Here is a 144,179-nt window from a genome sequence, read left to right as displayed (position 1 = left end):
TCATCAATATTATTATATTGAGTCAATGAGTTGTTTTTTTTTTTTTTTTTAAGTTTAATTTTTTTACTATTTGGTCAACACACCATGGAACTGCATTTGTTATCCAACAGTCAATCCACACATATTTCAGATTACAAGGGCAACTACTTTTTAAAGACAGGTTTAACACTGCTCTATGTGAAGCAAATAAATGGGATGAAGTGCAAAAGGAGCAGCTAAAAAATGTCAGCTATTATAGAGGAGCAAGAACTGTCATTAGCTTGGGTATTGCTATGATCAGCAAAGCCTGGAAATGCCTTCTCACTGCACAAGACAGAAGGTAAAACCAGCCACTGCCATGAAGAACACCATTCTCTGCATGAAGAAAAGAAGGAATAAAAAGTTTGGGATGGCACAAGGAGGGGAAGCTAATTCTTATTACTTTATTTGTAATTCTAAATCCAACTTTTAACTCTTCCTTATTGTAATGGTTATTTTATTTTATTTTTATATTAATGTGTCTTCATGTTATTTTTAACTCCAGGTGTCGTTATCCTTCTGGAAGAGAGTTTGGTGTCAGGCATTGCCATGCCCAACCAAGCCCAGATACCTGGCGGGCTCTGATTTGCGGGAAAAATCCCACTCTGTTTCAGCTCAAAGCAGGACAGGACGAGGAGGAGGGAGCACCCGGTCCTGGCAGCCAGTCCCCCGGAGGACCTTGTTTTGATTTTGCTTCACCAGCTGCATCTTGCAGGGATGCGTGTAAGCTGCAGGGCTCGGAGCCAGGCAGAGCCATACCCTGAGAATCCCACGGGCATCTCCAGACCGTGTCCACAGCCAACATAGGAAATTCCGACGACACCCGACCCTCCCTCGCTTCCTCTGGGGGCCTGGCGCCGGTCACCAGCAAATCCTCTCACTTCTCAAGATCTTTATGTCAGGCTGCAGCTCCTATTTTTGAACTGACGTTCCCCGGGTTTAATCCACTTAGCCTGTGACCACCTTCATCAGCTTCCCGCAAGCACAGCACAAGGCGAGGCTGCGAGATCCTGCCTGCCGCACTCGCCATCCTCCCCCGCTGCCCCACCGCCCTCTCGGGAACGTGTATTTATAAAGAGGTGGATTAGGAACATTACCAGGCAGGTCACAGGGTGTCAAGCTGCTCTTTCAGGGCTTAAAATCGGAGGCTCACTCAAGAGGGAGTGAGCTCAAGAGGGAACTCACTCGGTTCCTGTGAAAGCGGCGGCGATGATTGCTGCGATGGACTTGCAATTTACTCTCTTAGCAGCACCGGTGCTTCAGCCTGGAGCGTTTAGAGACACAGTCCCTGTAAACAAAGCAATCGGGATATGTAGAAATGCTTTGCTTTAATTTTTCTTTTTTATTATTTTTATTTTTTGCACGTGGGGAAAAGAAATGGAGTCTTTTCAAGAGCAATGAAGGAAATTCATAGATGGTGCAAATCTGCCTAGCCGTCAGTGGGCACTGGGTGATTCATACCTGCCAAGGAGCCCAGATCGTCATCCCCTCGGAGCTGGGCTCCCCAAGAGCAATTCTGTCCGTCCTCATGGGGCTGGGGGAGACAAGAGAGGTGCCCACAGAACTGGCACCTGCCAGTTCATATGGGAAGCAGAGCCCAACACCTGCCAGCTCCACAATGATATCCCAATGCCTGCAACCACGCACAATGTATTAGACACCGTCAAAAACACGTCAGGCCAAGCTGTGGCCACAGACTGTGGAGAAAACACTCCACCTCAGTGCAACATTCTTGCAGCTTGTAAATCAGAAGCAGCCATTTCCCTTTTCTGTGCTGCAAGGATCTGCACGAAGGCAAATCCCAAGTGCTTCGTCATTCTGCTGAGCTCTAATCCCATCAGCATCTCTGGCCACTCCATCAATCGGATTAGAACACGGCTGAAAGTCAGAATACAGAATACGGGCAGCTCGCCCACGGGAGCAGGGCCTGCGTGGGCAGATCAACTATCGCCGCTCAGCCGAGCCCCATCTGCCTGCAGGCGCCCAGAGCTTTCCCCACCGCAGTGATTTCGGGTGGCCGGAGCTGCAGACAGGGCAGCCCGTGTTCAGCATCACCACGGAGAGGTAGGGGCTGTGTCTTTAGCCCCCTCCTGCTCCTCCAGAGCCTCTGTGCTGTTAATGGATGAAGTAACCGTAGCATGGCTGTCAGAGCCTTTCATGTTCATGCCGAAAGTTAGCCAAAAAAATTCTGACAGAATACATTTTCCATGAGAAAATGCTGCTTTAACAGAATCTAACCCTCCTGGTGGAAACCTGTCAGCTGCTGTATCCTGTGGTAGAAACCAGATTGGTGTATAAATAAGGATCCTGCCTTCATCCTGGGACCACTGGCAGCAAAAATAAAGATCCATTCAAGGTTTCTCTCTTACTTTCTCTGCCTTTTCCCAACTACAAAAATAATTTCTCTTTTTTTTTTTTTTATCTTTATGTCCCATTTTTGAAAGTTTTAATTTTTTCTGACACCCTAAGAAAAGCACAGCATATGTAGGAACTGGGTTCTGCCTCCAGCAGCTCGTTTCATGATCCAGGTGGGCACATCATTTCCATCTCAGAGAGGAACCAGGTCTATGACCTCACATAGCTTCACCAGCATGGCTCAAATGAGGACTGATGGGTTGGATTTGGCCCTAAAGCCAGTTCCAAGTTTTGCCTGGCTGGTCCTTGGGAACATATACCTTATCATACCCAAACACATAAAACAGCAGGTCCCCAGGGCTGGCACACTGTGTGATACACAAGGAAAGGCTTAATACCACACTCGAGCCCTGTCATCCAAGAATGCCAGCACGAGCACCTCTACTTTAACATTTCCTGAGGGAACATCATCAGGGGTCAAAACTGATCTCCCATCCACGAATACAAAAAACTGAGACCAGCCCTACTTTATCTGCTCCCAAGGGGACACAATATGGAAACCTGTCAGCTCTCAGAAGCTCCAAGGATCTCCACAGCAAGATCCTGTCTGTCTTAAAAAGTTATCTTGAGACTTCATCTTTTCTGAGGGCACTTAGTGACAAGTAGAGTTGACCTTTGTGGTGTTCACTGGGGACAGTCCTTGCTTTTGCACAAAAGCACATAAAGACAAGATTAGGTGAGCCAAACTACCACCTCTTAAAGAATTACAGAAACCCTCACTCTTACTATTTATAAAGTCACACTGTCTTGGCAATAGGAAAGGAGTTGGCATTATTTTTATATTTTCTAGATCTGTCTAATTCTGCCTTACTCTTTTTTCCACTGTACTTTTCTTCAGAAATTAGTCCACACTTCCCACTCACCTATAGACTTTTCTTTCATTAATTTTCCCAATAGGCAATTTCTCACAGAAACAATAGGAACTAAATAAAACTAGGAGACTTCTCAAGATGTCATGTGAACCATAGCTTTCTCCAAAAATGCCCAGACTCTACCAGTCTACACACACTCATCACCTCCATACACAGGTAACAGGACTCTAGTCCTTGAGGACTGGGCTGTCTGCACAGTATGTAGGTGACACCCTGGACAGTTTGGGAATATCAGATACATCCCTCTTTTCCTACTTTTTAAAATGGCAGTATAGAGAATTAAAGGCTGTAACTGAGAGTTTTCCATAGACCTGTGAAAAAGCCTGTATAATTCACTTGCAGGGAGATAAATTCTACATTAATTAATTCTACCAGGTTGATTCAAAAGTTATATTAAAGAGATGATCAAAGGGCGATACAGGTTATGAATCATTCTATCCAGATTCCAGATGTCATATTCTTCATTATCTTTAATTTTTCTGACGTTTCCCCACCCCTTCCCCTCTCATTTAAGAGACCTTTTGCTGTGTAAAACACTCCTTTCCAGCTCTGCCCTGTAGGTAGAGGCAGTGATCCTGAATGCAGAGCTGACCTGGCAAGCTCCCTGGCTAAAGTCTGACACTTACCCCCGATGCAGCAGCCACCCAGTGTCTTGTACATCGAGGACAACCAGCACAAACGTGTTTGATTTGTAACTTTACAAGGACTTTCACATTGAGGTTTAAGTTCCTTTTATTAGTAGGCCTAAAGAAGGGCACCATTAACACATAACAAAGGAGGCAGAACTAAACTATTACCATAACAGCAGTGTTTTAAAAACCTCACTACTTAGAGGTTTATAAGGTTCCTTGGAAAGGTTGTTGCAGAAGCCACAAAATGGAAACAGAGGAGAGATTCTCAGCTCCACTGTGCCTTCCCACATGCTTTCGGCCCTATACAGAGAGACCTGACTGGTTAAAACACAACTAAAACCTCTCTTAAGCAACCTGCTCATCTTGGGGTCATCCAGGAGCTTTCCCTGCACCAGGAGGATCCCCTGTCAAGATTTAAGAGCCCACTGTTCCATTACTCCAGGAGAGCCTCAGCAGAAAAACTGAAAGGATAATTTCGCATCTGAGACAGCCAGTGTTTCTCTCCCAACAACCTTGTTGCAAACAAGACCTGCAGCCGTGCCTGCCCTGAAGCTCCCTGGCTTCGCCTGCCCGGCAGAGGCACGGTCAGCTGCAGGGGACACTCCCCTGAGTCTCGAGGAGATTCGGGGAGCGGCTAAGACAGAGCGCTGCGCTGTCTGCCTTGTATGGAGGAGAGGCGGCGTCCGAGGAGGCAATAAGGGAGCCGACTCAAGGCCGGGAAAAAGTCTCAGGTTTAATTTGTGCTCCGAGGAGCTCAGAAGGCCAGAGCATCCGACAGCCGAAAGTGCCCCCGAGGCCTTTGCAACATCTTAAGTACCGGGGCGTTAACCAGGGGGAAGGGACGCCCATTCACCAGTGGGAGGATTCGGGGGAGTGGAAGGCGGAAGGACAGACAGACAGACACACAAACCAATGGGGGAGGTTTAAGGGAGGGACCCCTGGCCCTCGTCCACTCACTCGACACCCAAGGTGGAAGATTCTGGGGGAGTGGGATGAGGAGCTGAGTGATGGACAAGGTACCAGGGAGGGGACAGGGGAATGATTGAGCATTTTCAGGGAGACTGGCATTGAGGGAAAGGCGGGAAAGCTCGGGTGGAACCACCAGGAGAAAATGGGGGATGAAGGGGCAAAACATTACAGAACTGTTACAGAGATACAAAACCACAATACAAGAAAGACCCTCTGTTCAACCCTTTTTTTCTGTTCTACTATTCATGTTTTACTTTCTAGGTATTTTGAATTAAGAGTATCCAGGCCCTGAAAATACACCAAATGAAACATCAAAGTGTTTCAACGTGTCTAGATGAAATGCTGTATCTTTTCTAACACTTTCATATTTGTTTAATACCCTCCATCAGAAAAAGTGATCCCAACACGGTTTATCCAGTTCAAGGTCCACACACTCTTAGGCTGTCATAAAATAAAGACATCAGCAAAAGCTGTATTATTTCAAGACATTTCCTTATAAAGCAATGACACTGTGTATTAGCAGCCCTTATTCTCTGTAAATCCCTGTCTCAGCTGCAGAGGAAGGAAAGGGCTGGCTGGTCCAGGAGAAGGGACCCAGCTGAGCCTCTGCTAACTCGTGCCAAAGCACATCCCAATGCCTGCACAGCCAGCACAGTGCCATCCTCACTGGGGCTTGCCTCCCTCTCCTCCACTAGCCAGACAAATCTGGCACTCCCCTTGGGGCACTGAGCCAGAGTACCCTCCCTGGCTGGCCCAGCTGTGCTGGAGATCAGGGGGAACTGGAGATTGGAGAGGATGAGTAACCATCGAGCAGGCAGCAGCTGCCTTTCTTTTTCCCAGGAAGAGTCATCGCTCTGAGGTGGCATCCCTGCAGGCAAGCCAGATTTCCAGTCTATTAAACTGGCTACTTCCTTCATCACCTGTATTTTCCCTAAGTTTTTTAGGAGTTGCCTTAGCCTTTGTGCAGCATGACTTAATCCACCACTTCTGATGATCTAATAGATTCCAATCCTCAGACCTCTCTCCATGATTTCACTGCTCTGCTGTCTCCTCTTTGCCTGATCTCCATCTGACATGGAAAACATCCCTTTCTCAGCCCTTCCTCACCCTTGCCTTGCCCCCTGACCACCCCATGTCCCCAGACCTGTTTGACAGAAATCCCACCACACGCTCCTTGCACATGTGGAGCCTTACCCCTCCTGGCCCCCCAAAACAGGGAAGGACCACAGCCCACACCTCCTGGCTGCCAAGAAGGCAGTCTGGAATGTGAGCTCATGTTTTCCTAAAATAAGCAGGAGCTGTGCACTTAAACTCAACACCTGCGGCAAGGCGGGAGTGGCTGTTAACGCTGTGCAGCATCCAAAGCACTCCTCGCACGTGGCGTGGCGTGGCACAGCGCGAGCCAGAGGCATGGAGCAGCCAGCAGCCTTCCAAGGGTGACTAATGCCTTGCTGCTAAAAACAGCTTCCAGGGGTTTTCCATGAGCAAATCTCACTACAGGTCGAGTATTGGCTTTTCACCTGCTAAATACAAGAGCTTCACTGTAATGTCCACACTGATGGATTTTTTTTTTTTTTTTTTTTTTTACCGGTGCATAGTACAACTGGCAAAGGAAACCTAGCTCTTTCCTAAGTGATGGCAGCATCTGATCCTTGTTAACACTGCTCTTAAAAGCCAAAAATATCACCCTTTAAATAGATTATGTGAGAGTGTAGAAACAAGGATGTGTGGTAGACATGCAAGAGAAGACTGGAACACAAAGTATATTGCACGCATGGACACAACTGTACAACGGCCAAGGAGAAGGTGTGGAAAATAACATCCTGATACGGCTTCCCAGAGAAGTACAGTGCTGCATCAAATAGGTCATCTTGTCAAAAACACGTGACATTCATCTAGTTCACAAAAAGACCAAGCAAAATTCTTCAGAGCCTTGTTTCAGAAAGAAACTGATAAGAACTGCCATCAGTCCTTTGGACTTACCAGGGTCTGTGTCCCTTCTGACCTGCAGGGCTTTGCTGATCCTCTCTCAGGCTGCTGGGTTATTTTAGCGCTTCTGTGTGAATCAAAGCCACATCTCCAAGAAAATTGAATGAACACATGGCTCTGCTCACTGTAGGGACAAATGTATATACAGTATGAATTTCTGGACTTATTCAATTAATGTCTTGCCTAAACAGGCTCCAGAGCTATGTTTTCCTGCATATTTGAGGGTTTCAGTCAAGCAGCTGAATCGTGTAATCCACCATCTCAGACAAGACATATTACTTGCTAGTTCTGACTGTCCCTGACAAGTTGGTCCATCTTATAAATCATTTGGGGCTTCCAAATGAAATATAGATTGATTTTCTTTTGCTTACTTCATTTTAGGAGCAAGCAGCCCAGAGGTGGGTGTGTCAAAGTTCCTTCGCAATACTGCTCCTAGGAGCAATAAAGTCCTTGCACAAACATTAGTGGAAAGTAAAAGGCAAGTTGAGCAATTGTGATTGAAATCAGACTGCCTTGAGAAGCTGTCAAAATATCTATGAATACATCACCCCCATTAGCAATGTTATACCTGCTGCTGAATTTTGTGGGAAACACATATATGTGTCTCCCTCTAATTTAGAGGACCCACTTTCCCACCTTAGAACTTCCTATTGTGACTTTTGTTCAGTATTAAACAACACCAGGGCCAGTGTAAGCACAATGGCAAGGACAACGGATCTTCTCCTCGGAGGCTTCATTTAGTTCATGCTGCTGTTAAGGTGACGAAAAAGAGGTAAAAGATGTGGCATTTGACAGTGCAAGGGGCACTGCAAGATTGGCATGGGGCAGCTCACTGTGGCCCGGGTCCTTGAGAAGATGGCCAAGCTTTGAAGACACTGTATCTTCATCCTGAGGACTCCACAGCATCCCAGTATGAAAAAGATGGATGCCATGGAGTGGCCCTGCCCTGAGTAGAGAGAACATAAATTTTCTAACATGGTTTTGACTCCAGAGAGGGGTCAACCAGCCCAGTGTGGCAGAGACAAGGTTTCAACAACTTGAAGCAATTAATTGTAGCATTCCCAAGGGGCAGGAGACTGCCTTCAACTTACTTCTAATTAATTTACAAATTAGCCTGCTGGCCCATAAAGAGCATCATGCACTAATTAAGCCCAGCTGCTTTATGGGGAGAGCTACAAGGAAATCTGTAGATCTCGGGTACCTAAAAGAAATGTCATATCTGCATTTTATTCAAATAGCACTCATTGCTCCTGGAAGTTGTAAAAGCTGAGAACACAGTCACAAAGAGTTAAACACTTATTTTAAGTCCTGGGGATATCCACAGTCATAATCAATAGGAGAAAGAGACAGCACCCATAATGCCAGTGTCTACCTAGGATTTGCATCTCATGTTGATGGAGAGACATGCTTGAAACTTTTCCCACAGATGGAACACTTATAAGATGCTCTTCTGTGTGCTTTCTCTGGTTTCTAATGAGGCGTAAACTTGCCTTGAGCTGGCATGATTACTTGTCTCTATCACTAGGGAGCAGGTTATATTCATGAAGCCTGTAGGAAATTAACTGTTTGTGAGACCTGCTCCTCTCTGCTCCGTGTGGCAGGCAGTGTTTGGACGTGTTCAGAGGTTGCTGGAGACAAGGGAGTAGACAGAGAGGGAGGGAGTCGGAGATTTGCAGAGCCAGGCAGTACACTGGTTGCATAAGCCCTGTGTCTGTGGGAAATCAGACTAAAACCTTTTCAGAAGCAATACAAACACATAGCCTTTTAGGACTAAAGTCATTTATGCAGAAATTTCCCCTATGGTCAGACTATTTCATAATTATCCACACTGGGATGTCTTGCATTTTGCTTTGAAGCATCTGGTTCTCAGCATGTCACTATTAGTTTGATCTAGCAGTTCCTATCCTTATATAATAGCAAACCACTTCATGGCTATTTCACACAAAAATGTCTCTCTTTTTGCCCACTAAATGACCTGGAACTAGAACACAAACATTCTGTTTGCACAGTTTTACATAACATTCACCAGAGTTTTCACACAACACTATTAAAGACTAATTTGTTTCTGTTCCCAGGCCGATGGAAAGCAGTTCTTTTGGTAGCTTGATTGCGTCAGTGTTCTTTGAATATGTAAATAAAGATACTGAGATAAGACCTGTCCAACTGCAGAGCTCTTTTTCTCTTTATGTTTACCAGATACTTCAAGCTAAATAAAATTACTCTTTGCACTTGTTCTGCCCAAGAACATGCTCAACAAACAGGTAATCAAATTTTCCTGGCTCTCACAAGCCCTCCCCAACAAATTGTGGTCACAAACAGCATCTAAGAGGATTTACAATCACACATTTCTAAAAGGTATTCTGAAAAATTACTTAGGATCCCAAATACACCATTTTGAAAAGCAATTTAACTCCCAAGGAATGGGGTTTTCAGGGATTTTTAGGTTCTTGAGCATTTAATGGCCAGCTTAGAAAGATGAGCTTCTACTTCACAGAATGTGAAAGGTGTTACCTTGCCAACTCCTATTGATCTTGACAGAAATGCATTACTGGTTGGCATCTGACAATGTCACTGAGCACCCACCCTCTCCTTCATTGGTACAAAACACCCCTGCAAAGTGATTGAAAGATGCTTTTCTAACTGTCTTCAAATATCATTTGGTGGGCAAAGAGCAGAAATATTTTTGCTGTCTGGTTTCTTTAGGTGTAGTGACTTGGAGGTCCATTTCCTTGGCAAGACTTCCTGAACTGACTGAATTGTCAATATAGACAGATGATTTTGGAACAATATTTTGCAAAACTGGCCTTAGTCTATTTTAAAAAGATGTTGATATGTCCCACCCAACATGTGAACTGCTCGCTAGAGATGCCCAGTTTTGAAAGACATGGGAAGTCAGTCAGCTGCATGTTTACTTCTGATGCTCCACATATAGGATGAATGCAGCCCTAGACCTCATACATATAACCTCAAAATATGAAAACAAGCCTAACAGTATAGATTCATCAAATCAGCTCATCAGATGTTGGGAACATGGAGCAGGTGTGCTGGTAGAAGGTGCCAACAGTTAAAAGGAAAAAGACACTGGCTCTCTCAGTCTTCGTCCGTGTCCCTGACTTCTTTGCCAGCTTCTTTCCTCCTGGACTTTAATTCACCAGGTGCTATGCATGGATATTCTGGTCTCTGAAGCAGGGAAATCATCTCCTATTAGAATAATAGGATGATATTACATTCATTTTGCTAAAGTTAATTTTAAACAACTGCTACAGGTTAAAGTCTTTTATGTAACATCCCAAAGAAAAAGCAATGCCAAGAATATCTTAGGGCAAAAACAAGTGAAAAGAAAAGTAAGAAATTTAGAAAGCAGAAAATTATTTCAATCACATTTTTATGTTTTTTGTTGGTGGTGGTTTTTTTTTTTTTTTTTTTTTTTTTTTTTTTTAATAATAGCTGAACAGAAGGCATGTACCAGACAGTTACAGGAGTAAATTAAAAGGGCTAATTTGGCCTTCAGAAGGGCACAAAAGTGACCTCCTCTTTATGGTATGATATGAAACTGCAAACCCACATTGCAAAGGGAATATTATATAGAGCAATAGAACTTTACTTGCCCAGTCAGTCTTTCTTCTGACATTTCTTGGGATTGTTTTTGTCTGTGCATTTTGATAAGTCAAAAGAAATGTTGTCTATTTGCAATTGCTACCTTACACCACACCCCAAGAATTATTCTTTTTAAAAAAGATCAGTCAGAAAAGAAAGATTATTAGTCACTGATATTAGTCATTGATAGAGGAACAAGGTCACTTTAAAGGTCAGAATATTTCAGTAGATACAGGAATTCTGCCTAAACTACTCAGCATCCGATCCAACAGTGCATGACAAGAGGTTCTGGAGGCAGAATGGCCCAGAGAAGCATTTTGCTAGCACTAGGTTTATTATGCTGCTTGAAGCAACGCAGACCCTGATGCTATTCCATGGCATCAGCTGTTGATGGAAATGTGTTTAGAGGAGCTGGGAGCTCACCAAAGCTTTCCCAGAGTACTGCCACTTCAGAATGCAAAAAAACCCCGAGCTCTTAAAAATATTTTGATGCAAAACTGCCTCTGAAATCAGTGGCCTTTATGAGGAGCTCAACACTGCCCAAAGCTCCCCAAGAGCTGCTCTGCCCTCCTCCTACTTGGGAGAGGGAAAACCCACATGTCCCATAGAGGCATGGATAGCTCAAGGAGGCAACAAAGGCTGTTCCCTTTCCACCTGTTTCCCTCCTGGGACAGCCTGGAAATGCCACCAAAGATCCTGCAGCAGAAGTTATGCCTTGCCTTAGAAATCCCCACACCTTTTCTTCTTCTTTTCCTGCAAAGCAGCAGGAGGGAGCTGAGCCAGGATGTTCCCACCACCCTCTGGGTCTCAGGCACATTTTCCTGAGCACTTCTGGCATCAGGAATCATTCCTCTTGCTGAGGAGAAAAGGGTACCAGGGTCTGAAGCATCTCCTGCTGGCACAGTGGCCCAGGCAGGCTGTGTAGGTCATCAACAGTCCCCACCACAGCCAGCTCAGCTTTATCTCCATACTGAACAAACAACCAAACATCTGCTTCAGGATATCAGCTGGAACAAAAGCACTGGACGTTTTGAGTGCAATTTAACAATTTCTATGACCTCAGACGATTTGTTGTTTCTTTAGCGCGTGTGGAGCCTGACCCCATTTACATCCTCAAAATCTTTTTGCTATCTTCTTCTTTTCCTGCCCTCAAAAAGGCCACAGGATAAAAACAAAAGAAAAAAAATCCAAGGGGAACCAGTATTAAATTTTAAGTAGCAACAACCAAGCACTTAATCAGCGTGAACACAGTATTCATAAATCTTTATCACCAACAATTTTTTTATATCTGGAATCCACTATCCTGCAAATTCGTCCCATTTGTCCACTCAGTGATAATGCCATTAAATCGACCTCATTTGTCAAAGCATATGAATGCAGAAATCTGTGGACTTGTTAATTTCTCCGTTTGAAAATGTAATCTTGATTCATAAACTAAATTTTATGGAAAGAAATCTCATTGTATTTGGAAACTACACTCTTGTTACTCCAAGGAAAATTAAGCACAGACCACCCTTTGTTTGGGTTGGCACTGGAGGACACTTTAACACCTGTGTTATTTTCTTATAGCCCAAGAGCAGCCACTCATTCCTTTACATTTCAACCCAATATTTTTCACCTCTGTCTCTGGCTGTGGTCACCACAGAAATTTCAGAATGGCTGAGGTGAGGTGACAACAATAAACATGATTTATCACAGCTTACCAGAGACTATTCTGCAAAAATGGGATCCTTTCCTTTTTCACAGAAGAATAATTATGGGTGTGGGCAAAGTATTCTGAAAACATACCAATGCTCGAGAAAAAAAAAAAAAAAAAAAGTAGTTTTCCTGAAGCTCATTATTTTTATTATTTATTATTTTTATTCCATAGTTCTTTACTAATTCCACCACCTCTTAATGCAACCAGTTCTTTCACAATGAAATCTAACTTCTAATTTCACTTTCCATTTCTGAAGTAACACATCAAAACTGGCCTATTATAACTGCTAAAATGTTCAGCTCTTCACCAGTGGACTGCAATAGGAAGAGATGAATACAAATCTTACTTTGACATGAAGTGTGAGTGGGTATCAGCAGTTGTGTCCATAAGTTGGGTGTGAATTTGTTTTTTGTATTTGATGTAGAAACAGGGAAAGCAAAAATAGAGAATCACAGACTCATTCACCTTGGAAAAGACCTACAAGATCATCAAGTCCAACCATTAACCCAGCACTGCCAGGCCCACCACTAAACCATGTCCCTAACTACATCTTTTGGCTACACACACTGGAACTAAAGGAAATACAAGACAAGGATTAAAAAAACAAAAAAAAAAAACCAAAAAAAACAACAAAACAATGCACCAATTTCCCATCTACTCTGCATCCTGTTTGGTGAAGAAAACTCTTCAGTGTCATGCAAGAAGCCTTAAAAGGGGTACTGATGACAGGTGCAGTACAGCCAAAAGACAGAGCTTTGATAACAAAGTATTTCGTAGCCTGCTGATGCATTTAAAGAGGGTGTGCAGCCCTCACAGATTGCTAAGGATGCAGCCAGATGGGTGAGATGCATACAGTGCATGAGAACAGGCACAGACAGTGCATGCAAGAAAACAACTCTTGAAAAACAAGCTCTTTTTCCTAGGGACTTTGGCAATAAGCCGCAGAAAGAGTTAAGACCCAACCGACCTCGGTAAGCTCAAATTTTCTTCCGTCTTTTGGTCTTTTGGGCATCTCTGAAACAGTGACTTAGGCTTATGTGGTCACCAGCACTGTCCTGATGCAGGTTCATACTGTCAACAGCACTGTCCTCCTACAGCTTCAAGCCAAATGCCTGCAAAAGTATTAGGCATCCCACTGAAGTGCTATTTGTCTTGACCAGAAGTAGATTTTGTCTTGCTCCTTGGAGACTACCAAGTGCTGTGGAAGAGGGGAGGAAGATCCCAAGGACCATAGCTCACAGCCACTCCAAAAATGGCTCTAAAAATCTGCCCTCCAATGCTGCATGGGTTGTCCCTACTGCGGGCAGCTCACCTTCCCACCACACCTGAGCCTCAGCATCACTCCCGTTCCGTCTCCTGCCCACAGTTCCTGTGTGGGCAGCTGCAGCATGGACAGCAGCTGGCAGGCAGATGGGGCAGGAGGCTTCAAAGGAGCTGCCAGCCACTTCCTGGGTACAGCAGCACAGCCACAGCCCCCCCACAAGCATCAAAACCAATGGTCTTTCCTGGCCTCACCGGCGTGTCCTCCTCCAGGTCCTGGCTTCTCTTCCTGCCGCCCACCAGAGTTTATTCCTCTGGGCAATGTCATGCAAAATACAGGACAGCAGCAGAAACCAGCTGGCCCCAGAGTGGGACATGGTGGCGGGATGCAGAAGGCATCTTTCTATGTGCAATTACTCTTTGATGCACACAGGCTGGGGAGCATGGAAATGAGGCCAGGACTGTGGGGATGTAAAGAGGAGAGAGCCAGGTTCCACATGAAAGTAGTGTGTTGGAGCTGGAGAGATGTCCCCACTAATGCCCAGGCAAGATGGAGGAGAGTTGCCCATCTGGGGAGGAAAACATGATGGATGGATAAAGGCTCAGCATGGTCCCATCCCCTGAGTTGTGATCGTTGTGATCCAGGGCAGTCTGAACTGTGCACCATTGCTGCTTTTCCCCATCAGAACCTGGCCCATGTACTGCTCAGCCCACCTGCAAGCAGCTCCCATGCTGCTGAGCCCCTGGCAGCCAGGTCAGCAGGGCTGGGAGTCTCTGGGACAGCCTTGACTTGGCTGCTGCACTCAGCCCTTGTGCCTGCCACTCCGAAGCTGCCTGCTTCACATCATGTTTCCCTGCTGTGCTCCAAGGGCCATGTCTTTGGGAAGTATTTTTGCAGCAATAAAGCAGCATTTTCACTGGGCAAAGCTGCATTTTAATAGTAAGAGGAGAGGACTGTTAAAGGCTGCAGCAGGCCCCATTTGGCACCAGGCACTGCTTTTTTTTCTCTCCTCCATATGTACCCCATATGCAAGTACAGCTGAGAAGCTGACATGGAAATTTTTTTAAAAGGAGACAAATATCTGAAACTGCCCTGAGAAGGAGGTTCCAGGCTTCTTAACTCTGCTTTTCCAAGAACTGTGAAGACCCCAGACATCTCTTACCTCTGTACTTTCAAATCCCCTCCTTGCAGGTAATTAATAACACAGGTGACTGTGATGTGGGTGTAGGGGTAGGAACTTTACACTCTTTATGCCCTCTCCACAGCACAGCTGCTATTCAGTGTTTTGGTCCCGTGCCGTGAGAACACACCTATGGCTGACACAGCACGGGCAGGGGCTGTCTGTACTATTGCTTAGTACTAGTACCCACTACTTCGCCCACGTTTGGATGGCTGTGATGGGTCTCAGAGAGCAGAGGTAGGTCTGTGATGGGTGTCCTATCCCAGCCTCTCCTACCGTCCCTCCACTGTCACGAGTCTAGGGTATCCAGCACTGCCTAATGCATCAATTTACTCTCACCTCAAGAGTCCCTCCTAGCATAGACCACCAGGTCAACCAGAACCAAAACCCTCTCCAGACGGTGTGTTCAGCCGCAGGAGAGGCATGGCAGTGCCCTGCTGTCAACAAGGAAGTCATGCTCACAAGCTCCTTCTTCCTTTCAGCTGAGAAATTCACTGCCCATAGATTCATGTGGATGGGTTTGTCTGCGTTCCTTGCATGGAACTGTTAAGGGATAACGACTCAAAACATTCGCCCTTTTGTGGAGATGCCGGGGTGCTTTGTTGAAACGGAGGTGATGAGCTTTTGGGTGTGTAATGGCCAACCTTTGATCTGGTATTTCAGAGGGTGAATGATGGGCTGTGAATGACACAGAAGGCAGGTCCTGTGGAGACATTGTGGTGCCCCTCCTCAAGCTGAGTTGCCCTCCCTTGAACAAACCTCTGGGTTGTGGGGATCTCCCTCCTCCCACCGGGAACATACCGGGACATTGGCACGTGGCTGATGGGCCATAATGGACCGTAGTGGACTCAGCTGCGCTGGTGTCAAGGGCAGCTGTGTGATTTAGAAGGTGTCAAGAAACCCCGAAGTGTCCCGTGATCCACAACATTGCATCATCCAGTGTGAAGCTGGAGCATTAGGGGAAGTACGTGGGCGTTCCCACCTGAACCTGAGTGAATATAAACCCAATAGATGTTGTGTTCTGTGGGTTTTCCCAAGGCTTTTCCCCCATCACTCTTTTAGATATCCCCCAGCACCTGATGGATCGGGTCTGTGACCATCACTTCAATGGAGACTGAGTGGCAGCCCAGTCTCATTGCAGGGCCTACAGGTGGTGGGATCCTCACACTCTTGTCCTTTCTCTTTCTTTCTTTTCCCTCCTGCATGTCCTTGGGTGATGCTGTTGTGCATTAGTATTACAAAGATGCAACGTTCTTATATTGCTATAGACAAAAATAACCAAGATGGCTACATACCTGTTTTCTTTTTGCAACCAAATTGTTCTGTAATAACCCCTACCTGTATGTATTTACAAACACTGATCATCCAGTGTTGTTTCACTCTAATACACCCCAAGGAATCTATTAACAATAACCTGGTTAGCCTTGTCTGCTGCAGGGTGTCATAACACCCTGCTGCTCACTGCAACATTCAATAGCTGCCCCTTTTCACATATACATGTGAAATAGATCTTGAAATTTCAAAAAATGGCACAATCTCTCCACTAGAACCAACATTCCTTGGACTTCTTCCTTTCAGACCTTGAAGCACTCCCAGGATTCACTTTGGTGTCTAAACAAATATATTATCTTTAATCAGGTAGCATGAGAAATACGTAGATCTGGGAGGGGAGGGGGGGGTAGTAATAAAAATTGCATCATTACATTTCTTTGTTGTGCTTTTCTCATTGTCCTGGACAACTCTTTGGCATTAGGTGAGCGTCCCTCCAAGTATTCAGAATTCTACTTTTGAAACATCTGGCTTGTTCATCACATCTTCAAATCTGACTCAGCCTAAGACATCCGCATACTTGCTGTAAAAGGGGTTCCTTCCTTCATGCCTTCTCTCCCATCATTTCCTAAATTTCACTGTGCATCCTTCACTGAGCAGACGCATCATTGTCATGTGGTGGCTTGCCATGGACTCAAGGACCTTTTGCTTCCCAAAGGCTGCCCTGTATCAAGGCTTCTAATCAAATGTCCTTCCATGAAAGCAGCTGGAGAGGAGATTGGTTCTTGCATGCATTTGAAGAAATGGAGGTTACATTCCCAAAACTAAATATATCAAGCTTGCCAGGAGCATTTAACATGTGGACAGATTTTATGAAGCCATCAAAAAATTTTTAAAATATTTGTCAAATGTATGTTAGTATAGAGGTCTGCAACTAAGGCAGTAACAGTATTTCCCTGCCCCATGTCCTAGACCCAGATACCCGCCCTTGTTTGCTGCATCCTTGAGCTTCTACAACTCCTCTGGGAAGTTATTTGATATTGCTTGTATTTCAGTTGTGTTCAGCAGTGTCATCATGCCAGACACTGTCAAACTAGACAAATCAGATAAAGCAAGGGCAAACATACAATTTCTACCTCCCATTTTATACCTAGGTCAAGAGACATTATGGGGAGATCTTAGCATGCCACTTAAAAGGACCCAAACTGCAGCATGAAAAGTTCTTTGTAAGCTGCTCAGGCTCCTGGGTGGCCACAGTGCCTCTGTTCCCCCAGCAAGCATCTGCTTTTTTGAAGTTCTGGTCCTTGTTCTCCCATGGACGACAGGGTTTGTGGCTCTTTCAACACCACGCACATGAAGAAGCAGGCATCCCCAGACTCACTGCCACCCCTCTCAGCTGCTCCCTAACCAGGAAGGATGCCTGCTTCCCCAGTCTCCCATTTCCCAATGCTCTGTGGCACCAGCTCCCAGCAACGTCCTTGATGGGGCCACCTGAGATACAGTTGCTGCCCTTTTCCTCCTCACAAAAGCCATGCAGAACAACAGCCACCTGCTGCCTGCTTTATTCTGCAGTGCATTTTAAAACATTTAAAAGCCCTTTTTCATGGCCCTTCAGGTCCCCTAAATCCCTTCCTGCTTGTTAAAATGTACCAGGAGGATGGAGATGAAGATGTGAGTCCTCTTGACCTGCTTTGCAGCTAAGAGAAACTGGGGGCTGCTGGTCTCCATGCTTCTCAGACCATGGGAAGAGGATAAGTGCTGTCAGGGACAGACAAGAAGACCTTTTCTAGGACCAGCTCACTGGGGAGCATCACCCTCTCTCTGCAGTAAGATGGCAAAGAGAAGCAGACAAGAAAGGAATGGTGTGGCAGGGAGCCAAGCTGATGAGTGACGGACTTGGGAAGTAGACTGTGGCGGGGAAAGGTACTTTTTACAGGTTTCTGTATTACCTCCTGCAATATTACCTGCTGAAAAAGATAATTTTGCTCTTACTTTAACTGGTTTTTACACTTCAGTAGAGCAGACGATGTAGTATATTATTCTCTTACAAAGCGTGAGTTTTCTGCACTGTAATAAACACTACATTGATGGTACTTGGGTCACTTTTCTATATGGAAAATCAGGAAAAATATTCAAAAATCTATGGCAATATCTTTTCTGTAGCTTTGGGGAGTCAGCCTTGAACAGAGACACAGTTCAGTGGAATATCTATAAGGTAAAAAAGGTAAGAAATATTATTTTCCATAAAAATATTTAGGGTATTTTCTGTAAAAACTCTATAAAGCTATTAGTCTTTGGGAGATCTGAATGACTCTGAGTTTTGTTCTACCACTTGAAGTATTGTTTTAGAACTACTTCAGCCCTTTAAATGTGTGTCTGCCAGACAATACAGCTGATAAGAATTTGCCATTAATTGGAGAATGGGGCATGTACCAGACTAAGTGATTTACTTTTAAAGTGCTGTTATTATGGTTGTAGACTGCATTTGGTTGCTTAGAAACCATCCTTATCGATGACTCGAGTTTTCTCCTGATAGCGTGGTGAACAGATAGTACCTTTCTTTTTCACTCAGCGGTTGTCAGGAGGAAGAATTTTGTAAAAACCTCTGCAAAAGGCAGTATCCCTCCATGGACAGGCAATAGCATAGCTAGTGTGTTGCTTTTGGCCAATTTGATCCTTATTCCAAAGGATCAAATAAGATTTTTGGAAAACAGCATTTGGCAACACAGTGCTTAGAGACCTATTGTTCAGCTGGGGGGAGAGGGAGAAAAAAACTTGCACATCAAGTGGGAAGACTTATCTGACAAACAGCTTATCTAACAAGCAAAAGATACTGAGAAAAAGGTCTCTGTAATGTTTCATTAAAACCACAGACACATTACAAATGAGGACTTATAGGCTGGAACTCATTAGTAAATGAATTCTATCTGTGACAGCCTTGTCAAACCCAAGCTTTACTGATTACATTTGGTTTTCAGGCAGTAATCCCTAGGGAAAATGATTTATTTCAGCACTTGATGAGTTACTTCATCGATGGCAGAGATAATGACATTATCTTGACTTAGGTTAGCATTTAAAGGCCTCTTGGAAGGACTGAGTGTTCAAGGGGGATTTGAATGAAGACAGGTGGGAAGCCAAGCATGATGGTGCACAAGTAGTTAGAAATGTTTGGAAAGCACAGCCCACCCATAATAGCAAAAGGGTTCACCAAACTGGGCTGAAGCAGGGAATGTGAAGAGGAAATGAGCCCCAGCTTAGGCAGCAAGGCCACAGTGGAGAGGGACTTCAGGCTGCCTGCCTCCCTTGCCCAGCCCAGTGCCCTGCTGGTGTACATGGGCTGAACAATGCTGGCTTTGACTCCTGTCAGCTCATAGCTAAACCTGGAGCTGCAGCAAGGAATGGAACCCCTCTGACAGCGAAGATGTCAGATTTCCCAGAGGTAATGAGAAAATGAAGCTGAATGGGTGATGACCAGCAGGTAATGACGTGCAAAATCGGAGAGGTAACAGACACAGGCAGAGCTGAGTTGGGAGGCTGTGAGGGGTAGAAGCAGGCTGTTAATGGATCAGGCCAATATCAACATGCTTTCTTAGCAGTCCAAGAAGAGAGAAAGGGAAGAGGGATGGATCAGAGCAGCAGCGACTCTGACTCCTCTTTAGACAATCCTTTTTTCCTCTCAGTGTCCTTGGGTCAATAGAGATACATTGGGATCCTTAAGATCAAGGGAATACATCCTTGAACTCCAGGCATTAATGCTACCAAAGGAATTAGTGTTTTACCTTCACACATCTGCCATGGCATTTCATACAATACAGATGTAGTGGCCCAAAATACCTGTCTTAACTGGTCAGACATGGAACAGGAGCTCCAGGAGAAATCAGAATTACCTTTGAGATATGTCTGATATAGATACCACAGATGAGATTGCACCACAAGATCCCAAGCTTTGCCAGTCTGAGCTATGAAGATATTTTCTGAAATGCAGGGACAAAACCTGAGCCCAGGAACCAAGGCTATCCCAGCAACAGCTGTTTGGAAACCCCCTCCTTTGGGAAATCTTTTCTGGTTTAGAGGACATCAAACAGGGATCTAAGGATGCTTGACAGCCCTTTAGCATATCCAAAGGATGACTGTTAAGGTTCCTGTTGTCATCGAGCTGGCCTAGTAAGGTTCCTTCTCCATGAGGAAATGCACAGCAAACCACCCTGGGTGTGCCAGGGACATGAAATCAAAGCAGTAACACATTTGAGGACTCATAACCTCTAAGACAATATCACATCACCGTTCTCCTGATCTGTCTGTATGGAAACTTACTCTGTGGCAGGAGCATCTGCAGGCCTTGTGCAAATTCAGGAGGTTTCATGTCTGCTGAAATTGTTCTGTCAATTTTCACTGGAGAATATGTCTCTCAAAGTGCAATGAGCATGTACCAAGTCATTCTGATCCAGTATCACCCCAGTTGTAACAATGAAAGAAAGAGCAGCTTATCTTTCCCAGTAATTAACTCTAATCTGACAAGACATAGGTGCATAATTGTAAGAATAAAGGCTATTACATCTCCAAGAAATGAATTTTGATCTGGTTTTTTTTTCAGCTCCAGTCTTCAGCTGGAGCACAAAGTTGTTTCTGTTGCAAATCAAAAGTGTGATATGATTAAACAGCAAATCTACTATTACTGCTTTTAAGGCAATACTAACTTTTAATATCCTAAGCAAGTAAGCTTGTGATAGAAGCTGCAAAATTCAATTACAATTTCTGGAACAGAGTCTAAGCCATAGGGAGCAAATAGTTTGACTTTAGAAAAACTTACTTTCTGATTTAGGGAAAAAGGGGGCTGGGTGTTAGGCTAGTACATAGTCCTGAGATGCTGCTTCAAAACAAAAAATCTGCATATTAAGTCTTTCACCCAGTATCATACATATTGTTAAAGGAAAGGAGTGGACTTCAATTTGCTAGATGACCATGGTTATCATAAATTGCAATGAAACTTTCTCTCAGGGAGCTTGTCAGTAAAGAGGAATTCTGCAGAAACTTCAGGAGGAGAAGAAAAAGTGATGTTTCTTCCAGTACACCTGGTTCTAACTGGTATTGAGGACCCTCTATCAGCAAAACCCTGAGGGGCACCACCACCTAAATTCCCAGGAAAACAGTTAGAGAACAGCTGAGCTTATAAAACACTTGGAAGTGCTGTGTGCAATTTAAAATAAAAACTATAAGGCTAAATGAAGTGAACTGTTTAGCCATAAGCCTAAATTAACAAATAATGCAGAGCATAATACTTTTCACCATGTTACCATATTAATTTCTATACACAACAGTGTATTTTGAAAGCAAAATGGTTCAGAGCCACCAATAATACGTGGCTGCTGTGCTATTTCAAATGGCCTGTCTGTGCTGAGGACAATGCAAAATATGATTTTATTAATCTTTTATTCTAATTTCATGGCACTCAGCAGCATTTGTGACTGTGCACAATGGCAGGCACCAATCCAGAGCCAGTACTGGCACAAGCTGGGTTTGTTCCATTGACCCCAGCAGAGCCATGCTTATTTATACCAGATGAAATCTGGCCCATGATTTCTGCCTCGGAAGGATTAAACTTAATTAGTTCTTTGTATTTGACCCACAGCGTGGGGATACCCCAGCATCACAGACCCGAGGGTGTCCATCTCTGCCCTTGGCTGTAGTAAACACCCCCATTCAAACCATCATGACAGCTGCCTGGCAAGAAGCAGAAACTCTGCTGGGGCACCAGGCCCACTGACTGGTTGGGATGGCCATGAGGGGTCACACAACAGGTTTTTCAGAGGTGGGAGGGCTCCATGGGGGTCCCAATTACTGCCCTGACAGAGGCGGCTTTCAAGACCAGCCCTACAGGACAGCAGTCCCTGAAAACTCTTGAGACTTTCTCCACAAGGAAGAGGGGTTTGACCCTTCCAAGGGATCCTCCTCAAGCTTGGTCTGGATGTGCTCTTGGTCTGGTGGTGCTGGAGAAGGGTGAGTGTGGGGTCCTTGTCTGCCTCACACCACGGCACATGTGTTGTGGCACTCCATCACATCACCCTCCTGCTGACTGACTCTGCCTCTTTGTTTTTCTACTGCTAAATTACCCTCCTTGAAACCTAATATGGAGTGGGTAGACTCACACAGCTGCTAGCTTTGCAGTATGCTCTGACAGTTTCCAAATCTCTGACCAACAGGGAAGCAGAGAGTAATTTGCAGGGGACGATTTAACACTCAGGTCCTGCCACCCAGACAGTGCCCCTGCTACTTTGACCAAGACACTTAATGCAGACGTTGTGAAGATATCAGAAGCCAAATAATTTGGGATTTTAGAGGTTAAAACACAAGCACCTTAGCTTGCCTTGCTGTGCCAGAACCCAGCAGCAGTCTGCCCGGTTCCCAGCATGATCCATCGCCCGTGGGAACCACTGCTGAATGAGGACACATTGCCACACTGTCCTGTGCTCACTGCAGTTTGACAAATACTTCTAAGGAGCAACTTACATAGAACCCATTGTAATGATCATGCCTTGAGGCTGTGTCCTTTCTTTCCAAGCAGAAGGAGCTGAAAGCATGTATGGAAACTATTTCTCACTGGGCAAACTGGTGCAGAGAAATCCAAAGGTCTTTTTTCCCTGTTCTTCTCAGCCTGCACACCCTTGCTCACACTCCTCTCAGCCTTCTGTTTATCAGTCACAGAATCATGAAGGTCGGAGAAGATGTCTGAGATCATCAAATCCAACCATTAACCAGCACCACTGGGCTCAATGTGCCATGTGCAACTATTATGCATATGACAGCTTAGGGCACCTGCTGCTGATCAATCTGCAGTCGAGGGATTACTTTCTGGTCCTCAGTTAAACAGGTTTCCTGTGATGGGGCTACAGAGTGAACAGGAAGAATAACAAATGCAAAACTCATGGCATTCACCCTGCGCAACCAAGATGAGGCAACGCATGAGGGAAATCCTAACTCTGGTAAAGTCAGTGGTCACCTCCTCCTACTGCATTAAGGTTTTGCCCTTTTTTTTTTTTTTTATTCCTTTTCCCTATTTGGAACTAAGCAATCTTTATGCCAGGAATGGTGGCTGGGTTTGTTTTGCAAAACATAGCTAGGAATGTCACAATGCCTGCCTTCCATGTAGGCATAAATGACTTCAATATAATCATGTAAAATTCCCCTGCTGCTAAGCTGTACCTATATGGAGTTGATTTCACTGTGTCCCTTCACTTGAAGACTTGCTGAAATTCAGCTGTTAACCCTAAGGTATATCTCCTTACAGATCTGAAGAGTATACACTGGTTCAGTAATTTCATCATTTCATCTGGGAAAGATCAAGTCTGGAAACTTTATTTTTCTCTCTGTTCTCTTTAACTTGCTAATTACACTGTCTGTGAGAAAACAGAGCAGAAAGGAAATTGCTTCTAAAGGACATGGTAATAAACATGTCACATATACCACTTAGGTAGGTTGTGTTTATTATTAACTCAGAATAGAAGAAGACTTGAGCTGCAGTGCGGGAGCATGATGGATGGTTCTCCCAAGAGTGCAATTCCAGCTGCACTGATTATCCCACATTTGCACCAAGAGGACCCAGTCCATGCCGTGCACCTCATTACCTGAGGGAGAGACCTGGGAATACTATTTCTGTATACATTTCTCCACAGTTCAGCAGCAGAAAATTCCCTAACATTTCCCTCTTTGATAATTTCCAGTGACTGAGGATAAGACTAATTTTAATTAAACCAATACGTACTGAGGATTACTCCTCTGACTTCACACTAATGCCAGCCAACAGAGATGAAAATCCTCATTGTGGGGACTCCTTCATGGAAGTTTTCAGCTCGATGAACTTCAGCTATGAGGTTCATCTGTAGAGATGAACCTAAAGATGTTGGCTTGATGGTGAATTTCAGACAGGACTCACGGGGTAGTGAATACAAACACTCATAAATTTCCCTGTAACCAAGATTTCCCCTTTATGTCTTAAAATGTATGTATTCAGGATGGGTATGCTATGCTACTGCTTTAGATCAATCCCAAGCTGTAAAATAGATAAATGTCTTGATCAAGTAGCTACTTTACTTGTGTTTCCCAGTACTTTGCATAAATGAAATGGCAAAAAGCGACTTGGATGTGTAGTTGGATCTGCCAAAGGTTGTCTGGAATTTCCTGTTGGAATATATATGTTCCTATATAGACAGACCATGGATGGGCAGCCAAGCAGCTGGGCTTTTGGCTAACACTGGAGCTAGAGAATTGTATTGTGGACATCCTTAATTTTTAGCAAAACCTGAAGTAGTCCTGCTCAGAGGTGTGAAAGTCAGGTAGCTGCACCAGGGCATGCAGAACACACACTCCTGGGCTTTGAAAATGGGGGGACCCATCCCAAGACACTGAAATATCACTCAGATTTAGGGAGGACTTTCAGGTCAGGTGGATTTGGGTCACTTCAGAGGGTTGAATGCAGGACCAATGTTAGGTGAGGAAACATGCTGTGATGGGTGCTGGGTCACAGTGACAATCAGATCAAAGAACAAGCCAGGGGCAGTTTAGTCTCTGTGGCCAGTCCTGGGGCAAATACTAGACACCATCAAAAACCAAACAAACAAACTAACTAACTAACTAACTAACTAACACCCAACAAAACAAAACAAAAAACAAAAACAAAACCAAAAAAACCCACATATATCTGTAGCTCCTCCCTGGTCACATGAAGCACATCTCTCAGGGCACATCTTTTGAAAGCTGTAAACTGGCCTTTTTTTTTTTTTTTTTTTCCAGGAAATTACAAAGGTGACATCCATTCACAAAATCCCTTTCTGCCTGATTTAAGTTAATAAGCTCCACCAAGACAGCAATTATTGTCCTGTTTGGCTGCTGCCTGTATCCATTATGTGTGTGTATGTTATTGTTATTTATCAGCAATCTCCTTGGAGCTATACAATGACACAGGATTATGACATTTGCTGCTCCCAGAGCTTGCTATACCAATTACAAACAAATGACTAGCAACAACCAGAACTAGAGCTTCTGATACAAGTCAGCCAACTTTTGAGCTGTGGTTGGGATTCAAAGAATCAAACTGTGGCTTGTCAGATTATCAGGACCTTGAATTTTCATATGATCCATCAGAAAAAGCCAGTGCTTTGGCTAGAGCACATTTGATGCACATTCCTTTGAGGACAGTAGGACTTTTTCCTTGTTTGGTTGGGGTTTTTTCCCCACACAGGGCATTGGTTTTAAACCATTTAAGTTGTGATTATCCCTTATTTTCCTATTTTATTGGCAACAATGAATTATGGAGATAAACAGACTATATGCAATAGTTAAAAAAAAAATAAAAGCACATTTCTGAGCTAAGAAAATGAACTGTGGAGCAAAGACCACAGCGCAATTACACAAGCTTATTCACTGATAGGAGTAATTGTTGTGGCAGGCAATTATTTCCATTCCACCATGCAAGAAAGGCAAACTGTTTGCTGGAGACCATTCATGAGGGTCAGATGATAGAGGGAAAGGCCAGGAAGGCAAGAAGGAAAGCTTTCACATCCCTTTTTCAAGCTGTCACATGAAAGAAATGCCTATAGTAACATTCAGTGAATGTGAACAGGGGGATGTTTGCAAACTGCCAAAATGTCCCTCAGTGGGGCAGAGGAAGGAGGGAGAAGAAAATTATCATTAAATAAAACAATAGAAGACTTGTCACCATTTTGTGCTATTTTTGTCATCTGGAGCTCTGGGAAGAGAAATAAGCTGTGCCTATCCAGCGTGTTCTACCCTGGTGCTGCTGCAGCTACTGCACAGACTCCTCAGGTGCTGCTGGGGAAGGACATTCCAATGCTGGTGATAAACCTTGAGTGCTTGATGGCAACAAGGAGAAATGGAGAGAGCAGAGTTAACAAAGGTCTTAGACTGACACACCACCACGTGAGACAAACAGCAGTGTTAAAAACATGTGCCCTGAGCCTCATCCCAGCTGCAAAATCACCTGGGTTTGTTCAGAAACCACACTGGTCCTGGTAGCACATGTGCATACACCAAATTAGCCATATGTTCTTACAGACTTCTGCTGAGCTGAGACTGTTGCTGGTTGCTGTTCAGCCCTGAGTTGGTGGCTGCAGGACCCCCACGTGACAGCATCTGCCCTGGATGATGGGCAGAGACCAGCCCCTTGGAGGGTCTGGAGTTGTTGCCCTGCAGTGACTGCAGGGGTGACCCAAAACACACATGTTAATTCCAAAGACACCAAGGCAGTGGGGTGGCTCTGGACCTGCTGGCACATATATCACCATCCCAAGGCTCAGACAAGCTGGGTCCAGTGCACCACTCCTGTGAGCACAGCAGCTCCATTAGCCCAGGAAGCTGCTCGGGATTAAATGAGGCTGCAGAGAAAGCGCCTCAGGAAATGCAGCCACTCAGGCATAAAAAAGTGGGTCCTGCTATCTACAAAGAACAGGCTGAAAAACAGGAAACGGAGGTCAGGAGAAGACAGCCAGTTCTCATATGGCAGCGTGATAGCAGTGACCTTCCATTGGGGTCTGGGTCTGTGCAGCGACCTCGGCTGCTCAGTCCTTCGTAAACGGCCTGGAAAAGGGGTGAGGAGGGAGGGGAGGGAGTTGGCCACTGATAAGGAGCTGTCTGAGGACAAGGACAGGCTGTGAGAACTGCAGACGGTGAGAGGTCAAAGGGCAGATCAAATTCAACACATACAACTGCAAAACTAGATATTTTGAGGGGGGAAAAAGAGTCCTGGACTCACATGGGCTCTGCACAGACCACTGCTGGTCCAGAGCCGGGTCCTGTGTTTAGTGTCCACCAAAGCAAGAGCTCAGCCCTCGGCAGCAGTCAAGAAAGCAGGTCAAACACAAGGAACCTGCAGGAAGTGAACAAAGATCTCAGAACCTGGCAGGGGAAGCATTACAAACCCTGTCCTCCCTCCTCCCAAAACATGTGGCCACATCTGGAGACGGATGCTGGGCTGGATATGAAACCAGTCTAACCCACACAAGCTGGCCTTCTCCATCAGCCATGCTGTCACCTCAGTGCGCATCCAGGGTGGGAGGTCTGTGCACCACACAGTGTCACAGACACAGCTTTTCTCTCTCCACGCCCAGTAAATGAGAAGGCATGCAAATAATATGAAAAGGAGGCCCCTACACCTTTCCACAAAGACAGCTCTGTTCCAGTCAATAACTGACTTTTTTTCCCAGCCCTTAACAATGGCATCTAAAATGTCGATACCCAAAGCAAACACCAGAATACCAGCCTTGGGAAGGTCCATCACATTCCTTGTTTGCCAGCCAAAATTTGGCCTAAAAGGCATGTAGCAATAGGTTTATTGCTTTTCAGTTGTCAATAACAATCTACATTATTTACAGTAGAAGTCACCTGGCCATGGAGCTATGCCATGGGGCACCCTCTCTCCTGACATCTTTAGTCATACTTTCACAATGCAGATCTTGTTGCAGGGCTACTGCAAGCAGCTGGACAGTTTGCCATGTGTTTTCTTGCTACAGCTTGAAATAATTCCTGGAGACGTGTTATATCCTGAAAGCTGAGACAGCCCCAGACCAAAGCAGCCAGTGAGCCCACTGCACTCTTTCAGGAACTGGTTTGTGTGTCACAAGCAGGCAATTTACACCAAAACACTCAAGATTGTGCTCACATGGGCTTGAAACAAGTAGTGCTTGTCACGAGAGGAAAGGGGTTTTTGCTTTCATCTTAGATGGTAACCTTGCTGCTTCTCCCAAAATCAGAAACTGACACCTCAGCATTTGGTAGCACATTGTACCAAGGTGTCAGTAGACTCTACTGCCAGGGACAGTAAGGGATGGGGCAGCTGGGAGAGCTGGTGGGGAACACACAAGGAGGGTGCAAGGGACAGGCATGGAGCCATAGTGGGACAAGCATTGGGGACCACTGGGGACATGCAGGGGGGTTGGTTGGAAGTGTGAAGGGTGTGGGAAGCATGCATGGTACACAGAGACACTTAAGAAGGTGAAAAGGGACAGGTGGAACAGGGGAGGTGCATGTGGGGGCACAGGAGACCCATGGGCATGTGGTGGGGCACAGGGGAGCACGGCAGGACATGTAGGAAAACATGGAAGGACAGGTGTGGAAAGACAGCAGGACACATGTGGAGAAGAAGTGAAAGATGGGGGCACATGGGAGAGCATGTGGAAATATGGGGGAGACGTAGGGGTTTGGGGACCAGGCATGGCGTGACACCGATGGCAGGAAGAATGGGGGTCACAGAGTGGGGACACACTAGGGATTGAAGGGACCCACGAGGCTTCTCTAGGCAAGTGTCCTCACCTTCCATGGGGCCCCCCACGTGTCCCAGTGCCACAGCCTGTGGTGGGCAAGGGGACTTAGGGGGATATGCACTCTTCGAGGGCCAGAGGAACGACCACCAGCAATCCCTTCTGTACCAGCCCTCCATAGGGAAGGTGGGAGTGAGAGAATTATACCCAAAACACAGAGATAACACATATATATGTAATTATTTGGGTATATGTACTTACAATTAATTAATATATATATGAAATAAGAAAGCGATGATGACCAAACAGTGTGAAGCACAGTGAAACCCTCACCACCAGGGAGGAAAGATAGCCCAGCCCTGGTAAGGCGATGCTGAGGTGGTGTGGGGGGTGATGGGGGGCATTAGGGGGGCTCTCTGAGGGTCACTCAAGTATGCTTCCCTGGGGCCTGGAGAATGCAGGGCTTTTTTTTCCCAGACTTCCTCTTCAAAAGGGAGGAAAACCTCCTGCCTGTGAAACCAGTAGAGGAAGAGTCAAGCCACACCCTGCAAAAAAAAACAAACCAGTGTGAATGTGTAGGTCTGTATCTATACACAGATGGCTCAGGGGAATGGAGTCTTTGTGGTCCAAGGGATCCAAAATCTCCCCTGTGGCCTCGGCATTTATGCCCAGGCTCAGGCTCTGGCCCTGGTCCATGGGCTGAGAGCCCATCCAGCCACAAAGGCTCACCAGCTCACCAGCACTTGGGCTGCCAAAGCTGGCAATAGCCGAAAGCTGGCTTATGGAGGAGGGCTTTTAATTCCAGCCTAGTGTGCCTTGACTTAAAACTCGTTTACAGTTCTTCTTTGGTCTAAACCCACCAAGAAAAGGAGATTGGTGGAAAGTGCACGGATGTACTCCTTCCCTTCCCTCCATTCCAGCACTGAAGTTTTCCCCAGGAAGGGAGGAAAGGAGATTTTCTGGTGTTCCAAGGGGGTGGAGGGAGACCCACTGCCAGAATTTTTGTGTGGCCAGGAAGAATGACCCACTACACCATGGTAAGTGGGACTCTTCCCCAGATGTGTTTGGCCACAATCCAGCTTTCCTGTTGAATTGTCCTCACATCTCTGAAGACAAATTTTAAAAGAAGTATATTACAGCTCTTGGCGTTTTCCAGTCCTTAGGAAAAACGTGTTGATTTGCTTTTCTTACCAAAAAATGCAACTCAAAATCAACTATTACAGGCTGCTTTAACCCACAGCATTCCTTCAGCCTGGTACCTTTCTGATAACATGGCGTGGGGTTTGGGTGGATTTGTTTTTCTCATGTTTACTTTAAATCAAGTCAGTCTGTTTTTCTCTTTCGCTTCTGCCGCTCGTTGATGTGTGAGGCAGCATTTCAGCTCAAAGTGCCCACGACTAGCAGCAGGAGCTACCACTCACAGCATAAACAGCCTGGGATCCTCCACTGCTGCCCCTGTGTCTCCTCTGCCCACAGCCCCATGCAACTCCAGGTCTCACCCCTTGGGGTTAAGCTGAGTTGCCTTTTGCTGGTTAGTGGGACTTTGCACTACCTGCACCAAGATTGTGTTTGAAGCTCAATTTCCATGCTTGGCATCAAGCAGACGCGTTGCTGCCCTCGGTGGGAGGGGGACCAGTGTGGGTGACACCCCTCAGGCTGATTGCTATGAACCTCCTTCCCTGCGCAGTGGCTGCCTTGAGGACAGGGTGGCTTTGGCAGCTGCCAGCAGGGACCTGCCCCAGGACCTGCGTCCGTGGGGTGGGTACCCAGGGCAGGGGGAGAAGAAACAGAGGCTGTTGGAAGGCTGAAATTAAAAATGGCAAGGAAAAGGAAGAAAAAAGGGAAGCCAAAGCAGAAATTCAGATACTGTGGAGCGGGGGAAAGGAGTCAGTCTGTTACTCTGCCTTTACTCTGCCGCTGTTAAGCTCTACCCACTGAAAAAGTCCAATTAGTAATTATCAGTATATGCCAGCTGTTATTTCAGTACTGGCAACATCTGCATTTAGAGATCATCTGTTTTTTCTGTGAAGCTGCGAGTGCTATAGTTAGCATATTGGTATTTAATGTTTTTGGTTTGGTTTTTTTCTCTTAAATCTTCAACCTGTTCTGTAGTGCTGTGCTAGCAGTACACATGAAAACGAAACTCAGCGGTTCAAAATTACTATAAATTAATGAACTTCTCCTTTCCACGTTTGTCCCCAGCCTCAGAGCCCTGCCTTATGCTGCTTCATCGTACTCACTCAAAATAAACCCAATAGAAGTTGCAGCTTCTTAGCACATCTCACATAAGGTTATTCCTGGCACATGCTGGAGAGCATCTATTTTAATGGGACTTGGGGGGTGGGTAAACCATTTAGCCAGTTTTTGGGAGGAGGTGCCGGTATCAATAGCAACTGAAGCATCTCTACAAGAGAAAAACAAGAAGAAACCTCCTGAGCGAGAGATGCTATTGAGTTGTTGAGGCTTTCAAATCTCAGGGCATCTTATATTTTATTTATAGCTCCTCGGTGACTAAATATTATTTTTCAATTACTATATTGTGTTTTTTTCAGTTGGGCTTCTTATCCTTTCTTCGAAGCAATGTGGGCACATAGTAAACTGTTTTTGAGGAGTGTTTGCTGTTTGAGGTTACAAGATGAAACCACAGAGTTCCTTATCTTGTCTTTCTGCATCTGTTTTCACATGAGCTAGCAGAGCAAAAGAGCAAAGCAGTAACAACCGAAAACTTTTTCCCCTCTCCCCACCCATATTTTTGAAGCCACAGGAGAAGTCCCCTGTAGGATCCAGCTGCTGGCTCTCTCTGGCTTTTTTTGTCTGCAGACCAGGTAGGAACACACATCCAAAGGGTGGGCAGCAAGGGAAAGCAAGAAAGTGGAAAGCAGTCACCAGCCTGGCATGGTTCCCCCTGAAACTTGTGTTTGTGCCTTAGGAAACAGCTCTGGAAATAGCAATAAAATTTGATTTGCTGCCTTTCCTCCCCAAACTTTCAGCGTTCAGTATTTAATGGCTACTAAGTCTTGACAGGAAACATGTCTGGACATGAAAGCTGCTGGGGATTTGCTCGGTACTTGGGATCCTAGCCAGTGGTGCAGGGGGTTTGGTGGGCTGTTCTGCTGAAGGTTGTTACCTGGTGTTGGGAAGGCAGCGGCTGCCACTGCTGCCATCTGGAATAGCTTTACTCACTCTCAAGGGAAGACTTTTGGGTGAGCCCCAGTGACAAAATCTGCTCCTGTATTTATAGTTTTAGGTTACAAGCTTGTTAGAGACTTCTCACAGGGATGAACTGGGACACCTTTTCAGGCAGGGATGTGGGGTATGGGGTACTGGAACATCTGGTTCCTGAGCTGTGCTGTGCTGGTACCTAGAGGCCTTTCCAACCCACTCAAGCTTCAAAGGCATGTTTAACATGTTCCAGTGATCACACTGGATGTATCCCAACATAATGTTTCTACACAAGTGTGCTAGTACAAATCACTGTGTAAGGTTATCTCCTTGCAAGTGTTCAGCAATGTCTGGCCAAGCTGGGATTGGTGCTTAAGAAAAGCCATACTTGGACTGCTGTGGCTTTTTTATCCTGTGACCTTTAGCTAAGAGGGAAATTATTGAAGAAAACATTATAGACAGCTTCTTAGAGTTATGTCATAAATTATCTCCGGATTATTGCTCCATGTCTCAATGAGGTGCCCAGTCATCGCAAGGATCCTTGGGCAGACAGCACAAAGCTGCCTCTTGTGCTCTCTTCCCACATGCTCATCACACTGAACCAGCCCTGTAGGAAAACAAAGTCTGCCCCAGAGCACCTGGAGCACTGGGATGCCAAGGAGGAGGAGGAGGCAGTGGAGGAAGCAGTGAGCAGAGGAGCTCAAGCATGCTCTGGCAGAGACCGAGTCAACAGCGCACATCTGACTAGGTTGCCTCCTCTCCCTAAGCTCATGGCTGGATTTCAGAGACAACACAATTTTTCTAGCATGAAATGACCCCCTTAATCAACAGATTGATTTCTGAGCAAAACCATTTGTAGTATCGAACTCTGAGAGACATTCGTTTTTTGTGCACAGCCTCCAGCAATTCACAGGGAAATTTTGCCTGCGAGACAGAATTAGCGCCATTATCTGGAGACCCATCTTGAAAAGACAGCACTGATAATGACATAGGTTTAGTGCTGTCTCTCAGAGACTCCAACTTTAATAAGATGGCCTGGGGAGCTGTGTTTAGGCAAACATTTCCCGCTGGCAGAAGCCATTTCTGAATCACTTGTCAAGTTCCATGTAAGTCCAGGAAGCTTCACCCCAGTGGATGACTTCTCACTGCTCAGCCCTTATCTCAAAGTCTAACCTGAACCTTCTCCTCCTTCAGCTTCAGGCCATTGCTACTAACCTGCCACCTTCAAGAGTAGGGCAACAGCTTGCTTTTGTTTCTGTTGGTATAGGTCTCTGAAAGCTCTTTCCCATCTTCTTCCTGCTCACTTCTTCCCAGGGAGGACCCTAACTGACCCCAGAGGTTATATGCACAGGCCTGTATCTTTTATGTATTATAGCAGGTTCTTATAGGCCTTTTCTAAATACCAAAGGTGAAAAGCACACACTGCATCTCAGGTTGGCTGCCAGATTCATTAACCTCATGGCTTTTACCCATAAACCCTTTTTCATATAATGATAATGTGGTTTGGGTTGGAAGGGGCTTTCAAAGATCACCTCATTCCAACCTCCCTGCCACGGGCATGGACACCTTTCACTAGATCAGGTTGCTCAGAGCCCCATCCAACCTGGCCTTGAACACTTTCAGGGATGGCACATCCACAGTTTCTCTGAGCAACCTGTGCCAGTGCCTCACCATCCTCAAAGAAAATAATTTCTTCCTAATACCTAAAATAAACCCACCCCCTTTCAGTTTAAAGCCTTCGCCCCTTGTCCTATTACTACATATCCTTGTAAAATATTCCTCTCCAACTTTCTTGTAGCTTTCTTTCCCTATGGGACCAGCTGTCAGTTCTCTTCCCAGTGCTTTTCTCCACAACACCATAGCATGTCACCTCTTCTCTGGTAACTGCTCCCCATCCCCCTGGAGTTGGGTTTACACGCCAGGATCCCATCCAGCAAGGGTTTGTTATGCCCAGCCCCAAAAGGTGAGGGCAACCTATACGTAGGGTTTATTTTAGAACAATTTGGTTGCAATTGAAAGCAGGCATGTAGCCGTTTTGCTTACTCTTATCTACAGTAATATGTCAATATGAAAGCATAAAAATAGCACTCACTTAAGAAAATGTGTAAGGGAAAAGAAAGAAAAGGTAAGAATAGAAATATATCACCACCCATGGATCTCACGGCAAGACTTGATTGTTGTAATTTAGTGTCCCTGGGTTCAAGTGATGATCGCAGTCTTGATCTGTCGAGGGCGGGGGGGGAAAAAACCCGTAAAACACCAAGTCCGATGGGGTCGAATACAATTAGGCTCAGTGGGAGCGCCCAAGTACCTCCCCTGGGGGCGATATTTCAGTGCTCCGCTGGAAAGCCTCAGAAATGAGTCTGGGGGCATTTGGGGGTCTTTGATGGTTTGTGACACCTTCTAAGACAGGACAGCTGCCTCTCAGTCAGCGCAGTTGAGCCAGGAATGCCCCACCAGGAGGGATGAAAACCCTCAGGACCTTTCCCAGGTGGAGGCAGGGGGAGTTTTACAATTGAGTGCCTTATGTAAGGGAGGGCAATTGGCATGATGAAAAGCACCATCCCACCTCACAGGATCTGCCTCTTATCGGCCTCAAAACCCCTTTGTAGCCTCTGGTGGTGATTGTTCACCCCCTCTGGCTTATGCAGACCAGAGGTTTGTCATCACACACCCAAAATCTCACCTCCTCCCCCTCGGGAGGGGGCAAAGCACCCGCCGCTTCCACAAATGGGCCATTGTTTTGAGTCATTAACCATTAACATTCCAGTCTCTCGCAGGGTGGTTGATTGCAGGACGTGATGCTATTGCCTTCCCACCAGGCATGAGTGGTAACCTTCCCCCGTGGACACTCTTGACACACCATGTCACACCTGAAAGGCATCTTCTTCATAACTACTTCATCTCCTACCCTGAGTAGCTTCTCATATCTCTTTCCTTTTTCTTTCTTTCTTTCTTTTTTTTTTTTTTTCCCTTGTGTGTTCCCCCTGATTCACCTGTTGCGTGAAGGGAGGGATTGGCAGGTCTTGCAGGAGACAGACCAAGTAGCCAGTGCTCGCTCTTCTCCTTGCTTCACCCTGACTGGCTGGGGACAGAGCTGACAATTGCTTTTGCCAGTCCCAGGGGACATTTTCCCATCTAGCCCCATCCACATCCCTGCTGTGCCTCTCCAAGGGCACCCAAAATCTGGCGCTGGTCGCAGGCCCACATGCAGAGGTGAGCTCAGTGCTCTGGCTTTGCCAGAGGTAGAAAGCATCCCTCCATGAGCCCTCTTTGCCTTGACCCATTTCGCTCCCTTTCTCTGCTTTACTTCCTGTGACAAATTTACTGTGCCAGGTCTGTGGAAAGCTGCTAGAATAGTTTCATGCCTGCACTGTTTTTCTCCTTTATACAGCTCAGAAGGCTTGGATCCATTCAAATCTCCCTTTCTTTTCTTTATTTTTTTCATCTTTTCAGTGCAGCTTCCTACAATTTCAGCTTTCTGGCTGACTCAAGGCTTGAAATCCATCTTTCCTCTTTCCTGTGCTTCCTCCTGCAATAACTCTTCGTCTGCCATGGCCTTGCTTTCCACAGGCATGTGGAGGTCTGGTATGAATACCAGAGTGGAAAGCTGCTGGCACCCAACAGAGCCACATGTAAGGAATGTCACAGTGAAAAGTTTTCAGGACACAATGCAAGCTGTGCTGGCTCCATCCTGCAGACAGGTAAGGCAGGTAGATTCCCAGCTTCTTAGCACACAGGAGGACTGCAGGCTCAGGCAGGCCCTCAGGGACAGTCAGGAAGCAGAGCCATTCCATATCACAGCTGCCTCTCCTGACAGCACAGCTGTGCCTCGGGCTTGGACACCCCCAGTTTTGCATTTGTGCCATTTGTGATGGCACAAATACAAACACATTTCTGGTCATCTCATGTCTTCTGAGGACTTTTCACAGCCTGATGCAGGAAGGCCAGCAGTCAGCTGCTCTTCCATTTGGCAGATGCCTGTGCAGCTGGAAGCCTGTGGTAGGACACCAGCGGGATGTCCCACCACCAGCCAGCCATGCTGCTGGCAGCTGCAAGCTCAGCTGTTGTTCTAAGGCACGACTAGATGACCTCTTCCAACCTAAATGATCCTACAATCAGCAGCGAAGGTTTCACTGTTAATTACTGGATAACAGTTAAAGCAGGGCAGGATGAGTTATCAGAGGGGAATAGGAACCCTCACTGGGCTTCTACCAACATACCTAACTGCAAGGACCTGCAACAGAAAAGGACATTTTTGCTTTGTCCCGATTTAAACCATATTGGTAAGTCAGCCTGAAGCTGCTCAGATTTCCCTTTGCTCTCACTGGGAAGCATTTTGTGTATCTATTTATTTCTGGGTGCTGTTCACTGTGTGCACACTAGCATATGATTCTTTTTGATGCTGGAGGACTAATAATAATAATAACAACAACAACAACAATAATAATAATAATAATAATAATAACAGTGGTTATTGTTATATACTTACACATACGGTGTGACGCTGGCACCCCATTCCCAAATAGCTGGAGTCAGACGTGGAGCTCAGCAGGCTGTTTCCTGGAACAGATCCCCAGGTACCACAGATAACTGTCTCAAGTTTATGCTCCAGATCAGGCAGCTCTTTGGGGTTTTATTTTTGTTTAATATATTTGCCAAGAATAGGCATATTTGCTGATCTGGAATTTTCCTTGGACATTAAACGAGCCAATGGCAACAACACAGGAGTCATCCATGTCACATGGGTCAACCTCATCTCTCTTTTTAAAGAAGTCAGGCATTTCCAGCCTCACAGCCCTGCCAGCTCCATGCCCACATCCCAGCAGCAGAGTGCAGGGCAGACTCAGTGCCTGGCAAATCCAGCCCAGTCAAAAGCAAATGACAAAGGAAAATACCCTTACCAAAAAAAGGTCATTTTGTCTTAAGAAATGCTCTTTCCTGCTTTTTATCTCTGGTTTAGGGTTTTTTTTTTTTTTCATATGATTTCATGGCATTTCATTTGTCCTGCATATTATATAGGAAAACCTTACTATTTTTTTATTCTGTTTCATTTTAAAACTATTAAAACCATCTGCCACTTAGTAAACACTAACATACTTTCTTTTCTAGATCAAAGTGTCTCCTGTCTGTGTTGTAATGGAAGTTTGACATTATTTTTTTTACAAGACAGGCAGGAGACACTTTGATCAGGTGCCAAACTGTTTCACTACAACAAACAGGCAACACTCTGAGCTAGAAATGATAAGATGTTATTATGCACTGTAATGATTTCATGACATGTCAGCCATGATGTTAAAAAGCCCTACAGAACATATAACTTTAAAGATATCACTGTGAAATTCCACATTTTTTTTAAAATGAACAACTTATGAATTGAAAGCATTCCTATTATAGTTTTCCTCTACAGATTTATGACCTTTTTGTAGCATAATTAACTATTTTTTGGAGTAATTTTAATTTTGATCAGTATCTTCTATCAAAAACACTTCATTGAAAAATTCTGATGGATTCAACTTAAAAAGCTTTTTTAAAAAGCCTGTTTATAGACTAAATGTTATTGTCCCTGACAGAGAAAAAAGGAATCACCTGCTAGCTCTTTTGTCAATTCCTAAGTTGACTGCCTGAGGATTATTTCATCCATATTTCTCAAATGCACTGCTCCAACCAGCCCCCCCATACATGCTGGCCTTTTATCCTGAGATGCAGGATGACTCCACAGAGAGCCCATGGCTTTCCAATAACATAAATACTGCAGCTACACACTGTGGAAAAACAAACAAACAAACAAAATTGTATATTGTATGCACATTGTAATTTCTATCTTAATTTGCATTCTTAAGAGAAGATGGATTCTTCCATAGTAACGTATGCCAAGCCCATGAACACCACAGGCAGGCTGGGTGTGAGTGTGCAGCCCCTGAACATGGGAGCTGCAGGTGGAGCAGGTAAAGTCCACCAGCCTCTCTTCCTCTCCCTAAAAGCAGGTTTTCTCCTGCTTTGTCAGCAGAAGCTATTCCAGCCTTCCATGTGGATAGTCAGAGCTGAGGAAGGGCCGGTTATCTCTGATGGACACAGCAGCTGGAGGAGGTGTCTGCAACTCAGGATAACTGGGAGTAGAAGGTTGGTTTGCACAAGGTGCACAAGGTCATCATGCACAAGGTCTCACCAGTGGGAAAAGACTCCTCCTAATCTGCAACTTGCAAATTATTTTACCCCAAATGAGGTGAGAAACTTCATGGGGCAAAGACAAAAGTTGCATCAAAGAAAAGTCTGATTGGATGTTAGGAAAAAAACCCAAACAACATTGGAAGAGGTTCCCCAGAAGGGCGGTGGATTTTTTGTCCTTGGAGATTTCCAAAACTCAGGTGGACACAGTCCTGAGTGATCTGCCCTCATGCCAAAATTAGCCTGGCTCTGTGTGAGAAGTTGGAGCACATGACCTCCCCAGGTCCCTTAAAGGTTCAGTCATCCTACATCTATGCTACTTTGTCCCTGCAATCATGTGGTGAATCCCAGAGCAGGAGATAACAAGTCTCAGGTTTGCCCAAGCATTATCTTGTATCCTTACCCACAGGAGCAATGGCATTTGCTGTGCTGGTGGTGCAGGTCATCACCTCCCATTCCAGGCATGTGCCATCGGAGGCACAGCACCCAACCCTGCTAGGAGAAAGTCCTTGGCTTCCCAAATAACTGCATTTCAGGCATGCATTTGAACGAGTCTGGGGTTGAAGGACTCGTATCAATCACATCACCCAAGGTCAGGCAGAGACCCAAGGCAGCACCAGTCTGGGGGCACAACGAGTTGTTTCTCCAACACAACCACATGCTGGTGCGGCGTCAACACCCGGAGCATGTCTGAGCACAGCTCGGGCCACTGCACACCAGGGTTCTGTGTCAGTATGTGCAGAACAAACAGGCACCAAGCTCAGGTCACTTCATGTTTGGGTCTGCTTTCATCCCCTGATGCTTCAGGTCAGCAGGTGTCACAGCCTGGAAAATGACTTTCCAGCATCAGTGGAACAGAGGCTGCTCAAGAAACAATTAAGCCTTCGATCAGCCTCTCATCTTTTAAAAGCAAGTTGTTCAAAACCATAAGCCATAGGATTGTGTACATTTGTCATTTCAACCCAGCAGTAAGTATTTTAATGTGCAATAAATCACTATTCACAGAATCACAGAATATGCTGAGTTGGAAGGGACCCCCAGGGATTATCAAGTCCAGCTCCTGAGCCTGCACAACACCATCCCCAAGAACCACACCCGTGCCTGAGAGCATTGTGGAAATGCTTCTTGGTCTCTGTCAGGCTGGTGCTGTGACCATTTCACTGGGGAGCTGTTCCAGTGCCCAACCACCCTCTGGGTGAAGAAGCTTTTCCTAATATCCAACCTGAACATCCCCTGACACAGCTTCAGGCTATTCCCTCAGACCCTGTCACTGGTTACCACAGGGACGAGATCACTGCTTGCCTCTGCTTTTCTCCTCATGAGGAACTTGAAGACTGCAAGGTCTCCCCTCAGTCTCCTCCAGGCAGAACAGACCAAAAAACTTCAGCTGCTCTTCATATGGCTTCTCGTCCAGGCCCTTAAATCCAGAGCCTGGGAGGCTAGAGGTTTGGGCTGGGCACTGCAAACCAACCAGAAGCAATGCTATTATTCTGTGATTCCAGTTTTTCAAACAACTCTCATGTCCTTTGGTGTGCTCCTGATGAAGTTCTGAAAGGACAACATGTAGCAGATTGGAGATGAGACCATTACTATTTTTGCTGGAAATGGCTGTTGCTATTTTTCAGTCTCATTAACTTTGCAGTTTCTGGAAAACAGAAAAGTCAGTGCTTTCTCTTGACCCTTCAAAACACAACCTAAGCTTTAGGAAACCTGTTGTTGAAGAGCTCTGGATGCACAGACCTGCCCCTACTGTTGGGACCACTGAGAAAGCACTGCTGGCTGTAGGGTGGCCGTGCCCCTGGGCACTGAAGGGCATGAGCCCTGGTGCCTGGGCACAGTCTGCAAGAGCTCCAGGGAAGCAATCTTCTACAAAGCAGTTGGAGCCAAACACTGCCCAGGTTGTAGAGCTATAACAAAAGCCCTCCAGATTCTTTTGGGGTGAGTGAATGAACACCACTGCCTCTGAACTAAATGCTACTTTTAAGAGGTTCAGTAGAGCTGGAGCATTCTGTAACCCAAATCTTAACATTGTTTCTCCTCACCCATCTGCACAACTGAAAGAGAGTGGCCCCTTGCCTTCCCCATTTTTGTAAACAAGGCTGCAACCTTTATTCTTGCCTTAGGAACAGATTGAATTGCTTTTGATGATCCAGAACAATGTCATCCTTTATTCCCTCTTCAAAAGCAATTAGTATTTCAGCTTGATTATTTGCAGATAATATGAGTCACCAGATAAAACATACTGAATACAAAATGCTCCTTGGGAGGGAAAGAGATAAATGGTATTTAAGGTTAAAAATCTAGCATATGCTTAAATATCACAAAACTGTCACACATCAAGGAAAAAAATTCAGTCCCACTTTGTCAATCAGAAAGATTTATCTTGTGTTTGTTTAACCCCAAACCCTTAATTTGTTGCAGGATCAGGGCATCATGACACCAAATGCAGATTGTGTCACTGTCACAGCACAAGAACGGGTTTGGTGCAACACGATTTCACAGTAGTCAAACTATCCAAAATTTCAGGCCAAATATGTAATTCAATCTTAAAAAAACAATTTTTCAATTTTCTTTTCTTCTTTCTTTTCTGATTTCTAGCTTATTACAGCTCGTTGATATTTTCAGTTCTTTTACACAGAAACCCAAGGCTAGAAGCTGACTCATTCCTAATAGAAGGTACAAATCTCACAGGAGCAGCATTATTTCAGGAACTCACATTTTAATGGGAACATCAAATCCAACTGGCATTATGATAAGGTCCTCAGAAATTAGCAATACTGAAGGTTTATCCTGGGTTTTCTTCTAACATAGATGACAGCTGATATATCCTTTCTTTGTACTGATGTTGCCAAGTAGCTTCATTGGGAAACTTTGAAGTATATATAGAAATGGAGTTTTGTGAACATTTAAATCAAAAATAAAGTTTGCTTTCCTCTTTTTCTGAAAAGAAAATTAATGTCTGTGAGTTTTCATATACAACAACTCAAAAGGGTGCACACGTTTTCATTTCAACCTTTCCCTAGATTGGTTGGTTTTCCAGGAGCTGGAAAAGCCATGGACTGCCAGGCTTTGCTGGAAGGATTCTTCCTTCCCCCTCAGATGTACATCACTGTGCAGAACTGCTGTGGCCTTCTACAGAGTGTTTTATATTTACATTAGTTTTTTAGCGTTGATACAAGATTTTTTTCCTATCTAAATTACTAACAACTGATACCTGTACTTTCACATCCCCAAAAGGAAACATTTTAAAATAAAGGGATGCTTGCCACTGAAGCAGTGTGGTGAAATGCAAAGAGAATTGTGGTACAAGTTAATTTTACCTCCAGATTGCCTATGAATAGCCATGCTGAGATTAATTTAGAAAATCCATGGAAAGTGGAAGTGTTTTCCCCTGGGCTATAGGGTGCAGAGGTGCAGCCCTCTCCTTGTCCTATGTGCCTCACCAGTGGCTGGGGGCATAACCCTCCTGAGGAGCTCCTCAAGGGAAGGGTGGGTTGGCAGTGGCCAGCTGAAAGCTCCTGTATCCCCTGTGTTACAGGCCTTCCACCTCCTGATCCAACAGGCTCAGCAGGGGTGGCCTGGGGGGGTCTAGGCACATACTTGTGTGCTGCCAAGACCCAGATTGTTCTGGACAATCTCGGTTGTTTAACTTGCAATCAGGAGCAAGTTAAAACACTGCAGGCTTTGAGGATGCTCCAGTAGAAAAGCAGTCCCAAACCTCCTCACTCGTTAAAACAGAAAGGGACCCCTGCTAGACTAATTCCTTCCCCTGTTAGATTTCACTTGATTTATTAAAAATAAACTAAGAGCAACAATATTGTGAAAGGCAGATGGAGAAAGCCCATGGCTGCAGGCTTCTCACCAAGGCTAAGCCCTATACTCAGGGGCACAGACAGGTACAGCACTCCAACCCATCTGCTACATTCAGCTGCATTATTCTGATCCCCATTCGACTTTCTCCCACCCCAGCTAAGTATTCAGTTTTCCCCTCTATCAACTGGGGACCACTTCTCCCTGAAGGCAGGGGAGCTTGCAGAGAGCTGCAATCCAAATCCACTCTTTATGCTCACCTTCACTTTTCATTTCTCCTCAGATCTGGGGTTTTCATCAACTGATTCTTTTCTACAAAGCCCTTCTGGCTTCTTTCACTCGTGATTTTGCAAGTATTTATAATCAGTTCTTACAAATGCTTTAAGCAAGACCACCGAAGCACTTTGTAACTTTCTTCTGGAGCATTTATAAACAAGGTTGTGGTTCGTGTCAGGGACCAGCTGGACATCACTTAGAGACTAACATTTACCTCTAGGGTCATGGAAATATTTCCAAAGAGCTGTTCCTTGCAGAGGTTCAGTGGCCTGGCCTGCCCAGATGTTTGGTCCTCACCTCAGTCACTTCATAGGGTCACTGCAAGGAGGAATGGTGGTCCTGGAGCAGCTGGCACCAAGGAACATGCCACTTACAGCACCAGAGACTGAATTGAGTCAGCAAAAAAGCCCAACTTCTTTCAGTATGGACGTTCCTATAAATTCATCATGCTTTCATATCTATGCAAAACATGCAATAAGTTACCCCTGGAGCACCTTTGGAGCTCCTTAATATCCTACCTTCCATGGCAGAAAGATTCTCTTCTGCAGAGTAGAGAAGTAACCATTTTCAGTACATTATAAAACAGGTTTCATGGCTCCTCAGTGATGCCAAGTTTCCAGCTTCTCACTGGCTATGCAAGGAAGAGGAAATGAGCTCCTACGAGCTTCCTGTGAGGAATGGATCCTCATTTCAAGCACCTGTAAGTGGGGCCAGCATGGCAGGAGGGGGATGAAGTGCAAAGCATGGCAGGCTGCAGCCCCAACTAAGTGCATGGAGGGCACTCAGTTCTGGCAGTGGCTGGTTTCACAGAGCTCATGAGTTCAAGCACAGATCTAATTGAATTGCAGATGTCTCTTCTGATGGCTATCTGCTAGCAAAGCTTCAATTAAAACAGGAGCAAAGGCAGAACGGGGAGGTTCTCAGTAATAAAAGTAGTGGAAGGTAGACTGGCCATTTACAGCAGCCTCCACAGAGAGCATAATGCAGGTAGATTCTTTTAACGAGATTATTTTTTTTTTGGGGGGATGTGGGGCAAGAGATCTGAAACCTCAGCACAGATACCCAGCTTCCAAATCCTAGAGATCCTGAGTGTATGTTGGACTGGAAAGCATCTAACAATAATTTAAATAATACATAAATAAGCTCATTTCCATTTTGTCCAGTACTCCCTGATGAACAACTTCATCTGCTTTCCATTCTGAAGGCCATTGAGGTTTGTTCTTCTTGACTTTAGTTTTAAAGGCTGAAAGGTTTTATTTACTCCCCTTTTGTTTCTTCCAAGACTGAGGTGGATTTGCCCTGAGCTTGCACTTGCCAGATCAAAAGCTCTTGTCATTTTGCAGTGCCTTTAGAGCTCCAAAGAAGAACTTTAACAGAGCTCTCAGTGCACCCAAACTACAAGATTATAAATTGGAGCGTTATGACCCTTTTTTTTTCGCCTGTAGCTACTTTCTCATGACGGCTTGAGCCACAATCAGTGTGTATTGCCACATACACATCACTGAAAAACCACCCCCACCCAACGCAGCTGAGGAATCAAAATTAAGCTTCAAGATGGCCTGAGAACCTGGTATAGCTCAGGAATAAGGTTTCTGAGAACTGTTTTCCCTTTCCTCAGATGATTGTTATGCTGTACCCAAATTCCTGTTGTGCAACAGTTTGGAGGACTCTTGGCCATGTCCTACCCAAACTATCTTGCTTCTTGGCGCAGCACAACTCTCCTGGGGGCATCTCAATGGACAATCACCCCCTGGGATTCAGTTTCAAGGAAAATAATCAGAGTTTGGCTCATTTTCCCTTTTGAACTGCTGCCCTTTTCCGATGTATTTACAATGTAAGGAAGTCACTTTATTAATGGTTTGGCTTTTAACTTTGTTGTTGAGCTTGGCTTTGCTCCTGTTGGAAATTGGATCCCAGTTGAGGAGGGCAGTTGCCAGTGTCTGCTGGAAACTCCTTGCCTGGGATTTTCAAGCAGGCCGTTTGTTGACCTAGCTCAGCACATACTAAATAAATGAAGACAGAAGAGTCTGCTTACTCATCACAGGAAAAGGATTGGCCCAGTGGCAGGAGTTTTTCAGAATATCCCCAAATATTTCAAATGCCTAACTTCACTCCAGACTTCTCAGGAGGTCTCTCCAGCAACTATTCTCCATTTAATTTCATACATCTGAAGTAACACTGAACAGCAAAGGTTGGAATTGGGCTGATTTCCTTGAATTTCTAACTTATTTCAGGTTTACTCCACCAGAAAATTCACCAGGAATTTAAAAAACATAATCCTAAAGAGAGAAGAGAAAAGTGACAAATAATGCATCATCTGTAAGATGTGACCTCTTACTAATGTGCTCAGGACACTTAACAAGAGGTTTTGCAAATGGCACATATTAAATAAACAAGTATGCCTTCAGCCAGCAAGCTGCCATTTCTCCCTGCAAGGAATAAATAATACTTAAAATTCTTTGTATTGAGATTTGTAGCTACAAAAAATCATGGGTAGTAATTCTCAAATAGCCTTGTGGGGTTCTTGCTGCAGCTGAACCACAGCAAGCTGCCTCCCAGGCTTTGGTTTATTCCCGAAGAATTAGGGAGAGGCATCTCTAAGGCACTGCATTTACTCCACTGCTGCTGGGAGGTTTTGTCTGGGTGCTCTCTGGACAGTTTCCAGGCATGTTATTGAAGAGTATTCTCTTTCCTTCCACAGCAGTCACTTGCTCACTCTCTGCCCCACTCCCCCCACACTAGGATGGGGGAGAGATTCAGAGAAGTGAAAAGACTTAGGGGTTGATATCAAGACAGTTTAACAGGTAAAGCAAAAGCTGAGCACACAAGCAAAGCACGACAGGGAATCCATTCGTCACTTCCCATGGGCAGGCAGGTGTTCAGCCATCTCCACTAAAGCAGGGCTCCATCACATGCAATGGTGACTTGGGAAGACAAACTCCATAATTCCAAACATTCCTTCTTTCCCCAGCTTTATATGCTGAGTATGATGCCATATGGTCTGGGACCTTTGGGGTCAGCTGTCCCAACTGTCCTCTCCCAGCCCTCGCTCTGGTGGGGTGAGAGGCAGAAAGGGCCCTGACTCTGCGTCAGCCCTGCTCAGCCATAATACACACATCCCTGTGTTATCAACACTGCTCTCCCCACACTAGCTCCTGTGAGGAATCCTAGCTCTATCCCAGCCCAAACCAGCATATTCTCCATTCCTGATTCCATACCATTTACATCATGCTCAGGTCCCACACTATCCATACATCCTCATTACCCACCACCACTGTCATCATCCCTTGATATAATACACAGGTATCATTTCCTTAGTCTATGGCTCACCTCTGTGAAATGTCTGTCAAGCATCTACAAACATCCACAAAATGTCCTTTGAGTTCATTTAGTCCATGACTTTGGTCAGGACAGGAGACATGGTGTGCTGTGTGGAGTTACTGGGCACCAAAGGCAGGTCACGACAGGTCACTGCTGCACTTGCACTGCTTCCTGTAAGGCTTGTCCTCCACTGGTTTGGGTGATTGCTGCTGTAGTAATTTCTATAACACGCAAGCCAAATTCCACATTACAACAATTTCAAGATGTTTCCATGGTTCATTTGGAGCAGACCATGGGGTTTAAAATTGCAGTTAACTCTTCTGCTTGCCCTGCTCTGGCTTGGACTTTTCCACAGACCGCAGTCCTTCAGGAGTGTACCTGCTCCAGGTGAAGCCTTATGTATGCACCACAGACTGTTCAGGGGTCTACCTGCTGTAGTATGGACTTACCCACAGCTACAGTTGCTTTGAGGTAGACTAGTTTCAGCATGGTCTTTTCCATGGGCCATAATGCCTTCAGAGATGTTCCTGCTCCAGCACTGCCTCACCCACAGCCAGTCCCTTGTAAAGTAAACCTGCTCCAGTATGGCCTTACCCATGACTGCAGTCCCTCCAGGAGTGTATTTGCTCTCTCCTGGGCTTATCCACAGCCACACACTTTGGGGTAGTCTTGCATGACCTCAAGCACAGCTGCTGATGTTTCAAGGTGTGCCTTCTCCAGAATGGACTTACCCTTGGGCCACAATTCCTTTCAGAGGTCCAGCTGCTGTGGCACAGACATAACCATGGCCACAGATGCTGTGAGATGTACCTGCTCTGGCATGGCCTTATCCAGGGCCACAGATGCCTCAGGGTGTCCAGCTCCCACATGGACTCATCCACAGATCACAGGCCCTTCCACTCAAGTTCACGCTGGAGTTCCACCCTGTCCAGAACAGCAGCACAGCAGCAGCTCTGGCTATCTGCCAGCCCGACACATTGCCATGGCTGTTATCAAAATGTTCCCAGGCACTGCAGAGTAAGGTGATAAGCAGCACAGCAGTGCAGTGAGCAGCCACTAATGAGCACTAGACTCAGGCAAGCAAGCCCTATGACCAACAGGAGGCTGTCAATTAATAGCAAAATAGTAATAAGAGCGATAAAATCGATCGTGCACCTTCCAATCACATCAGATGGTACTTTGAGCCCCACAGCAGGCGACAGAATGGACTGTTGTGGTTTAACCAGGCAGCTGCTAAGTGCCAAAACAGCCACTTGCTCTTATTTCTCTTTCTTTCCACAACAGTCACTTCCTCACTCCCCCACAGTGGGATAGGGGACAGAATTAGAAAAGTGAGTAAACTCGTTTAACAGAGAAGCAAACAAGGAATCTGTTCACCACTCCCCATGGACAGATAGGTGTTCAGCCATCTCCAGGAAAGCAGGGCTCCACCACATGTAACAGTGATTTGGGAAGACAAACACCATCATTCTGAACTTCCTCCCCTTCTTCCCCCAGCTCTATACGCTGCGCACAACACCGTATATTATAGGATACCCCTATGGTCAGTTGGGGTCAGCTGTCCAGGCTGTGCTCCTTGTGCAGCCCCAGCCCTCTCTCTGGTGGGATGGAGTGAGAGGCAGAAAGGGCCCTGACTCAGTGTCAGCCCTGCTCAGCTGTAACAAACACGTCCCTGTGTTACCAATACTGTTTTGGTATCAGAAATCCAACCTATGACCCCATACCATACTCTGAGGAAAAATAGCTCTACCCCAGCTACAGCCAGCACTTTCAAGTATTTATAGAGACCCCAGAATCTGAACCACCTAGACCTGCCTCAGAATTATGTGCCAAAAAAGTATTAGTTAAAAAAAAAAAAAAAAAGTAAGAAGAGAAAAGACAAGCAAATTATCACTGGTCTCAGTGATAATTTGCTTTGATCAGTTTATCATATTGCTGTTAAAAATAAAGCCAGTGTGCAGCTAATTGACAGCAAGAAATTAAATGACAAACGGCTTGAATATAGCCTGAAGAGTTACTGAACTGGAGATATGCAGAGAATTAAAATCTTGACAAATAAAAGATATGTTACATTTAATATGTGTCTCAGTGCGGATGAAAACATGAGCATTTCAGAGCTGTAAGAAGAAAAATTTTGGTGGAAAAAGACAACACTCTTGACCACTGATAACATTTGATTTAAAGTTCTCTGAAAATTTGTTCTAGAACAAAAGGAAAAATCAAAACAATTAATTCCAGAAGTATTACAACATAACTGACAAACATCTACTCTGTCTGGATTTCAAGCACAATTTTAGTCAATTTGAATCCATTTCATGAAGAGGCTGCAGCTTTGACAGAGCTATTGCTAAAATCATCTCAGCAACAAAACATTGCTTGGCCTCATTTTAGTAATTAAACAGCTCCAAGAACCAGCTCCACAGTTTAGAGCTACTCAGTACATAAATGATCAGATTTGCCAGCAATGATTTGCTACTGTTTAGTACAGTGTACTAAAATTAACGTTATTACCTAACCAAAATCCTGAAGCCTTCCAAATCATTTATTAAAGAACAGTTTAAAAAAACCCAAACTGGAATTTAGAATACGTCGATGCTGTTCATCAAAGAAATAAACTCAGAGGTCCATTTTATTTTTAAACAAACAAACAAAAAAAACTTCACAAATTTTGATAACTGAAGTGGGTGAAAAAGCTGATCTGTGGAAGTATATAAAAGAAGTCAATTTTCACAATGTTATGGTCTGGAAGCACTGAAGAGACAGTCAGAATATAAACGCAACTGGAAACAATTAAGCCCTTTAAAAAGCAACAAAATTAGCATTCCTTTTGTCAGACCCAAATAATTCAAGTGTTGTTCTGCCACAAAGGCCATCAACAATTTCTAATTTTAGCTTAAACCATTAAAAAGAAAAATCTTGCATTTCTCACTGGTGTTTCCTCATTAAGAGCTCTCCTAAATTGTACACTGAAATCTCACCAACACAAGCTATGAATTCAAGTTCACATGCCCATGAAGACACACTCATGCAAGCACTTTATTATGGCAATCCCAATAAAGGCAAATAAACTACTTGTGATTCAGCTAAGCAGTGCCTTAACTGCTACAGGGTAAGTATCCACCAAAAGCAAAAATTTAGCTATGAATTACAAGAGTGACCTGTCCTGCCTTTGAACCCTCAGCTTTCTATTTTCCTCTGCTACACTTGATTACTCTCAGTAACAAGAAGCTCCACAAAAATAGTATCTCCTGATTTTCACTACATGGGGTAGGCAGTCATATGACCCTATATAAAACCCTGTGTAAATAACACTTATATTTTACGTCAAATTAATTTATTGTATTCGCATTTTAAGTCACTGCTTAAAAATTGCAAATTCCTTTGCTCCCCTGGTTGCAGTATATCAATCACACCTTCACACCTCATTCACCTAGAAAATTCATAAGCTCAGATGCAGTTTTAATCAGTATTACTTAAGAAGCATTTTTTCCAAACTTACACACACAAAAGTGGAAATTATTCTTAACTTTTTTTCAGAAGGCAGAATTAATACTGTAATACAGGCTGACCTGGTGGGATAGCTGCAGTGCTTACTGCCTTTGTCACCCCAAGTTAAGGGTGGGAACTGTGCCAGCATGCAATGACCAGTGCACAGGCAAGGGCACAGTTTGCCACCAGGAAACAACTTATATATTCATATACAACACATATCTGTGGCCCTACAGTCCTGACCATATAGAACTGGACCATACCCAGCACTTTGCTTAGTCAGGTGTCCTATTCCCTCCTCCTCCGTTTAACTGTATCTGCCTGTTTTAAAGAGCTGACCTCACCACCCATGTAAAACTGCATTGCAACATCTTAAAAGTGGCTGTGGTTAACACCAGTACAATATACAAACAGTGATTTATCAACATTGTATGCTTTATTGAAAGTTGACATGTGCAACAGTTAAATACATTGACGTGTTACAACTGTAGAGAACATGCACAAAAACATATGCATACTACTATACAGATCATATGCAAAAAATCCATACTGGGAAATCATTTTTTTTTTCTTTGATTCTTTGCTAGCAGGGCTTGATAATTTTTGGAGTGGTTTTTCCCATCTTGAACCAAACTACAAGGAACAATGATTTACTTCAAGATAATCAGCAGCCAGGGATCTTCAGAAGTTACACAAACAGCATTAATTTGCCAAATTCCGAACAGTTGCGTAGGTGCATTCTTATATATGTAGCATAAAAAAAAACTTTTCAAACTTCTTCAGATCAGCCAATGAGACAACTAAACTTCAATCTGTACAACCTAAATAGTTACAGTTTTCTATTTTACAAAGTAATTACACTAAATACACAAATATACAGTAGGCAAATAACCTTCATGGTAATTATCCTATGACCCAACAACTATATTGTCACCTACCTGTTTTCTATATATAATACAGCTTTATGCACCTGTCCACTGGTTCAGAAAACGGTGCAAATATTTGCACTTAAGGTTTCAGGTGACAATTAAGTGTTAAACACTGAGATTACCTTTCTCCCTCTTCCTCTTAGATCCTACGCACCAGTCCACACTTTGGAACCCCAATGCACTACAGGGGGTTGAACCATCACTTTTTACTCCAGTCTATTTCTTCACATTTCCAAGTTTGAAAAGCACTTGTATCAGCTGTAGCACTGGATGAGTGGAAGATTTAAAAACAAACCAAAAAAAATTAAAAAAAAAAAAAAAAAAATCAGGCATGCAGCTTCGTTTCTCAACCATTGGCAGAAGCTGCTCAAGTCCCCAGTATACTTGTGCTAATTCTCTGGAAGAAGTTTATTTTATTCAACCAACCTAAGAACATCGACTCCTTCAAGCCAAAGGGGTAAGGGAGGTAAGAGAGACAGATGAGTGTGTAATACAAGGGGGAGAAGCCTCTCCTGATGTGTGCAAGGCATGGAGTCCTCAGTCTGGGTTGCAATGTGCACTGAAATGGATGAAGGGTGGCTGTGGTGGATTCCCGCTTGCCCTCCTCGCTCTGGACAGTCCAGAAGCCAGCAATCATGATGACAACGACATCTTGAGCTATGCTGAAGGCCCTGAGCCCTGTGACGCTGGCTGAGCAGGCTGCTGTGTTGTCCCTTGTGACTGCGAAGAAGAAGGCGGAGAACCAGTCTGCAGCTGTGCTTGGAACTGGGCAAGCTGCTCTGGGCTGGCGAGTGTTTTTAGCAGAGTGTTTTCTTGCTCCAGCTGCGAGTTCTTCTCTATCAGCTCTTTGATTTGCTCTTTGAGGACCTCCACTTCCTCCCTCACTGCGTACATCAAGTGACTCTTCACCAGATCCTGAAACGCACAAGAGTGTGCACGTTAGGAAAGCAGCGCGGCTGCCAGCACGGGCTGCCAGCCTGTCCCGCCGGAGGCGCGGCAGACCCCGCTACGCGGTGTGACCCCGGCCGCGGGCAGCGCGGTCCCGGCGGCGGCCATGCACTCACGTGCGGCCCGGCCTGCGCGGCGGCCCCGGCCCCGCCCCCGCGCCAGGCCCCGCCCCCGCGCGCGCCGGCTGCAGCCAGTTCTGGGCGCAGGTTGCCGCATTTCCCTCCCTCCCGCCGTCCGCGCGCGGCCGCGGGTGACGTCAGAGCGCGGCGCGGCCAATGGGCAGCCGAGTTATTTATAGCCGGGAGTTAAAGGCTCGGAGTTTGCCTAGCAACAGCCGGAGAGGCTCCCGGGAGAGCGGCTCCAGGCACCGCTCCAGTAACAAAGGGCGGCCGGGCCCCCGGCTCCGCGCCGGGCGGGGGCCGGAGCAGCGGCCGCAGCGGCCCCCGAGGCGAAGCCGCCGGCTCCGGGCACCGCAGCGCCCGTGCCGCCCGCGGGGAGAAGGATGCAGCGGCGGTGGATGCCCAGGCTGCAGCCCGCAGGGGATGCGCTCGCTAGGATTGCGCTCGCCTGCGCCTGGGGGTGGGAAGTTATAAAGATAAAAGAAAAGTACCCCAAAACGCCCTCTCTTTGGCACTGTAAAACCCCACAAACAAGCTCCGCTTTCTGTCCAGCAGCGCCCCTCCGCCGCCGCATGGAGCCGGGATCAATCGTTTGGGGAGGCAGTAGCCAAGAGCAATGCCGTCATTCCCTCCCCAGCATCAATACACAAACGTGCGCATTCCTCCCCGCGGGAAGCCTTTGATCAATTAAAAATAAAAATAACAAAGCTCCCGAAACCGACGCCGTGCGTCCCCTTCCGTCCCCGGCTCCGCTACCGAAACGCGTCTCAGCACGGGTATCGCCGCTGTATCCCCATATTGTTTACCGCTTCAAGCACGAGCAAGGTTTTATTCCCCATCGGTACGTACCATCGCTTGCTCGATTTTGTTGTCGATAGCTACTACGCTTGCACCAGAGGAGCTGCAAGAGAAAGAAAGAGAAAAAACATACAACATTAGAGGCGGCTGAATTATTTAAGAGACAAGAAACGCGAGCATTGGTAGCCAGTTGGCTGAGAAAGTCATCCTCACGCTGCCCTGCCGCCGCCTCCCCAGGATGCTCTAATGCAGCAAAGCAACCTGTAAAGCCGCGCCGAGCCCCCCGCCCGCAGCCCGACCAAATATCCCGACATTTTGCCCCCGACGGACCACAAAGATGGAGCTCAATCGCAGGCTGCGACAGAAGCAGTGAGCGCCGGAGAGGGCAGCAGCTCCGGGGGGAGAGGCGGGCGCCGGTGCCGCCGCTGCGGCTCCCCCGGACAAAGAAGCCAGCCCGGAGCTCACCTGCCCCGCTACGCCGCGCCAGCAGAGCCGCTCAGACACAACACTTATTTACCTACTGTCGAGCCTCAGAGACGAGTTGTCGGTGCCCAGCAATGACGATAAGAACGAAATCGAGAAGTGTCTTAGTTGATAAACTCCTAGATCCATTGCCACCGGTCTACAACATTGGGCATTCATGCAACCGCGGCCAGAAACGCTCCCCAGAAAAAAATATATCAGGTCTCGCTCCTCTCGAAGGCGTGTATGCGTGCGGGGCCGCTCCACCGGGCGAGGCGAGGCGGGGCCGGGACCCTGCAGGACCCTGCGGGGCTGCGCTCGGCCGGCTCCGAGCGGGGTCAGCGCTCCGCCGCGCAGCACAAAACCCGGGCATCCCGGCCCCCCCCCCTCATTTATGCGCCGGCGCGGCCTGCCATTGGCTGCGCTGTCCGGGCCCCGCCCCGCCCCGCGCATCTCATTAGCGCGCCCCCCCGCGCCGCGCGCGGCCCGGGCCGGCGGCGCCCACGCGGAGCGGTCCCGCACGCGCGGGAGAGCGGGGGGGGGGCGGGGAAGGCTCGGTCCCGCCGCCTCCGCCAGCCCGGCACGCGCGGGGCCGCAGCGCCGCCCGCCCCGCCGGGCCCTACCCGCAGCAACGGAGGGGGACTTAAATTAAAAAAAAAAAAAAAAAAAAAAAAAACACCAAAAAAAAAAAAAACCCCAACAGATTAAAATAATAATAATAATCAGCGGGCCCGAGGAGCGGCGGGGAAGCCCCGCACGGCCCGGCGGGAGCGCGGGACGAGCCGAGGGGCTGCCCGTGGCCGCGCCGACACCGCCACCTATCGGCGCGCGGCAGCGGGAAAGTCCCGGTGCCGCCTGCCACGGCTTATCCAGCGAGCCGTACCTCCGCCTCGAGCCGAAATCCGCACATTCCAGCCCCGCAAAGCGGAGCCCGTACCCGGCAGCTCTGCTCGCTTCGCCCATGCCAAGCGGTACAAGTAGAATACCCACACGCTGCAGAGACGACTCTCAGACAGCTACGATCCCTCCTTTATCCCTCACACACACCTTATGAGCCTTTAAAGTCATTTATGAAAAAAACATTCAGCCACTGATCAGCTACAAAAGCACATATGGCACAAACCTGTGGATTTCTACTGATATTATTCTACAGTAACAGGGAACATGCCTATTCACTTATTTTTAAGTTGCACCATAAGGCATGCACTCTTAAAAGTTGCAGCACATGCATTAATAATTTAGGAAAAGATCCTTCTCCCACCTAACTGTGATGTTTTTCTCAACAAATGTTATCCTCTCATGTGTCATGGAACACATCAACTACATTCAGTTGCCCATCCATGTGATCTTCTGTACCAGTAACAGCTTAGAAAGAGACCCAAGGCTGAACTAGACCACCATGAAATACTGTCATAAGAAACAGCCAACCTCTAAAACCACTCTTTTCTGGACCTGCACTTTCAGCATGTGTTACATTACTTAAAGGTGCGAAAAAATAAAGTAAAAAACCTCTTCCATTCTCTACAGCTAACTTCTCCAAGAGCTACACGTCTCATACATCACCAGTGCTGGTCCCAGAAAAGCAGGAAAGCCAGGAGGCATGGAATAATCATCTTAAAGCTAAATTTGGCATTTGCGTATCTGCATCATCCTTCTTAGTTTATTTATGTTGTCCTAGACTACTATTCCTTCATTCAATAATGCCAGCAGAGTAGTACAAACTAATCCTGTTCACAGGTAGGTCACATTTAAGAATAAAAATTCCTCACAGCCAATTTCCTGCTACCAGAGAGGGTTCACATCCCACAGGGGCACGGCTCTCATCCCACCCTTTGGATATGTGGGGAATTTACACAGGATAACACCTAACAGGCTGAAAATTAAAGGAAGTGTTTTAGAAAAACCCTTCTGTGTACTGACTTGCAAACTCGTGACAGCAAGGAAACTGAAGCAACGCATTCAAACATGGGCATCAGGCTCCAGCTTCCCCGCCGAGGGACAAGCACCGGGAGCCACGTGCTGTACCGACACCTCCCCGCAGCACTTTCTCTGCAGAGGTTGCTCACTACACACCAGGGATTAGCTGAGCCGTGTAACAAGGCAGTGCCAGCAGCACATCAGCTGTACTGGAATCTCTGTCAACTCCTTGACTTGATCTAAATTCATGTTTTATGACAGGTTGGGCTTCAAAATCAGTAATGTCTCAAATGAGCCCTCCCCATGGCAGTTACTCAGCACAATTAACAAAACTGCAGTTGGACAAAAGCTCTGGGACAACCTCCGTGCCTTGTAGTTCTTTATCAGAAAAAGGGCAGAGTAGGTGCAAAAACAGTTAAGTCCTATCAGGCTAATCAGGCTTTTTAAAAAGAACTTGAAGATAGCAAACTCACAGGCCTATCCCTCAAAACTCCTGCTTTGCTGCTGCAGGACAAACAGCAGACAATTGCATTTGTTTTCATTCATACATGTAGAAATAAAGTCATGGTTTCATTCCAAGATGGTTGTTGGTTCTGCCAGAACGACTGATAATTATCGAATGCCATTATTCCATTTACAACAGAAAAATTATACCATTCTCAAACTAAATGAACAACAACACTGCCATCTTTAATCTATATTAATCTTCACAAAGAAGAGATAACACATATGATCCTAAATCAATTTCCCACTAAACTCATTAACTATCTCCCATTAACTTCTAGTAGGCTTTTAACAAAATCTGTCATTTATTTTTAGATGCCTACAAGCAGAGTTGTGATTCAACAGAAAGCTGTCAGCTGCGTAAGTGGGACTGCATATTAATATGCATGTTCTTCTTTGCCCACTCTACAGAAAAGCAAACCATAAGTGTCCCTTTATGGCTGAGAAAGCAGATCATCTAGGAAATAAAAAAACCCATGATATAAATTACTTTAATCTCCAAAACTGGGGTGAAACCTTTTGGGAGGAGGGGACATCACCACTACATCTAGTGTTCTCATTTCAACACCCCATTATCTGCCTGACAAGGACAGACATTGAACTCTAAGGACTGGGTTTTTGCTGCTGTTTTTAACAAGTATCTAATTTATGAAATAAAAAAGTACATGGAAGATTTAAGGAAGATAGTTCTCCAAATTCAGTTTTCCTCTAGGAGGGCATCAAGATTACTACTGTGTTACTCAAAACCTTATAACCACCTCATTGACAGATAATACACGATATTCGGCTTCTGGAAAGGCTTAAATTCCTGGGAATATAGGTGAGAAAGGCTGCAGAATTCCTCAGTTTGAGGCACTCTCGGCATGCACTGAGTTGGACAAATTCATGTTAGCACAGGCTTTGGAAACCTGCGTATCTACAGAGCACCCCTGCTGCTCACAAACTGCATGAAGTAACAGAGGAAGACTCGAGATGGGCTCCTGAGAAATCAGTAGAGTCCGATACAGCAAACGAGTAGCTCACCAGCACCTTTGATCCTCAAGTAAATTGACTTCTTAAATTGAACATACAAACAGTACTCAAAGACTTTTTAGCACATGTCACCTTTTGTAATATTTCAGCTCTTAAACACTGTTCCTCCCACTAAATCATTTCCTCTTCTCTCAATTTATTCATGCTAAGCACTTGAAGAAAGTGCTTTTCATCTTAAGCACATAATGAGGTAAGCTACAGCACAGAATCATTTTGTCTCCATGCAAGTCTGGTTTGTCATATTTCTCCACGTGTTAAAAAGTTCTCTAACTTAAAACATTTATCTTGTAAGTACCTTGTCAGTGTACGCTCCCTTCAGATGACAACATTTAAAGCCCTCGATAAGCATCTTCTGAACACAAAATAAATCTCATCTTTTGATGGTGTTACAAAGATGCCATACCAGAAACCGTATTAGAAAAACAGCAGTTGCTGTCACAGCACACTTTCATCTTACGCTCAGACAGGCTGAGATCTTGTGAACTTCAGCTACAGCTTTCAACTGCAGAACGCAAGTACTGAAGAGGTTAAAAATAAAATCTGCTATTTACTCAAGAAAAGGCTACAGTAATTAGATTCTACCTGACATCTGACTGTGCATTCCACTTGGCATCTAAAAATGGAGAATAAATGGCAGAGTACTATTCTGCCTTAAAATTCATAGATTCAAAATTCTTTGTGTACTGACAGCAACCCTCCCAGCATCCAACTTATGCAAAATTCTGCCAAGCTAATAACTGAGAGAGAAAGCTCTGGCTGTACTTGACATCAATGACTCAAGGTTCATTTATTTCAATAGGCCATAATTTTTTCTTCATTTCAGTAATGGTACATAACTGGAGAAGCTGTCCAACGAACTTTCTTTCCCACAGTAAATCATAAATATTTTTAACAGACTAAGGACCAAAAAACAAGCAAAATAACACCTCCCACACAAAGCCCCATCTTCAGATAGCCTAAATAAAGATCACAAAATCTCAGCCAACTTCCTTTTCCAGCTCCAAACTTCTAGCTAAGATCTTGATTTAAAGAAACCAAGTTGCTAAGAACTTACTGCTCAGCTCCAAAAGACATGTATTTTATTTCTAGATTGAATTCCACTATTTCAATTTATGTACTTCTGCTAAATTGAAAAAGCTCTTTCTACAAGAGAGTACTCTCTCAGTTTTCCTAAATGTGAACTTTCCCTTCCCCATGGTAATATTATTTGCATCTACAATTTAGTTTATTAGTTTGCTAGAAATTGGGGTTTAGTCCCAGGAAAAACAGATAAAAGGGAAAGCTATGCAATATGCTAGTAAAATGAAGAGCTGTATTTGTTAATGTTTTTTTTTTTTTTTCTTTTTTCCAGATGTGCAAGCATAACTAAATAAATATTTAGTGGAAAGAATACACACACCCTACTGGGGCTCTGGAAATAACCTGACAGTATCTCTGATCTTGGTGCATACACAGAAGTATCACTCTGTGAGCTCTGCACTGGAGACAGAAGGCTGCATTTAAAGCAAGAAGATAACCATGTAAGATCAAAAGAAAAACAAGATGTTCTCATTCGTTCCTCTGAGGATATTCTCTTTCTCTTTGACAGGCAACTAATTACCAAGTCAATCCTTGTTATTTTTAATGAGAATTATAATGATTCTACCAATTTTAATGCTGACAAAACAAAACATACTGTCTATAATCAAATACCTGGATACAGTCAAACAAAGAGATGACCCACTTGTTACCCATCACAGAGAATTCTGCAGGGAAATATGAGCCACCCTAAAGAAATCTGGATGCTTGGAGAGGGATGTAGGGCATCCCCTTTCCCAAGATCATCCATAGATAACCATCGAGCAATGCAGTTGAGATGAAGGTCTGTGCTCTGTACATATCCAATGACTTTCTAAGTCCCTCACAGAGCCAGCTGAGGTCTATCATAAGTCAAAACCTGAAATGACATCCAGATGCTATTCCACTTCAAATTTAAAGAAGTTATACATTTGCAGTAACATGCAGCTTGAGAATCACAGGCTTTCCTGATTTCAGAAACCTTTAAATGAGTAGGTGTGAAACATTTAACTTTACTACAGGTGAAATTAGCATCCTGAACGTTTTAAGTGAGACATCTGAGCCAAGAATATTTTATTTCGTCCAGAAAGCTGCACACAATGTCACACTGCATGCTGACATTGTCCCCAGGATGGATGTGGGAAAGAAGTTTAGTTCATAAACTAGCATATACAGAAGAGTGATTAAATGTTACAACCTTTAAGTTTCACTGCCCAAATTTATTTTTCCTTTATGTGAAATTTGGCTTCAATAATTTAAGATTTAATGCATAAAAAAGTGTTCAATTCCCTGATCTTCTGTGTACCTCTCATGTGTAAAAGCTTTTCTCAAAGGCAAGAACACCCCAAAGCAAAACCCACTTACACAAATCCTACTTCTAACTGTACAACAGATTTTCAACCACATACTCCAAAATCAAATGAAGGAGAGAAGGAAAGAGTCACTGGATCATTTTAAGTTACACTTTACATAACAAACATGGCAAGTATATGGAGTGTTTTAGCACACTGACATGACAAGCATTTGGAAAGATGAAATGCCCTGTATTAAAAAGCATCTCTGACCCAGGGGACAAGCAGCCCAGGAGGAGCTACAGTGGCTGACACCCACCCACCCCAGGTTACCTTCAATAGTACACAATGGCTTTAGTAATCAAATTAAAAACCAGCCAAATTAACCTGTAACTAAGAAGGGTAATTTTCTATTCTTTTTGAACTTGTATTATGTTCTGTTTCCTTAAGGCTGCAGAAAAGCCACACCATGAAATGAAATGGGAAAACTATGTCTTACTGAGTACTGCTAATTGTGGAAGGGGGAGATGGAGGATCTTAAGGCCCTTAATTTCCCCTGTCCCCAGCCCCTTATAAAGTTTACATCCATTATGTCTTTTTTTAACTCCTTAGTCCATTCCTTCCTCTTTTCCCACCTCCTCCCCTGTTTCTAATTGTTATCCTTGAAACTATATTGAAAATCTTGAATCAGCTAATAACTTACTCATGCTTATTAAGAAAGTATTTATATAGCATTAACAGCTGGTCTACACTTCCCACTGAATATCATTTGCCCTTTGATGGCCATTTTTTGGTGTGACACTTGCCTGTGTTTCCCACAGAAGCCTGTCACACTAGAAGCCAACTCAGGGTTGCTAGGAAAAAAGCCAAAACCCCTGCAATTAACTAGAGTTGTCCTATGGTCTTCAGGAAGCTGGGAATGAAGTTCCCTACCCCAGCTTTTACAGAAATTATTACGAACAGATGATGAAAAGTACAGAAACAAAAGGTAAGTCCTCAGTGTGGGAAGGGAGCACCCGGGATGGCGAAACCGATCTGCCGTGAACGAGGATGAAAATCGGCCACTTCTCAGCTTTTGTGGTGGCAGATCCCTCGTTACCACCCTGCTGTGCAGAACCATTTTAAGGTCATTCTGTTCAATAACATTAAACTCCCAACGCTGCAACTTGTTTATGTGTAGAAAAATAAAGACAATAAGCTCAGAGTTCAATGCCACTTTTCTTCCTCAGCAGATACCTTAAGACAACAGACCCCTATCCAGCTGTCCATTTAGACTCCCAGTTTCAGTCTCTGCAATCACCAGCAAATGGCTTCACACGTATCAGCAGTATCAATATATAAGTAGGTACATGACTTTAAGATTAACACCCCTGGCTCCAATGCATGCATATTACACAAATTTGAAATGCCGTATTTCCTAACCTCTGAGTGGTCAAAATACTCTGCTCTAGTAATGCCACAACCCAGAGTTTATCATAATTTGGTGAGTTCCTAAGAAAATACAGGAAAAATTCAAGACTTTCTGTACCATCCAAGAAGAACTGTACTTTAACAGGCTGAATTTACTGTAGCCTATTTAAAGGTATTTTTCTACCTGAATGGAGATTTTAATTTCTAGAAATCAAACCCCATTTACTTCCATTACCATTCAGGAAGCATGGGAGAATTTCCACAAACAAATAAGAATATGACTGGATTTACTGCACAGTACAGTGTATCCCAAAATCTTACTTTAACAGCCACGGAGTTGAGCATTTGTGGGATAATTTCCTGCTTAAACTGTACCTTCCCCCCATCTGTGAAAACAAGCATATGAGAGGAATTTGATGAATGCCGATGCTTCAACTCAGTAAGTACAGCACTGAGAAACAGGTAGAGCTCAACTCTGGAGTGGGAAAGCACTCCCAGGCTTCTTAATCCAGGCACAGCTTCAGTGATTTAAGAGACACAAATCCTGCTGACTCACAATCACAGAAATCCCAGAGTATTTCCATTTACACTCTCCTTGCTGAAGGAATAAATTGTAAAGTGATACTGATTTGAAATAGAATACAAGATACCTGGGAAAGTAGATAAGACTATAAAATGAGGTGTGCTGTAAAACTTAAAAATTACCTAAAGAACAGATTGATCGAAATTTTAATTTGACCTGACTGCCTTGTGGCTTTAGGGATGTATTACCTACTTTAGCACAACACTTCGTTCTTGAAACCCTGCCACACTGCAAACCAAAGAGAACAGAACACAGGTGTGCTGGCTCAGCATATTCTGAACACGTCCCTGGAGCACCTTCTAGGCCAGAGACTGCAAACAGCTGGCATGGGGCCAGGTCATCTACAGAAGGCTGTATATCCTGAAGTCCTGGTTCTCCTTCACATAGGATCCAGCCTTTCTCAGTACCCTACTGATCCTGCAAAGGAACCTCAGGCAGTAAGAAGCTCTAATTTTCCACAGGACAGCATCTTCTAGCTTAAAAGCAGCAAGTACCTTGAGACTGTTGGATCCATGGTGGCCATGCAGGGCACACACCACTGACATTTAGCTGCCCTTGAGCCAGACATGCTGCAAACAGCAGAAGATGTTCTCTTTATCTTTTAATACACAACTTGCGAAGGAAAGATTGCAGCCTATCATGTCATGCCTAATCATTATCTGGGTAATCGTCTTTATGCAGTGATGGCTACATTTACAAGTGGCACCCTGTTTATGAAGCACTCCTGTCCTCTCCCTAAAACTGATGATACATGTTTTTGGTGGATATCCACCTAAACCATTTTATTAGATGTCCAAGGGTCTTCTGTGTATATAAGGTCCAAGGCTCGTGGACATACTACGTCAGGCACCTAAAACTTCTGAAAAACAATTACTTCATCCTTCAGAAACCACTACCATTATAATGACACCTTGAACCTCTGTGGCTTAAAACAATTCAAAACAAAACCCAATCCCCACAGAAACAAAACCAAAGTAACTGCAGTATCAGAAGTCTGAGTAACCCAGTTAGAAATGCATGGAGTCCAAAATAGCTCCCAGGAATCGTTTCCTCATTCTTACACAGGGTGTTAGCCCAGTAGCCACTCTTCTACAGCATCAACACAATGAACTGTCACACTACTCTCAATATATGGGAAGGAGAGAAAATCCCTACTGCAACACAGAATTTAAATCCCCTCTTCCAGCTTCCCTGACAGAGCCAAGGAACCACTGCTGTTCACCGAGCACAGAGGACAGAAGGATCTCTCCTAACACCCACACTAGGCAATCTCCCATCCAGGGAGGCATGCCTCCTCCCACACAAGCTACAGAACAGGGGAATTCCTCTCTGACTGTTCCCAGCTGCTGCTTATTGATAGAGGCCCTCACCAGGTGGACAGTAACATCAATCCACAGCTCAGGTACAAACAATCATGACAACTACAAACAAAAATATTTGTAAGTGAATGTTTGAGTGACAGAGTAGCATTGCTGCCCACTCAGATAGGCTCCTGACTTGGATTAGTTTGCCCAAACCTGTTTTTCAATTCTATTTCTGAAGAACTCGGCATTTTAAAACAAGTTGTCAATAAACTGAAGCAGGAAGAACAGAAACATTAAACTGATTCCGAGGCTGGGGGAGTTTACTTATACTGATAGACTGAAAGATGTCAAGGTACTTCAAAGGATCCTTTAAATCCTTGGGAGGACTGAGATGTGACTTGAGTGAAAAATTACCTTTAAATAGAGAAAACACTAGGTTTAAGAAGCTATTAAGACTTTTGTTTTATTTATTCATATTAAAGTACAACTACCTGATATTTGCCTAATGATGAATTAAAGCCTCTTTTTTTAAAAGAGTAAGAACATTAGCTCATAAATACAGTGAGTTTTCTGTCCTTTGATATCATAAAATCATAGAATTGTTTAGGTTGGAAAAGACCTTTAAGATCATTGAGTCCAACTGTAAAAGCTAACACTGCCAGGTCCACCTGTCAGAGACTCAGGTATGCTTTTAACAGATTTAAATTACTGATGTTCTGATAGGGATGACCTAAATCTAACAGCAAGACAGATGTTTTCATGCCTGCCTTCAATATTTATGTATTTTAACCAACTACAGCCCACTTTACCCATCCTAAGAGTTAGCAGATGTACCCAGTGCTCCCTCCTTCCAGTTTATGCCGTAACCAAAGGCTGAAGTATCTTCTGACCTGTGTTTATCTCCCCCCACCCTCCCTGCTCACATCTTCAGCACTTCCAACCAAGTTTCAAAAAGAAATATGGAGGATGCCACACCACCATTCACTCTGTATGAATATGGAAAGATGATGGTGTACATCCAAAGTGGACACAGCCACCTGTCTGCAGTCTGCACTTCTCAAGAGGCTGGAGTTCCTGCACACCCATATATACAATCACCATCTCCAGTTGTCTAGTGCTAGACAGTTCCCCAACAGCACATAGACGTTGGGATTGCTTTTCCAAAACAACTTGATGGAGCTACAGAGAATAAACTCTGACTCTTGGACTTCATTCTGGCAGCCTTAAAATGCAAAATATGCATAAAGTATTTAATTTTATTAAGCGTCCTTCTCAGTACGTTGTAAACTACCCTTGACCAAGGACTGCAAGAAGGCAAAGATTCACCCAACTGTATCCATATTCTCTAAGTTTTAAATGAGATGCCTGACCCCAGAATTGTTTCTCTTTCCTCCAGAAAGCCACACACAACTGCATCCACTCTCAAATTCCACATCTACACCAGAAAAAGCTAAATGCTTCTTTGTATTTGACCCATGCATCTAGCAGGGTCAGTTTTGAGAAAAAACATACAGTCACATGCAATATTAGCCAAGAAAGGCTGCCATTTGCAATCGCCATTTAGCATTTGCTATTTTTGGTGACAGGACAACCAGCCACCTTGAATTCACTGAACAATAACCAGGAGAAAACCAGCATCTCTGCAAGAGAAACTAGAGAAAACAAAGGCAAATGAAAACTAAACAGAGAGCAGCTTGCAGAGTAAGACTACAGGAGAAACTGTCCACATTTTCTGTATAATGCTAGCAGATGCAGACTTTGGCTTATGACTAGAAGTGCTGCATCATGTTCCTGTGTGTATCAGTGAAAGTCAGTCACAACAAAACCTTTTAATAATGCAAAAAGATTAAAGAAAATTACACATTTACTCCACCACACCTTTTTCTTTACACATTCTGTGAAATAGCTTGGTTGATGGTAGGAAACAACCTCCTTCATACTACCTCCCTTGTTCAGTAATACATGATACCAATATATTATTGTATACACATGCTGCTCACACATAACATAACTGTTCCCATTACATATCATTTGTTGTTATAGAATATTATATTTATCCTTAAGCATTCAGATTAATTTACTACAATTTTACTGTTCATTTGAAAGTTCAACATGTTTTCAAAAAGTGTCAATTACTAAAAAAAAATTAAAATTGAGCTTTTAGAATAAGTTTTCCAATGTACAATTTTATATTCTTTAAAGTGACACCATTGGCAGAGGAAAGCTGTTCTCCACAGTCAATACCACAAACATAACGTGACAAAAATATGAAGTTAAACATATTAGTTGATATAGGTAAACATTTATATAAGATCAAGGGGTTTAGATTTTAAGGGTGTGGCATAACAAAAGCACCAGTTCAGAGATCAGAAGAATGGAACAAATTCCATGCTCCCTCCCACAGATGGGTATTTTCCTTCTGCAAAAAGAAAAACAACTCTGCAACATGAAGAGTCAGGGCATTTTTTCCCTTCACTGTGATGAATTTTTAACTCAGCAAAATAATTCTTCCAATTCACCAAGTTACTTGGTATTTATTTTAAACACGAGAAAGAACCACATCAAAAGCATGCAGTTCATATTTCACTGTAAATATGGAGGTTGCAGAAGACCAAGCTGTATTTCAGTTCTCTCCAAACATTTAACAAGACTGAATAACTAAACTTTTCTTTAATCATGTGACAGTACAGAAGATAGTGCATATTAGATTGAAAAGTATTTGAATGAATACAAACTTACTTGATAATGAGTTTCAAATCCTGTTTTTTCAAATTCTCTTTTTTTCTTTTAATATTACATTACTTAATATTTTTAATAACTGGAATAACATTTTTTTGAAAGAAAGAAATAAAAGCACTGTAAGAGTGCATTTTATAATACGGATTATTTTAAATACTGCAGTAAAGATATTTCAAGGCATGTGGATTTCCACTGAATAAATAATCAACTCTGCATGACAGTACTCTCAACCAGTATGATGTTCCTGGCTTGAAATAGTTTTAACAAGTGCCAAGCACCTTGATTTAGAAGTATTAAATATTTGTGCAAACAAAATAAAGGAACCTCCCCCAAAAATTAAAACAAATAAATCAAGTGTCTGCATATTAAAAATTTTACAAGTACCTCTTCAGATGCTGTTCCAGTTCCAAGAATAACACTGTCATGATTTTTTGTCAGGCACTTGTTTCTGGAGAAGTCCCACTTTCATTGATGTATCTATTTAATACCTCCTGATTAGTTTTCCCCAGATGGGGGGTCAGAAGAAATACCTCTCAGTCCTCAGTGGCTGTAAGATTAGCATTAGCATTCCACTATAAACTACAGGTCCTGAATTCTGCAGCACTTTAAGAATCGCAAAGCCTTGCCCGTTAAAGATTATCCACCTGCTTAAATTCAAAGTTTGCTGAGTTTAACACTGGTTGGTCATGATCAAGAAAAACAAGAAGGGCAAACAGTGACACCACAGATCCTGAGGGCACATGGTGTTCTGTTACATAAAGCATCAAAAGAGATTAAAATCTTCATGATTACATTTTCAAATCTCAAACAAACGCATCTTCTCTCAGCAATGCCAAATTCGTCAACTCTAAAGCTGATTCAACTTGCTCCCACTTTTTGTGAAGCACATATTAATCACTACAGGTAGCTAATTCTGCTTAGAGAAAGGCAGCACAAGTTGTACTGTTTCTCACATCAAAGTTCTAAGGCTTAATGGCAATTCTAATTAGACACGAAAGTGACAGTAGCTTGTTTGCCAGAAAATATTTTACACAGACAAATCCTGTCCGTCACTGCTACTTTAAAAAGAACCAGTGATGAGAGTTGGAGACATGTATCTAGTTAGTCAGATAAAGATAGCAACTCATCATGTATCAAACCAAAATTCATTCACATACTGCATATTCTTCCTCAGAGAAATACAGATTGCCATGAGGAGGTTCTGGTGCATTGTAGTAACTCTCTGCCATGTAACCAGGAGCCTATATGCAGAGATACCATTATCCTACGTTGTTTCAACTTAAGCATTTCCCTTCCTTGACCCTGTTGAATGCTTTTCTGTGGGAAGAGAAGTTGACTGCCCACAGTACCTTGTAGAGAAGCAAAGAAGATTAATTTCCTTATTCCACAGGCAAGCTGCAGAGTGAGAGAGAACCCTTACCACAGAAACAGCCAGCCACTTGCAGTAAGTGCATAGGAACCCCCACCACACCAGAGAGCATGGGCAGTGGTTACACCCTTCCATCAGACCAAGACCACACAAATGCAGAGACACAACCAGAAACCCAACCTAGCAAATGTAACTTGGGCTTACTGCTGACTGCTAAAGTGATGTCACATGTGTCTCCTCAAGTAGGTTTGCCTTGCAAGAATACATTGGAAAGAAACAAAATGGAAGGGTTGAACAAGTTCTTAGAATCATAGAATGATCTGGGTTGGAAGGGACCTTAAAGACTATCTAGTTCCAAACCCCCTGTGATGGGCAGGGACACCTTCCACTAGACCAGGTTGCTCAAAACCCCATCCAACCTGACCTTGAACACTGCCAGGGATAGGGCATCCACAGCTTCACTGGGCCTCCTGTGCCAGTGTCTCACCATTCTCATTGTGAAGAATTGCTTCCTGTTATGTAATCTAAACCTGCCCTCTGTCAGCTGGCTCAGAGCACGGCCATACATTATTTACCTGCACTTCTGCTGTACCTTGCCAAGGTGGTGAAGAGGTGATTGATGGCAAGAGAAGTAGGTATTACACAATAAAAAAGAAAGGGGTCTGACTTGGGTGAGGAAGGGAGTGTTAAAACCAACTAGTTAGAACTAAGAGGTCTACCATCACACACAAGGAATATTTTCTTTAGGAGGTAGAGAGGAAGCAAAGAAAAGAAAAATGCAAATTGTTTTCCCTTGGAAATGAGGGGTGCAGTGGGATTAGTTCCCCATTCCTAAAGCCTAGAGGGAATTCAGAAAACTTAAATGGAGCTTCAGATGTACTAATTGTGAAGGAGGGCAGAATATTTCTAAACAGTTTTCCCAGATCCTTTTACGCCTGTCTTAACAAGGACCGAGCATAATGTTCTTTTTAAGGCACACCAAGGAGTTGAAGCTCAAAAGTTACACTTTACAATAAATGTTTCTCTTATTATATCTAGTCCATCTCTCTCAGTACAGCATGGGAATAGGCAACTGCAGCCGTGCCTGCCCTGAAGCTCCCTGGCTTCGCCTGCCCGGCAGAGGCACGGTCAGCTGCAGGGGACACTCCCCTGTGTCTCGAGGAGATTCGGGGAGCAGCTAAGACAGAGCGCTGCGCTGTCTGCCTTGTATGGAGGAGAAGCGGTGTCCGAGGAGGCAATAAGGGAGCCGACTCAAGGCCCGGAAAAAGTCTCAGGTTTAATCCGAGCTCTGAGGAGCTCCGAATGCCATTGTATCCACAGCTGAAAGTGCCCTCGAGGCTTTCGCAAGAGCTCAAATACCGGGGCGGTAACCAGGGGGAAGGGATGCCCACCACCCATTGGGGGAATTCGGGGGAGTGGAAGGCGGAAGGACAGACAGACAGACACACAAACCAATGGGGGAAGTTCAAGGGAGGGACCCCTGGCCCTCGTCCACTCACTCAATGCCCAAGGTGGAAGATTCTGGGAGAGTGGGATGAGGAGCCAAGTGATGGACAGGGTGACGGGGAGGGGACAGGGGAATGACTGAGCATTTTCAGGGAGACTGGCATTGAGGGAAAGGCGGGAAAGCTCGGGGTGGAACCACCGGGAGAAAATGGGGGGTGAAGGGGCAAAACATTACAGAACTGTTACAGAGATACAAAACCACAATACAACAGGTAACAGTCAAGGCTGATTTTAGCATTCTCCTCTCCCACTGAAAAGGCACAGAGGCGGGACCACTCAGGTGGTGGAGCAGTTGTATTCCTGGATCTTGGTCCTTGGAGTAGAGGCAGACTAATATAACAGCCCTAGAAGAGGGATGTTTACTCTGAAAGCAGAGCTCCTCTTGAAAGCTTCAAGTGGCTACAACCACTTATAAGAGAGAGGTGAATCAAAGTCAACAGACTTCAATGGAAAATAAACAAGGAACAAAGGAAACAGCAATGACACTAATAAACAACTACTGAGAAAGTCTGACCCAATATTATTGAGTAACTTCAGTACTCAAAATGAAATATTACTTATAGCATGGAATCTTGCTTATTTTAAAGAGCTGAAGTATCACACTGACTATAAGAATGCTCAAAACGAATTCCAAAAAGCTGAACCAAAACAGAAATTTTACTTTGAGCAGCATCCTGATATATCCTTCCAGAGTTGGAGTCTTGGTACAGCAATAACTCCTAATGAATACTGCTGGTTACACAATCCCATATATCAGAAATGCTAAGCCGAGGCAGTCAGGCTTAGCTAAGAATGTGTCCCACAGAACTGCGCCAAGAGAGCTGATAGACTTTAAGATGCCATTCCCCTAATGCTGCTGCCTTCTTGCCATCTCTGTTGCCTGTAAAGCTGCACAGTCGATACCACGTAGGAGAACAATCTTTCTCCATACCTACTGCGCATACACTACGTGCCACTGATCACAGGTGTTTTCCAGGATGCCTGAAACTATGAATACACTCTGACATATGTTGGGGTGGAAAAGGGATGAAAGCAGTGACATTAACCTTTCCACTCTTTACTTTCTCCTTTCCTATTCCGAGATGCCCCCTGAACAGGAGCTCCATCATGCTAGCAGCTATCATAAGAGTTAAAAACAGGGTCCAGTAAGTTATGCACATTTGACTAATACACCCTTCAGCTCCAAAGCTCTTCTGACTCAAATCTGGGTTTCCCATATAGCCAGAAAGATCACTAAATGTTAGATTACGGGGGTGGGGGGAAGGAATTTCTTAAGAGACTAAAGTCTAAGCACTGGATAAAATTTATGGAAGATTAATAACTGTACTATCAACTCACATCCACACACAAATAAAAAGATACTACTGCAAATATTATTTTTGCAGCATCCTTCTCATGAATTTCTGCTAAAATTCTTGTAATTTGCTCTGCTTACTAGAAGAAGCCACATCAGAGTCAGTTTGAAAGTGAAAAGCAAATACATACACACCCAAGCATGTATGATGCAGGACTGCAGCATATAGCAGCTGCTTCATTCTGCAAAGCAGCAAGTTCACTGCTGGGCCCACAAAGAAAAGCCACAGCTGGCTCCATCTCTGGTAACACCAATCTCCTTCCCTCATGCTTCAGCCCCAGTTCTGGTGATGACTTTACAATAAGGCAACACTCACAGACTTCATTTGATGATACTTCTTTATATATGTCAAGGAAAATTATTTCTATACCACTGATCTAGAAGCACCTAATTCAAATTAATCAGCTTTTTATTTGGGGGGTGGTTGTGTGCCAGAGGAATCTATATCAATTCCACTTCTCACCTTCACAAAAGATAGCAAAGTATATGCTTTGCCAGTTACCAGACTGAAAACAAATTGAAGTGAAAACACAACTACTTCAGAGGCAGGCATTCTGACAACTACGTCATTTTTTTCATAAGCATTTCCCATAAATTTGACAAAGATGGTTCCAGTGCATTCAAGTAATTAAAAGCATTACTCAGTTAAGTGTGAGTCAACAACTTACAGGTAACAGAAACCTCAAAGAAATTGTAAAACAATTGGATTATCTAAGAGATTGAATATTTTTATTGCTTTCAAAAATAGCCTCTAGCTGCAACTGAAAAATGCCTGAAGTACAAGTATCTTTGTTCTTCTCCTGTCACATTCAAGAATTCAGCATCAAGCTATGCTTTCCTTCCTTTGTCCTCAACTATCCTGGCTCTTATATAAAGTGACAGATTGCGCACAGATGAATTATCACTCTGGGTACATGAGAATGTCAGATACAGGCAAATTTTAACATTTAATGAAACAAAAAACAAGATTTCATGCATGAGAGCATCAGGGTACTTAGGTTCTCCCCCACCCATAGCTCTTATGTCCAAATGGGGAAAAAGGAGCCTATTTCAAGATTCTTGATTTGTGGTACTGCTTGAGAGTTTTGCTTTAAAAAAAAAATTGAATTAAAAAATACATCAGCCCAAGTTTAAATCTAACCTGTAAGTGAATGAATCTGGCATTCATCCAGCAGAATTTACTGTTAATGTCAGTCTGAATAAAGTGTAGCACTTCAGCCCACATTCCTCAGCATATTACACATCACTGATTGAGCTGCCATACCTCCACGGGGTAAACATTTAGTAGGTTCACTTTCCACGTTCTATAGAGGACTTCAGACACTGTTTGACTAATGCAGACTTCACCATAAGAAGCAGAAAATAAAGTCAACCTTTAGACTACAGACATAAAGCACCCTACGGTAACAAGCATCAATTTTGACATGATGCAACAAACTCAGTTTAAAAATACAGATGTGCCTATGAGTGCTTGATAAAGCATAACATATTCCAGACATTCAAGCTCTTCTGGAGACTTTAAAGTTGCAAACATGCAACTCTTAAGATATTTAGAGCTTAAAAAAATACAAGTACAGCAAAGAAATCTTTATATGAAGTTACAGTGCTTACTGTTATGGGAGATATCCAATATATCAACTGCATCCTAACCTACAGTATTTTAAATGCACTGTTACCTAGCACTCTCCTATTTTAAATCAATCATTATGAAGTGCTTTGGCACAGGGTTTTGCAAGGCTGCTAGTCAGCAACAGCAGCACACAAATACAAAAACTGACTTCAGAAAATATTAAAACCCATAAGTAAAGCAATGCATGCTAGAATATCAAAGGAAATAATTTTAATGACAAGAAAAGGTTAAAAGCATAAAAAAAACTGTAAAAAGACATCTGCACTGTAGTGAAAACCAAAGCACTGAAGTGAAAGACAAGAACATGGACAACAAACTGGGAAGTATCTCATTCCCAAATGCTAGCAGCAAGAATCACTGCTGTATTTTTGCTATCTTTGTATTTTGAATTACTATAATGAAGTGCAGTTACAGAAGATAGCTTTCAAGTCCATCATTAAGCAATTAAAAAAAGTCTTTAGCTATTAACATCCTAATTGAACATCTGAGAAATTTTCTTATACATTGCTCATAGTCATCACCACGTGATACCAAAGGTATGGCTTTCAGTTATACAGAGATAAACACTACAATTGTACATGTTTAGCCTGTTAGTTTACACTCAATTTTTATTTTCATTTTGGTACCTCTACATATACTGCTGAAAAGCAACTCCTCCCTGTGTGAAAGAGCAAGAAACACATGTGGAGAAGATCTCACTGGATTGAAACATCCATTTAGCCTGGGAGCCGCTTCTAGGCGCCGCCCGAGGCAGATATTTAGGCAAGAACCCAAAAAGGCAAGCAGATAAATGCAATTTTCCTACAGTATCCTCCAATCTGCCAGCAACCAGCAGCTTGAGGAGTTCCTGCACAAGAAGAAATAACTTAGTGTTTAATGATGCAAGAGAATTTTTTTTAAGAACTGGTCCATTTATCTTCCTTTCAAGAAATTACTTATATCACATAGTTCTGAAGTTTTCATAAATTCTGGGTGGTTAATTTGGAGTTACTTACCCAGGGAAGAGACTTTTTAAAATTATCAAATATGAAGCATCAATCACCCTGGCTTCTAAAGAGATATGATTTTGAATCTCAAGAGCAGTCCTGATTTAAGAACACACATTAGAAACACCTGGAAGCCAGCACAAGCATGAAGGAGCAGCTGCAGGAGTCAGTCTTCTCCTCCAAGAACTACAGTGAGCAATCTGCAAGTGAGTGCTTTACATTCCACTAACTGAAAGTCACTGAACTTCTGTCATTTAATCATACAGAAGAGCAAATATCATCAAAGTATATTCAAACAGTGCAACTGTTAGCATTGATACTGAACACACACTGCCAGTTAGAATAGTTACTGGTTACTGCTTTTTGTAGAGCAGAAATGAGTAAAATCAGATTAAGCCTACAGGGGACAAGCTTCTACAAGTCAGGCATGTCTCTACCCTGGCTGTGCTTTGTTATCCTAGTCTAAGGTGAGTGCTCCTTTCCTTTGCTGCAGTACCTGTGAAACACAAACCAGCAGAATCTCTGATTAACAACAAGCCCGATGAACATGAACTGTCACAGCACCTAACAACAGCTCAGCATTTTTTGCTGCAAGGGATTGACAATTTATTTTGCATGTTACATCAACAGAATACAAAATTAAAAATGAAGTATTTGCAGAAATTCAGCCAGACTGGAGGGGAAGGAACCCTGCCCCCCAAAACATGTCAGCATTCAACATCAGCATACAAGAGAGAACTTGAGAATACTATGAAGTTGTAGTTGCCAGTTGTACAATCCATGAAATGGAGCCTCAGTTTTGACAGACAAATGCACCGTGAAGAAAGACTCAGAGCTTCCTATTGAAAAGGGCCATCCAAATCCTCCACAGGAAAATTGCAGACTAAATCTCTGTCCTGCCTAAACCTTCAAACTGAGACTCATTACTAGGTGTGAGCTAACAAGAACCAGTTAAAGTTATGCTTATGATATTCTTCCTCAGTAATACTGGAACTTTATGAAACTAAATTACAGCAGACATTCTTTGAGCATTTGGTGATATCCATATTAAACGAGTAAATCAAAGATTTAGAATAATGTAGTTATAACCATTATCAAGATAGGAAAATCTAGGGGAATAAAAATTCTTAGAATTAAAAATTCTTCCATTATTTCAGGTTCCAGAGAGCAGCCTGTATTCAAGCAGCAGTTCAGGCCCAATAAGCTTTGGGAGTCATAAGGTTACTGTCTTTTTTTTAACAAGTCAGCCTGCTTACAAAAGGAGGCAAGCAGAACATCACCTCTGAGACACCAAAAGCACCAATTCATACAGGAGTAACCAAGCCCTTTTGGTATTGTGAGCACAGCAGTTTTAACTTGACCCTCACTGCTGTAAGCAAGCTGCAGAGACCAGATGGACTGGGGTTCTCTCTGCCATGCCAAGTATTTTCCCACGGAAGGAAAAACACTTTGTTATCCTGCCTCTCTTCCTTCAATTAGGCCAGAAATTCTGCAAGGCAAGATCTAGCTAAAAAGTGATTCTCTGATATTTAAACCAGAATAAAACCCTCCATTAACACATTGCTTCCCAAGAGGACCACCCCAGGACCTCTAATGAGCAGCACAAGGTGAGTGCTGTGCATGCAGAAGAAAGAAGGGTGTAGATTGCTGCTGAAACTTCACGGTCGGAAAAGTGTTCTGTGTGTTACCTGTTCTTGTACAAATTACTTCCATCATGCTGTGAAACCTACAGAAATGCTTAAAGAGATTTGACAGGAAAACAGCATCAACAAAGTAACGCCACAGGTGGCAAAATAAATACCTTGCCACTTTGAGACACTGATATCACACAGGTATTCTCCTGTAATGAATCCCATCAGTGGCCCACCAGGAATGATTAAGCTACATTAGTTCAAGCATCAACAACACCCTAACATTAGCTCCTTTAGCAGACATTGGAAGACAGCACTAGTCCAATACTTCATTATTTTTACTGTGAACATTTAACTCTTACACTGTGTCTATTTCAGTATGCTTCTAAACTGACTGCCTTTGCCAATGTTTATTTCAGAAAAAAACTGAAAGTCATCACCTTCAGTTTTCTTATCTGGCTATGTAACAACAGCCAGCAATTCTGAAATTAGCTGCTTCTGACAAAGCATTTTCTTCAGAGACCTTCTGACAATATTTTCACTTCTTCCCTTATCAGTCAGAAGCACAGTATGTGACAACATTTCAGATGCACTGAAATGCCCCTCAAGCCAGAAACTGAGAAGTTAGTTCCATAGCCAGTAATTATCAGTGATTTTCTTGAATTGAATTGCTGTGATCAGGTGAGCAAAAAGCTATGAAGGTTATTTAGGATACCAAAATAAGCACTTGGAAGAGTATCACTGCATCTCAGAGGGAGAAATATTATTTTTATATAAACTACAATTGAGACTGAAAAGTGTATTTATAATGAAATTAAATATTAAATAACAGAACCATAGGAAAACCATCAAACTACAGATTTGGAAGCTAGAAAAACAGGTCAGTGAACTAAAGAGAGCTGCAACAGTAAGAAGTAAAGATTCAAAATAAAAAGGCAAGTGGAAGCAGGGAAGAAAGAGGGAGAAAAGGTAATCAGGGCAAGTCAAACAGTTAGGAGAGCAAAGCATTAAAGAGAGAAGGGTCAGGAACTGCATGAGGGAGTGAAGAGGATAAAGGAATTATTGGCTAAAAATACCCAAAAGAAAGGTAACAGCAGATTTTTTTTTTTTTGGTACATTTAATACAACATCTGAAAAACAGAAAGAGCATTTCTGGAAATGCCGTACTTTTCAAGGGGGAAAAAAAAGAAATATAGGAAGAAAAGAATCAAGAAACTACATCTACAGCAAGCAACTGCCAAAGCCCTGCAGTTTCTCTTGGCAGAACAACACTTCCACTGACAAACTAATGCCATGGGATCACTGTCTTATGATGACAACTTTTAGAAAAGAGGAAGAAAAAGGGGAAAACAAATTAAAAGCTTCAGACTCTCAAGCTCCCTTTTCCACGTATGCGAGCAAATCATCCAGCCTGTGATGACTCTCTCCTTAGTTCATGCTCCAAATACAGTGTACTAGAGAAATGCTTTAACCTAAAGTACCAGAAGTAAAGCAGTTATATTAGCCAAGACCCCTACATGGCTCATCTTACCCCTCTGGAAAGGGCTATGACAATAGCCCTTGTGGCAATGCTAGGGTAGCTCCTTCCAAAATGACACATCCAGCCCTGAACTGCGCTGTCCTGCCTTTTGCAGCCATGCACCGAAGTACCTCCAGCATGCAGGATGTCCTGCCAGGGGCACTGCAGCTCAGCCATGCACCAGCAGTCCCTGTAGCCAGCACAGCAGCTGCCCTTCAGTGCAGGTTGGTTAAACACCATTCAAAGCAAAAACCCAGCCTACATCCATCTTTCCACAATCACAACTAATTTGGTCACCACACGTGTGAGGATTTTTTAGGAGAGCAGCATTCCTGTGTGAGTTCTGAACAATATGCTGCCATTTTCACTCCTCTTCAGAGCACAGCCATTTTGAGTGGGCAGGACAGATGGATGGATGCAACGCCAGTTTACTGACCTATGTGCATTTCAGCTGCAGTTAATAATGGCTAACATTTCATATTGTTCACTGAAAAATGCACCAGGAGTGGCAAGGATGATGGGTTCTAAACGTATTCCAAAAACTCTCTGTACTTCTGGCTTCTGAATATCAATTTATCAAGTTAAAAGAATGAGGAATTTTGTTTCCAAGGCAGCTGGGGAGAAGAAAAAAAAAACCCAAACCAAAGTTTATTACTTTCCCCTTTGGTGAACAGTTTAATATCCCATTAAACCTTTGCAGTGATGCTTATCAGTACATACATACTGAGCTAAGTCCAAAGATGTAAGTAACTTGCTCAGCATTCATGGCAACAGGCCTCCCATTGACAAAGGTTGAATTTTACGTGTTTCAATAAAAGGCACAAATGCAGCTAACAAGACAAGATGAATAACATTCCATTGCTCTCACTCCATTACACATATTCCACTACTGTATTTCACAATGGGCTCCAACTGACTGCCACGAAAGGTTCGCCTACTTCACCCTGCCCACATGTTTTTGCATTGTCCTTTTCACTGGATCCAAAGGAAAACCAAAAATTACCAGCTGCTACTCCACGTGAACAATATAAAAGTGAAGGCAGAAATGAATGACTGGCAGAGTAGGAAGAGTGAGACTGTATAAACATTTTTTCTTTCTAGGTTGCTTTCCCTCTCCTTACACACACACCAACTCCATTACGAGCATAAGGTCTCCCAGGAAACACCAGGCAGGATATTCTAACACCAAAAAGCAAAAACTAAATTTTGTTATTTTCTATCTGGGTATCTATCTATTTTACTGTTGTTAAAAGTGAGGGAGGAATAAGAAAGAACAGATAAGGAAATAAATATTCCTAGCTAATTATCTTTTCTAAATATGCACATCACAGCAGTAGCATTTCCCTTTCCCAGTATACAGCTGTATGGCATATCTGATTCAAGATCATTGCACACTGCCAAGCAAAGGGCATGCTCAGTACATACAGATACAAACAGACTGGTATTTACCTGTGTCAGAAGTTTATCAGAACAATTGAAGAACCACATTCCAATGAAGATAAGCAGGCAGGCAGAAATGACAGCAGAAAAAAGAAAAAAATCTCAGTTATAATCAAAGTTATCATATTAAGAGACACACAACAGCAAGTACAATTAACATTAAACCTGTTATTTCAGGGTCACTCAAGAAGTGACAGAATTGCTTGTGCCTAGGAAGAGAGAGGTATTGACGCAGATACAACATCCAATTATTTTATTCAAAAGTATTATTAGAGTCATGGATTTATCACATGTGACTGTGTGGACCATTCAAAGGCACCCTGCAAGGTAAGTGCACAGTTAAAAAAAAGGTTTGCTTGCAAGCTTAGTAGAAGTAATTCACATATTGGATATAAAGTGGTGTTTCTAAAGCTCATTTTAGCATAGACAAGGTTAGATGTCTACAGGATAGCACCCAGGGTCACTGCCTTTTCTCCACCAATCACAGAAACAGCAGAATGAATCCTGAACTAAGGTTAGCATCTATGAATATCCTTCCCTCCTATAAAGCAGACTTTTCAGTGGCCAGCATAAGCCAAAATGAAAGCTCATAAAACAAAGCAAGCACAAGCACACAAAACCCCCAAATTTATAGAAGAATTCTGGTAGCTAAAATCTACTATGTAGAGCAACTACTGGTACTATGACTTTTCAAGGCTACTCAAACTGAGACCCTTACTGGAAAGGATTTTAGTAGCACCTTTTGTGTTCCTGTGCTTTGTGCTGGTTTCTGAGCCCATCCATTTCTCTGATCTCACCTCTCCTGTATTCTTTTCTCTATTCTTTCAGGTACTTTTCCTTTTGGTTTCCCAAACTGGCACATAGCAAACCTTCCAGGTGTTCTCCTTTGCCCTATTCCCAGAAGACACAGTTAGCAAAGAAGTTCCAAGCAAGAGGAAAGCATAAGAAGATGGGTAGAAGGTGAAGGCAATGGATACCAAGTATACAGAATTAATCTGAGCAGCAGATGTCCCAGTAAAGAATGCAGAGTCTTCTAGCACACCATACTGTAAGGAAAGCTGAGATCTACAGCATACACAAAAAGGTCAATCTGGCACCTTTAGGAAAGCCAGAGATAACAAGATTTAAAGAAAAAAATAACTCCAAGGAGAAATCATTATATATTATCGTAAGCTGCACAGACTAACCTTAAAATAATTTTAGCTTCAGATATTTTTACTTTAATTTCAAAAACTCAAAAAAAGTGCACAGTATCTAGCAACTCCCATTGAAGATAAAAAAAATGCTTTTTTTAAAGATTTGAACCTTTGCTCAATTACACAGCAGAAGGTACCTTAAGAAACTGGAATATTATCATCTTATTGCTGTTTTAGCATTTATCCAAATTATTTTCTTGCCACCCTGAATTAAGAGAAAATTAGACAGTTTTCAGTCTCAAAATGCCACTTGTCCATAAAAGAAAGTTTTTACCAGGATTGAAAGGTATTCCAGGTTTTGTTTTTAAAGCAAGTGGTTACTCAGACTGATTTGAAACTCCCTTTACCAGTTAGGTGCCTGGTTTTTTCTTCAAAGGCCTTTTTGTATAATCATTAAACTGCCTACAAAACACTCATTTCCATACAACAAGCATAGAAGACAAATAATCCATTTTTTCAACAAACACTTCCCTGTTTTATTTTACATTTGCACCAATTTAGAGCAAGATGAAGCTGCCACTAATATCAGCACTGCAAGTAGGTATCTAAAATGCAAATGCAGCTTAAAAAAAAAAATCACAAACCAAACAAAATCCCCCAAACAACAAGAAGCCATCCTCTGACTACGTGCATTTAATGCTTAGAGAAAAGCAAAGAAGTCACACAGATTCTTAAACTTCCCATACAGCACACTGTGGCCAAAAAGAGGAATTAAAAATGCATAAAGCTTGCTTGCATAACCAGAAATTCCTCACTCTCAGTGCAGAAAGGCTCAATGTTATCAGCACCAACCTTGCCCCCAGAGGGCTCTTTATACGTGGAATTATCTGTAACAGTCACACTGCGACAGAAAAGCCTCCCTTGTTTATTGCTGGGAACTCAAACAAGAAAGCTATAAAGTGTAAATACAGGTCTGGACCATTCATTATTTTTCTCGCAAGGTTCATCCCATCTGGGAGTTATTCAACCACTGCAACAATTAAGGATACCTTGAGAATATCATACCTGAGCAAAATTTATTCTAGTACACCACACTGCTGACACTGCAGACTCAGCTGAACACCACCCTGCCCCAGCAGCTTTAAAGCTTTTTCTGCCTTTCCTTCCCTCGACACTCCCCTCCTTTTTGGGGTCCATGGACTTGGAGAGGCAGATGATTCTCTGGTCAGACACACAGGTCAGGCAAGCACCTACTGACAACTTTGCCCCAGAAGTCTAGCTCTAAACATCTTTTAAGTTAAAAGCTAAATCGAGGTAAAATGGAAATAAGCAATACCAGACCAGGCCTCTGCAGAATCAGTCTGGAAGAAAGTGGAATAGTCACCATGATACATACATGCAAAAAGCAACCTTAATGCATTAACTACTTCCATCAACTCTGTCCTCCCAAGAAACCCATTTATAAGGTCAGTATAAAGCTCTGCCTAACTTACTGAGTTCATTTCACCACTGTCATGTACAAACACAATCTGCATTCTTGTGGGGTATCACTGTCCCTTGCCGGCCCCACTCCCCACTAATCTTAACTACCGTTAGTTTGGCCAGCTGTGGATTCAGCTTCACTTCCAGACATTCACAGACAGAAGTCGTTTCCCCCGTGCACATTAACTCGGCACGATGCGGAGCAGCAGAGGCTGCTCCCGGCAGGTGCCCGCGCCGCTGGGATCGGTTATTTCAGGAGTTAGCTGGACACAGGTCGGAGCAGCAGAGGCTGCTCCCGGCAGGTGCCCGCGCCGCTGGGATCGGTTATTTCAGGAATTAGCTGGAGCAGCAGAGGCAGCTCCCGGCAGGTGCCCGCGCCGCTGGGATCGGTTATTTCATGAATTAGCTGGAGCAGCAGAGGCAGCTCCCGGCAGGTACCCGCGCCGCTGGGATCGGTTATTTCATGAATTAGCTGGAGCAGCCGAGGCTGCCCCCCGCAGGTGCCCGCGCCGCTGGGATCGGTTACTTCAGGACACCGCGGCCGCCCCGGCGCTGGGCAGGGATGGAGAGGAGGCGGCGGCTCAGCCGCGCCACCTGCCGGCCGCGCCCGCGCCGCCGCTGCGAGCGGGACACGCCACCGCACCCGCGCTGTCACCGCCTCGCTCCGCCGTGCCCCGCGGGACGGCCCTCCCGCCCACCTCGCACAGGGATGCGGCTGGGGAGGGAAACATCCCATCCCTCCCGGAGCCGCCGAGCCGCGGGCAGAGCCCGCACGGCCGCCCGGAAGGCGGCACCGCCCCGCTGCGGCCGCCAGGGAGCGCTGCGGGCCCGGGCGCCGCTGCCGCAGGGCCCCAGCCCAGGGACCCTCCCCGTGCGGGCCCCGAGCCGCGCTCGGCGCCACCGCACACCTGCTGCAGATAAATAACTACACGCAAGAACCGCGAGACACGCACACAGAACGGCAGGCAGCGGTCCAGGCTCCCCCACCTTCCTCCCTACAGAAAACGGCTTTATCTCCCGGAAAACAGCCTGAGAACGGAGGCACAACGACTCAGCTGTCTGGCCTTCACCCACAGTGATAACGGCTAGGCGCACTGGCACAGGAATATCTCGGCTTTACACAGAGACTGGGTGCATAAATAAGAGCATCAGAACGGACAAAACCCGACTGACAGCAAAAGGCAGTTTTGTGGATGACGGTGGAGCACAGCCGGATATGGGAAACCACGGCTTGCTGGGCACATCTATCCCCAGCTGCCGTGCATCACCCTAGGCCTGGGCCACACACCGGTTTGTACATCCCCGCCTAGCAGCCTTCTGTTCCTACAGTCCCACTGCATAGAGAGAGTGCCAAGGGAAAACTCACAGGGACAGAGTCCTACCAAAATTCTGAGAAAAGTAACCTTTAGCCTGGGACATGTTCCCACCAGCAACTCATTTCTGATTGCCCTGAGAAGGAGCTGCCTCCAGGACGCTATACCAACCCCACTACCACTACCAGCCTCTTCCCCAGGGCATCCACCAGTCACTCGCTACACTTTCAGGCCTAGAAAGACCTTGGAGCCAAAACCTCTGTTGGTTTTTCCCTCCTACCAAATATTTAAGGCTGTGTGCACGCAGGAGAAGCCCAGAAAAATCTCCCTGGTTCTGCACATACAGGAAGCCCGCAGAGCTTTGATTGCTGGAACCTGCTAGTGAATGGAGGCAGAAAGAGACAGTGATCTGAATCAGACTGAGCACACCATGTTTTTCTTGGGAGAGTAACCTGCAAAACGCCACAGCAGACAGGCTGCAGTACGCCACGCTTGCCAATTCAAGTCAAGCTTAAGTAACACGCGCTCCTCCCCTCAGTCCTCTCATCAGCAAAAAAGCCACAGGCAAGGGTAGCAAGACACTGGTGTCACACCAGAAAATCCAAACTTCATGAGAAAGGAGAAAGATTACAATTTCAATTTATGGTGGCATAATGTATAAGAGACCTTTTTTTTTTGTTTTCCTTTCCAAACACTAAATTGACATTATATTTAAGAAACCTTCTCTTTTCCCCCACTCTAAAGCCATTGTCATTTCTCAGACCGAAGCAATCTTTTTATCAATCAGATTACCAGACTCTCTCTCTTATGTTTTCCTGAAAACTCCCCTAAATTTAGTCCTTTCTATTGCTAGGAGGGCATTAGCCAGTCAACAAAAAATGCATGCCCACAGCATTGCAGCAGCCTTATTGAGAAACGACTCTTATCCCTTGGGCCAGCCTCACAGCATATGACAGGAAATAAAAACAACCCAAAGAGGTGTTTAGCAGAAGCTGCCAAAGGGTCACTGCACTCTCACCTCCAACCCAGTCCAACTTTGGTAGCTGGTGGTTACCTGTGAGCAAATACTAAATCAGTGAGATGCTGTGCACTCAAATCCTGCCACGGTTTCCAGGGATACCACAAGAAACAAGCCATTGCTGAACCTAGCTTAAGAAAATACCCACAAGTGTGGGTATGTACACAGGGCACACAAGTGAGGTTTTATTTCAGAACACAGATTTAAGTCTTAATTTTCAAGACTTTTTACTGTTAGAATACATTTAAAAATCGAGTTTTATGGATCTTTTTAGCATTTCTTTATGAAAAATGTGACACTTAAAGTGAGTGCACTCCCCTGTGCAACCATTTTCAGTGTTGGTGAGTGAACATGCAGCTTAGTGTTTTTCCTTTTTGTGAACACACAAAACACTTGAAGGTATTGTTGTTTGGTTTTTTCCTTGTTTTTTTATGTTTGTTTGTTTTAACAGAGCATCAGCCAACATGGCACAGACTTGTTCTTCAACTGCCAAAAGCATCACTAGTATAAAAGTGATGTCAGCACTGTTTTGTTAGTAACACTGGCCTTCCCTCTGAACAGGCAGAACATACACATTGCCAGGTCAAGCATTAATGGAAACTATTGTTAGTTTTCTTAGCCCAGCAGCGTGAAAACTTGTAAGACAAAACATCATCCAAAAAAATCTGGATTTACCTCAATCACTCCAACTCACATGAAAATCCATATGTTCAGAAACTCAAGTGACTAAAGAAACAGCAAATGTAATCTCAAAAAAAAAAAGGGATCAAGCCTTGATTTTTTTTTCACTCCTCCACTTCACTTTCTCCCTCACTGACTTACCTACACCTGCACTGGAACATAGTATTTAACAGAAAAAGATGTGCCTGCAGTATTGTGAACTCAATGAAAAACAGGTACTTTATGCAACCTACTCTTCCAAATTTAGTATGGAATCAGCTGTCATAACAGAATTTGATACAAGAGTCTGAATCTTTTGTTACTGTGCCAACCTGGAGTTTTGTTTACTATGGCAGTTTCAATACAGCACATAGACTCCACAAGTTATCTGATCAAACCCAAATGTATACTTTTAAATTATCAAAGCAATGTTTTATTCAATTATTTCACTGAATCATCTTAGCTTTCCTGAAGTAGTTGAGTTCTTTCTACTATCTACTTCACAAAAAAGTGAAGCAGGCAGTGAGTTTTCTTCATGAGAAAAATCTCTGAAAATCCTTTGCCAGGATGCTCAGGGAAAAATACTGATGGGTAATTCTTAATTGACCAAATGTGTCTTGCTGTATGTTTTAAAAGTTAGAGAATTGAAAGTTTCTGCCTTCAACATACAAATAATAACATGGGAAGTCAAATAAAATGAAAAAAAAATGAAAATAGGTAGGTAAAATGTAAGAGTTCAAAACCACTTAGTTAATTGTAATACAGGTGTTACCAACCACAAAATAACAGAAAAAAATTAGACTGGAAGGGTCCTTTGGCTTCCATCTAGTCTAACCTCCTGCTCAAATGAAGGTGAGCTTCAAAAGTACATGAGGCTGCCTTCTGAAGCAATGGTACAAGAATAGACAGAGCCCAAAGCTCACAAGCACTACTACCCTGACAGAGCACCACAAGTTGGAAGGTGCCATCCAAAAGACTCAGCTTTAGGAATGCTGAAGAGCAGTGAACAGAAATGGTGCCTTTGGACTTTGCAATTCAGACCAGCAAAAGCCATTTGTGATCCCCCCACCCTTAACTAAAACAGCACAAGTTATTTTCTGGAACAGCAGGAAGAAAAAGAATAGAGCATCCAAAGAATCAGTAATCAATTTCCAAAATATTACAGCTCTAGGATATGAGAACCTTTTTAGAAAAAACTTTATGGCTCATCAAAAGTACAGTTACAAAAGTACAGCAGGCAACTTGTCAGAACATACCTTATATTAAGCTGTGTTTCAAAAATTACTTCAGCTATTTGGTTTCTGCACTCCTGGTTGGAGAGCAAACCAGAATTTCAGCTCTCTGCAAGCAGTAACCTTTAGTATGTCCTATTTATTTTATTGTGACAGTTTAAGGTAAGAGACCACACTAGCCTGAAAAATAAAAACTGTAACTCTCCTCCCTCATGGATATTTTTAAGGAGGAAAGTCTCATGCCCTCAGACATCTACTGGCAAAGGTGACCAAGGCAACAGCCAAAGACAGCAAGAAACTCAGTACCTGAAACCTTTTCATAAATGTCCAAACTGAATTTGAACTAGGGCAGGGGGGTATCAAAGGGAGAAATGACAGTGAAAACACCACCAAATACATCACACAGGAGGCAACAGGTTTTGTAGTACTGTCCCAGATAAACACCCTGCTGTCTTGCCTTGCAAATGTAAATAGGACTAGGTCCTAGCTCCGAAGCACCCTGAAACCTCAAGAATTCAACACAGTAACTGTACCAGTAGATTAGATAATTAAATCCAATTACATATTTAAAAACAACGGTCACAAAACAATTATGTTGTAATTAGGTATGCTATCATGATCTGAGGTGCAGACAGCATTGAAAGAAGGCCATATCCAAACTGACAAGAGAGATGCTATCTAAAAAATAACCCCAGAGACTGATCTAAGACATTCATGCCAAGTAGAATTCATTTGAAAAATGCCACATCTGTAATACATACACATATACATAGTATCACCAAAAAAACAAAGGCAAGAATTAGATACTTTAGTCTGAAGTTAAAAACGCGCCTATGAATCTGCAGAAGTTTTATATGCTTCTGTGCTGTTCTGTAATACACGAATGACCACCTTCACAAAGCTCGTCACCTGTGTAGTTTGGGACTGCTTTCTAATTTATCACTCTGAACCACTGTTTCAGTCCAAGTGTTTAGATGAATGCTGCCTGAATTAAACCACTATTAGCAGTGTTCAAAGCTATATATTTAATTCATAACTCAGTGGGTACAGCTCTGTACAATCACAAGTCAAAAGCAAAATAGAGCAGAAAAGGAGAACAGAAATATTAAAGATGTAGAAATTAACATTGTTACTACTACAAGAGAAAAAAAAGCAAGCCGGTTACATGAAGACTGCAAGTGAACTGGAGATGTATCTTAGCCTTACATCATCACATTTAACATTATTCTCAAAACGTCTGTGTTACCTAAGTACAATATTAAGTGGTTTTGAAGTCTATTAACACCAGTTACTTTTTTTCTGCACTCACTGCCAATACTAAATGCACTTTTCTATACTTTAGCTTCCAACAGTTAAAGACTGGTATTTCTAATGTTCCAAAAACTTGATGGTCACAAAGTTATGATGGAATTTTCCTTTTTTTTTCCTCAAGTTGTACTCTAGACTGAACTCTAACAGCAAGGTTAGACATGCTGGAAATATTTGCAATACATGTTTGCTGAGGTTAAGAATAGCCCAAAGATAAGCAGTTGCCTAAACTTGGCAGTTATGAATTGGGACTCTACACAGGCACAAAACATTCTTCTGATGCTCAGACTCATTTGTTCTCAAACACTGACTGTCCTGGCTCCAAAGCCATACAAAAGTTTAATGAGGTGACAATCCCTTGCTGTCACAAAGTTTTGAGAGATTCAGGTCACAGAGAGGGAAAAAAAAAAGTAACAAACCATGGGTAATTTGACACAACAGGAACTCACTGAAGAGAATTAGATAATAGGTGCTGAGACTTGGGTTTTTCCCGTCATCAAGATAAAAATCTTACTTTCTTCCCAACACTAAATGAGAAGCTCACACTTGGTATCAGAAAATGTGTGTACATTTGATCTCTGAATCTTGGGTAGAATTTAAAGAAAACCTCTTGGTAAAATACATTTTTTAGGGGAGTCACAGTCATTTTTTTCCCAAAGCTTTCAGAAACCTGAAACATGTTAAAGTAGTCTTACCTTTATATGCATCCATGTAAAACTAAACTTGAAGGAGTAGGCTAGTGCAGAAAGGAGAGTTTTAACAAAGCATGTAATGTTATCCATGGCAATTAAGTCTGCCTTTCATCAGCAATACTGCCATATTAAATCTACCTTCATTAACAGCATAGAATTTCCCATATTTGTCAGAATTATAAATTTTGTAAATTTAGCATTATTTAATCTCACGTGCATTCTGTACCATTTCTCCTGAAGCCACTGTCTTATAACTGAAAAAATAGTCATAGCAGCAATAATTTTCCGAGCCCCTAATACACATCCATCTTGTCATCTTGTCTACAGTGAAACATGTTTTTTAGTTTTGGGGTTTTTTTTTAACATCCCACTTTGGAAAATAAAAAATATTGAATGCCTTGTTTTATACCAGTAGAGCCCATCAGACTCATTATTTCTATTTAAAATTTGATTAAATAACACTCAAACACCCTGAATTCAGGCACTCTAATAGTAACTTAAGTAAGAGTAATTGTACCTGCCTGCTCTGGATTAATTTTATTTAACACCAGTTAGCATAACATGTAAGGTTCCACTAAGTTAAAATGATGCCCTCTTAGGAAGCGGCACTGAATCATTTTTCAGCCATTTTTAACTGAATAAAACCTTTCCCTATAACTGATCATCAGTTTCTGAAAGCAGATGAGGCACATCTAAATTAGTCAGACATTAAAATATTTAATGTTCTTTCTTTTCATCATAGATTCTTACTAGGAAGTACCCAGGTTTCCATCCATTTTAAAAACAAAACCAGAAACAACGGTATTTTGGTCACTGAAAAGGTAAGAGACTTCTATATTCAGTAAAACAGTGTTGCTTCACAACAGCATTCAGGACCATTGTAATGCCATTACATTTCACAATCACTAAGAAAATGGAATTTCCAGATTAAAAAAAGGGCAGGCACAACAATCTGGATATTTCCTCATCACATGTAATGGACAAAAATTATATGACAACAATTTAGACTCAAACTTTACATCAGTAACTGTCCCCTTGTCCGTGTACAGAAGACAGCTTTTTCATTATTTTCTAAAATAGCTTTGTTCCAGAATTAGTTTTCAATGGAATGTTCCCCAACTATTAAAGCATACTACCACTATAAATACTACTGGAAACAAAGTGTTAAATAAATTGTGAAGGCTTAATGGAAGACTTGTTTTCTTCCTCAGACTGACTCTCAAACTAGCCATAATCAACAGTATGATCCTCAAATATTAGCTAATAAAAATGCTAACAGAAGCCATGAAAATTAAGAAAAATCTTACCAATCAGGCAGAATAAATATTCAAAATATACCACAACACAGGAAAGCTTCAAAACCACAAAAAATAAAAACTATATATATAGCTTGAAAGAATCGCAAAATATTTTATTCCTTTCTTACCCTAAAGGACCTGGAAAAAGAGAACTTCAGTTTCTCTCCCCTCCATATCATGGGAAAGAGGTTTTATGTTTTCATCTTCATAATTACTACTTTTATCTTTTGTGAACTACAGTCACCTATTTCCAACTGAATCCAATGCATTTATTATTAACTTAAGTAAGGAGGATTTGGACTTCGAGTCATTAAGGATTTCAGAAATATAGGTTGGATGGTCTATAATTAGTATTCCTGATGATTGAAACATGGTTTGATGATTACTAAATTCATCATCTTTAAATAAACACTTCTGACTCAGCATCAGCAAAATAGAGACATTTTCATCAACTAATTTAGCCTAAGACTTTTTGGCAAACAAGAATAGGAAAGAACCAATAGCTTTATAAGATCAGTGAAGGCAGGAATAGACATGCAACTATGTTCACAAGTAGAAGGGAAAATATTATCATGAAACTGCATCCAGAATCACTGCAGACATTTGTTCCCATACCCCACTGTTTTGCATTTTAAAGTGACTAATCAGAAAGCAGACACTACATAGACAAGAAAAAAGTCCTTATCTATGTATTCAGGTAAGTGACCTACCCTTTTTAAATTATGATTATATACATGTTAGAAGTCAAGCTGTATCTTGCAGAAGCTCATAGAACGTAATACAGAAAACATTTACTGCAGTACTTAGTGGTCAAAGAGGATGAAGCTAATGACCTCTGAGTCAAAGTTTTAATCCTATAATGGAGCCACAGTATTCAGTTGCCAGTGACTTCTCAGGAAGTCACCTGCTAAGTGAGCCAGGAAATGAAACAACTTAAAAGCGCCATGTACCCACAGTGGAGGAATGTACAAAGGCTGAAAGAACGTGTGCCCATTAAAATCTTCAGCAAACAAACAAAAACCAAATCCAGGCACCACAATTATTTCATCAGTTCATTGTTGTCCAGAACTCAGACCTTCCCATAGCTCTCAAAGATCTGACCCACATTTAACAGCCAGAGCCAGAACATTACAGGTCATCTGAACTGCAAAATCTTGTTTCCAATACACTGGAGTCACACAAGGCTGTATGTCAGTCTTTCTAAACTCTCACATAAGGATCTGTTCAAGGATAAATATAATCCTTTACACTAGATAACTGAAAATACATATACCCCCAATAATTACTTGCAGCACAACATGAATTATTTTGTCTATCAGGTCTTAAACTCTGTTTTGCCTACAGACTCCTTAGAAACTTGGTTTGCATAACAAACCAAGTATATTCCTCTGCTGAAATTAGTATCTGTTTGTTTGGCTTTTTTACTTAAAGATAAGGCACTACTAGTTTTCAAAAACTTGTCTAAATTCTTTTAAGTTCAACAGAGGACCCTTCCTTCCATCTTCATAATGCAGGCATTCCAATGTACATATTTTGAATGAACTCATTCTTTCCAGATTCAGTAACTCCCTCAGCTTTTATATACTGCATTAACTTACTTCACATTAAGATATCAGAGACCTTTAACTCTCTTTTCTACTGTGTTACATCAGTCTTCAGCCACTGGGCTACATACCATTCCCCACACAGCACAAGCCATTCTGATTTTTTACCAGTATGTACTTTGTATGAAGCAAACCATTCCTCATTTTCTGCTTACATCAGTTGCTTTAACATAGATGAGACATTAGAATGATGCCAAATGTCTAATGTGAGCTTCTTCAGAGGTCTGAGTTCATTTTAAGAACAAAATAAACAAAAAAGGGGACAGGTGTATCAGGGTACAAGAAATATACTACCAACCTATTTACACAGTGCCTGTGACATTTTGAAACAGCTTTGCAGCACAGTACCCAAAACTTCACACAGCAAAACAGCCTCAAACATTTATTCTCATGATTGCTTCAAGCAGCTTGTCACTTTTCCTGGTTTTCTGTAACAAGGATGTTGAGTTGGTTTTGGTTTTTTTTTTTTTTTTTTTTTTACTGATAGCTATTTCCTTCAGCCAAACAGGTGGCTGAGAGAATTCACCACAGTATTTTTTAAAAACTTGTCAATTTACATAAGTTTAGACAATATTACTAAGTAACAGCTTAAGTATCTAGAGGGTTTTATGAATGATGGCTTTCCTTCAGATGAAGTTTCTTGCATCATTCCAGAGAGACTTATTACAGACTTAACATGATTTGCAACCTCTGCTAAATCAAAATAGAGAAGTATCCCAGAAAAGGGAAACACTTAAATATGTGCTGCTTGTATGGATTTTGCTTTAGGGTACACATGCATAGAAAAAGTTTCAAGGTCAGATCTAGGACCCTGAATTTGCCTAAGCTGCTTCAAAACAAAGTGCAACAGTAAAAAATAATGTACTACCAAAAATATTTCATTAACAGTCTGAAAAGTAGATATCTAGCAGGAGAACAATACTGTCCAACACCATATGCCATAATTAATAGCTATATTTTAAACCAGATTTTATATTCTAAATTGTATATATGTTCTAAATTAGTTATAAATGGTGTATGCTCTGACTTTCTGTAAGCCCCAGCATCTGTAAGTCTTTACATTGAAACGATTTCCCACTATACTACAATTTCTCTTACGTGTTTCACCAGCACAGTACATTTGAAAACTGGAATCAATATCTCCTGAAGTGAATTATCTCAGATGATCATTCTGAGTTTTGATAAGGAGAGACTTCTCAAAGAACCTCAGCACCTTTTCTCAGACCCACAGTCCTTTAGTAGCAGCTGCCGGATCCAGCAGCCCAACAGAGGCGCCACAGCCCCAGCTCCCTGCCCCAAGGTCTGGCCTGGCAGTGAGGCTGAGCACAGTTCCCCACAGGCACACACAAAACACGTGCACAGCACACACACGTCTGGCAACACAGGTCACTGCAAACTCAGCACTTCGGTAAATCCAGCCGGCACCAACATCCTCTTCCCGCTCCTCGCTGCTGGGGGTGAAAGTCCATTAGGAGACAACGCACACACGTGCACACGCACTCAGAGAATTACCAGCCCTGTAAATGGCCTTGGACTCGCTTGCAGTTTGCCCAGCAGCTGGGGTCTACCCAGCTAGCAGCACAGGGCACACCAGCTCCCGTGGCCCCACTCCAGGTGCTGGTACTGAGGACCCCCTCACAAACATGCAGACACTCATTACAGAGCCCTCTGGGATGTGGCCTGGGACCCTCTACCCAGCAGCCGGTCCCTAGAGCCTCCTGTTACTTCATGCACAAACACGCACACTAACGGGGGTCTCAGCCAGACCCCAGAGTCTCTGCAGTGCTCGGCCTGGGCTCCCAGCTCCTCCAGCTGTATCATACAGATGCACACAGGTTTTGTTCTTAAAATGGCCATTACCAAGCCTCCTCTCCTGCTTCCCTGTCCTCAGTCATTGCACCCTACGCACATCCCCTTACCCGACCCCACCACGTGGGCCCTTGTGACCCATGGTCAGACTCGAGCTGCTGGCACTGAGACCCCCTATAGGCACACACACAGTACTGAGCCCCTTAAATTAGGGTTTAATGAGACTGCACTGATGAAGCCAGGGCATGGCCTCACAAACATCCTGACCAGCCACTTGCTTACACACAAGCAGCTCCCTTTGCTCCTCTATTTTTCCCATGATTCATTCCCCACAAAGCCACTGATCCCTCCTTTCCCCAACCTTGTCCCTTCCCCAAACATCCCATTCTGAGCAGTGTACAATTCCAAAATGTTCTTACCTGCATCCAGGTAAGAACAAGCTGAGCTCTGTTAACTCAAGTGTCTGCCACCCAGGTCCCCAAGGGCTGATAATCTCCAGTGACAGCCCTGGCAGGAGCCAGGTCAGGGGGCTCATTTCTCTGAGGAGGTTACTGGGTTCCCCCACCCACTGCTGTGCCCCAGGGCTTTGCTGTGCGCACAGAGACAAGCCTTTTAATCACATAACCTATCACCCTTAGTATTTCCAGGCTGAACATCCTAAGCCATTACAAGAGTATTTATCAAAGCCATGAAAATAACATTTCAAAGTTCAAAGCTAGTGTTATTTGGAAAACCATCATATTTCAAGTTGTGGGGGTTTAGATTAAAAATCACAGACATATAATTTATCAGATTTACTTATTCAAGTTGTTGCTCTTAAGTGTCAGGTGCTGGCTCATGTGTAATCCTAATAAACGTTTTCCAGCAGTTATCAGGACACTTAAGTAATACAAAAAGCACCACATACCTTGTTGACCATATCGTATTATATTTGCTTTATAAACACTCTTGACTGTTAATGTTATTGCTAAGCAACTGAATGATCTACCATACAGTATTTGCATAGCACTGTCTATCAGCAAATAAATGACTTTCAACTCTTTTAGTTCACAATTCACAGAATTACACACCTAACTAACACTGAACTGGTTTTTTAAAACTTTTGATAAATTATCCAAATCACTGGATGACAAAAACTCATTCACCACTAGTATTTAAGACATTTGAACTGTAAAGAGATTAAAAAATACGGGAGGTTTGGGTTGTACAGGAGATAAGAGGAATGCTGAAGTTTTAATTAGACAGCAGCTCAGCAAGGCAGAACTAGAACTGCAGACATCATCTGGAATTCATGAAACACCATTTTAAGCTTAGAAGGTGAGAGAACTCATCACTTCTTACCTAGTGGTTACAGTAGCTGCAAAATGCAAATCTGTTCATGTACAGAAAAAGAGAGTTAGTCAGAAGAAAAATAATTAATTAGAAAATGGAAGAGGAACAGACAAAGAGGAAGCAGGGCTGGGTTTTTATGTTACGAATAAAAAGCTGTCCTCTTCCACTGCCTCCTACATATTGCCTTCTCCAGTAAGCCCATGTTCTCCTGCACCAGTGCATGGGGTGGTAGCTCTTTCAGATCCTTCTTCCTTTCAATTTTCTCTGAAAAGCACATATTTTATTTGAATCAAAACCTCACTATTTCCGAACTATTTGATCTCAATGACAAAATGTATAACCTAGCAAAAGCTGATTACTACTTATTACTGATTACTTTTAACACCCCATTTCCCAAGTCTCACTGGTAAATGGCTCACTGCCTTTTGCAAAACATTCTACAGAAATTCATATTCTGAGGGAGCAATGAGCTTGGCCAGACAAGCTGAGGGAAGAAGCATAGCTGGGCAAGCCCACTCAGGGCGAGCAAAACAGGCTTTTGTATGGGAGCAAGTTTGTAAAGGCTGAACTTCAGTGAGGGGCTCTGAAAATCTGACTGAATAAACAAAACATATTCTCAACACTGCAGTGATGAGCTGAAACCCTGTCTGTCACTGCTATGGAAAGGTCAAACATAGAGCAAGAGTCAGCATATAGTTTTACATGCCCCATTCTTCCATGTAGAAGCATCATCTCACTTCAGTGGTGTAAGCAGCTATACACCAGCTGAACAGCAGCAGGAGGAGCTCATATATTCCCATTTGTCAGGTCAAAACAGTGGATAATTTTACAACTACTCCACAAGAGACACATTAAAATAGACAGAATGGCAGGAATTTGGAGCGGTAGGCATAACTACAAAAATTCTGATTACCAAGTATCTGGAACTGAATGCTCTACTAGCCAGATAATCATCCAAATATTAGTTAGGCAGGTTTTCTAAACATGGAACTCTAAAAAGTGTATGGCCACCCACACAGCCATATGCTTAGGTTATACCAGACATTCTGAACTAACTGCCTTATTTTTTTGGTTTGATCTTTCCCCCATGATTATTAATTTTCCACCTGTACTATTACCAGGGAAGCTGTGGCATCACTGTTTGCAGCCTAAATCTCAACACAGACATAAGCGCAAAAAACCTCACACAAGAGGATAAGGTAACAGATTTAAGCTGCTTTTGCAAAAACATTGACCTCTTAGCATAGTTGGGAAGGTCCTAGGACAGAGAATCTCTTTTCTATATTAAACATGAGAGAGGAAGTTTCAATTTGCTTGCAAAGTCAACACTACAACAGCTGGGGCAGAGGGAGGAAGAAGTGACAAGAATAATGTCCTACCCACCAAGTGGAAGTGGACTGCCAAAACAGAAGAATATTGCTACCCTTTTAAAAAGGAAAACACTTCCAGGACAATGCTCTTAAAATTTTGGCTATCAGCAAGAATCAGAAGTAGAAAGAGTAAGGCTGAAGAAAAAGGACAATGCCCTACTTCTCCAGCCCTACAATGTCTACTTAACATGCACTGCTAATTAACAAAAACACATTCCAAGAAGAGTAATAGCTTCTTCAGGTTAAATACTTTTATAAAACAATACACATTTAATATGTATATAATGGCATTACCTGGCATCAAACAGACCTAAAGTCTCTGTGGATAATGGACTATACATCAATTCTGTCTCCAGGTTAAAATGTAAGATGTCCTGACACTTCCAGTTTTGCTGAAACTTGAGTATCACCATGATAACACAAAGGCATGAGAAGAGGCCTTTCATGCAATTATCTTTAGATAGATGCAGTAGTTATGCATGGCCTAAAATCCTCAGAGGGAAAAAATGAGAATGTTACCAATTTCTGTGATGATTATCAGAGAAACACAAAGTTTAAAATTTTCAGACAGCTGAGATTTCAGCACTCAAATTACAGAGGAAATGACTGACCACCAAGAGTCTGTTACATCAACACTATTTTAATTACTCTTTGTGCAGACTCTCCTTTCATGTAAAATCATGAGTATGGTACTTGGTTCAAAGTATATGTATGATAGAAGGAAAAAAAAAGTCTTTATGGCTCAGAGGCCATTTCCTGTACTGACTTACACTTTCAATCCTACCTTAAAAAGCTGTCAGCAAGACAGCAGTAGATTTCTTCAGTTAATTGTGATTCCTTTGTTGTAACAACTAACCTGTTAAGAACTTTTACTTGGTCTACATAACATCAAAATAAGCTTTAGGAAAAGGACTGGTCAAACCCAAGAACTCCAGCCTCAGATGTGCGTTAGCACAATTCAAAGTTACAACCAAGCTGTGTAACATTGTCACATATCTGCATAAGCAGAAATCATTTATTTCTGCATGTGAAGCACCATCTGCAAGCAATAAACTTCTCTATCTTATTCTGGCATCCAGAAACATGACCAATGAATGGCCTTTCACACAAAAGATACACAGCTGGAGAGGCTGCCAAGATAAACCTGGAGTACTTGTGTTTATTGTACAAAGTCTTACACAATTGTTAAGAGTTCCCAGGAACTCTCAGCCTCTCCTGAAGTTTGTGTCTTCTCCCTACACATGCCCCAACTACAACATCTATTCTAACATGCTGTAACAAATAGGTTTAGGATAATCCAAAACCTGTTAATATGCTCCAGATCTTCAGGCGAGATGTTAGAACAGACCCAGTTAACAGCACAAGCAGGACTGCTCAACACAACATTTGGGGGAAAAGCACTGCCCTATGCACTGTCATCCTTCCGTGTGCTTCATCCATCCTTCCATGTGCTTAATTAGTGTTGCCGTTGTCAGCAACGGCAACACTAATTAAGCACATGTTTAGAATCAGAAAGTACCCCATCATTTGCAAGACATACAACAGGCGACTGTGTCAACCAGGAATGCCAGCATGTCCTTCAAGGGTACATCAACTCACAACAGCATAAATCAAAACAAATCCTAAGAGATTAAAATGCTACAAGTTGGTAACAGTGTTGGATAGTACCTGCCTATCCATAAGCACCACATCTCCTCCATGAAAATTCAGCAGCCACCTCTCAAGGAGTCTGCCCTGCAGTAACAGGTCCTCTGTTAAAGCCATACAGAATTCTTATGTCTTCCCCACCGAGCACTCAATGATCCTTGTGGGTCACTTCCTACTTGGAATATTCTACAATTTCATGAAATTAAGAGTGGTATTAAGAATCCTCTTGAATTCTTAGATGATTGTAAGATCTTTTTATGAAAAATCTTTTTATAGGTGGCCTCAGGATTAAAAAGTACCTTCTCAAAACAGAAAAATTTAGTTCATGCTCTTCAGCATTTGAAAATACTTCTAAAGCATAAGGATTTAAATTTATTTTCCCCTCCAGTGAAACCTTTGGTCTTAATCTTATACACAGTAATGGTCGTACCTGAAAAATACTCTAAGTCCACCATATCTGAAGTTTGGAAAGCATGGAAAAATTAAGCTGTAGGTCATGTTATTTCAGTACCATCTAGAGGACATAATTCCCACCTTCCTCAAGTCTTAGCTCACTTTATTTCAAGTTTCACTGAACTAGCACTCATGTACTAAGCCACAGGAGTGGCAAAGCCACCTCTTGCCTAGTAAGCTTAGTGTTGTTTTATAAAACAGGAAAATCCCTTCTAGAAACCACATTCACAGAGCAAGGCTTACACAAACTCATTTAAAACCTTCCTCTTTAAACATGTTGGTACTATACCTGTTGGTCATTACTGCAACAGCTACCATGAGCAAGCAAAGTCAGCATCTTAATTTCTGTGAACTCCACAGTTTAAGACTGAGTACTAAAACCACCAAAAACTTCAAATCCACACTGCTTACATAAGCTATCTCTTATGTGGTTTAGAAATCCACACTGCTTACATAAGCTATCTCTTTAACTTGTAATGCACATCAGTGACCACCAAAACCATGTTAATACTTTATTTAAAAATGAAAGAATTAACTGACTTAATACCTTGTTAATCAGTCTGTGCTCAGCATTTAAACCTCACTGCCCTTACAGGTCAAGAACATTCAAGTTCAGTCAAAAAAGCAGCACATAGGAGTAAGAGATGGCAAGAAAAGCTTTGACAGCCCTATCTAGTGACAGAGGGAAACCACTGCTTCAGAGGGTGATCACTGCTCCGTGTGGGGACAAACCTCTTTGATTATCCATTAGTGCTGAATCATCAAAAACTAGATAATGGTAGTATAATAACACTGCTTTGAAAAGCTGGGGGGAAGTTATTTTAAAGCCCTTAGTACTTAATTATTAGAAGCTGGGTTTGATAGTCTTTAAAACCAAATGGAAAAAATAGAAATTCTAAATTCCCAAAGCTGTTTACAAAAATTATATTCCACACCAACTTGATCTATCTAGCTGTAGAAATAGATATAGCTATGGGTCTATTTATATACAGACATATAATCCCATTTCCACAGACAAAATAGATCCAACACTCCAACTTATTCTTATAAGCTGCAGGAGCTTGGAGTTTACACAAATTCATTTTTTAAATTTACTAAGCACTTAAAAAGATACCAAAAGTAATGAGTTTGGAGCTGAAGAAAACAATATCCTCTCTCACTAAGTGACCTCACTTTAAAAGTAATCATCTGCATCTTTAACCCAACCTCCTTATGATAACTGGAATTGCTTCTCCCATAATACTCACAGAACTCATTATCTTAGTGTGGTTTTCTGCAGGCAGTCATGTTAGCTGCTTTAGTTTGAGCTTATTTGGGGTTTAGCTTTCATTTTAAAGGTCAGCATGAATATGCCTAGAGTGCCAGGAAGCAGTTCCTTAATAAGATATCTGTATTTAATTGACCACTTCTAGAGCACAATGTTTATAAAATCCCACTAAAAATATATACCTAGTTCTCATACCTGTAAGAATGTTTTCGTTTAGCAAAAGGCTAACAAACTCACAGGTGAAGCTGTCACTAACAGCACAGTAGAAAAAACCAATATATAAGCATCCAAATATTTAACAACAACAAAAAAAAAATCTTTCTACTGTCTTTAGATGAAGACACTACTACAAACAGTCAAAAAAAAAAAAAGTCAGTGTGCTAAGGTCAGTGTGCTAGGCAACAAGGGCAGAGGGATTATTAAAAAATTGTGGTCTTCATTAACAAAGCTTCAGACCGTTCACAGGTACAAATGATTCCTCTCTAAAACACCTCAAACTGTGAGGAAAAAAACCCAACAGGGTACAGTCCCCAGTCTCTAATGGTAATTATTTTTCTGTCATGTTAAGAAGAGATATCACATATTACACCATACTTTATACTGCAGGTCCCAAAACTCTACCTTAGGGGATTTCTGCCATAGCAAAATCCTTGTATGACAGACTATGTTTAAGTCAGAATTTTGAGGGAACAATCTGCAACTTTAGGTGCAAATGAGGAATTGACTTTCATCTGGGGTGTAAATAAAATCCCTTGCCTTATAAAACAAATTAGTTATGCTTGTACTGAAACATCATCCAATGGTCTCATGTAATAAGCAAAGTCTCCTTGGCATAGAGAGAAAAAGGAGAAAATAATTACATCCTGAATTTTATACAGACTAAGCTGAAGTTCAGGTTTGAGGAAGTAGGTGGAAACAGCATTTATATCACATTACAGTCACTGTAATTTTAGGTTGAAAGGTAAATTCCTGTATTTTAATATAGGATGAGGCTTTATTGATATTAATGTACTTTGTAAATTAAGTAATGGATCATATTGAAAGCAATGAATTTTCCAGGCTTATCTAACCTGCACAGATTCTCCAAATGGTGGATGGAGTTTCCTAAGTAAAAAACTTCTTAATTGTATCAGAAATTAATGAGCAAACAAAGGAGCAAAGAAGGGGGAAATAAATACAGGGCTTTAGCAGTTTTACTGTATTTTCTTTTAGGTAGTGCAGAAAAAAAAGCCTTCAGGCAACAAGAATACCTGCCTGACAGAAAGCTAGTCACTACATTATTTATTCCAATGAAGTCCACATAAAAACAAAGTTCCAGAAAGTAGCTACCTGAGAATAAGTCAATGTCACAGGTCAATCAAACTGATGAGACTATTCACTAAACCAAAGGATTACACAATGTGGTTGTCAAACACCTCCAATCTAATTCTGCAATCTGTGCTAAGAACTAAATAGGAACAGCTAGTCAAGCCATAACATCTTGCATATACTTTGGTATTTACAGAAAGGCAGAAAGGAGAATTTCTTTAGGAAAAATATACACAGATTCAAAAAAGCAAGCCAGATTTTGGAACAGCAGGCACTTAAGGAGGGACACAAAACAGATGGCAGTTCAGGGTGACAAAAAGTGGCAATACAAACCATTCACTGCTTAACAGCAATGGCAAGTGAAAATCCAAGATTTATCTCATCCATTCATATGTGGCAGTAAAGCCCAAAGAAAAATGTTAAATTGGCAAATTTGTGTAGAACAAGCAAGGAGCACAGACAGCCTTTTGTATCATTATTACACTGCCATCAAAATCACAGTTTTTAAAACGTCTTTGAAAGAGGCAGAAAATTAATCTGAAACAGTAACTTGACTTACTTCCTACAAGTAGGAATTTGGGTGTTAATGTTGCCTGAAGAGACAAGCAAAATGCCCTATAGCTTCAGTACTGCCACACTGGAAGCACTGGTTTGACTGCTAGCAGTGGAGATACAGTCAGGTCTTCCAAGCAGCATGTATTTTTGGAGAACGGTGTGACATGGGAACAGAACGTAGCATTACTGTTCATTGTTCTCATTTGCAAGCTGCTTTATTAAAAAACCCAACAGTTCTGAGTTAGTTGAAAAGGAAGTATCAAAGACCTGACTAGTGTACTGATTGAAAAGGGATAAATGGGAGAAATCTCCAGAGCAGATGAAAGCATAGGGAAGAATACCTAAAAAATTTTGATAAAATTTAGCACTAATAGAAGGGAACAGATACTTGCTTTTGATGTATAGCATATTCTCATTTTTATCACCACTCTTAATTTATTAGCAAAGAAACTAATCTAAGTTCTTTCTTTGAATATCCTCACTCCTATGTTCTTATCAATGTTTTCACTTGTTCCTAATTTCAAGCAGCTGCAAGTGTTGCAGCTGCCAAAGATATAAAAGGTCTTAAAATTTACATAAGAATAAATGTACAAGTCCAGAAGCCCTTCTAACTTGTCCCTACTTTCTTCCCCTTAAAAAGAGCTGCAGCATTAACTCAGGTTTCAGACACCACTGGGTGATAAACACAACTAGTGCTCGAGGCATAATAAAGCTTCAAATCAGCACTTATACTCTACTATACACCAGAGAACCTAACCACACAAGCTATAAATCTATGAGTTCAGACTTTTCTATCATTACTTATAGGGGGGGAAAAAGGCTTAGCTGCTTTGAGTGATTTTCTGTCAAGTCTACTGACTCTTAAGGGAGAGCTCCTACATTAGCTAGCTGCTTGCAAGTCCAGTTCCTGAGCTGTTCCAGTATCCAAGTAAGCTTCAATTTCACTGTAATCCTGAAGTCACCCAGGAACATTCCATCTGTACATAGCAGCTGTGCTGATGTCAGCTGTTCTTCATTTACTCTTACATACTTCCATCTGATTTCATCTCTCCATTGTTTTTATACACACACAAATATTTTGCAAATCAATTTTTCATGCTTCCTCATCTAATACAAAGTACTACCAGAGACCAGGAAACCATTTTAAAAAATAATTCAAATTTTACTATTCTGAAAAGTTCTAAACACATCAGGAGCAGGTATGTGAAAATCCCTCTGAAACATTCAAATAGATAAGGATGCTTTAATGTGAACTCTAAAGTAATTCCATCCAATGATGAAACTGCAGTTTAAGTCAGGACAAAGTTATGGTGTGGGAAAACCTATATAAATCACACTTCCATCTTTGAAGGCTAATTATGATCTCATTAAATCCATTTATAACCATACAAGTTGTTATTCATTTAGAAGTTATTTTCTTCAAAATTACAGGTGATATCTTAACCTGAATCTAGCAAGAGGAGGTCAGATACTGGTATGGTTACAATTTTTGAATAGTTACCCAGAAGAAAACCACCAAAAGCCATACACCTCCTTAACTGTGCAACTTCCTATAACCCTCTCTCAAGACAAAATATTATCTTGCCCCCATGAAAGTGACACCCATCTGTGCAAGGTACAATTTCTTCACTTACTGTTTTTTAACACCAGGCTAAAACCCATACATTTTCCTGACCTCCATTTCTTCAATACGTGGAAGAAACAAGAAACGTCACTTTCTGCCGTGGAGAAAGCAAGTCACTCATGTGAGAGCAACCAAGGGAACGAAACAATACAATACAGAACAGTTAAGGAGAACAGTAAATTTATATTCTTTTAAAAAATTAGCAAGTGATCAGGGAAGTGTCACTGTCAACAGCAAAAGAATCACAAACTTAACATGGTCTTTAAACTGACAACTCAAGTTAAACAGCAAAACAGAGCAATTCCTGCAACAACCCACAACTCACCTCACGTTGCTGACATCAACTTACGGACCTGTCCTAGGAGCCGTGCAGCTGCCAATTCTTCTCAAAGTCCATGCAACAAACAAAACTGGAATGGTTCAACCATTAGTCACCACTGCTTTCAGAAAATTCCTTTTCCCAGCTTTCAGTTAAAAACACTTTTTCTAAACTTACCCCTAAATAACATTCATTCTTTCAAGACTCAGGGATGCTTTCATGTCTGATGAACCAAGGAATGAGCATACTTCCCTCAATTAAAAAAAGATCTGAAAAAATATTTTTGACACTGTTACCTGCTCAAATCTCCATGTCCTGCAAACTGGACTGAAAGAATGAAATCCAACTTAAAGAACACCACTGCTGAAGGAACAAGTCTGGCTTTCAGAAATCACGTAAAATTGTTCATGTTTTCTTACCCACCTCCTCAGTGTAAAGCAAGGGGATACAAACACCCCAGAACCTATGCTCTTTAGTCACACTTTCTTGTTTATAAAATCAAAATAATTTTCTGGTTTACAAATTAACACTTTTTGATACATCTCCCTTCCTGAAACTAAACTGACAAAGCATCTCTCACACAAATGACAAGTTCAGCTCTGGCTGAAGTAGCAACGTCAGCAAGAATTTCCCCCAAATTTCCTGATCTTTACAGGGTATTTCCTCAAAGCATCCTGTAATAGAGGAAGAGCTGCAGCATAAGCCACAGAGGGTGGACAGAAGGTGAAAAGAAGAAAGCAAAACTTTCAAGTTAAACAAGACAGCTCTTCTGGGACAGGAAAAACAGTGTCAAAAGCCAGGATTTTATTAACTAGCTAAGAAACAATTAGGAGGAGCTAGTAGCTGGTCAAGAAGACATACAGGATTACATTAATTGAGTTAGGTTGCTCAAATGCTCAAAGAAATCTTTAAGAGAACAGGAAGAGGAAAAATAGGAACACCATATGCCTGTTTTTTGAAATTCTGTTAGTACCAGGCATTAAAAACCTCTAAAATCATAAAGTGTTTTCCCACATATCCTGGCCTTCCGGAGTTTGTCAGAAGAGTCACTCAATACATACACTTGTGGCAAGTACCATATAAACAAGAAGAAAATTGTTTCAGGTATCTTTATTATTTAATAACACAAAGGAAGGAGTTATTGTTCTAAGGATGTATCAAGAACCCAGGATTCCAACTGTAAAACTCAGAGCATGACAGAAACATGCTAACGCAATGGTGATAGACAAGTATCAAAATACTGACTGTAGAATTGCAACAGGCTTTTTAAGTTTGGTTTTTGCTTTTGTTTTGGTGGTTTTGTTTCCTAGTTGTGATGGGGAGGAGTAAAGCCATTTTAAGAACTGAGACAGTAACAAACAGTTCTCAGTGCCTGTTTCATAAGTATTTGACAGTCCTAAATTTACCTACTACAGAATAAAATGACCAAAAACTGTGGCTGAGACAAGTGTAAGTATACCTATTCAGGCACAAAGGATATCAGACCTTAAATGGACTAGAAATTTTAAAAACAGGTATTTTCAACTAAAAGCACTGCTGGCACAAAACCCTAGTCACAGATGTTAGAATTTATTTCCGAGACCCATAGATCTTCAGCTATTAATGTCTAGATTACTTCAGTACACAATTCATGTCTGTATCTGTAACAACTACTCAATTTTAAGTTCATCACATACATATTTCCACATATTATAACAGGATTTAATTTGATACATTAAACTGATTTCTTTTTAAACTCTAAGTTAACAAGTGTTACTGTGTTTCCATAGTTTAATACAGGCATGTGACTATCAGTTCTCTAAAAATACCAGGTTATAAATTCAGCATTTTACTCAACAATCACAGAAGCACCAAGACAAACAAGTTTGATAATCACAGCAAGTAAGATATTAAAAAGCCATCCAAGAGAAAGCCAGTTTCAGAAAGTCCAGTGAAAATGGCTCACTACATAAGTATGTACTTAAACAGCACCATCTGAACAATTATTTTTAGAATGTACTAGGACTGCAGTGCATTCCAGAATAGTAAGAAGTGACAACTGCCATGAAACAGTAACCTCAGGGCTATGTTAAGACTATTGAATAATTTAAATAAGATGGCGAATTTAACAAAATATCTAGGCATTAGTTTAAAAAAAAAAAAGTTTTGTGGCAACTGATTTAAGAAATTTATTGGATTCAAGTATAAGCATCTGGCTAGTTTACTTCAACTGCCAGAAGCAGAGAACAGAAAAATGAAAGTGCTCTTCACTTACTGTCAGAGGGTCTGGTACACCCTCCTGCCTCCTATTCTCACACTCAGCTTCAGAACAAAACTTTCCCCTTTCCTAATGTGAACATTAGAACTAAGTCCCATTCTTTGAAACTGATTTCCTATAGTGAGAACAACACAAGTGCACAGGCATGTGCGTGTTGTTCACTACCACCAAACAGAAGGTTTTTATTTGAGATCTTCCAAGACATTTAATTAAATTTGAATACAGAATCCCTTAGGGGGAACGATTAAAAGCTTTCTGCTTTCTAACAAACAACTTCTCACTCTTAAAGAAAAATCTAAGATTTCCACTTTTATAGCTCTCAGCAGTTCCAACACACTTTTTTGTGACACAAAGCCACAGGAAACCTCAAAAGATGCACTACTTCCCGTATTGCCCATTGTGACATTTTGGCTCAAATTTATTTTTAAGTAAATCCGTCAAGGTAGAAGTCTAAATGCCATTTTCACAAGAACCTTTATTAATACTATTTCTAATAATTTTAATATAAGTAGAAAAGTCTTTACAAATATAACAATCTGAACCACAGCAGAACCCTGTTTCACAGATTCACATGGCATCTCCTATGCAAGGGACAGCAAGACCCAACCGCATTATTAGACCTGTAAATTCTTAATCTTGGATTTATTGACTTGATCTTCAGATAGGAAGATGCCAGGTTTAGATTTTATAAAGGATATCTATATGACATTGTAACAAAAGGACCATGGGAGGCCAAATACATTTCCTAAAGAACGATGCATTACGAGTAATTTTCTGCCTAGGTCTCCATTTCTAGGGTGGTTCTGTGTGATGGAAAAAGGAGTCATTTCTTTCCCAATCCCACTTTTTGCCAGGAGATCCTGCTTAGGGAAGGCCAAGATCCAAACCCAGTCATCTTCCAGCAACATAAGATCTTCTGCTGAAGGCTTGTGATGCAGTATAAAGGTTAGAAGGTTTCCTGAAGCAATTTAGAGGGAATGAAGAGGGAGAGAGAGTCACAAGATGCACCAAAGTAATAATGCATGTAACATAGTTCCAAATGACTTCAACTCAGCATGAAAGAGGAACTGGTAAAATCTCCTTAGAATTTCATTGCCAGTTTTCAAGTGATTTCTTTTGCTAAAAATCAAAAAGGAATTTAGAATTGCTGGTCCCATGCCAGCAATGACATAGCTGGAAAAAGAAAGGTCTGACTGTGGGCTACTGATGTTTGCAAGGAAGAGGCTGGTGCTCTGCACAGCATGAAGTGAGAAAGGCAGAATTTACCTGAGCTGATTCCCTTTCTCTGGGCCTGAGGGATTGCTGATCGTGTGGGTTAGCAGCACTTCCCCTTAATCAGAGTATTCCAGTCTATTTCCTTCACATGGACAAAAGAACAGGACTTTAAAAACCCAGCAGCCACAGGCTCCTCTAAAGGAAGAAATGTATTTACATGTTTAGAACTGGGGAACTTTTTCAGTGCTGGGAATCATGCCAGATTTCAAACCCATTTGATGATCTCCACCTTACTGCACATTCAAACCTAGCACTAGTGTAAAGAGACAGGGAGGAGATGAAAACTGTGTGGCTATGGACCATACACAATCACTGGCCTTATCTTGGCTCCAGCCACCAGTTTCTGCTCTTGACTTAAGTTTCCGGTCTAGAGAAGGGTCACACCAAGAATGCCATTAGTGCTTCACAGAACTGCAGTACAAATATGACCCATGGACAGGAAGCTTACACAGAGGCATTCTTCCCAAATGCCCAGAACATTTTTCTCCTCTCTCTCCCCAACACTTTTTCTTTACAATGTTCACACTCTTTCCCTCTCTGAGCCTAGAGAAGTGGAAGACAACATTAACCAAAAAAAAAAAAAAAAAAAGAAAAAAAAAAGCATAGAGAAACAGTATAAAGTCATCCTTCACACCTCAGCGGATGGCAGGTCAAAGGGGCCCTACCTACCTGCAACCCTGTTGTTTGCTTCAAGAACTGTTTGCCCAAGGAAAAAGAGACGAGCAAATCCTGGAAGCAGATCCTTCCCCAAAGGAAGTTTCTTTCTGAGTCTGCAACCTGGAGCTTTTGCTTGAGACTCAGTCCTCTGAGCAGATTCTTTCTTCAAACTCTCACACTGGTTCTTTACTTTTGTGGGCAGCTGGAAAAAGAATGAAGCCGTAGGCTGAGGCAGGGACTCCATACTTCCAGGATAGGGAGGCAGAAAGACTGGAGGGGAAGGAAAAGTGCTAGTTGGTAACTTCTTGAATAATGATCTGTATTCCCTCATTTTCTGCCACACAGAGACATACACATAGTCACTGCAATAGGGGAGGATGACAAGAGATGAGTAATAGACATGCAGTTTTTTCATGCTCTGATGCCAAAAAAAACCAACCCCGAAGTGTTGAACTCTGAACTTTCAAGACTATTAAGACATCTAGCAACAGATGAGATCAATCATAAGATGTTTTGTCCAGAAAGTTCTCTAAGTTTTTTACAAGTAGATGTAGGTGGGAAGGGAGGGGGAAATTTAAGAGCTAATTTCTGGGAAAAATATTCCAAATCTCTCCTCTGTTCACTTTTTCTCAAGTGAATTAAAAATGGCATCTATTGCAATGCAGTGAACATCTCCCCATAATTTTTTTTAAGAAGAAATGGTCATACTTACCTGAATGTTTCCCTCACCAATGATTTCCTAACACCACTCCCAACTCCTCTGTAAAAGTCTTAGTCCAATCTCAAGTTGTCTACTTTATTTGCCAAAATCAGACCGATTGAACACTAATAGCAGCTTAATGCTGTTGTGACAACCTTTGATCTAACCTAGGCAGATTATGATTGCTGTGGAAGATAATAACCAACTCAAATTCCTGCATCATATTTCTGGATTTCTAAAATACTCCTCTTTTTATTCCTGAAAACCCAAATGCCCTAGGAGTTGTGATTACATGAACAACAAACAAAAGTAATGTGCAAGAGAGCTGAAATTTTCTTCTTCATAAACCCTGAAAGCTGGTTAAGACTCCTGTGAAATTTTATCAGTAGCATGGAGCCCATATACAACAAAACAGAACCAGAAGTCACTGGACTTCCAACAGCTGCAAGGATAGCTGCTCACATATGCATTTACTGGCAATTATCCACTGCAGTACCTTCTGCACAACAGCAGTGCCAGGCATTTGCACGTGGGGCAGTCATTGTGCTGAGGCATGTGAGGCACCATCACTTTACCAGACAGGCTCTTCTTTGCTCTTAAGACATCAGGTAGAGCATGATCCAACAGCTAACCAAGGAAGTACATTACTCATTATGTTTGAAGAATTTTGCTTAATTCATTTTGGGGCAATTGGTGGTGTTTCTTCATCCTCTCCTCTAGAGCACACATCTAAACCAAATAGCTTCATATGGTTAGACACCTCACATGTTCTTCAATTACAAGCTTTCCGCTGCTCAAAAAAAGCTTGCTTTCTTTCATTGTGCCCAAAATAATACAAGAAAATGGTGGTACAGGAAAGGCTTTACCATTAAAACTACAGCAATTTTGCAGTTGGAGTAGCATACAGGAAACATTTTTGTTTTTTAAACAAGTGACAGATAAAGCCATCAAGGACTAACCCCGATACTCTAAAGTAATTAAAACAGAAAAATCAGCCAGTTCTTTCCAGGGAAACTGCTTGGGCATGCAGAAGGATACTCTGCTTCTTTGTTCCTGAATATGGTTACAGTATCTCAAGCTAGGGTAAGAGGTTGTAGTCTAAATAGAAAGAGTGGTTCACAAAAATAGGGTTCTTTTTTATTGTAATTTCATGGCTTTTCATCAACTCGAGATCAAGATATGTTCCTATGTCTTTCAACTGGACAAAACATTGTCTTTCTCATTATTTCAGACCAACTTTCAAAGATTAGAGAGTGAGGCTCAGTCTTTCTATCCCACATGGATGTTCTTGTTTTTTCCTATTCAGAAAGAGTAAGTGATGAACTCAAGTATAAATGCACTTGGCCAAGAGATGTCTCCAGGCTGATGTTTGCACTCTCCTCTTCCAGTAAAGGAGACAGAAGAAAAACAAAAGAAGATAAACTACAAAAAACTGAGTGTCTAGCTCAAGTGTCTACTGCTCTGTATCTGCTAAGAAAAATATTATAAAAGGACAGCAGCAGTTGAAAGCATTATTTCTTCTTAAAGACTCCCTTGTGAATAGAAGGTTCTTTTTAACCAGATAATTTGATAAGTTCCTGAGACTCAAGGCATTGCAAGTTGCTCTAATACTAGTTATCATTCATAACTACAATGCCATACACAGTACTACAGGCTTCATTCCAGGTGACACATTGAAGCCTACAAACACTACTGACTTCCAAAGTCAATATACTTTTCCAGCAACGGAAGGTATCAAGATATTCAAAACAACAGAAGGTATCAGAGCAGATCAGCTCAGACAAAGCAGTGTGACCCAGCTTATTGCAGGGTCCTTTCAAACAGGAATCTGTCTAGGGCCTCTGTAAGAAAGTCTTTCACACAAAAGACCCTATTCAATGGAAAAAACTCCAGATCACCTTGAATACACTAGTCTGACATCACCTATTGCAGCTTCAGCAGTGTAGGAGAGAGGAGTACTTGGTCTTTTTTGATTCATGCCTCTTCTTCAGCAGAAGACACTAAGATCCAAAGTGAAATTCAAGAGGAAAATAAAAGACATGAGGATTTTGTCCATTGGTGTTCTCACAGAAACAGCTGAACAGTTTCTGGAAGATCAATCTGACACAAGCTGTTAGGAATGCCTTGTTTTTAAATTCTTTTTCTTTCATCAAGATCACGGTATCTCTCCTTTTACAACCAAGGAAAAACTCTTATTTTATATCCTTTCATACAGAATTCTTCCCTTGAGTAGACTTGTCTTGAACGGTACAGAATAAATTACGTTGGTAATTTTTGTGTTCTAGCTATCAAAAACCCTAGCCTGATTGATTCCTACACAGAGATATGTATTTCAGGCTGAAACAAATAAATCTTTCTGCATTTTGAGATAAGGAATATTAATGAATACTCCTAAGAATATTCAAAATAATGAAAAAGAAGTCTAGAAAAGACCAAAGTACCTGAATCCCTCTTACAGGAATTTTGGGAAAAGTTCTTTTGTTGCCTCACATCAATCACCAGAAGTGATCTGTACTACTTAGATGGGATGTTAAGTCAGCTTAAGCAGCTGAATATCCAACAGCTCTTCTCAGTCACAGTACTGTAGTTTGTTGATTTACCTCAAGGGCAGGCTCTGATGGGATCCTTTGGGCTGAAGCAGAAAGAAATTATGGCCCTGATGACACAAGAAGAACACACTGGTGATGTACAGATACAGATGAGGTCAGGAAAGCACCAGCAGTTCTGTTTGTAAGCATATGCAAGATGGTAAGGAATCCTATAATCAATACCCTCACCTTCTTTGGCAAAGAGAGGAATCTCTGCAATGCCTTTCCATAGTGCCCTGACTGTTGATAAAAACACCTAGAGGAAAACTCCATTTAGTGCTTTCTTCCTTCTCTATAGGGCACGTTCCACAGCCAATTCATGAGTCACTGAGGAGTGGTCTCCGTTTTTCTGCATCAGCGAGCAGAAGCTCAATAGCCAAGAAATTGAAAGTTTAAACAATTATGAGTAAATTGTACAGGATACCATCTGCAAAATAAGCAAAAAATTGAATCCCCATATTTGGTTAATGGTATAAATATAAGCAACAATACTTTTCATATTTCTATTACTGCAGCTCCAACAACTGCAAGACCCAAGTGAAAGAACACAGAAAACAGGACAAATTGCCATAGCTGATTCAAGTTACCTGCAGTCAGGTCTACTACTTCTCAACACTCAAACTGAAATTTTAAAGCATTATGCAATTATTTTAGATCTAAGGTGCAACTACCCACCCCTGTAGAGCATTTGCAGCTCTTACAGCTGTTGTCTCCTGCTGCCATTAATTTCACCTCTAGACAGATGCGCAGGCTGCAAACCCACCAAGGGATCTACATACCTGCATCCAGTTGAACTGTTATTCAAAACAGACATTACAAGAACGGCAAATTTTAGTAAAACATCATTTTCCCGGAAACCAGCACCAACATGGCATGTGTATTAAGTATCAAAAGGAATGATATAAGCTGTTTAAATTCCAAGCTACTGAAACTACAAAAAAAATTGTAGTTTCCCAAAACTTTCTGGTTTAGGGCATTTTCTGGGGGGAACAGGAGGAGGAGACTTGATTGGAGAGAAGGGTAGAAGTCACTGAACATTATAACAGCTACATCAGATAATGTTATTTAGTCCCAAGATGGAGAGAAAAGGCAGCAAAAACCTTGGTCAAAGAGTTATTTTTAAGATTATCGTGCAACCTGCTATTAAAAGATAAATATGCCAACAAATAGAATGGCAACAATCTTGACTTTCTAAATTCCAGGAGGTGTTTTAAAAGCATTTGGCCTCTCTCCAGAAATGTTCTGTGCTCAACTTCTGTAAAGGCCTACTAAAACCTAGAGGGTCATAGCATTGTCTAGATTATCAGACAAGGCATCAGACTATACTTAGTTAAGACTGGCAGAGGTACCAATCCCGAGAGACCCTCCATAAGCTCTTAGTTTAGGAGTGGCAAAAAGCCCTGACTTTTCTGAACTCAGCATGACACAGAATTCCAAAATTATATATAGCTACCGCAACACCACGCATTTGAGAAACTCAGCCAATATTTCTTGGCACATATACAACAACAGGAAAACTCTAGAGGTATAAAATTGAAATGATTGGTTGATTATAGAAAATACTACCTTTTAAAAAAAATTCCCATTAATAGAAGCATCAATTTTATACAATTAAAGAAATGGGTATTTGCTAAACAATATTATATTTTTTTTCTTTTTAAAACTGTTTACATCACAAGAATATTTATAAATGTCTTCATTAACATGCTTTTTATTTCTTGTCAGCTTTTATGCCAAGTATAGTTGAGAGCAAACCTTTTTTGGCCTAACTAAACCACATTTTAATCAGATTAACAGACTTTATTGGCACTAACATGCATTTCTGTCATAAAAACAGACCTTTCAGTCTTAGGGAAATTCTGCGCTTCTGGGCAGAGTGCATGAGCCAATATTAAAAAAAAAAAAACCACACTTTTTTTTTAAGACATCATATGATGGCTATTTGTTTGCTTTTTTCTGTTTAAGAAAGCCAACTAGATAAATAAAGGTTACAGTATTTCTGTATACTTTGAACTTACTTGAAAAAATGAAATAAAACCTGTCGTTTCTTAATGTTAATAGTGGTTTTTGTACTTTGCTTTGTAGCTCTTGATACATGGCTTGTTTAAAATAATTTGATTCTATTTACATAAAACTAGGGAACAAATTTCTTACACATTTTTTTTAAAAAAGCATCATTTCTTTTACTAAGTTTTCAATCTTCACATAATTTCTACAATTCTCTCATCAGAGTCTTCTAGACTGGCTATCTGTAGAACATGGAAGCTGAAATATCACACACAAGGAGTGTTAGAAGGAATGATTTCAGTGCTGGTCCAACAGCCACATCAGACTGGATTCTTGATTTTGTGGGGTTTTGGGTGGGTTTTCTGGTTTTTTTGGTGGGCTTTTTGGAGGTAGAGTGAGGTCCTATCTGAATTTCCAGATGAGAATAGCTCAAGGCTTTTCTGTCTGTAAGTTTTGACACTTCGTGACTTCCGTCTGGTGTCTGCAATCTCTGGAGAACTCAAACACAGCAGAGAAATGTCCCTTTTATGCAATATTTACACCAATATAAATATTTAATAGAGTAATGCTAGGAAAAGACAGTATGGACACACTGATAAATAAAAGCTAAGCAAATTACCTGGGTTGTTTTAAGTCATCAGTTTCACAAAGTTTTATTTTGGAAAGCGCTCAAAACCTGTATTTGATATTTGAGCACTTACGTTACTTTCCATATCCAATCCTGATTTCTACAAAGGGTTTCCATACTCTTAGAGTTAATAAATTTAGAATGCACTCAGAGCAACGGGCTTGATCCCTTCTTTATTTTCAGAAGCAGTAAAAACTCTACAGCCAAAACTGGACAGAGTTCTCTAGTAACTGTTACTGCTTCGACACAGTGATGTCAAATGCTATTGTAAGCCAAGATCTTCAGCATTAATAGATCTGTGATGCAACAGTGACTTATTATTGTCTAACATGAGCAGTTCACACTGAAGACAAACTGATTCAGTCATGACTTGCAAATGCACACCATGATACACCTTTGCAATACAGTCTGACTCTCAGGTTCAAGATACAAGTTTAAAAAGTCTCATGTGCAGCCACTGATGTTTTAGATCAGAATTACATTTTTATATTTTTACCTAGTATGTGTTAACAGTACATGAAAAAAGCATTCTAAATTGTCTTGTACTGCTACCACCATACAAAATGTGCTGTCTTTAATTAGCTAATTAAATGTTTTCTGAAGATTTGCTGACTTAACTTTCCTTACTGGACTAGTGCCTCAATTCACCCACATTTCAGTATTAAATTAAAATAGCATCATTTTTTCCAAACCACTTGGAATAAGACCATCACAAGTTTTATTATAAAAATGTCTCAGTCAGCTGAGGTAAAGGCCATTTGAAATGTATAATTTTGTTCTGCTTCTGTAAAAGTATTTGCATTGAGTTGTCCCCTTATCTTCTCTCCATGCAAGCATCTTCACACCTACCTGCTTTGATCAGCCAGAACTCCAAGCTTTTGCACTAGACACAATTAACTTTGGCAGTGCCTCTTCATAGGCATACCAGTGTGTAGTGTTTGACTGTCATTCTGTATCTGTTGAAATATTAGCACTTGGTTTAGGTTGTATACAAGAAAAAAAAACAGTATCAAGTCATACATAAAAATACATACAAAAACACTGATTTCTAGGCTAGGCATACTCTCTTCACAAAAATTATTCAGAACAGGGAAAAGACATCAAATAACCATACCAAAATAGCAACTTACCCCACTGACTGATCTGGGCTGGAGAGTGTTTAACCATACACTGAATCTCACAGGACCCTCTTTCCTTCATTTGAGTCAAGATTTCATTGATAAAAATAACCACAATCCAGGGCAGATAGAAAAGAGCTGCTTCCCACGCACTCAGGCAAACATGTAAGACGGTATCACAGAATTATTATGGTTGGAAAACTTAGGAACCCTCTTGAAAACAACACTACCTTTTGAATCATTACCTAACATTTCTGTATATGATTAGTATCTACAACACACAGTTTATTTTGAAGCAAGTCTGACAATAACATACAACAGAAATATTGTTGACATGACTCTTTTAGCATGAAATTAGTTGCCTAATCTCTGATTTCTGTACCAAATATACGTGAAGGTCAGTGTTTCCTCAGAAAGAGTTGTTATATTTAATAAAATGCTTCTGCCTAATACCAAGTTGCTCACAACCACAATCAAGTAATAATTTGCTTTCATACTTACTGCAGTTCATTAAAATAATGTGCAATAAAAGATATTCTGCATATATTAGAAGATGCTTCCCATCTCCAAAGCTGGGACATAGAGCACTGGGGCAGGGAAGGACATGGGGAAGGGTATAATTCTACAACTCCAGTGGAATCACTTGATCATCTGTTAGAAGCATGTGGCAGACCATTCTCAAAGAGCTAATAATTTCACCATGATAACCTTGGCCTTTAAGGAAATGAATCATTAACTGGATAGCACAGATTTTTGAACTCTACTGTATCTAGTGTTCTTTAACTGCAGCAAAACAATACTGAGTTACAGACTAAAAAAATGTATGCAAATATATGACAGGCATTGGAACTATATTATCTTTATGGTCCCCTGCAACACAAACCCTTCTACAGTTCTATGAATCTAACTGCAATTTACTAACAGTGGTAAAAGTTGCTATTGACAAAACTTAAGTATTTTAAAGGGAAAGTTAAGAGATAAAATGTGAACATGAACATTCTTCTTACACACTACCAATCCATCTTTTTTCCCCACTCCATTCCCCAGTATGCATTAACACATCTTCCTTTCTTCTTCATCATCACTTTTATCTGAGAAAACTGTTATTCTGAGCAGTGTCCTAAATACTAATGTAAAAAAAAATTATGCCTGTGCAGCAGCTTGCAATCAGAAAAGCCAGTATCATCTGATTACCCTATTCTCCAATTATCACAAGGCAGAGGCAAACTATCACTTCACATTAATTTGCAGCATGAATATGTAGTGAATCCAAAGCTAGTCTTATGTAAAAACATGATACTATGGACAAGGACGTCGGTAATCCATCTGCCCGTGGCCCAGGCAAAGTTCACAATTCAAAGGGAGGAACCAGAGTTACTATGAGGAAGCCAAATTCAAACTAACTTAACAAACTGTCTCAGAATTGGAGCTAGCATTAAACACAGTAATATACAAGTTATAGGAAAAGGGGGCTCATAGCTAGTGTAACAACTAACTCAAACTAATATTTGATCAAACAATCAAACTAATGTTTGATTAGAACCATTAATTTTGTTCAGAAATTGACAAAGTTAATAGAAATTTATTTAGTTTACCCACATGGTTTGTAACTCCATGGACTTGTAAATTTCTAGTTATTACATTTAAATAGTTTGCAATCATAAACCTCTCATCCTCAACAAGATTACTGCCTACTGCACACAGTTCAATCACAATTCTTACTGGGTCTTCAAAAGCAGAACAAACCCAAAATAACAAGAGAAAACAAGTATTTCTACTGCACATTCCCCACAAAACCACTTCTGAAGCCACTGTTAATTTTATATCCAGTGTCTCACTTCAAACAACAGAGGAAGGGACCAATGGAATAGATGAGCATGGCTCTATTTTTGCCTCTGCAAGTACAAGGTGAGGAACATCCAGAGGCGTCCCCAACGTTACTCATTCTGATGGACAACCACCAGCTATCCAGACAGTACAGCCCAAGTGGAGAGAGCAGCAGCAGCCCAGCCAGGGTTTCTTTTCAGATAGTCAGCAAGCCAAAATATATAAAACAAAAGGGAAACCACAATGAGGAACATGGGAGAGATATGAGAAGAACTGAAATACTGGGGGCAAAGTGGAGAGCAGCATGGCAATAGAAAAAGGGTAACTGCAGTGCCACAGTCAACAAGACTTTTGACAGAAACCCCTGAAAGCCATGCACACCCTTGGATCTTTTTGTTTCTTTCTCAAATATTAAACAAAAATACCCAGGGGGGCAAACATGCTTGAAAATAAAATCTTTCAAGGCTGGCTCCTACATTAACCCTGTAGCAGAATCACTGACTGGATTGAACTCCACTGAATTCAATGCTGCTGAAGCATTAACTTTATTCATTTATGAAGCCACTGGCAGGACTAGAGTCAGTGTTATGGGTATAACACTCAGGCTTCAACATTAGCCTGACTATTGCATCAGCCATACTATTTTTAAGTACAATTCAGCTTCTTTCATGACCTGATGCAAGTCTATATGGTTTTTATTATGTTTTTAAACACTGTTCCAATGCAAGTTGGTCAATGCCATCTTATTTGCTAAATATTTAAGAACCATTCTAATATCACACAATAGAATCTATTGGTGAGAATATTTATTCATAGAAGTGACCGCTATGCTTGACAAGAGAACTAATATTAAAATCTATCCTTTTAAGTAACACATAAAGCTGGCAAACCATTTTTTGTTATTACTTTCATGTTACTACTTTAGGCTGAATGAAGGATAGTGTAAAAACATCTGGCATCACTGTGCCAAAAAATCTGAAAAGCATCACAGGTACCTGGCAACCAAAACTCTTCTAACAGAGGCCCAAGAATTTACAGTGGACACTTGAAAAATCAGACTGTATCAAGGTTTAAACAAGCAAAGCAGGGGGATTCTCAGAAAGACAGCTCTCAGTCTTTAAAATTTCCAACCAGTACACATCTATTCATGTTATATTTCAAAGAGCCCGATCAGTTGAATTTACAGACCATAATTTTAAAAGTATTTTTAATTCTGAATTTCTACATGCAGTTTTTTTGGATGATCAATGAACACATTAGAACTTAGCAGAGCTGGCAATCAAGTACTTGAAGAAATTAGGCCCTGTCAAGAATACTGTGCAACAGATATAACTGTTCTTTCCCACACTTGTTTTAATTGCTCATATTGGCAGAGATGAACACTAAGTTCCCAGTTTTATATGTACCCAACATTTTAGAAATCTCTTCCTCCACCAACCAAAGCAGGGACAAATGTTTTGAATGTCTTCTCCATCTGCAAATGGTTTTGAGTGAAGAATCCTTGTCCCAGTTTCAGGAGCATTCTTCTTTTGAGATCACCAGTACAAGTGCATTTTAGAAAAATATTAAGTGAGACTAGTCTGTGCTAGAATAAGTATCATCCAAGAGACAGCATGAAACTGAGAATCAACTACAACTCAAGCAGTTTTATTAGAAAAACAAACTTGTAAAAAGAAAAAAAGGAAGGCAATAGTTAAGTCAAAAGTACAATAGAACTATACATGACCATATTTTCATTTCACCTAACACAAGCCAAAGTTCAAAGTATTTCCAAAGAAACAAAATCACACTTATGAAACATTTATGAAAGGTAGTGCCATACCCTCTCAGAAAGTGCTCAACATTAAAAAATGCTCACCTAAGAGGCTAATTGAAAAGAAGAATTTGGGAATTCTCAGTCTAAGACTGTAGTAAAAAGGCAACAGAATCCTTTAGTCAGTTTTGCTGAGCCTTCCCCAGTTGCTATGCTGAGAACCTAAAGAACTGCCTTCCTACAATTTTCAGATAGTCTACAACCTCAGAAAACATTTTAAAGTCTGATTTGTCAGGTAATTTAACTCAATTAGGAAGCTAGAATCATTGGTTTGTTTCTCATGCTGACTTGATCCTCAGACTTGCCTTCCTTTTCATCAAGACACACTCAGGATGACATTTGAAACACTAGCAGTTTGTCAGCCATAACGCAAACGTATCTTAAAAACACACAGTGGACAAACATATTCAGCATTTGTAAAACTACCGTTGTCATGATAAAATTATCAGTCTCCAAAATACAGAACCTGGCAAAGGGCAGACAGACTTCCAGATACCTCCCTCTCCTGTTTAATTTTCAACATCCAAGCTTTTTGTACAAGTTTCACAGAAGTTCATGAAAAAGTAATCAACAGGCTCACAACAGGGTATTTGAAGAGATACATGCAGTTGCCAATTGTTTTCCCTCAAGTTATCTACGAAAGCCATTTAGCAATTCAGCAAACAGGAAAAAGAATAGTTGGAATAAACCTGAACAATGGTTCAAAAGCATATTCCATTTCCTTGGCTCCAACGCACTCACTCTGGTCTGCTTACTGGCCAAAGTAAACCCACACGATGACCTAACAAGTTCTGAATTACTGGTCTAATGATAGTCTGAGCATGTCTTTTTCACTCCCATCATGCATTTATACCACATTCTCTACCAGATCAGAAGACACAAAATGAGAAAGTGATGAACAGAAACTTTCCAGTTCTAGAATATCCAGAAACAGTAAGTCTGAAGTACTAGGCCTAGTGAACTCTTGAGAATTAGAGATGCATACAACAAGTATAATGGATATCTCTCCCCTTGTGTGACAATCCTGTCTATCCAGCTGCTGCTTCCTCTGGAAGGAGTATTGGATCTGCACAGGTTGGCAGCTGTCCAGAAGCTTGTAGGCTGCTGCCAAAGCAATGGTTAACAGTGTACCACAAAAAGTGGAACTGCTGACAGACAGCAGCAAATTCTCTGCTGTACTCTGTCAAACTTTAAAATTCTTTACCTCAAGTTTCTGTTCCCTTCTGCAAACACCAGTGAAAAGGAATTCAAACACGGGAACAAAACCAAGACAGTCATTCCTTGGGTATCTCCCCAAAAATATGCATAACAAAATTTAAAATCCTTCAGTCCCAAAAGTTTGTAGCAGTCCCAAAGCTCGTAGCAGCTTTACCAACTGTAGCATTCCAAGACTGTAGGAGACAGAAAAGGGGACATGATATGGCTATAACCAAAGGGTAAAACAGGCAAGCACTAGTTATAGCCTGCAGAAGGAACAGTAAAATTTTTTCATGGTCCTTCCAGAAACTTTAAAGAAAGTTAGATGTTCTCTCTCTCAAACTACAGTGTAGTAAATTAAATTCATTAAAAAGGTATGTTCACCATCATAATACACTGATGGCAAATACTTACTTTTATAATTTGTGTTAAATAAAACACAAATTTTGTCACTTCCCAAAACTCACTACTTTCAAGTTAAACTTACAATTGTATAATGTATTAGAATAAACTAAATATGGATAATAAACAGCACCACAACCATGGGCTCAGGAGAGACAAAATACTACAGTGAATTCACTTCGTCTTTCATCTTCCCAAAACATCCCATATGAAGCCTTTCAATACAACAAACCAACAGGTCAAGGAGAAAGGCAAAGGTACAGATAGCAAGCAGAGAAAGGTAAAGGGACCTTAAGAAGAAAGCAATCTGTTTGAAACAAGGCAGCCACAGGAATTTACAGCAATACCTATATAATGTTTCAATGAAAAATGTTCCTGGGGAAAAAAAATCAAAATAAAATACAGGTGTGTATCAGGAGTAAGTATTCTAGAGAACCAATAATTAGCTGCAAGCTTAAGAGGATTAATAAAACTCTGGCTTGCAGTCCATACATCAATCTAATATACTTAGGGTTTCTGGTTTCAGTTCTGTGATTGAGGAAGAACATTATTTGTTTTAGTGAAGCACCACCTTCAGTTCTGGTTTTACAATCATTGGTCCCAATTTCTATGTTCATTCCTTAAAAAAAAAAAATAGAATCACCAAACAAGTATCTCATCTCCTTGTTTTGTAAGTAATAGAATTTAAAAGAAAAATGTATGGAAGTGTACTGAATTTCTCACAGGATCACCAACTAGCTGAGGCTGGAAGGGATCTCTGGAGACCACCTAGTCCAAACACCACTGCTCACAGCAGGGTCAGCTAGCAGAAAGCAGTAAGAAGCTACAAAAGAAGAATACACTGCAAGGTGTCCCAGTGTGCCAGCTTTTGAGATGTAGAAACAAATGGGGCTAGCAACTAACAGAGCACCTTCCTCTCATCCTGCCCATTTTTTAGAGTGAGTAACAATGGTACTTCCCTATAAGAAAGAGAAGCTTCATTTTAGAGTCCTCTGTACTACTTTTTCTTTACAGGAAGGCTTTTTCTTTACAGGAACTATCAAACATTCAGTGATGCACAATGTGCCACCAGCCCACGAGGTAACTATATTTAACGTATCATTTTGACACCTGATTATCAAATCGGTAAACTTTCTTGTTTACACATGTGTCACAATTTGATCTTTCCCAATTCAGGAGAAGCCCTTCTCTATTTGTCAGCAATTTCTTCCAGGCATGTACCATGCCTGCACTGTCAGGAACTGTCTATAATTGATTTGTTACTAAAGACTTCTATACAGCAGAATTAGGGCATCACATTAAAAGCTTGCCATCTTAAAGTCTTAATTTCAGGAGTGTAAAACATTTAGTGAAGATGTTAAATTCTTTTCCAACTGATACAATCCAGTAACTGTATTTTTTTATTTATAACTACTTGTTTTGAAACTGAAGAGCAAAGAGACAGCTACAGGAAACGTGTGAATTTTTTTCTATCTGCAAGACCTAGGAAACACCAAAAGACATGAAAACGTGTGAAAAGAAACAGAAGCTTCAAAGAGAAAGTTCCAAAAAGTGCAAAGACAGCAAGTAAAGTTCAGGAACACTATTTTGATTGACTTCAAGAGATTTTCATCAGGATGCTTTGGGACACACAGGTTTGAAAAGAGTACACAGCAAGACTACAAAATAAACCAAAAGAGCAAGAAAGCAAGTAACATAACCACTCTGGAAGCATGAATATTAGCACGAGGGATTTTTTTGGTTGGTTGAGTTTGTTTGTTATTGCAGCATTCAAGTACTGAGTTATGTTAAATCCATAAGGAGAATTAAGGAGACAAAATTGCTCTTTCCTAGTTGTCAAGTAAACACTGACAGTTACTTGGGACTCACTAAAAACAGTGATTTATTTAAACTGGACCAAAGACTGAAATTGTCATGGGCATTCCATATTACACTTCTTTATTATATATAAGTTTTAAACAAAGACTTTTTTTAAGCTAAGACATTTCTTCTAGTTTTCATAAACTAATGGCCACATTAATGATAAAAGAATACACTATACTGCAAACACACTAGGAGAGATATAACACAACATGTGCAATCTCAGTGACTTCAATAAAATCTCTTGAAGTACAGACATGTTTTCGACTGAAGCTATATTAATAAAAATCTTAAATATATAAATAACTTCTCAAAATTCAGTAACTACTCAAATGTCAAAGTTATGAGAAATCAAAATCTTCAAAGAATGCATTCCTTGTATTCCTATTTTTGAGGAATGCATACATTCCTCTGTATTCCTATTTTTGAGTTTCATTGTTACAAGAGATAGATGAAGTTCAAAGAACTAATATAATAAACTCTGTGTCAAAACCATGGCAATTCACATTTTCCTCTGTCTTGCTAATGTTCCTTAGAGAGCCATATGGACAAAAAACTCCAAAACATTGATATGCAGTTTTAATACAAATACTCAATGAATTTTTAGACAGCTATGAGTAAATTCCAGTAGAAAATTCTTCCCTAGATACATCACTCTTCCTCCAGTGAAAAATGGGCTCCAAATATCTAGAAATAATAGGCATTTGTCAAAGGCTTTGAAATTCACTCTGCCTAGATACAGCACAGAAATAACTAATCACATACAAATATCTTAAGAATGCTTTTCCTAGATCTATCTAGAACTGCAAGAATTATTAAGTATCAATTAAAAAGTTAAGGGAGATTGTTCATCTCCCTTCAGCTGGACTTCCATGTATTAAACCTGAGGTTTAATGAGCTTTTATTAATTACTAAGTATGCTTTTTATTACATAGCTAATTATCTGAACTGATTACATTAACCTTTAAAAGACAAAAACTATTAGTACAAATAAAATCATTTAACAGTTTGTTTTGAGGCTGAAATGCAATGTAAGGTTCATTTGTGCAACATCTGGAAACCTTAAATCACATGAGGGATCATCCAAACCAGAACAGAAAATCAGCATTACACAAATACCTGAATCAGGTCCCATAGCACTTACAACTGGTCACATATTCCATATGAATTTCAAACAATGCAAAAGTATTTGCTTTTCAGTCTCATATTACAACAAATACATTATTTGTTGATAAACACAGCCACTGAATTTCTACATCTATTCTACTCCATCTGATAACTCAAGCTTCTGGATTTTAGCAGTTTATATGTTTTTTTTCAAGTAAGAGACATACTAGAATGAGTAACAAGCTTTACAGATCTACATAACATGCAAGCTTTTCTATTCCCTTTTGCATTTTTTAAGGGCAATGACATCAGGGGTCACTAATTTCAAAGCAATTTACATAGCATAAATTATGCACCGAGCTGTTCTGGCTTATTTTTCCTTCTGAGTTTTGTGTTCACCCTTACTCACATTTCTTTTTTTACCTATAAGAATTTCAGTACCATCCTGGTACACAGTTTTTAAAACTATTTAATGCACATCAATTAACAAAACCTAACTATCTAAACTTGGCAATACGAGAAACTCAGCAAAATCCCTTTCCTAATTTTCTTCCATTAGTCTCAAACCCCTAATTACAAGAGCATGAATGTTTCCAAATCACAAATAGTAGTGACAATTCTTTTCAAAGGCAAAACAGAGTCAATACAATTCTTGGTTCTAAGTAATTAAAAAGAAGAGTATCAGGAGCACCTTAGCTTAAAGTCCTCAGCAGAAATAAAATTCCATCCATCTCCAAAGCCTATTAACCAATATTGCATACTTCAAACACTTACACTGAAATCCAAATTGATTGCATAATAGAAGGTTTTGCAAAAGGCACCTATTAAAATTTCTGGCACCAAGTTATTAGACTAATTAGATTTTATAAACTTACCCAACCCAACAGCCACTGTTCTACAGAGTCACATGGCTAGTTCAGAGGAGTTTAGTTTCTTATGCTGTTGAGCTGTTCATCACAAGCATATCTGGTTTCATCCAGGAAGCAGCACGTACACAGACATTTCTTACATACACATCTTAAACATCATACAGTACCATAAATATGGAAGACAAAAAGATTAACACTTATAAGTTGAGCACAATGCTCTAGTCAATGACAATATGGAAAATGTTTCTGAAATATGCTAGCCAGTCTAATTACACATACCTAAACATACTCAGTACAGTGGCTTAAAATAACGGGCTAAACCAGCACCTACTGTTAAAGAGCAATATCTGGAGGGAGAGGATATACTTACAGCCTTGGCTTTATCTTCCCACCTGCCCCTTCTCACCCACCAATGTTTATAAACATTCCCCATGTGAAGATTTCTTTATGAAGAACATACTCCTTCTAGTCTTGATTATCAGCATCCCTTCTTTATCCTGTATGTTGGGTACTTTACCACCTTCATGAGCACAGTCTTCCCCTGCAGTGAAGCTTCTACTCCTGATCTTCAGAGGCCATTTATTGCTCAGCCATATACAAATTGCTGTCTCTTTTGTGATACAGAACAAGTCCAAAAATCACAGATCAATAAAGTCTCAACTTCCTCAGACCCCTTTCTCCTAGGATGCTTTATAGAGCATATCAATAAAGCTATATCAGAGAGGATCAGGTACATTTTCTTAAGAGTAAAGCTACACAAATAGTTTACACACATAATTGCAGCACCTTCCTCAGTCTCCAGCAGTTTTTCTTCCAAGAACGTAAAATGCTCATGTGTCTGTGCCTCTTCCAATAGACATGAGCAAGATGTGGCACATGGTAAGGACTAATGTAATAAGAATTTTTGTTATTATTCCTTTATGTGTACTTTATTCCACTTCCAGTAATTCTGCACCTATTTTCACAGAAGTTTAAGATATTCAAAGCCTACTGAAAAAGTAATCCATCACCTTAGTGTTCCCAAGAAACAGCATATTCCCATATCACCCAGACAATAATATGATGCAAATGACTATCCAGCACAATGAAGAAAAATTTCCTGAATAATAGTTAAAGTATAAATAGAACACTTGGCTAATCCTTATTTTAGGCACAAGTAATTTAGTATATTCTAATTTCATATTCAAGATGCTTCTCTAAGGCTATGGAAAGATACTACAGATCAACTTACTACATAAAATAGGTTATAGACAGAAAAAAATGGATGAAGAATGGAAGTTCATACCAAGACTATCACTAAGCAAACCCACACTTGCTAACTGGCCTTTATACATTAGCTATATGACATGCGAAGCCTTGGAGTATACTACACTGGGTTTTGAATTTTGTATTTTCAGAGTAATTCTCTCCAAGGCTACTTCTTGTGGCAGCAAACAATATTTGAAGTAACATTTTCTATACAGTAAATACAAACTAGGGTTATTTACTGACTTTCATAACAGCAATTAATTTTTACAAAAAAAGCCTAAGTTTTGGCAAACCTTTTATATTTAAAACAAAATCAACACGCTTCCTGCATTTCTAAATTTATTACTCTTTTTACTATTGACTTGAAACATTATGCATTATTTCTATATAAGCCACAGTACACTCCACTTTAAAACCTAATCAAACATCCTCTCCAAACACTAAGTATAACCCCTGAAAAATTTGCAGACTCCTCCAGCCTCTGAAGTAGGGGTCTGGAACAGGTGCTGTAGTAAAAACACAATACTAATATTTAGCCAGAGAGAAACAGCAGATCCAGTACCCGGGCCTTGCCTTAACCCAGGTTTTGACCCAAGTCCTTCCCACAACTGTAGCCTTTGAGGGATCACATTCAGGTCTTGTCTAAGCACAACACTCATTTCTGCACACTGGACAAGACATAAAGATCCTTCTCTGCTGTTGGATGGATTAAAATAAAAACACAGCACAATGAGAATAAAGCTATTTTCAATGTATTTCAAATTAGAAGTTATAAATAAAGTCAGAAAAAAACCCCAAATGCCTAAGTAGATTACTTGTCTCCTTTAGGGTTTAGTGACCTCTGACGTGCTTCCTGATCTGCAGAGAATCAGATATGCCAGCAACTCTGAAGTCCTGGAAAATGTGCTCCAATATTTATTAGCTGCATAAAGTCAAATTCTTCCTCTATGATAATTACTTAAAACATTTGAAAAAGGAGCACTGCGATGAGGGCGTATTTTTAAAACTTATGCCAGATGTCAGAGCCCTGATAACTAATTTTAGAAAAGTAACTCCTAGTTTCCTGGCTGCAAATATGACCACAAAGAGATTAATCAACCTAAAATGTCCAATTATTTTGTTTTGGGTTTTTTTTTTGTTTGTTTGTTTGTTTTGGGTTTTTTTGGTGTGGGTTTTGGTTTGTTTTTTTTTACCGTGAAGACAGTTCACAGCAACTTTGGTAACAGCATTTACCCCACACAATTACACATGGAAGCACAGGAAGCATTTACCACCTTTATTCCAAGTCCTGCTTTATGCAGCAGTAAAACTGAGAACCTGGTAATATTAAATGCTTGCTATTTTCCTATTTATTCATTAGCAACAGCTAGGAGTTATCCACAGACACTCGAAGAGGGGTTTTTACAACAGGAGGCATCTTTCCTACCCCGAGGCAGGATGACTACCAAGAGTAGGGAAAAGCAGAGAAGGAGGCTGCTAAAGGCCACCCCTCCCTCTGGTACCAGCAGTGTCCTGCAAAGGACAAACACACCTCAATGGCATCAGGTAACCACTAAACCTATTTGTATGTTTAGAAAGAAGAACTGACCTAGAAAGGCCTATGCTGTAACCTGACATGCAACTAAGAATTTGAAAAATACACAAGCAGGGAGAACAGAAAAATCCAGCTACTGAAATGATTTCTTATTTCACTGGCACAGTGATCACTTGATTCTGTACATAAAAGTTTGAGTAATTCTTTGCAGCTACCTACCTACATGCACTCCTATAATCAATATAATTATTTTGTGCTGCACATAAGAATTCTTGCCATCCAGTGTGTTTTCACAGGATTTTAAGCTCACTCTCAAATATTTGACTGAATAGATATATAATTGGAATATATTAGAAAATTTAAATTTAAATAGAAATGAAGTTTTAAATTAAACAGAAGCTTTTAAAACTTTAACATTTAAGGCATTTTCTTCTTTTACAGGCCTCTTAGATGTTTGCCAAGGAGGCTCTAATGCCAGGGCTATAGCATCCAAAACGCTATTTTGAACCATTGCTGTGCTGACCATTACATTTTTCAAGCATAAGAACAGCTTCCCAAAAAATAATTGTGAATAAGTGTTTTTGTTCTTAATGAAACCACAAATATCTTGCTTCTACTTACACAATATCTTAATTTCTGGGTTATGCTTTGACAGGGTAGAGCAGCTGTTACACTTTTCCCTCCTTTAAAGGTACAACAACCTCTAAACTTTTTTTTCCCTGTAGGTCTCCACAGGATCTTGGGCCAATGAGCTCCACAGACAAAATCTTTCTTAATATTAGCCAAGGCAATTCTACTCATGGCATCTTGTTCCCAAATTCTTTGAGGGCACATAGGCACATACAGTCTAGCTCATGATCTAAGCTAGCCCTCATTTATAATTTAAAGCACAAGAAAGTGACTATGCTATCATAGCTTTAAGGTTCCTTATGAGTCAATGTCTCAATGAGAAGTCAGATGTAGGTTTATCATTCAGCTTTAGAGATTTACTTCTTGGTTCAGGTATTACTTGGTTGCTTCATTCTGAATTCCTTCTAATCCCTGTAGATTATCTTTTGTCATTTAAGAAAAATAGAACACCACAACTCAATTTTGACATGTTGTAGGCCTCAGCAACAGCAGCTTTTTGTTTCCAAAGAACCAAGTTAAAGTAGCTTCTTAACTTACAAGATGGACATTCTGTGCTTTTTACCTGCCCACCAAAACCAAGTGACCCTTCTGGCACATTTGGCAAGAAATTTGAACTCTCCAACATATTAATTCACCATAGTATTAGTGGGTGAGAGTGAAAAAACCTCATGAAGGCAAAAATGACCAGGATACAACACTCCATTGTACTTGGAGAATATATGAGTGACGTAAGAGAAAAGGAAAGCCAGTGACCCTGACATGGGCTCCACTTCCTACAGACACCAAATGTTTGCACCAAGCAAACCTAGTCTACAAGGACAACACATAGGCCTTCTGGTCCAGTAAGAATGACTTTCTGAGAATATAAAAAAGGGAAAATAATAAAAATTGAGGTCTTTTCACAATATGATGAGGAATTAACAGTACACCAACTTCACTAAAATCATTCATACCATTCTTTTCCTTACTCCCTTTTATTGCTTCTACTCTTCAGACTCACTAACAGAAGCCTTTCTTTCCTGAACCCAAGTATTTACCACTCATCAGGAGTCCTCAAGCAAAGAAAAGCAGATGCTGAACCAAACTGGACAAATGGAAAAAGCACAGGACCCAAAGCTGAAGCAAAAGAACCCAAAGACATCATTCCAGGCTTAGAAACAGGATGCATTAGTTCATGCAGCATAACCTAGCTTGGCAAGTGCTGCATTTTGCCTGCATTATCAGGAAAGAAGAACAAAGTTCTGAAGCCTGTCTTTCAGCATATAAGCAAAGCAATATAATGAAGCTAAAATACAAGCAGTTCACACCAAGCAAAGAAAATACACTACAAAATCTTTAAATGCAATTTGTACACATATAAAACATGCTACCCTACGAAACCTACAATTAACATCAAACAATTGCTTCTATCGCTTATAAATCTGCATGGTCTTGGCCAAGCATTGATTAAAACAGTCACTTTCAAGGACATATGGCATCCCCACAACACTCAGTCATACTAGCCAGACTCCACAAAACCCACTCCAGCTGGCCAAATGCTTCTCCACTAGCCACTTCTCCCGATGGCCTCCAGTCATGAATCATTAAGAGAGTAACTCTTCCACCCTCTCCCAAGAAATTATACTGAAGCTATAATAGGACAGACATACATTTCTAGATGCCTTTTTTCTAAGGAAAGTAAGGTAAGTAAGTTCAAAAGGTTCTAGTGGGTAAAAGTTTGGAATCTGTACAGCAAAGCTCTCCAAAAGGCAAACCTCAATCCAGAATTTCCGAGTTCTTCACCTCATAGGGCTCTTATTGAGCCTTCTCTTCAGCACCTCTTTTACTGTTATCATCAGTTACTTAGTTAGGTGAATTAACTTGATTCAAGAAAATCAATCTGCCAAGTCAACAGCAGCCACACTTGACATTTCAGGTGTTCATTGCCATATTTCAAAGACCCCTTCTATTCAGTTTTATTTTCAAAACAGCCAGAAGCAAAAAGTTCTAATTTTCATGTTTCCTACCTGTGCCATCTTCATAAAATCCACCACAACAATACTTAGAGAAAAGATTGCTTACTTCACCGGAAAAAAAATGCACATTTCTTCAAACACAGTATTTCAAACCATTTCTTACTAGTTTGAGATTAAAAACCACCCTTGTTTACCACTTAAGAGCAATCTCACAGAAACTAGTCACATTCACTGACAGACACTATAATTAAATAGTATTCAGACATGGCTGGATCTTCTTTCATGAAGAAAAAAGCCTACTTCTCCCAGCAATTACTTTTGGTACATTTTTCTTGTGGTCACATTAGGAAGATGAGACTATCAATGATAGTTACTTCTTTTAACTCTTATTTCTGAAAGAAAATGCAAATCTTTCCAGCAAGCTCATGATTTCTGAAATGGCTTTGTTTCTAAATCTTGCCTCTTCATTGGAAGCAGACAACATGAATCAGTGGTGAAAAACATGCAACAGATAAGAAAAAAATTTTTTTTAAAAAGGGTTACCCATATGCTTGAACAATTCTGCAATGGAACAAACCATTTTAATAACATAATTTTAAATGCATACCTTGTGTTAGAGTATATAATTTAGGATATAAAATGCTACAGAAAATATTTGGTTTATTTAATATGATTTCTCATACTATACTTAATTTTTTTTAAGAATGGTATCCAAGAAAATTGAAGATTTTAGTAGAAAATGCATTGTTTAAGAACTTCTAGCATATAATTTACAGAAACTCTACATATACATATTACAATCTGCTACAGACAACCAAAACTTATACTTAACCAATTGTGAGCACAGACCTCACTCATACTGCCAAGCTGCCTATGCCAAGTTGTGCAGAGCTACATGGTAATATCATTTGATGAATACAATATGCGTGACTCTAGAGATCACAGTAACAAAAGCATGAGAAGATTTGCCTGCATTCACAAAGGCTACAGACCTAATCCGAGCAACCTGACAGCAACCTCAAGAATGTATTTTTAAAGAGCACCTGTAAATCTACAAAATCATAGGATTTCAAAGCCAAACTAGAAGGATGGATGTCTGGGATTAAGGTAACTGCATGGCTCTTATATTGATCTGACTTATCTTTTCGCTAACATATTATGTAAACTTTATTATTTAACAAAAAGATATCCCAGGGCTTGGGTGCTTTTTTGTTCTTTATTGTTGTTCTTGGAATATAAAAACAATTAGAATATTTTAGATCATTATAAAATGTACATGTTTCTGAAACATTAAGAATGGCTTAGTCTATCATGTTCAGAGATTCGAAAAGGAAGAATTTTTTTTTAATAAAATTAAAAAAAAAAAAAACCTGAACAGCTTTCCTTAAACATCTCCCCAGAGAAAAAGTATTAAGACTGAGGACTACACGGCTTGCTTAAATAATTATATATCTAAGTATCAAGACAAGCTTCTATTTGAAAATATGCATAAACACTTCATACAATTTCATTGTCCTTTATAAAATTCTTTGGAGAAATTTTTCAGAGAAAATATTTTTATTCAATAACTTCACAGGAATTTAAAAAAACGGTCCTGATTATGTTAAGAATTTGGACAGTAAACATACATAATAAAGAATCCACACTGAATTCTGATGGTCAGACAAATGCAGAAAGTGAAGACAACTACACCTGTCTGCTATAACATGCTAGCATTTCTTTTTCCCCTTTCACAGATCACAGTGCTCTAGAAGCTGCAGGTATCTTGATGCAAATCATTATCTCCCATTTACATGTTAAATTCCAGTGAAATAACAAGACTGCTCAGTTTCTTCCCCACCTCCAAAACTAAGCAGCACTACAGATCTGTGCACCCCCAAGGGCAGTCGGTGAGACCTCCCGAAGAGGCTGACCTGCACCTTCATGGCAAAACGGCAGCTCCAACAATTGGTAGAGCAGTGCTCTTCCAGAGATGGTGCACTTCATTATTTAGCAGGGTATAACTCCACAAGAACACAGAGATAACTAATCCTGCTTTGCTGCTCTGTTTTTCCATAAACCACTAAAAACATGTAGGATTTTGCCTGCTTTAAAGCATCACTGTCTTAAAATCACTTCAGAAGTTGGATCAGACACCAAATCCTTCAACCTTATCTTTATCTTTTCTGCTCTTTGTTAAAAAGCAGCCAGCAAAGCAGAGCACCAATTCACAAGGCCTTTTAGCTACTATCATATAAACAGGAAAAGGCTGTATTGGCAACAACTGCATACACTTGACTGACACACTGCCTGCCTGACAGTATTTCAAAAATTGAAATCCCTTTTCCAACCAGAAATAAAGAAGAAAACCAAAACCAGCATCATGAACATTTCTTTCACACCTTCTACCCTCCCTACTCTCTCTCCAATCAAATAGAGGCTCAGAAACTCCTCTTTTTCACAAGCAATTACGAAATTGGAAGGAATCTCATACACTTGGAAAGAAAAAAAATAACATGGAGGTACACGCACATCCTACATCAATCCTTGAACATTCATGAGCAATTCGACATTTCACCCAATTTGGGATATTAGGCCTATAAAGCAACACTTGGCAGTGCAATATGCTGATCCATTCTTAACATAATAACCTCATTCAGCAGATTAAAGAGGTACATTTATACCTTGAATTCATTTGGGTGCTACAGTAAATTATTTAACAAGTACTTAAAGTACGCAGTCATTAATTCATGGTTCCTTTTATTTTATTTTCACTTGGTCTTATTTTGTAAGACTGCAAGAAATGGGACTGTAAAAGCAGCAATGGCTCATTCTTTCACCAGTAGGTTTGTTTCCGGTGGTTTTATTTAAAAAAAAAAAGCTTTATATATTCTCATATGTGTACATACAGATAAGGAATATTAAAAATTTCAGACTGAAGGATTTCAAAAACAAATTAATCAAGGTGTTCAGGAGACATTTCAAATTAGGGTGAGGTCAAGATTCTTCACTGAACAGCTTAGAACATAAACCATAATACTAAATATAAATGAATTATTACTATAAAATCCTTCCTTGACAGATTTTAGAGATGCTTATAGTCTGAGAATCCTCTACTGAAAGTGACATCAAGCAAGAATGACAATTAATACCATGCACAAATTGACACACACACAATAATCACGAAACATCCTAAGTTCTCCTTCCCCTTACATTCCTTTCTACATGACAGGCATTACAGCATGAACCCTCACGAAATCCTAAAGGGAAAGAAAAGCATTCCATTTCTGTCAGGCTCAATCTGGAAGTATAAATTAAAACGCTGTTTATAGTCCACAGACAGACTTCCTCAGAAAAATATGGAATCTTTCATATGGTACAAAAACACATTATGATATTTCAACACACATACATCCAGTAAAATTATGAAGCTTAAAATAATCTTCCAGGAAATCTACAGAAGCCTTTTTTTTTCCCTTTGCTTATCCCAGCTCAATGGCAATATATGCCAAACAAGTCACTCATTATTCAGATTCTGTCTGAGAAATTTTTGCTTGCTTTTCTTTAAAAAGAGCAGTATTTCAAACTTGCAGTCGAAACATACATCAAAGCAATCATACATGAATTACTGGGTTAATTTTTAATCACCATCTTCCTTAATAGCTATAAGAGACTAAATATATAGAGACAAATTTAGTATGGTTACATTCTGACTTTTTAAATTTCTACAGTTTCTTATATATAAGTCGACTGACTGCCAGTCATCATCTCTCTTTGTCATCTATCCATGACTGTGATGAAATTGGGTGAAATGAAAGTCAGAGGAAGCTTAAGAGGCATTTAAGTTTTCTCTCATCTTGACAGGGATCTCATCCCTCTACATTGCACAGACTTCAAAGTTACAGGAGAAACATTAAGAGCTATTTCTATAACTTTTATTTGTTTACAAGGATTTAAATGAAAACACCATTTATAAACCAGCATAAGCAACACTTAATGGATACCAAATTCAGAATGTAACACTTTGTGTAACTAAAAGGACTACTGACTAGATATGTGAGAACCAAAGACAATTAACACTCACTTATCCATAACTAGTGCACACAAGACAACGGGTTACAAATAAACGACTAACAGTATCTGCAAAAAAGATGGTGTAACTTGCATTTGATCCACACCTTGAGATCTTACAGGGGGAATGAAACAAGCGTAACGCTGAGGATAAAGAAACGACCATACAGTAATAGCACTGCATGCTGAAATTACGTTACCTGTGTAACTCACCATTAAGAGCTACACTGCAGCACTGAATTAAAAAAGAACCCTATTATTAAATGCATTAAGATGCTAAAACTATTGTTGAATGTGTATCCACATTTTCAGCAGCTTTTAGTACCATCCTTAGTACTTAGACACTGTTGCTTAAACAGCTGTTGGAGAAGTTCAAAACTCAGTAACACACCAAGAAATCAGAGTCCTGAAAACTTCCTGCTGATATCCATGCTAATTAAAACAACCAAACACATGCAAACAAGAAACCAAACAAAAGCAAAAACAAAACAAGATCAAAAAAAGGAAAAAAGACAAGACATACAAACAAAAAGGCTAGAAAAACACTTAAATCACACAGAAGCTCAAACAATATGCCTGGCCGAGTCATTCAACAAATTTAAGCAGAAGATTACAAAACACTCTACAACCAACTTCCAGGTGCTATCAAATCTATACCTTACTAGAAGGACTGCCTGTCTTTTTTAACAGACTGCCATTCACCTAGTAGCAAGTTCATTTCTAAATCTCAACTTTATCTCTAAATCTAAACTTAGAGAAGATCCTCTGCTGCCTGTTTTAGCAATTTATAAAGTGGTACTTCTCCACTACACTCAAAAAAGTGGATTCAGAAGTATGGAAACATATGAACAAGATACCCCTCAAATTTAATTATAACAACTACAAATCAATTTTTTGAGAATTTCCTTGAGGAAAAGAGAAAGCATCAGTGGTAGGTGCATTTGTTGCTCTTTGAGTACTACAGTAAGCTCCAAAACGGTGTTAAATTTTGAAGCCAGAATGATAAACAAAATCCCCAACTACTTTACTTCTTACTCTGTTCTTCTAGTGTATTTTCAAAATTCTATACCCATTTCAGACTGTACAATACCTACAAGTCCCAGCAAGGAAGGCTACTTTAAAAGAGTAGTTTCCTTTGGTAGCTATTCTCTGTTCAAAGAAGCAAAGTTACTTTTACTGCTCTGGACCATCACTAACCCTGCACTGCAAGAAGAAACAGAAATTGGAACAAGAACTTCAAACCTGAATGCCTACGATTCTTAAATTTACATCCTGATTGTCAAAGGTCATCAATACAGGAAGCCTCACCAATACCTCAAAACAGCGTAATAAACCATTAAACATGAGGGACAAACATCTAACAAAACCCAGTGGAGAAGAGAAGAAAAAAAACTCAGGAGTCATTTTTGGTACACAATAATACCAAAATAATTTAAAGGAAGCATAATCAAAGTAATTGTTTGCTCAAAGAAAACAGTGAAAAACTTTACTGTGACTTTTCTGTTTTACCAAAACAGGTTAAAGATCTTAGTTTTGCAAGTATAAAAAAAATTCATAAAATTGAACAAGTTCCCATTATTAAAGCATAATGATGTGTTTGAACATGATGAATATCATTCTTCATCTCTGCACAGCACCAAAATCAGAAGCCCTCATTTAGTAGGTACTAGCAAGTTACTTAGTCCATAAGATAACCAACAATGATAGAACACCTAAACTACCACAGGCTCTACCACCTGCATGTATGGCATCTTTACAATCCCTGCCTGCCAAATATTTATAATCTCTAAATATCTCTCCTGGGAAAGTCAATTCAGCTTCAGTGGAAGATGGAGATTTTTGCATATAGCTGCAACCACAAACCAAACCCTGCTTCCAACACTGACAATGCACAATAGGTGTTTGGAGGCTTGCACAAAATGAGCTGATAAGGATTTCTACACCACTGACTATAACACAATTACTGTCTTTGTTAGCAAATTCCAAAGGCAGAAAAAGAGTTAAAGTTTTCCCAGACATTAAAGCCAGAAGGATGATCAGGTGCTCCAATTTGATACCATAATTATGCTGCACTTCCATCATGCAATTCCTAAGTCTGAATGCTTTAGAACAGGCAAAAATAAAATACTGTATCTCCAGTCACTCAGGAACTCTTTCAATCTTAGCTTTAGGCTATGGTTTCCTGTACAACCATGCTGAGAGTAAACTAGTTTCTTATTTACAGTGATCATTACCATGAAATGATTTACTGAATAATCTTACCCTTAGTCCATCCTAATAGCACTGCTTTTGGTGGCGTAAATGCAGTAAATGAAAGGTATAGGCCCACTTTAAGAAGTGTTCAGTCATTTGTTAAAGTATAATATGTATTACATACAATACATTTTAGTCTCATAAATTAATCAAAAGAATAGAAAAAGAACCAGTGCATTAAATCAATGAGAACAAAGACACAGTCTTCTTTTCTAGTCATTTTTATGCTTCACCTACATCACACTGCAAACCCAGATCACAAATTATTCCCAGAAAGGTCATACCGAGAATCACTTGCTATAATTGCACTAATATTCAGGTGTGTGCAGTTTCTTGTTTAAAAAACCATACTAGCAATACTGCTGTTTACGATTTGATGTACTTCCTAAGCTGTTAAAAGACAGGTCTGAAAAGGCTTATTTACTTTATTACCATCTGTAAGATGAACAGGTTATAAGGGGTCTTTTTGTAGCATAGGAATGCTAACCATACGCCTTTTTATTTATGCCTAAGCAAGATACATTAACATATTGGGGGTTGCTAAGGTTAAGGTTTTTTGGAGGGGATGGTGGTGTTTGTTTTTCAATCATTTTCCCCTCCCACTTGGCTAACTTTGCTAGCTTACCACTGACTGATATCTGCTCCCCATTATCTAGATCACAGTAACTTGTAAAGGCTGAAACACTTCACTACCAATTTGTTGGTGGGTTTAATTATAGTTTTCAGATTAGTCTGTAAAGAATGCAAATCCTGAGACAGTAACAAAGATTGTTTTTCAACATTAAATACTTTAAAATCTTGCTTGTTCATGTTCTCATACAAATACATAGATGGTTTCATATTTATGCACTGCTCTAAAGAGCAACCAAAACTGCAGTGCTAAGGAATGGTTTCTGGAAATCACTAGAAGAGATTAATTTCTCAGCATCTGCCTTAATTACTAAGTGCTAAATTACTGCTTTTACAACCTCCTGGTATCTGCTGGTTCTTCCTGTCTTGAAAGACAATGTAATACCAAGCACTGTAGCAATCCTTAGTTCAAAGTGTATCATGGCATGCAGAAAATGCATCTATAAAAGATGTCAGGAAAAGCTCCATCAAAAAAGGTATTTCCATATACAGCTGGCCAGCAGACATACAAGGTGCAGACCCTAAATTCCTCATTGTTCTTTACTTAGAGCAGAACTAACAAAGTCAATTCCACCAGCAATAGGCCTTTTACTCCATCAGGCTACGTGAGAAACTGGACTTGTCATGATGACACAACAGCAAGCACATTTTCTTCATCAAAGTTCTCTCTTTCTACTCACTTGACATGACGCTAGTGAGGGTAATGATTTTTTTCAAGTTCCACAGAAAGCTCAATTGAAGATATCAACAGATTTTTGTAACAGTTCATCTCCTAGAACTGAAATCACATGGTTTTCAAAATGGTGGCAAGACTATGAAGCAAGTTTAAAATCTGCAAGACAGAAATTAACAGCAGTGCCCCTAAGATGCAGCTAAAAAAATAAAATCACTATAAATCTATGCTAATCCACCAGAAATCCTTTGTCTGTAAATCCTTTGTTGTCCCTTTCTCACCAAATATAGAGCAGCAAAAACTTCCAGCAAACAAAAAAGCCCATATAAACTCTAAAACCACTTACACAATCAAAGTAAGTATGCAAAATAGTTACTGCACCAAAAATATAATTGAAGCTTCCAGTTGTACCTCACTTCATTCACTACTGCTTACTAAAATCCTCAAAAAGTATTGAATTACATCTGTAAAAATCTCACTTGTACCTGGTCAAGCTTTCCACTACACAGCTGCATACATGACGAACATTAATCCAGCTTCCTGACTGTACTTCACTTTACAATCTAGTACTAGTTACTACTGCTAGAGATGTCTCAAAAGTTGCTCACAAGTCTTGATTCTCATATTCAGCTTTAATGTTCCAGCCCCTCTACAAACTTAGAAACAAGCCAAAACAGACGTCCTACACAAAAACATTTCTAAAGGGATCTTCTAATAAAAATTTTTCTTAAAAAATAATGAGATTGTCAGATAATAAAACATATTTTAAATCTTTATGTCCGTTTTGTGTTTGCCATAATCTTTTCCTTCTTTCTCTTCAGCTTCATTGGATGACATGCGCAAACAGGTGAACAGAACTTGCACCAGACTCAAGAATGCAAACAATTGTACAGGAAACGTTGTCAAGGTCAGGGAGGCAGTTACTAGTTCTCTTATCCTTCATTCACAAAATCTGCTGGTGAGTAACGGCAAACAACGTTTCAGATTAAGTTAGTTTTAAATTCACTTATAGCAGCCTTTATAGATGCTGAAAAATAAATTAACTTTTGAAGTCTTCACTTTACAGGTGATTTAAAAATAACGTAAGTCCATACAAAATCTTACTGCAAGCATGTACAGCAAAACATTGTAGACAAGGGTGTTGATTTTGCAACACTAAGTATAAATACACAAAAAGATTCACTGTGAAATAAACATGCATTCTCCTATGCCTAAATATTAAACACATGAAAATAAAAGCAATCCTGCTCTACAGTTCTAAAGATGAAATACTAAACTCGAAAGAACATGCCTAAAATTAGCAAGATTTAGTAATTATAGTGAATAAATCAAGGTAACCACTCCAAATCCAAGAAACTAATTAAGAACTATGCACTGAGTCCATACCATGGCTCATGCTAAGGAGAAGGGAAAAAAAAAAGTATTTAACAACCAAAAAACTGGCCTGCATTTTTGTAGACCAAAAAATTAAGAGATGATCAATCTACCAACACACAGACATCTATGGCATACCCAACAGGCTCAAGAAAGGCTAGTCAGAAGAACTATGCATGTTTGGTGAGTTTGTTGGGGTTTGGGGTTTTTTGTTCGGCAGTTTGATTTTTTTTTTCTTTAAATACAGAAAGCACAGGGAGTATTATTTGTATCCTCTCTTTATTTATTAACATTTGCAAATTAATTTTCCATATGGCATTCTGCCAAGCAGCTCATTTTTAATATCTAATCTTCACTATGACTTGAAATAAAAGTCATTCATACTGGGGAAATAAAGGTTACCGCTCTCAAAGCCGATACACTCCACACTGTCTATATTTAAAAGGCCATGCCCTGATAACAGGCATAGAAAGAGCTGCAAATGGCATTCTAAAAACTGAACAGACGTAAAGATACTGGCACAGCCTTAAACGCAGCTATATACAGCTTTAAGGAAAGCTGGGAGTTAATCTATACAAGGTATTACATGGGTCAGATGTTTTTTCAAAGGCACGCTAAATGGAATTTTACAGCTTCTTCACTGGCCCAATTATGTCACCACTCACTTCTTTTCTCCTACCTTTTCCTTTGCCAGGTTTAGAATCACTTGGGATGTATTGACAGAAACCTTCAGTGATATATGTGTGTGCAGGTAAGACCAAGAGAAATGGGTATTTCATATTTACAATACATCTGCTTCTGAAATGGTTATGTCCTTCTACAATACACTACCCCTTAGCTCCTGTAAAAGAGGGAATAATCTAACAAACCAGCAAAAAAAAAAAACAAACTAGAGAGATCCCATGGCCACAAAAGTGCACAGTCAAGCAGAGTAACAGCGTATCTTGCACTGCCTCTAGTGAGTAACAAACTCTCAGCTCCAGCCCAAAATTCCAGTGAAGATGACAAGAGAAGTGCCCTGCCCTGAGATCCCCAGGAAGCGGAAACAGAAGCTATCTCACTAGGTTTTTAATGTCACATACAAATATACAGGGAGACGTGCTGCTGTAAATGGTCTGACTGTACACAAAAGTGACCTGGCCACTACTACCATGCAAAAAAAACCCAGATTATTTTTGGTCTCCATTTAATAGAGTCATATCCTGCTTTGTGTAAAGAATATAAATGGTTTTCCAACTGCAGCTAAACAAAAGTGTAGCCTACCTGGAGATGACAGATTGAACAAAGACACAACGTGCATGGGAGAAGAAAGGATATGATCTTTGGCTAGCCAAACAACAGAGGAAGAAGGTATTTCTGGCTATTGTTACCCTGAGGGATTTAAACATTCTGGAAAAACTACCAATCATGTTGAACTGTTAACATTTGCTCTTAAAATGAGGGTACAGACATATTCTAGATGTCATTTTCCAAAACCCTATCATTACGCTTATGATTTTTCTACTTGGCTAGGATCCCCTGAAAGCTTAGGGGGATTTTTTGGTTGATAAAAGGAAACAAAACCAAAAAACAACAACCACCCAACAGCAAAAACAAACAACACCACCAGAAGAGAAGGATTAGTGTCTTGGTTTACAAAATTCAAATGAAAGAAAACCAAAAAATATTTCTGAAAAACTGCTAAAAGCATAATGGTGACACTGTTGGCTTTAACACCTCAATCTGTCTTCTATCACCTTCATGTACTTATTGACTAAAAAAACATAATCAGAATGCAACAGTGTTGGAACTTGTCTTCTAGCACTCCTGGAAGACAAGCTGCTACTCATTACAGTTCTCTGGCATCTTAGAAAGATGTGATGAAAGCCACTATGGCAGTCAACACCTTATGATCAACATAATCAGAGACTGCTGATAGAGTTAGGATTTTCAGTATTAAGAAAAGAACCCAGGCCCTCCCAGCAACCCATTTTATTAAAAAAAAAATTAATAAAGTCTGGCCACTGGTATTACTCCTGTTTAAGTTATGGCACCAAGAAGGTATTTAAAAAGTGCTTCACCTCCCATTGCTACAGCTTTTTCCCCACCTTGTGTTTAGCACCTTATTTTGTCTCCTCACCCTAGTCTCAGTTTTTCTAGTGTTTTCTGTCCTGCTCCACATTCCCAAGGAGGGTTATTTATCTTTAAAGTTATTTCTCCAATAATGTAGCTTCTGTGACAGGAAGTTCTTTGGAAGAAGAACCAGTTTTCCTGGACACTCACAAACCCATATTACAAGAGGTCCTCAACACACTGAGGACTTTCCACACATAATTAATATCAAACCACCACACTTTAAAACTGATGTTTCCATCAATTCAGCCTGCACACACAATGGTCTCAACTTCTCTGCACATGCTGTCAAAGAAATGAGAATATTCGCGTGCACGTACTATTAAGACTAGGCAGTGGTCATTTACTTGAAAAGGTGAAGGTGAGAGAACACATGTAGTTTGAACTGGTGAAAATGGGGGAAAAATGCAGTTTTCTTACTCTAACTGCACAGAATTGGTGCACCAGATGCAAAGGTTCACCACCCCTTGGCAGGCCTGAGCAGATCTCACCGAGCATTAACACTGAAGCAACACCATCAAGACCAAAAGTACCCCAGGTTCAATTCAAAGAGCCAGAGCAATGTTGCTGAACATCCCTTATCCCACCATACTCATTTGCCTAAAGCATCTCTTGGCTGTCAAAGAGGTTTTGAATACACCAAAAAATCGCAACTGGTCCAACCTTAGTAAAGGCAATACTTTAAAAAGAGAAGCTACAGCATGACGAAGTCTACACTTGTGAAAAAAATATACCTAAGAATAAATATTAATTATTTCCATATAATAACCTAAACTGCAATCACCACTAGTATACTCTACAGTATTCTTGTCTTCCTCAACACAGCGGGAATATACACACTGCACAGACTGTTAAGCACAATTTACCCACACAGTAGTTTCAAAGCATAATCAATACAACCCACCCCCTCAAGTGGAAAACAAGTTCTTTAATACAATATCTGCATGTGCTGAGACCTGAGAAATACTATTTTAATTAGACAGAAACATCACACTGCTTCATTTCACAGAATGGCTGTAACAAGACCTGCAAGTTAGCGCAAATCAAACTATCAGAGAGTCCATCTTTTAATAAAGTTACGGGCAGTCTTACCTCTCATCCTCACCATCTACGAGAGGCGTTGTCAACGGCAGCACCTTCAGCGGGAAGAGGGACGCCGAGGATGGCATGCTGCTGCTACCGCCATCTGAAGCGGCCGATGCTCCACCACCGCTCTCAACGCTGGCAGCTTGAGGTAAACCCGCCAAGGAAGGCTCTGTAGGGCGTCTGCCGTCCTCAATTTGGCTTACAATGGACTGAGCTAGTGATTGTGCAGGGAACTGGGTAGAGCTTAATGGCATCTGCTGTGGCACACTCTGTGCCACTGGCATACCTATACTTGTTGATATCAAGGGAGGTTGACTAACACTTTGAGCCAAATTGCCATTCTGCACAGCCGAAGCCTGTGCTATATTCTGTGGCTGTCCCAAACCTACAGAAGCAGAAGGTATGCCAGGAGGCACAGCTGAACCAGCTTGACTTGGTGCAGGAACAGTACTAGCAGAGGGTATAGGGCTTACCGCAGGCAGCTGCTGGCCAGTCATCCCTTGGACTACAGATTCCACTCCTTGTGCCTGTGGCTGTACAGGCAACAAGGTGTTTTGCTGAGCAATGACCATTTGTTGAGGAAGGCCTGTAGCTGTAGCCTGTAATCCTTGCTGCATTATTCCCGTCTGCACAGGCTGCACTACTTGGGAAGATGGAGGAGCAGCTGTTGATGGCATAACTGGAGGTGGAATTTGGTTTGTAGCAGATGGTGGTTGCACCACAGCAGCTACACTTCCTTGCTGACCAACATTTAGCATTTGACCACTGGTAGCAACACCTGGTATTGCTGCTGGAGCATGTGCAACAGGCTGAGCTGGGGCAGCAGCTGGATGTGCTTGAACTGAAGGCTGCATGCCCTGTGCCTGGCCAACAGGAACCGGTTGCCCAGCTCCTACTCCTGTAGAACTTGGCTGCATGGCAGGGGCTGGAGTCTGAAGGATCTGCTGATGTTGAATGTAGTCTGGCATAGCCCCTGTGACAGAGTTTTGGTTCACCGGCTTAACGTGACCCGCGGCCATCTGTGTAGGAACTGGCTGCTGTTGCTGCTGCTGCTGTTGCTGTCCGTACTGCAACTGCTGCTGCACCACTGGCAAAGTCTGCACAGGCTGCGCCGGCTGCGAATATGGCAGCTGCTGTTGAGCCATACTCTGAAGGGCAGGTTGCTGGTGGCCCAGAGATGGGGATACACCTAGTATATTAACTGGGGCTGGCTGAACCCCAGTAACAGTGGTTAGACTGGCCTGTGCAGGAGGCTGGACCCCTGGCTTCTGCTGTGGATAGTTTACTTCTTGAGAATGCAGCTGGACTTGTGCAAGCTGTGATTGAGAAACACTCTGTGGTATACTAGATGCTGGAATTGCTGGAGGAGCAGCACTGCTAAAATCCATCTGCTGCGGACCCACACCTTGAAATGCTTGCTGCTGTACCACAGTAGGTGCTCCCATTTCTCCACTTCCCACACTTTCTGTATAGTGACTCAGTGTGCTTACATTGCTGCTAACAGAACTCCCACTGGTGCTCTCCCTTTCAGAAGTCACTTCAAGCGGGTTTTGCTTTATCGTCTCTACTGCTTTGTTTACTGCTACTCCCTCTGAAACTGCAACAGTGTTTTCTTTATCATAGAATTCAGTGCATGTCCATCTACCTTTTTTGAAAGGTTCAGAACTAGAATCTAATTTTACAACCCTAAACCTTGATGTGCCAGATGCAGGCTGCTGCTGGCTTGATCCCACTGCCACTCCTGCAGTTGGATTAGTAACATTGTTAATGACACTAGAGGAAGCACTCGTACCATTGCCAACACCACTCAAGATATTCACATTAGCATTGCTGCTAGTTCCAGACAAAGCATTTACATTACCAGTACTCATGATGTTGCTTAAATTTATAGTACCAAGCACATTGCTTGCCACATTAGAACTACCACCACCAATATTACTTAAGGTACTAGTTCCAGCAGCAGGACTTATACCTAAATTGCCAGGACTACTTGTAGTGCGGATATTAGACATGGCAGATGCCGGGGAACCAGTGGATGATGCAGCAGAAACTGGTGCGGTTGATATAACATTGTCAGAGCTTCCAGTTGTTGATAGTTTTCTAAATGATGGACTGGGTGGTGGTCCTCCAGAAACTGGGGCACTACCCACTCCAGGATGCGATGGATGATGGTGTCCATGATGGTGGTGGTGAAGATGGTGGTGGTGATGAACATGATGGGGATGAACACTTCCATTGATCACAACACTCTGCTGTGGGTGATGAGGCAGAGGAACATGCTGCTGAGGAAGATGAGGCTGGTTTGGAGAAACAGCCCCAGGAGTCTCTGCCTCTTGGAAGTTATTTAGAGTCTCTTCAGAAGAACTTCTCTCAGGTTCTCCCATGTCAGTGGCTCTGGATAAAGACACATCCAAAATTTCTGAAGATGACAGGTCTTCAGTGTGAGACTCATCCAGGTCATCGTAGCTTTCTGTATCCTCGGCTATGCTGTTATTAGAGCTCATACTAGCTGATATTTGAGCAGGGGTCACACTGGTAATTTGAAAGCCACTTTTCTTTTTCATTTGAGCTCCAGTCTGTGCAAGGGGCTGTGGCTGAAGCTGAGACTGCGAGAGAAGGTTCAGGCTTTGTGGATGAGGGGGTGTCGGCTGTGGACCCGCTGTTGAAGCTGCTGCAGGAGATGGAGGCGGCGGCTGGACCAGCAAAGGCGGCTGATAATCCTCGGCGGAGAGGGCAGCGCTCCCAACGCCGGTACCTGGTGCAGTGGGAGCAGTAACGCAGCTGCTGCCGCTGCTACTGCTGCTGCCCCTTCTAGGAAACATCGCCGGGTGCGCCATCTTCCTAGCACTAATGTCTGCGGCTGAGTCAGGCTGGTGCATTGTATCGAGTGTATTTTAAGAGTGCAATCCCCCGGTATGGAAAGAGACAGACAGACACACATACACACACACACAGTTAGCTGTGCGCTCAGGGCAGGGCAGACACCACCACGCACAACCCCCCCCGACTCCCGCAGCACACGGGCTGAGGCGGCTCGGCACCGCCGCTCACCACCACCCCTCTCCCCTCCCCTCCTCCTCCCCTCCGAGACAGGGAGGGGGCGAGCACCGGTCCTCCGCCGCCTCTGAATGTGACACTTTCAATCCTCCGCCATTCACTTTCTTCCTCCCTACCACCCTCCCCCCCGCCACCCTACCACCACCTCCCTGCTCGGCCGCCCCCCCCTTCCCCAGCCCCCCGACTGCGCCTCACCCGGGAGGGCAGCCAGCCGGCCGGCCCGGGGGCGAGCCCCTTCCTCCTCCCCGCGGAGGCTCCGCCGGGCGCCGCGGCTCGCCGGCAGCCGGCAGCACCGCCCTCCCTCCCTCCCTCCCCGCCTCGGCGGGGCGAGGGTAGCCGGCGGGCCCGCAGGGCAGCCCAGCGAGGCGGCCGGCGCCCCTCGCCATCACCGCTCTTAGTAGTAGGAGCAGGAGGAAGGCGCGGATACGTACAGGACTGGCGCACAGCAGGGCGGCAGCGGCAGGCTGAGCCGGGCAGGGACATCCCCGTCAGTGGCAGCCATGGAGCTGAATCATTTTGGGTATTAGAGAGACGGAATAAGGACGGAAGAAAAGCAGCGGCAGCAACCCGACAAAAGAGTACATGAAAAGGAGAGAGGGAGGGAGGGAGGAAGGGGGAGCCAGCCAGGCAGCCTCTCTCTCCTCCCTGTGTCTGGCTGTCTCTGGAGGAGGCTCCGCTCTGCACGCTCTTCCTTCCCCCTCCGCCGCCTCCTCCCCCTTTATAACAGCCGGCACCCGCTCGTCCTCCGCAGAACCGCGCCTGGAATCCGTCCTCCTCCTCCCGCGTGTGCGTCCGCCCCGTCCTTTCTTCCCTCACGGCTTACTCCCGGCTTCCCCGCCGCCGCGGGTCTCTCCCTCCCTGTGCCTGCCCCGTCTCCTCACGGAGCGCTGGAGGAGGCGCCGCGGGGGGGAGGAGGGGAGAGCTCGCCAAAGGGGAGGGCGGGCGAGAGACAACGTAAGATGGCGGCGGCCGCCGCGCACGCGCGGCCCGCCGGCAGACATAAAGCCCGTCTGGCCGGGGCCGGCGGAAATAGGGCTCTGCTCGCGTGGCGGAAATGGCCGAGCGGCGCCGAGCCCGCCGTGGCGGCGGTGTCCCGGCTGAGGAGGGGGCGAGGCTGCGGCCTCGGCCATGGCGGGCGCTAGCCCGCCCCCCTCCCCGGCCGCGTCGTGTACCCTCCAGGTGCCCCCTCTCTGCCCGCAGCATGACTGTGCCTCACATGACCTGCCGCCGCCTCCCTCCCCCTCTCCTCAGCTCCGCTGCAGATTTATTCAAGTTATTCATCCCCTTCTCTCCTTCCTCCCCTCCCTCGGTCCAGAATATTCCTGCCCGCTTCTTCCCCCGCGCATGGGAAGGAAAGCGGAGTGTGCGCGCATCCCCCTCGCTCGGGGCCGCCTTTCCCTTTGTGCCCGGGGCGGGCGGTTCTCCCCGGCGCCCCGCTCCATCCCAACCCCGGCGGGGGTCGCCGCCCTCCCCGCAGGCGCCCTCGGTGCTGCCGGGGCAGGGATGCCCGGAGGTCAGGTGGAATGGTCCATCCGCATCCACATGCGGTTGTGTCAATGTGCGGATGTGTATGTGTGGAGGAGCGTCTCATGAAAGCTCCAGACGAACCATACCGAAGCACTGATTAAAAAAAAAAAAAAAAAAAAAAAAAGTACAAAACGTATTAAACGGGATCGAGGTGAAATTAACCGACCTTCCTTCACTGTTCCGGTGCCGGCATCGTCAGAGGCAGACGGCAAAGCTCAACACGCCCACCACGGTGAGGCTGCTCCCATCCCGAACGGAGCTAGCTTCTCCCCTGCGGTGAGCACCACCTGATCGCCAGAGACACTCGGTGCACACATACCCGCCCAGAGATTTTCCTTCTCGTCCTTGTGCCTGTTGGCTTGCACAGAGCTGCCTGGCAGGTATCTTGTGGCCCCACCTTGATCAATGGATCCAGCCCAATGGATCCCCACCATCTCTACCTCTGCTCTACCTCTCCTGGCAGCAGAACCCTCTCCAGCCGGACTTTCAGAGCTCGATAGGTGGGGTGTCCTGCATTCCTACAGAGACGGGGACAGGTTCACACCCTCTGCCGTGTTTCTCCAGCAGCCTGGTGGTACGGAAGATGTGCACCATGCCTGGAGAGCTGCTCGTATTCCCAACTCCTGGCAGCATGGCTTTGTCTCCAAACAGAGGCATCCATGAGCAGGCAGGAGGTGTCTCAAATCATTGCTTTGAAATTGGTGTGTCTTGCCTGGGATGGTGAAGTGTTTGCAGGACTTGAAGGGTTCAGGCTAATGTTGTAACCTGTGGAGCCCACTGGTCAGGACAATCAACAGGGCATGGAGAAAAAACAGAGCTTGGTTCTTGCTGCAGTGAATATTTAAGCATATAAGGAAGAGTAGTAGAGCTTTAATGGGGAAAAAAGTTGTGAGAGTCCAAGGTATTATATCATTTAGCTGAGTCATTAGAAAGTTCTTATGGGAGATATAAATGTTAGTTCCTTCAGGCAGAGGGGAGATTTGAGACTTCCATGTTTAGTATGTGGCGTTTAATCACCAAGGAACTAAAAAGCTGCTTTTCTTGCTCCATTTTGTGTAAAGGGCAAGGATTCAAGGTCATGCACAGCGAGAGCTTTTGCTGCCTGTTCCTGAATTTCACACTTCCATCTTGCCTCTCCCTGCTAACCTTGCTTATCTAGCTTTCATTTGGTGTGGGGATAGGGGTGGCTTTTGAGAAAACCCTGCCTTTTGCAGTTTAATTCCTTTTATCTGGAATGCAGGCACTCAGCTCAGGTCTCCAGGTACCTGAAAGGTAGACTTGCAACCCTTGCTCCTTCCATGACTGTACTGCCTTTATACAGAAACTAAAGAACAATTGACACATAGTTAAATAAGATTCTTCTTTTCCTGAGGGCAAGCCAATATTATTTTTTAAAAACTGATAATCAGATGACAGCCTATACTTAAAGACTGTACTATGTGAAAGTGAGCTGCCTGCATGTAACCTTTGCAGATTTCAGGTCAGCATCACAAAGGTGCCCACAATCTGTCTACATCTTGATCCTTGGTGCTACACTGAAATCTTAGATTGTCTTTCATGAGATACTCACACAAGTAAACATTTTTGAGATGAGGGCTCGACACTGCAAGTCAACTGCCATTAAAAATCCCTGTTCTTCTGCTTATAACTTTCCCAGAACAATTTCCTTTGAGGAATGGAGTCTTCTATGATGAGTCGTGGCTCGAACATGATTTTTTGAATGTTTGAACAAAGTTCAACTACTTTTAAAGCACAGAGGCTATGAATACAGGCGAGTTGGTTTCTAGACTTAAAAATTTGTGCAAAAGCAACCTAAAAAGGATTGAGCTGTAACGTTTGTATTCACCTAATCAATATCAGCAAGGCTGAAAAAGAATTAAAACAGTAGTACTGGTAGTAATTAAATGTTTGCTTTGCCTATGCTAATTAACTTATATTCGTTTTGAGTAGTTGGGCTACTTCATAGTACAGTGTGTGAAATGGGGTTTTTATTAATTGGGTCCATATTGTTGTCTTCTTATAAAGAGAAACTGAAGAAAAAAATGAAATTTAGATAACAGTGTTAACTTATCTACATAATGTGGTCACTGATCTGTTAACAATCCAAATAATGGTCTAGACGAGACCTAGCACATCGGAAGTGGCACGTTTGAAATTAATTTTTTAATGCTGCTTGAAATATGAACATTTTCATATTACACCATTTTTCTTTCCTTACCTATTTTTTTCAGATATAAACTTATTTCTCTTTTTTCATTTTTTGGTAATTTTGGTAATTAGTCTAAGCATAAAAATGGGATTCTCAGATTAACAATTTTAATTTCTTTTCATATCCATTAAACTATATGAAATTCAAATTAAACCACTGAATTTTATAATTGTTATGGATTGTGTTCTTTAGTTGTTCAAGGTGGGAAAAGAAATTTCATCATATACCTAATTTACAAAACACCAGATATTTCAAAATTCAGCCACCACACAACTGACCATGTGTAGAAAGTAAGTGAAATTACCCACAGTTATTCCACACAGGTCTACCTGCTATTTTTTAATTAACTGTATTGATCAGCCAGCTGGAACCAGAGTTACTTGTGTCATCACTGGATGGATTGGGCAGCTTGTTGACCATGATCACTGCTCATGACTAACAAGGCAGACAGTCCTGCAGTCCCATCATTACCTCAGCTGCAGACCGAAGAGTGCTGGAGGGTTGCCAGGATAGAGGAATCCCTTTGGATTGCATCTCTTACATACATGCTTCCCAAATGAACAAGAACAGATGATCTTGATGCAGTCCTCGCTGCCAGGCAGGGAGAGTGAGTATCTGGAATAACGCTTATTTCAACTTTAAAATCTTATTATTCAGGCTAGTGCAAGAGAACAAGATCTTCACAGTGTAAATATTTAGAGATCTCTCTCCTGTATATGTAATATTTCTTCAGACAGGAAACAACAAGCCTTGCTACCACCACAGATTCTCCAAGGATACCAAAAGAAACAGTATTTTAATATTTTCTTTCTTTGGCTTCTTTACTATTTGACACAGTTGTGTGCATTCATCCTAGCATATGTAGTAGTTTATGTCTTTGTACCAAGTAATTATAAAGCCAACAAGCAGGAGTACTATGGGGTTTTTACTCAAAACAGTCAAAATCAGGAGAAATCAGTCTGATGCATGCTTTAAATCCTGTGTGACTGTTTCATAAATAATTTTTAAAAATTAATGAAAATATTTTTTTCCCATGAAGCTGCCATTGTTGGTTTAGACAGAAAGCTTCTCTCTGTTCATTAATATTGCTGACTGTAGTCTCTAAGATGACTTGCAAAGATGTATGCATTTTTTTCTTCCTTCTTAGAGAAGTAGTCATAAGAAAATTCTCACCTTTCAGCCCTG

The 144,179-nt window shown here is 41.7% G+C and overlaps 1 protein-coding gene and 1 long non-coding RNA gene across 20 annotated transcripts; one reads left to right on the top strand and one right to left on the bottom strand.

The window, feature by feature from the left end:
* The first annotated feature begins 30,241 nt into the window (after positions 1–30,241).
* LOC137469471 (uncharacterized) lies at positions 30,242–40,489 on the top strand. The gene is made up of 2 exons (XR_010996542.1): positions 30,242–30,995; positions 34,906–40,489. It is a non-coding gene; the product is annotated as an uncharacterized lncRNA (long non-coding RNA).
* An 8,324-nt stretch (positions 40,490–48,813) lies between these two features.
* TSC22D1 (TSC22 domain family member 1) lies at positions 48,814–140,334 on the bottom strand. Of its 19 annotated transcripts, none has more exons than XR_010996536.1 (7): positions 139,690–140,334; positions 136,208–139,071; positions 109,313–109,419; positions 108,016–108,093; positions 105,841–106,255; positions 102,553–102,810; positions 99,447–101,566 (listed from the first exon to the last, which is right to left on the bottom strand). XR_010996536.1 is itself a non-coding variant. In XM_068182206.1 (4 exons), exons 2-4 carry the CDS (start codon positions 139,036–139,038, stop codon positions 49,983–49,985), a joined length of 3,141 nt encoding a protein of 1,046 aa, XP_068038307.1. In that variant the 5' UTR covers positions 139,039–139,071; positions 139,690–140,297; the 3' UTR covers positions 48,814–49,982. The 19 variants fall into 19 exon arrangements, 8 of the variants coding, with proteins under 8 accessions (XP_068038307.1, XP_068038306.1, XP_068038311.1 ...); XR_010996538.1 differs by having other exon boundaries at positions 102,553–102,742; XR_010996537.1 differs by lacking the exon at positions 105,841–106,255.
* Between the last annotated feature and the right edge of the window lie 3,845 nt (positions 140,335–144,179).

Source organism: Anomalospiza imberbis, chromosome 2 (assembly GCF_031753505.1).
Source record: "Anomalospiza imberbis isolate Cuckoo-Finch-1a 21T00152 chromosome 2, ASM3175350v1, whole genome shotgun sequence".
NCBI lineage: Eukaryota > Metazoa > Chordata > Aves > Passeriformes > Viduidae > Anomalospiza > Anomalospiza imberbis.
Note: the sequence above shows the minus strand (reverse complement) of the source record. Positions and strands in the feature narration are given on the sequence as shown.

Bases quoted from the DNA above. Each gene is read 5' to 3' on its own strand.
- TSC22D1 (XM_068182205.1), bottom strand. From the start codon at position 139,080: ATGCACCAGCCTGACTCAGCCGCAGACATTAGTGCTAGGAAGATGGCG. The intron at 51,294-136,207 runs GTAAGACTGCCC...TTTCTCTTGCAG, and splicing joins GTAGATGGTGAGGATGAGAG to CTCCTCTGGTGCAAGCGTAG. The intron at 50,241-51,241 runs GTACGTACCGAT...TGTGCGTTTCAG, and splicing joins ACAAAATCGAGCAAGCGATG to GATCTGGTGAAGAGTCACTT.